Source organism: Xyrauchen texanus, chromosome 4 (assembly GCF_025860055.1).
Source record: "Xyrauchen texanus isolate HMW12.3.18 chromosome 4, RBS_HiC_50CHRs, whole genome shotgun sequence".
NCBI classification, from domain to species: Eukaryota; Metazoa; Chordata; class Actinopteri; order Cypriniformes; family Catostomidae; genus Xyrauchen; species Xyrauchen texanus.
In genome coordinates this window covers 34470916-34594817 of record NC_068279.1, presented here as the reverse complement: position 1 = coordinate 34594817, position 123902 = coordinate 34470916, and the positions used below count along the sequence as shown (strand labels likewise).

Genomic DNA, 123902 nt, shown 5'->3' with positions numbered 1-123902 from the left:
AGCATACCAGGACTATTGCCAAAGGTACTCAATTATGTGAACAGTGTGAGTATTTTGCATTATTTCATTAATGAGTATAGAAAACGAGAGCTTACTTAAAAATCAATGACTAAAGATGATAAAAGCCTTATCTACCATCCACATGAAACAGAGTATCTTTGCTGTTTGAACAAGAATGAAGAAATACACAAAATCGAGTTAGTACTGGATGTATGTCAATTTATTAATTAATAGGGAAAATATATTTATTCCTCTATGGAAAAAGAAAGCTCAAAGTGAAAAGTCCATACAGTTCTATTATTTCTTAAAAGGGAAACTTATTAGATAGATATGATTAGTAAGTATTACGTTTATGGTGCCAATGCATGACTGTAAATTAAGCCATAATTTCATCAGTGTGTCTCTATCCTGGAAGGAGAAAACATGCTCATTAGACATGACATTTACATTAAATCACAGATAAGACTATAGTCTCCAGCAGCTGCTCTTGGTTTATGTGTGGCCATAGCAATGATCCTATAGATACAGATGTATTTGTTATCGGGAATGTGTTGCCACTGGAGGCAGCTGCCAGGGTGCAGTGGCTGGATACATGATCCGCCTATGGTATCTCAGTAGGTCACATGAGCTGATTTCCCATTATTCACCAATGGAGGTGAGAAACTTATATTTTGTCCTCTATTTGCAGGCCTGAAAAAAGGGGAAATAAGAGTTAGGCTGTATTACTTTCTAAGTTTGTAAGGGACATATTTCAATACAGCAAAGAGGTGATGTGCTCCCATTGTGTGAGCCGCCCCTGCTCACTTAACTAAACCCTGCCCATTTACCAACAGTTTGCCACTGTTACCTAGCAACACTTTAATTAAGATGGTACCCTCAAGATGGGGCTTCCTCTTAAATGCAGATTTTTCTCCTAATAAGGAATTCACATTGCTTTCAAATCTCAAACTCTTATTGAGTTCCCTAAAATGACCTTTTTAATGACTTTTAATGTTTGTAATTCATTTCTTGATTTATAATAATGTTTTAAAGGTCATCCATCCTGGCATCAAATATTAAATTAATATGATTAAATTAAGTAAATAAAATAATAATAATAAAATTAAATAAAAAAAAAAAAACTCCTAAGAAGAGGAGGAAATGCATGTGTAAAAAAAGATTAATTTATTCAAACTTATTCAAATGTGATCAAATTTGTTTTTATAAATTTACTAAATTTATTTTATTTTATTTGTTGTGTGTGTCTTAGATTGTATGATGTATGCTTTTGTTTACAATTATAAATGTAATCCCATTTCTATACTAAAATCAAATATACTATTTGTCCAGTATACAGAAGACATAAAGGTATAGAACAGAACAATATTCTTCTATATGTACATGCATTTGCAATCATGAATTGTTTGACAATGTCAATGCTTTAAATGCTTTGAAATATTTTAACTGTTATCAAAAGTCAATGAAATAAAGTTTTCAGTTTAGTACATATTAATGATAGAAAATTATGCAATAACATGTATAACTCGGTCACCATCACATTGAATCTAAAACATGTAACATAGTACATCAAGATTATTCAACAAAGCTTCTCCATGGACTGGCATGAGGGAGTTGGAGGGTAAGTTTCATTTTAATGTGTGAAATAAATTGACTTCATAATTGTTTTGTATAAAAAATGGCTCACAGAGTGTCAGTTTCAACAAATCAAATAAGGGTACATTCTGCCATCGGCAACTTCCTGTCCTAAAAAAAAAAGCGATGAATGAGAATTTTAGATCAAGCTCCAGGAATGACAGAAACCTTGTTTTAACTAAGTGCTTTACATACCTCATCATCTTCTGGTGCTGTGTTATCCATTATTATTCTGTCAATTTAAAGTTTAGGGAAACACACTGACAGTTTTTACACTATATTTAAAGGGTGGCACAAGCAGATGGTACAACACTTGTGGATAATATATTTTCATTATTTGACAGCTGACACCTGGCAAAAATAGCTCTTCTCATATTAAATGTACATAGTGTTTCGTCTAAACTCATTATGTGGATGGCTGTGGAAGCAAACCATTTAAGCCACTTTTATGTGATATATAGTATTTGGCCATTTCTGATACAATACAAGATTTTTGACAGACTCCAAACTATTTTCCCTCTCCTGGCCAAGCAAATCAAAATACTTGACAAAATGACAGTTAAAGGGTTAATCCACTGAAAATTGAAACTGCATCACTTTCTCTCTTTTGTAGAGCACAAGAGGAAAAAGCTCTTTGTTTTTCAGTGAAAGTGAATTCAGACTGAGGCTCTCAATCCCTAACAATATGCATAACATTTTGTGTTCCATGGAGGAAGCAAAGTCTTACAGGTTTAGAACACAACAAAGGTCAATAAATGATGCAGAATCTACATTTTTGGGTGATTTTTCCCTTTAACATCATGACATTAAGAGTTCGAGCCAAAATTTGGCCATTGATATTAACAAAGACCTTGCAAGAAAACATTTGCAAAGCTTATGTCTGATAGGAGATTGTGGTTTGGTGGGAAAGGGCACGAGGAGTTGTTGGGATCATGTCACACTGCCATGTGTCTGGTCTTTCAGACACCTCGCCCATCTTACAATGGTGACAATAATTGTGGCCCGTCCTATCCCGCCACTCCAGACAATAGGAAATGCCTGGGGTCATATGCTGAGCCTCTTGTCGTGGTTCCGTTTGCAGGATTGTCTGTGGGAAAAGAGGGGATGAGGACTATGCCAGACAGAGGTCACAAGGGTCTTCTAAAATCAGACTCAGGGGCCACAGGGTCAAACTAATACAAAAACTCAGAAAAAGGACAGACAACCTGAGTGAATAGGAGGAATTTTTGGGCGCATGGTGTTATCTTTTATGAGTACTGCTGTCATAACTTTAAAGTCTTTAACATCAACTTTTTTAATCAAATCATAGTGAAGTATAGAAATTAATTGAATCACAAATATGTGTGTTTTCACAAATAAAATGTTAGATCTCCATGACAGCATGCTACTTCTAATTAGCACTCATTACTTGGTGTACTATATTAAGAAAAATAAATAACTCCCCTCATCATCTTTCAATCAAAAATAATAGATTGCCTGTTTGGCTTTGTATGCAGTAGTACAATTGGACAAAAGATGGAAGGCCCTAATCTGTTCGTCTTTACCCTTCCCCCAAACTTCAGTGTCCCCACCTCCCCTCAATCCTCAATACTACACAAATAACCATCTCGCTCCTGGTACCACGTTAATTAGCGTGTAGATAACTAGCGGCACCCACCATTCACACTGTCATACCCTTTTATTAGCATGACATTAGTTTGTGGCTACCACTCTGCTTCGATCTCTTGGGCCCCTGATTAAAAAGAGGACCCCTCAGAACACAAATCTTTAGTCCCCTTTCATCGCTGTCCTTGTATAACTTGTTTCTCTGATCCATGCTGGTGTTGCTAACTGTTAAGAGTACCTTTTCTTTCCCTTCTCCTCACCTCACGCCAACCCCATTCCAGCTTGTGCCCCTCCAAATGAGAGTAATTGTTGCATTCACCTGAAACCCAATCTTAGAGACTTAACTTTGATGTATGGGTGTCACCCCAAACAAAATAAAAAAATAAGTGGGTCAACGTTAGCGTCAAACAAGCTATCTTCTTTTGTGAGGTCACTTTGTTGCTTGAAAATGCCTTACCTGTTATAATCCACTCTCGTTGAGAGAATTATTCCTCTGTAGAATGGATCACACCCTCTCTCTCTCTCTCTCTCTCTCTCTCTCTCTCTCTCTCTCTCTCTCTCTCTCTCTCTCTCTCACTTCCTCTGAAGGATCCAGGCCCAATTGTGATCCCCCTATGCAAGCTCAGCTCAACAGGGTCTCCTCCTCTCTCGCTCTGATTTCAAGGTAAAACGTCTCATTAGCTCTGGCCCTTGAAAGACGCCCGCTCCATATTGTATTCAGTTATACATTCCCTTTGAATAGCTTGTGAGAGGCAGGAAGGGAGAGAAAGTAAGGCAGGGGAGATAGCTGATCCAGCTACCTGAGTGCTGCTGCTGAAGCCTCTGTAATTTCATGCAATCATTACTGCCTTGTGCCGCAGTCACATTCGACTGTCATGTATGCCTTACTTGAGGATAAAAGCTTCCTAGTAAAGGGAGAGAATAAAGTGTCTCCAGGTTTGTATTGAGTGGTATGTCGGAGAAATGAAAAAAGTCATGCTGTTCAATGTTTAAATTGTTTAAAATATTGCTAAAACGGATAAAGGAGCACGCAACATGCTTTTACGTCATTGTATTTTGGTTAGTTGGTTCTGTTTGGTTCAATAGGACATTTGAAAATGGAGAATGTTATTTTATCCACACCTTTTTTTTTTTTTTTCATCTTTTGTAGTAGTATACAGTAGTTACAAGTAGTGGAAATTACAGGTGCAGAATTATGTTGTTATATTGCATAAAACACATAGCTCTGACAATTGAAGCCATTGTAAAATAATTCAAACAATATGTGAATGCACCATGCTTTGCAACCACAAAGAGCCAACAGTTAGGATAATTAATGACATGACAGAAGAATTATTATTTCAATATTTATTAATAATTAATGTCACTGTTTATTGAACATTGTTTTTAAATAATATTGCTATTAAAGGGCTAAACCCAATAATTTAATACAAATGTAATTATTTTGCAATTTTCAGGATATGGACCCTTTTGTTTAGTTTCATATATTTCCTGAGACAACAGGCCTTGAGTGCTGACTTGAGCTCAAATCATGACTGGGAGCCATTTTGTTGTGGCCTTTTACCACAGTGATTTATGATCAAGCCAGCCCCCACATCTCTGAATAAGCTGGGAGAGCAGTGCCATCCCTAATAAGGACTCTCACCATAAAGAACTGACAAGGGCTATCAGAGCTGCAGTAAGAATACAGCAAAGTCTACAGAGAAGTCTAGAAGGCAGAAAAGCTTCTTTATGCCCGCAACCAAGTTTAACTTAGATTAGAGCATTCTTAACAGTGCTGACACAAATGCTAGAGGCTTTAAATTAACCTTACGGTCACTGCTCAGGTTCAGAATTGGCAAGTAATGGATAGGAAAACATCTGAACTACTTCTACTGTTATTTGATTTTTGCCTCTGTAAGATCTTCACCTAGACACAGAATTTTCAGTCAGGGTCCACAGGCTCCTACGGGTCCATTGCAGAGGGTCTGTAAAAAACAAAAAAAAATTAAAAATTCTCTGTTTGAAATAATATTCATAAATTATGTTTTTTTTTTAATGTTATTACTGAAATTGTTACTGTTAATGTTATTGCAATGTTACCATTTTTAAATTAGGGGGTCCCTGGGCTGGCTGATGTTTAACAAAATGTTTAATTTTATTCTGAGATCAGTGCACTTTCATAGAGATGTCATCTGTAAGTCATAGGTAAGCCTAAATTAGGCTGTATAAGTGCCCTATCACTGAAGTAAGAGGGAGCTACATCCAAGCAGAGGGAAAGTGTAGAGACCCAGAGGCGAAACCTTCCCACTGCAGGTATCACTTCTTGCCTTGCGGCACACCACAGGGGCTAAAATGTTAAGCCCAACCATAATCGGCATCCGAGCAAGCAAAAGGTGTAGCCATGGGCAGCCTCTGAGATTCTCATGTGGCCATTGTCACACGAGTGTTTTCCACCACACGTAGCACAGAAGGGAGTCGTTGTGGATGATCGACTGAAACAAACTCTCCAGGAGAGGAGATGAACACACACTACAAAAATGTCCCTCATATATGGACACAGTCAGTAAATATCTGTACCTCTGCATGAAAGCCAGATTTTTTTTTCATAGCTTCGTTCCTATGATTACTTATAGAAATTACCTCCGAGAAGATGTTCAATTCAAGAGTGCATGAACATGAACTTTTTTGTCAACATCAAGTTTTTTAGTAAAAAAAAAAGAAGGTATGTTTTTGTATATTGGAAAGTGTGTGCTTTTAGATGCTGAAACTGTTTGCCATTTCTTTGAACTTTTTCAACAATTCTAATCTTTTTTTATTTTTATTTCACTAGGTCATTTCAATGGTCAAGCGGTGTGACTGTGTGTACAAGTACAAATATTATATGAAGTATCTCAAATAAGGTCATGGAAACTGCATCCAGATATTTATAGACATTTCTAGTCAAGGAAAACTGGAAACACTTGAAACGAACAACCATATTTGTCTATGAACTATAAATAAAATATTTACATTAAAACATGTCATCTTTTAAGACAGCAGATCCCTGTTATATTATGCCCAAAAGTCTTTGATTTTATGGTAACACTTTACAATAAAGTTGTTTTTGTTTCCATACAGTATGTATGTTCACTACATTAGTTAACACAAACTAACAATTAACAAAAGTATATTTTAAAATTAACATTATCCAAGATTAATGAATGCTGTTACAATAACTTTCATTGTTAGTTTATTATACAGTACCTAATTATTTTTCTAATGATAAAGAATGGAAACGTATTTTAAAGGGTTACCACAATATACTGTACTCTTCAATAAACTAATAACATTTAAACACAAGGTTGATAAATGATAATAAAAACAATATTCTTCATCATGAAATTCCAGATTATGTATATTTTTTATATTTTAACATCTACAAAACATGTAGTCACCTCAACAAGTGATTGACTTTCTTTTCACTTACCAATGATAAATTAAAAATAAACAGTTTTCCTTTTTCTCCTATCTGATGCTGATTATTAGTTATAACCAGCTGTGAGGTGTGAGGTACAGAAATATATATATATATATATATATATATTTTGGACCCCCTTAATTAGCTTCAAATGACAGACACTGCATCCTTGCTCCTTGCACTCTAACACACACATGGACACTCTATATACTGTATACTGTGATTCCCTGCCAAGTGCCTGAGGAGATGAAAGCCATTGCAGCTGCACCCACCCCAGTGTTGTGCACTAGCTCTCAGGAGGGGCTCCCAGTATGACACAAAGCAATAGAGCAACCCACATACACACATTAATAAACAGATTCAAACACCACACAAATATTATGGATGAAATCAAAACAATTAAGGTAAATCTGTATATACTGTCTTTGTATAAGACTCAAACTAAAACATTTTTAGAAATAACAGTTAAACCTGTATTTTGTGTTAAATCCAGGTTCAGCTGTAATATCTAATATATATATATATATATATATATATATATATATATATATATATATATATATATTCTTGATAAGGACAAATACTTTGCTGCATCTAAGTCCACCATTGAAGAAGTCAATGCTGGTTAACCCTCATCTTCGTCATTTTAGGTCATTTTAATAGCTCGTAAATACTTACTAAACACTGAAGTATCTGATTACAATGTTTTAACTATATTGTCCATGACTTTATTTTATCAAAAGATTATGAGAACTGATTATAAACAGTATTTCAACTTGACATCATGCTTTAGATGTACTCCTCAAAATTAAATATTTACATTACTTATGTTTGGGGCCTCACAGACCCCAGATATAAAACTTCAATTATTGCAATTCATTTTGACAATGCTAAAATTGTCTCGTAGATGCAAAAGTTCACACCTGCAAATAGTTAATTTTAATCTATTTTATTGTATTATTCATTTTACTGTCCAGGGGCAACTTTCTAAAAAGTGCATTAAAAAGTGTTGTAAACAGAGCGTTACAGACTCACTAATTTCTGCTGCTGCTGCTGTGTTTTGATTAGATGCGAGGTATAAAAAGAATCTGGAGGGAAAATAATATTTTATTTTTTAGCACAGAGCAATGGGGTCTCTGGACACAGAGCAACATTACGAACGTAAAGTAAATTACAACAGAACATAAGATTTAAAAGGGACTGTTCTGAAAGGGAAATGCACTGATCTTGTTGCCATTTCAGAAACTACCACAAAATAATGTACTGCACACATTCATTATGTCAGTCATGCACTAGTACTGTATAATAACTCAATAACTAACCATCAAAAGTAAATATTTTACCTTTTATATATTCAAACAGCACTGTTAAACTATGGTCTCATAGCAATAGATTGCATTGATCTTTAAATAACTGTCAATAATGTAAGAGCCCATTTAACAACCCTAGCTTTTTTCTCCACTTATCCTATTGAACACAATTCAAATTTAAATAATTACATTAGAACTTTTGTTGGAGAACTCTATGCCCTTCACTATACTTGAGCTCAATTCATTCTAAACAATCCCTTTATGGATTGTACCGGCAGGGCCAACAGTGAATGCCCTGGTAATGGTGTGAAAAACCTTGGGCGTCTAGATGAATATTTACTCTGTCATCATGGCAGGGTGATGCAGATAAATCTGCCTCCTTTGGCTGCTCATGCTAAAGACGGAGAGGAGAAGGGGAGGAGGACTTGAGTGAGAAAATGGCTGACAGTGAAAGAATCTATTATTGGACAAAGACAGCTGTGATGCACACTGTGAACTGATGCAGAAGAGCCAAACAAATGTGGAAGAGTATGACATTTATTTTAACTGGGTGAACATTTCAAATAAAAATTCCCTTTTACCTGAAATGTGATTCTAATAACCAAAGCATCAAATGTAAAATTTGTTTAAGGTGTGTAAGTTTAAATACTTTCTCCTGTTCCAATTTAATGTGCACAACTAGAAGTCATTCGCAAGACTGTGGTTCTGTGGTGCTATAAAAATATTTCTGTTTCAGCATCCTGACCAAGCCTACATAGCAACACTGGCTCAAACAATAGTGTGAGTTTGGAGGTGAGCCTATATCTTTGTCTGACCAATGAAAGACGGGGAAGTGTTATGGAAACTTCTAGTCTGAAAAGTTATCTTTGCACTTCTGTTTGGTACTTCTAGTGGCACTGAAATTACACACGTCAACTTTAACACAGAAAAAAAGCAAATAAATTACCAATGAAACATAATTTAGTTGTTTTGTCTAGATATGGATTTATAGGCTGCTTAATATTCACTTTAGGAAAGTGTGTTATAAATTACAGTGGTCTTGAAGGTGAAAAAAACTATAACTTGTATAGATACAAATTTATTTCTTGAGTATCATATAGATTTATTTTCTTATTTATCTAGCCAGACAGGTTCATATTTCTGTTTTGGTTTAGTTGTTTCCAGTAGTTTAATGTGAGTGCCACTGTTCACTGGCCACTTGCAGTTCACAGAACAAATGAGCCATTCTGAGACAACCATGCAGCAATGACACAACCACTGCAGTGATCTCATCTAGTTCCTGCAAAATTTGAAAGTTTTACGATTTTACCATACATTACCATCAGGCCATCCTTTTTATAATTTATCTTACTATCTTTCTCAATCTTTTACACACACACACACACACACATGTTGTGTTTCCATGTTTTATGGGGACTTTCCATAGACATTATGGTTTTTATACTGTACAAACTTTATATTCTATCCCCTAAACCTAACCCTACCCCTAAACCTAACCCTCACAGAAAACTTTCTGCATTTTTACATTTTCAAAAAACATAATTTTGTATGATTTATAAGCTGTTTTCCTCATGGGGACCGACAAAATGTCCCCACAAGGTCAAAAAGTTCGGGTTTTACTATCCTTATGGGGACATTTGGTCCCCACAAAGTGATAAATACACGCTCACACACACACACGCAGTTAAAGGGACACCCTCTTGAATGCACTGATTACAGACCCTGTGCTCTGAAGGCATTTAATGGGAAGCAAGCCGGAAAATAACCACATGCTGACCTGGTCAACTCCACCACTCCCAGTTACGCAGATTCTCAGGGAGCCTTTCAAGAATTTAAGCATCAAGGCAGGCTGACACCACAGGTCTGTCCTCCACCCATCACCAACCCACACTGGGTCAAACACTAGAGGAGTCTTTGAGGGACAATAGGGAACGTGGAAAAGAATGACTGATGGAGGCCTGACATGAAGCAGGGGCAGGGCAGTGACCCCTAGGAAATGTCCCTTGAGACCCCTTTTTGCTTTAGAAATGGGCTAAAATGAGGTTAAATGTGAATTTAAGCATATGCATATTTTATGTAAGGAACCACGGATTGTTGCAGAATTTATCATACTTGCTTCTAAAAAAGAAATGTGCTTTCTCAAATTATTCCACACAAATAACATAAATAACTGTAACAAAGATTTGTACACAGATCCCATTCATACATCACCATTTCTCAGAAAATATATGCTGTTTTTATCCTTGTCCTTAAGTCTGACATATCCAAGCATGTCTTTTTTGGTGATAATCTATGTTAATGTTCATCAATTACTTAACCTGGTGCATTTCATTAATGTTCAGTAACTCCTCTCCCTGTAAACAGCCCTGATTATTTAACCTTTGACCTATGGGATGTCATCTATACTACGAGCCCTGCCCTCCATATGGATCTGGGCCAATAGATAAACTGTTGAAATGGCTCATTTTGGGTGGAAAGGGAGGGGAAGGTCCCTCAGAATGGGGGGTTTGACCAGTTCATCATCAGCCACTTTAGTGGTCACTACTAATATGACCTTTGGCCTGAAACACTGTCAATGTCACACACTCCCTTTGTGAAGGACATGACCTGCCATTGGGGTGAACTTGGACTGCAGTGGAGAGGACCACAAAAGAAAAACAATTATCAACTCATTAGTATTGTTATGTGTTTTATAGCTGAGTGTATTCATGTGAAGCTGAATACGATCACACACTCCATTGTGCAGTTCTTCCATTTGAAAGCATAAACTGGTTTTCCAGGATTTCAATATGTAAAATGGAAAGTACATCCAGAAATGAAAATTCTTCCATTTACTCATTCTCATGATGTTGCAAAACCATATGACTTTCTTTCTTCTATGGAATGCAAAAGGAGATGTTAGGGAGAATGTTAGCCATTGTCACCATTCACTTTCATTGTATGGAAAAAATATGTACTGGAAGTCATAGAGTGACTGAAACCAACATCTGCCTAACATCTCTGTTTGTTCTTCTTACAAAGAGGAAGGAAAGAAAGCGATATTATGTTTTTTTAGATAAATCATGTTTGATTCACATTTTTGGGTGAACTAACCCTTTTACTCTACAATTTCAGCATTTTGTTCTTAAAATTGTGATTAAAAAAGATGGTCAAATGGTCTTTTAACCTCTGTCAAAATATCATTAAAATAATTCAGAACTACATTGCTGTATAAATGTTGCTCTTTTGTCAGTCTCTCGACGGGTCCAATTCAGTTACCATCTCATTAGTCAGACATCCCCGCATGTGGCCAATCTCTTGAGTCCAGGATCGTGTTGTTAGTAGATATACAATTTGTTTGCGGTCACTGCTCTGAACAGACAATAGGTCCTGTATTTGTTAAAACCCCATGAGGGCCTTCTATCTAGGAGCTTGTTTAAGCTTGAACACAAGCCTGGTCAGAGATGTGATGGGGAAAGCCCTTACAAGCCTGAACCTATGTCCTTCTGAACCTATGTCCTTCTGGGGACTTTCCCCAATGGTCAAATCAAAAAGGTCACTAAAGGTTGAATGAGACACAGAAAATGACGAAGAACAAGCATAGCATCATATTGGTCAAAGCTGGGAACCGATTTCAGATATTAGAACAGCTTTATCATAAATTATATATATATATATATATATATATATATATATATATATGTGTGTGTGTGTGTGTGTGTGTGTGTGTGTGTGCGTGTATTTATCACTTTGTGGGGACCAAATGTCCCCATAAGGATAGTAAAACCCGAAATTTTTGACCTTGTGGGGACATTTTGTCGGTCCCCATGAGGAAAACAGCTTATAAATCATACTAAATTATGTTTTTTGAAAATGTAAAAATGCAGAAAGTTTTCTGTGAGGGTTAGGTTTAGGGGTAGGGTTAGGTTTAGGGGATAGAATATAAAGTTTGTACAGTATAAAAACCATTATGTCTATGGAAAGTCCCCATAAAACATGGAAACACAACATGTGTGTGTGTGTGTGTGTGTGTGTGTGTGTGTGTGTGTGTGTGTGTGTGTGTGTGTGTGTGTGTGTGTGTGTGTATAAAAATGTAAATGTTTATTCAAACCTTTTCATAAAATTGTTTACTAAAGCACTCAAGATTGCCCCAGGTTAGCATAAAATTATGCAAATTTTTGAGATTATGGTTTATATTATCCTTGTATATAGGACAAGTGTTTTTCAAGGTGAGGTTGCATGATGCATGAAGAGGATAAAAGCATGCTATAATTAGACATTGGCTATATCAGAATGCATTTCATTAATGAAGAACCAATAAACAAACCCTATAAATTAATAAAATATATTCTACCCAGCCCAAGGATATCTTGTGTGATGGCAGTCTTGTAAAGGTAGGTCTCATGCATTAAGATTTCTGGTAAATGGCAGATGGCGAACTTATTATGTTTGATATTAAAATAAATTGTTGACCATCAAAGGGACTGTTCAAAAGTGAAAATTCTGTCATAATTTACTCACCCCCATTTTGTTTCAAACCCCTTTGACTTTCTTTATACATTGAAATTGAATGGTGGCTGAGGATACAGACAGTCTAACAGCTCCTGTTGTGTTCCACAGAAGAAAGTCAGTCATACTGGTCTGGAACAATATGAGGGTAATTTTGGTGTAAATTATCCATTTAAGTTACAATGTGGAATGGTCATAAACATTCGAGATTGGAGATTGAAAGAGCCTAACCTAAATTGTAACTGTGTGTTGGGGTTTAGACATGAACATCTCAAAGTAAAAACATGTTAAAATAGTCCAACTAATTGAAGACTGAAAGACTTTAGTTCAAGACATGGCACATTTGATCAGCCCTCCAGGTCTACTCCAACATAACAATATTCTCAGTAAGAGTGATGGACTTTTGCCCCGACCCAAGGTTTTGGGCCTCTCGATTGAATGAGTGGAGATGCAGGGGCAGTTGATGCAGGCGCCTTGGCCCCTGAATAATCCCTTATGTATCCCCACAGTTCCTTTTCACTCTATACCTCAGCTTTTCCCCTTCCCTTGTTTCCCCTCACTGTCCTCCCCACCCTGGCTGTGCACCGGCAGGTAAGAACTCCGATCAGCCCGCCACTCACACTCCGGGGTGACGGATTAGTACACATCCACCCACTGCTCGCTTTCATCCTTTGCCAGTAGTCGGTTAGGGGGCTCGTCCAAAATAGGAATGCTTTCTCCTCTGGCCCTTCCCCCCTTCTCGCCTCACCTCGATGAGGTGGCTTGGGGTGTGGGGTGGGTGAACAAACCAAGTGGCATGAAAAGGAGGGGAATGGGGGAGGGGCGCCAAGAAGCCGGAGGGAAAAAAGCGAACATTGTCCTTTTCAAATGGATGGGAAACGATTCAGGGGGATTTGCTGGCAATTATACAGTGCGGGGCTAATCAATTCAGACTATTCTGTCCATAGAGTGGACTGATCCAATAGAACAAAATGTCTGTCAGCAGGAGAGGTACCTGAGAATTGGGTCTGCTTGGTGTAAGGAGCATGGGGCAATACCTCACCCTCCTGAACAGTACCAGGGCATATTGGCTGGCTATGAACTTATTAGCCAGAGGATTAAGGGGGGAAAGCAAGTGCTCAAGGGGGACACCACAAACCCTTTACTTCAGAGCTCAGGGGTCTTAATCAGAATCTAATCAGAAAATGATGATACCATTAAAAAGACCTAAAAAAAAAAAACTCCACATACTTCGAAAGGGATGGTACTTTATCATGTTCCATCTGTGCTCAAAAACACAACACATCAAATCCTTGTTTCGCTTAAAAAGGGATCAGATTGTCTAGTATATTCAAGACCAGTGCGCACACAAGGAGCTTCTTCATAGGACTTTGATGTGATGAGGCGGGTGACAGGTGATCTTCGGCCCTTTCATGACTGTCAGCAAGGCTCCATGGCTTGGACAACCTCTCATCGCCTAGAGACAGTCAACAACCTGCTTTCAATGAGCTTGAGGAACCTGAAGAGGCTCAATCTGGTGCCTCCGCAAGATGAGGCTCTATCTGATTCCCCTTGGTTCCAGAACAGGGTCAATAGGGTCTCAGTGTGAAGAGGATGAACTATGGATCCTTTCATGATTCATACCACAAACTAAGGACTTCATAATGGGAATGGAACTAGAACCACCTGGTGTTTCGGATCAGGCTGTGGATTATGGATCAAAAAGACCTTAAAGACACCAACATAGAGCACATCTTGAGGTGGACAAAGCTTTGGCACGTTACTCTATCCTTTGCTTTTTCCTTCATCTGCCACATATTTTTTCCTTTCTGTTTTTTTCTTGTTTCTCCTCACTCTATTGTGCATCTCTGTCAACACTGGGATTTTTTTGTATTCACTCTCGCTCTGATGTCTCTCTCTCTTTTTTTCTCTCTACTCTCCTCCCCACCCTTCTTCAAATGAATGTAGACTGGCTGTTAAAACAAGAGGTTCTTGAGCTTTGTATAATGGGGAATCATACATCATGTTGATGTTTATTTTTCAACCTTTTCTTTTTTGCCCTGGAGGTCAACTTTTTAAGGATTATTTAATGAACAGCAGAGAGGTCGCTCCTTAATGAGTATAGATCTCAACAGGGCTTAGAAAATCTCAGTCATACTCATCTGCTACATGACGTTGGGGTTATTAACTTCAGAGGACTGCATCTTCACTGGCTTCTCTTGAAACTTCAAGGGGAATCATAGAACACACCTCTACCAACGTAAACATAAAGACAATGCCATTCCTCCATCTCCCTTCACACGTAAACACAGGATGAAAATAGATGATGGCCCTGCTGTCACAAATTGAAATAAAAGTCCTTGACGTGATCAGGGCTGTCATTTATTGCAATTTTTGCTCATGAAATCTAGCTCATATTTTCTTACAAATATAGGCCTCCATTGCACCTTTTAACCTTTACTGTCTTTTTATAGGATGACTTCAAAGGATTGTCTTTGACAAAAGAGCCACGGGCTAGACCTCTATTGTGTGTCTAAGCATAATTGAAAGCCTCTTCTTATAGTGACTGGACAATTAATGTACTAACTTTTAACATCAAAGTCCCCTCTATAGCATGTAATGCTGAAGACAGTCCAGATCAACAGGCTTTGAACCCTATAGATTCATCCCAAGCTTTTGTGACATTAAACCTCTGACTTACAGCCAATGCATCTCTACACCATAATGTTAAATGACCAAAGAGGGTGCTCGGTTGGTAATGAACCACATCCATTCTAGTCTTGTGTGGCCAGATTAATTTAACCAAATCAAGTTGGTTCACATCTCCTGTCTACAAGTATTTTAATTAAACCCATCATATATCAATCAGTGACAGGACATTCTGCATTTATCTAAAGCACTACAGTCAATCTCGCCTGCTAATGTACATTGATCTGTGTACAGTAAGTTCAGGCAGGTTTGGGAAAGTGATTGTGTTCTTATGCGATGGGTTTGGAGGGTACTGGATGAAAGAAGTCGTTGACGCCCAGACACTCTCACACCGTGACGGACACACTGAGGACTCCTGCCGACCCCTCCTCTTTCCTCTTGGTGCTGTCAGCTTGGGTCAGTCTACTGTCAGTGTGGCTATGTTTGTGTGAAGTGCCGTGGCATCACGTCTGCCTGTCAGTGTGTGATAGCATGCCTGGAGGTGACCACAGGGTTGTGGGTGTACCATCCTCTCCCTCACCCCTCTGGTTGCAACTGACATTGCCCATCCATTCTTTTCCAATGGGTTTTTCAATCACCATAAGCATAAGAGAGATAAATCACACATTATTGCTAGTCTTTAACTACAGATTAGAAGATTTCCTTTTAGAAATGTTGTTGTGCAATCTCAAAGGATAAAACACCAAAGACTTGGCCACATATAAGATATAATTTTTCTCAATATTGATAGGTATTAAAAAAAATGCTTGTCTTTAAAAAAGGGATTCAGCCATAATTAAGATTATGCAAATATTATATCTGTTAATTGAGAAATTATGTTAGCCTAAACATTGAGATTATTTCTATGCATTATTTACATAATGTATATTAATCTTGATTATATATTATTATCTGTTCATGTTCTAATACGATTTACTGTATGTTCTTTATATTTGGGGTCCCAGAGACCCCTATGCTGTCCTTGTATTAATAATAGAAAAATAATAATCTTCTGACTAATGCAACACCCACTTGACAGATATTATTGAAGACTAAACAAATATGTTGTATCACAAAGCAAACATACCTTTTTTTCTAAAAGGTGAATGTTTGGGTCAATTTGAAAATACAACCAAGTATAAAGGGCTATTTAAAAATATAACTGACAGGAATGTTCTGCTATACTGTGTACACCAATGAGGGTGTATTAGCATGTGAACATTTAATCATGTTTTAAAAGTCATGTACATGTTTTTAAGGAGGACATTTAAAGCATTTATAATTTTGGTCATAAGTCATTTGTCTTAAGATATCATGTAAAGAAACATCATGCAGCGTCAAACTAATATTTAAAGGTTAAGTGTGTAATAAAGGGATTATATAGATATATCATGCTAGAAAACAAAACTTAATATGTCCATCAAAATGGAGAAAAATAAATAGTGTATTGCAATGCTATTCATTTAAAGTGCATACTAGTCACTGAGACAATTCCATGTAATCTCCCACCCCAATAATTTGCTTTGATTTTAACATCCATTGGGCTAACAAAAAAAAAAAAAAAAATATATATATATATATATATATATATATATATATATATATATATATATATATATATATATATATATATATATATAAATATTTTTGATGCACAGTATTTTTTAATTGTACACGTGTACTGTACACAACATTTTAAAATTACCACCAGAAGAGGGTATAGCTGAAAATCCAGAGTAAAGGTGATCCAGGTAAACAGGATGATAGAGTGCTGATCAAAGCTTTAGTGAGTATAATTGTCATGTAGGATGTCACCAAAAGGTTACGATGCCATACCTTCTTTCTCGCATCCCTTTTCTTACACTCACATCAATAATTACTCTCCCATGTCTACCATGTCACTCAACAAACACCAAACACTGCATGGAGGATGAGGCAGGTAAATAAAAAATACAACTGTAATTTGAAGTTTAACGCTTATTGAATGACAAATAGGAGCCCTGTTAACACACTGATAATAGAATCGATTTGCACACTAAGCACCACTTAAACTCTACCAAACAAGTGAACCTGTCATCCCATACAAATCACAAACTTCCCACATTTATGATGAAAATCAACAAGGTGTAAATTCTATGATTTTGCTATTTTATGTTGTTTATTGCAGCAAATATATGAAATATTAAGAAAAAAATAGGTCAAAGTTGACCAGGTGAAAATGTCTTTCATTCATAAACAACCATCCTAAGCAAAATACTTTACTACCAGAAGAAAGAAAGAACGAGGAAGGAAGGAAGAAAGAAAGAAAGAAAGAAAGAAAGAGGAAGGAAGGAAGGAAGGATGAGGGAGAGAGGAAAAGAAAGAAAGAAAGAAAGAAAGAAAGAAAGAAAGAAAGAAAGAAAGAAAGAAAGATAATGAGTCCAGATTTATCCAGGAAATCTCAGAATTAATCAGCAAGTAAACCATTGCGTTAAAGCTTATAAAAGACATATTTTCCTCTTGCTGTCTGTCTGTCTTTCTCTCTCACACACATTCACCATACACAAGAAACAAAAGCTAATTGAAGCCTACTGTTAAAAGGATTTAACATTTTAAGAAGGGCTTGTACAGCTTTTGTTGATTTAGATTTTGCACCATCTACAAATGGGTTCATAGGAAGATGTTTAATCAGGTAGGAAACTACAGACAGAAAGAGGTGGGACGGGGTATTGTGTTAGCTTGAAAGCAGAGCCAAAAGGGGCGTCTTTTCACATTTCTTTACTTTCACCTGCTGGGATCCATTTGGTCTCTTTCAAGAAGAAAATGGTGAATGCAATGAGTAAAGAAAGAAAGACAGAAGAGTAGCCCATAAAGGCCAATAGCTTAATCAACAGCCTCTTTTAATCACAGTAGTTCCAGACTTCACTGGTGGATTATAATAATTTGAACTCTGTCCTCTCTGGTATAGTTAGAAATACATAAACAAGGCAGAGACGAAAAGAGAAAGCAAAGTAAAATATTTCTTGTATCTTGATGTTACTACTTTGCCATGTATGTGGACCTTAAGTTGCATACTAGGGAAAACATGTAGAAATGTAATCAAATCAGATTTAGGCATGTTTTTACGCAAGCCACCCGGTCAAACTATGAGGTCGTTGTGCCATCTTGAGGATGAAGTGGATACAATTGCCATTTCTTTTCTTTCTTTTTTTTAATTTTATTTTGGAATCAATTGCAAAACATAATTGAATGGTATTATGAAACATGAAAATGTATCTATTTTATTAATACTAAATATTTTTGTACTGTATTTTTAACTATGTTTCCTGAGTTTGGAATATAACTAGGACAAGGCATGGGAAATGTTACTGATAAAGATGACAAAGAAACAGTACTGTTAGCTGAGATTGGTATTGTTATTATGATTATTAAACAAATAGTATGTAAATATTGCACAACCTATTTTGGACTTCATGACCACAAGTGGACCATCAGCTATGGTATTATGGTACAGTCTAAAAAAAGAACACACACACACACACACACACACACACACACACACACACACACACACACACACACACACACACACAACCCATAATTTATAAGTAAATTACATGGAATTGTTCTGTGGTAATAAATGGATTTCACATATGCTGCTGTGATCAAAACTTAAATGCATCTATTTATCTTTATTTTCTAAATACCTACATATGAAGACTGCTTAGCTAGTGTTTATCAATGACATGTCATTACAGTGTGCCAACCTACTGCATCCAATTAGCATATATTTGCAGTATATACTTCCTTTTCTAATTTTAATATTTTTGGTATTGATTTAGGGTGAAATATGACATGACAGTTTCATGAAAGGTTTGTGAGAATCACCCTGTTACTCTCACCCCAATTTATCCTGAAAATCAAGTTAATAAGTAAATTGTGTTCAAGATGATGACTAGTTTTCATCTCATTGTTAGTAAGCCCTGCATGCCCTAAAAAAGACAGCCCAGTAAAACAGCAGTCTGTTTTGAGACACTGTATCAACACTCTGAAGGCTATCAGGAAAATAACATTTCCAAATGTAAAGGCTACATAAGAAATGTAATGCTCTCCACACATACGCACATAAGAAAAAAGCCATTTCGAAACATACCAAACATCATACACATAGACACATACTCTCTCACACAGCACACATAAGACAGGGTCAGGAACCCAGAACATTGTGAAGACAGGTCATACATTACTCCGCCAGGTTTGTACATGCATCTGTGCCTTGAGAGAGCACTGGCTATTTGGAGAGCTTCAGACATGGCACATTTATAAAAGGGTCATTCTGCAAGCTTTGCGAGGGCTGTGTACAGTGAAAGATTGGATTTTCACATGAATGCTTGCACTCTCAGGCACTATCACTGTGAGATAGCCTTTGAATGGTAGATCTCAATTTCTGATTGCTGTCTGATTATCTATTCACCTCTAGCTATATTGACAGTATTGAGAAGTGTATCAGAATGAGAGATATCAGAATGAGAGTGGGCACAATTTAGATTTGGCGGCACAAGAGTGTCCACTTATAAATTATCACTTGCTGCAGTAATGAGATTTTGAAATGCTCAGTAATAACAGACTTAAAATAAATTCATCTTTACACAATCAAACGTTTTTAATTACACCTACTCTAAAAATCTGTTAAAAGTTGAAGAGAGTTAATCTATAACGTTGTTCCAAACCAGTGTGACTTACTTTCTTCTGTGGAATGCAAAAGGAGATGTTGGGCAGAATGCTCTGGACTGGCAGCTTCAGTCACCATTCACATTCATTGCTTCATTTTTCCATACAATGCAAGGGAATGCTGACTAAGGATTTCATTCTACCTAACATCTCTTTTTGTGTTTCACAGATAAAAGAAAGTCATACAGGTTTAGAACAACATTATATGTTGAGTAAATTATGACAGAATTTCCAGTTGCATGTGTGAACTATCCCTTTAAGAGAGAATTCGAGAAATATGCAACAAAAACAGAGGTGACCATTATCAATGAAGTTCATCCATGCAACTATACTATGAGCTTCATATTTTTTTAATTCTGGAACATTGAACCCTAAAGTGGGTCTCTGCGTCTCATTCAGATATTTATTTTACAGCTAGGGATGCCCTGAATGCAGGAAACAAAATGGATGCAAAATTAAGCTAAGGAACCCAGACAGAGCCCAACTAAATGAGATGTCTGGACAGGACCCGTGATGTGTGGGAGTAGCTGTATAGGGGAAGAATGCCCAGTGCCAACTTGCGACATTTTGATCTCCACACTTGAATTCACAGGCATACATATTCCCATGCTGACTGACAGTGAAGACTAATACGCTTCCACACCCATGCTTAAACACACATTTGGTTATTGCAGGCAGCATGATCTGGGTGGCAACACTAACACTATGCATGGTGCTATGACGCCATTACTGCCTAGTGCAATGAGGAACACAAGCCAATAGCATCTTGCATTCTTCTAAAATGTGCTATGAGAATATTTAGTCAGCTTGTTGTCTTTTTTGTTTTTCTCCAATTCATTTTAGCAGTTGTTGTTTTGCCGTTGCTCTCTGTATATACTCTGTAATATTTCCAATCATTTGTTTTACGTGTTGAACGGTGTTCCTGACTCAAATCGTCAATTTTTTTTTTCCATTTTGAAATTGTAAGTAAGCTATGAATACATTACGTCTCTTGATAGCACATAGCACAGTTCCATCCGGCCTGCAAGTAAAATAGAGATTTGATGAGGTCATGTGATTTAGTAGTTGTTTGCTTCATGTAGAGAGCTGCACTTGTCCATATTGTAGCAGCTAATATCTCAACAGCCCTCCGTCGGTGTCCATGGCAACGGGCGAGAGAAAATGAAAGGAGGAAATTAAATCATGCTGTCATGGGGGTGCATGCATTAATTTTGCATAAAGTGTGGATGATATGTGAATGCCCGGGCTTGCCTTTGTTCCATGCCAGTGTCTGGTACACATCCAGATATATGACAAATTGGAAACCAAAAACTTCTGTTTCGGATCAGTTATTTTTTTATAAAAAAAGAAAATTAAATTAAATAAAACGTTAAAATACTGATTTTCAATTACTCTCAAAAAACAAATTAAAATGTGTTGTTCTGTGGGGAAAAACACCCTCTTAGGAACAAAAAAGAACTGAGCAGTTTGCTAATATTATGCAAGGCAACAAGACAAGCATTAATAAATATTCCAGGTTCAACTGACAGCATTTGTGACACAAATGATTACCACAAAATATATTTATACTCGTCCCTCCTTTTCTTAAAATAAATAAATAATCATGGTTACAGTGAGGCACTTAAAATGGAAGTGATGGGGCCAGTTATTGGAGGGGTTAAATACAGAAATGTGATCCTTAAAATTTTATAAAAGCACTTACTGTAGATTAATCATTTTGTTAAATCTTTGACCATATTAAGTATTTCATACTGATGGCAACGAAGTTGTAGAATTGGATATAACTTTACACAGAAAAGGTTGGTCAGCATGTTTTTCACACTAATATCTTGTTAAAATGCATATTGCTTATTTATAAATGTCTTTTGGCTATTGTTTAGCAATTATTTAAATGCTTATGGTTGTCCCCATTCACTTCGATTGTAAGTGCCTCACTTTAACCAACATTTTTGCTTTTTTAAAGGAAAGGAGGGACAGGGGAGCATGGGTAGCTCAGCAAGTATTGACGTTGACTACCACCCCCGGAGTCACAAGTTTGAATCCAGCCAGGTCTCATAAGCAACCACATTGGCCAGGTTGCTAGGGAGGGTAGAGTTATAAGGGGTAACCTCGCTCTCAATGGGGCACAAGGTAAGCTGTGCTTGGATTGCATGAGAGTAGCATGAGCCTCCACATGCTGTGAATCTCCACGTTGTCATGCACAGTGAGCCACATGATAAGATGTGTGGATTGTCTGTCTCAGAAGCAGAGGCAACTGGGACCTGTCCTCCACCACTCGGACTGAGGTGAGTAACTGCCACCATGAGGACCTAGTAAGTAGAGGGAATTGGGCATGCCAAAATGGCAAGAAAAGGGGGATACAATTTGAAAGAAAATAAAAAAATAAAAGAGGAACAAGTCTAAATATTTTTTTTGTGGTAATCTCCTTTATGCCACAAATATTCTGGATTTAATTTAACTTGAATTAAACCCAGAATATTACTTAAAATATAAACAGAGTATATATGCAGTAAATATTCAACTTATTCAATCTCTTACATAATGACAGATGAACAAAGAGAGGAACAAAGTATTTGTCTGTAAAAAAATAAAATGTTCATCATGTGACAAAAGAAGACTAGTAACGTACAAATATACATACAACGGATATCTAAGATACTGCACTCACTAGAGTGGATGAGAAGTGCTATAGGATATACATTTACATAACTGAAAACATTTACATAATATATATAGCACCGAACTGAATGAGTCCAGGATCTGTAGATTCAGAAGTGAAATTATGTTGATGAGTTGACAGTTGTTAAGATAGGCCTCAACGGATCATTTAAATGGGTGTTCCCATAATATGTATGAGCTATTTTGTAGAACATGTAACTTATAGTCAATCATGTTCATGGGTAATGTTGACTAGCAATATGCAAGTAAAATCTACTGTTAGCTAGAGCATTTTGAAATCTCTATTGTGGGTAGGGTCATTGCCACGCATCACTCCTTCAGGTTGAGCCAATGAAAATTACTTTAAATATCTACACAAGGCATGTTTATTAGAGCCTATTGATTTGCTTGGAAATCAACAAGGAACATCAGCACAATAATATCAGACTTCTTTCTTTCATATTATTGGCATTAGGGTACACAGTGGCAGTTGTTCATCATAGCAACAGTTATTTCTATCAATCTGCATCATCAATTTTGCCAATCCTGGACATTGATTTATTTATAACCATCAATGTGTATAATTTGTAAAGAATTATGGACAGAAATACTGATTGAAGGTATATAAGCTGAAGTCTCTTTCCTACGACTGTTCTCAGACACAAGTACAAGCCAACACACCTGGTTAACAATATACTCAAAGTCATCTGACAGAATCTATTTAGTTTCTAAGAATAAAACCCCTGACACCTTTCTCTTCTCCATTTATACTAATACAGACAAAACATCAAGCTGTAAAATTCCATGGCAACCCAAAGTCAGCCTTTCTGAGCTGGGCTCTGATGGATTCAGAAACTATGAGATTTTAATTCAACCAACGCACTTGATAATAATATGAACCGCTATTTAGTTTTGTAATTGGCATAATAATATTTTTTTTTTCATGATGCACCAATTTGCCAGTGTGTCTTCCCAGCTGTCTATAGCTACAACAGAGCTTGGGTCTCATCAATAATGAAAGAAAACATCATGTTTATGCAATTCACACAATGACAGAGCACTGGTACATGATAGTAATTGTATCCACATTACTTACATGATCCCTACAGCATACAACAGTCTGTCTCAAAGTCTGTCTCTAAAATCTCAAAGTCATGAAAAGCTGACACAAGTATATAGGCAAATAAACATTTATATATATATATATATAGATAGATAGATAGATAGATAGATAGATAGATAGATAGATAGATAGATAGATAGATAGATAGATAGATAGATAGACAGATAGATAGATAGATGGATGGATAGATATTGACAGTATTAAGAAACACTTTATATATATATATATATATATATATATATATATATATATATATATATATATATATATATATATATATCAGAATAAAATATACTAAAGAGTATTAAAAATACTCACCTTTTGATTCTGTTTTGTGCAGGCTCTTATCGCTTCATGGTAGCACAGCACTCAGGAAAAATAACTGTAGTGCCATGATGGCGATATGCAAATTAATGGATCACACCGAACACAAGGGCATTTATTATTCATAAATTACTCATGTTTATGCAAATTAGGTTACACAGCGGTACTCAACTAGGTGGCTGGTAATTATTCTGTAGAGCAGCTATAGGCTTCGGTGGTTTGCTCGGCTTTTTAAAAACAAATATTTTGTGTTTTCATGGTTATTTGGTTAGAAAAGAGAGGAGAGAAGTGTCAACGGTACGGTATTCTTTATTAACTGCTTTGGTAAAAAAAATAAAAAATACACCGAATGTTAGGCTAGATATACAAGATAATTAAAATGTTCTCTTTTCACAAAATGTACTTGAACTCTAGAACCATATAAAACATGAAATTAGGAATCTTACAAAATGTGATACACATCAATGATATTATAATAAAAGCTGCATAAAAAATAATAATACTTTGAATACCACACATTTCAAACATAAATGTAGGCTATTATAAACACCGGCGCCCCCATGTGGCCATTTGAGAGAGCGCATTTGGCAACTGTACAAAAGTGAGCCAGGTAACTTCGTTTTGTAAAACCTTTTGAAACAACACAAAGATCCAAACTCAGGATGACCAATGTCACTAAGGAACAGTTCACCCAAAAATAAAAGTTCTCTAATTTTTTACTCGCCATCATGCCACCCCAGATGTGTATGATGTCTTTCTTCTGCAGAGCACAAAAGATTTTTGGAGGTATATTTCATCTCTATCATACAATCCATACAATACAAGTGAATGGTGACCAAAACGTTTAAGTTCCAAAAAGTATATAAAGGCAGCATAAAAGTAATCCATACGACTTCATTGGTTAAACCCACATCTTCTGAAATCTAATCAGTTTTGGTTAATAACAGACCAAAGTTTAACAAATTTTTCTCTGTACATCTTGCAATGCAGTCTCTCAACACAATCAAGATTTCAAGCTTGAAAACACTTCTTAGTGCCACCAAAGTGCTCTGAGAGTGTGTCAATCTCTAGGAAATGTAATTGAGCTTAAAATCTCGATCGCCATAGAGACGGCTGATGTCAATATTTATATTGAAGGAGTTCGATTTTGGTCTGTTATCACCCAAAACTGATTAGATCGCTTCAAAAAACATGGAGTAAACCACTGAAGGTGTATGGATTACTTTTATGCTGCCTTTGTGTTTTTTGGAGCTTGAAAGTTCTGGTCATCATTCAGTTGCATTATATGGACATACAGAAATATTTTTCTAAAAATCTTTGTTAGTGTTCTGCTGAAGAAAGTTATACACACCTGGGATGGCTTGAGGGTGAGTAAATGATGAGATCATTTTAATTTTTATCTGAAGATTTTTTTTTAAGCCCACGATTAGGCTTGAAAAGTGAGTTGTATTTCCAGGGTCATCGATTTCCTCAAAATATTATCAACCTCTTCTTCAAACTGGTGAAGAAGTTTGAAGTTTCAAAATCCTCTGTAGAGTAAACCAGCTGACACAGTTTTCTTCACCTCCTTAATTTGTTACAGTGATGGAATGGTGACAGGATGTGAAGTCCCACCGATTTCAGCGGTGTCTAGGGGTGGCTCAAACGTTTCAAATTTTGGAACAATGAACTTTGTTCACTTTCATTGTTGGTTTGTTTAGTTACTCTCATGTCATTGAATTGTTCAGTTAAACTTGTGAGATCAGATTCCCATTCATTCTCAGTTTGTTCAAATATTTCATAATCTGAATTTTCCCTTTCAGTTTTGATTCTCAGGATCGTTACATACTTGTTGTCAAATTCATACTCTCATGATTGATTATGTTCATTTTCACCCTCTTGCAGGTCGAGAAGGAACATCTCTCGAATTTCTCCCTCACGGGTCTTAAATCGTTTCAACCAGTTGCTCCTTGCTCTAAAGTTTCGAAAACCCATCATCCTTAGCCAACCGGGCCGCTTTTAAATGAATCATTGAATCAGTTACAATGACACCTTTTTCACATGAGCTATCGATCCACCTCCAGAGTGCAGCTTCAACTTGAGGCGTCTTTGCGAATGCAATGTTTATCCCAGGTTCTACATTTACCATCTCATTTTCAGATTTGGGCTCTTCTGGTAGATTTTTCTGGCTGTTGTTGCCCTCTTTTAGGTCGATGTGGAACTTTTCTCGTATTAATGCCTCCCGGGATTTGACGCGTGTGAACCAGTTGCTCTTTGCCCTGAAGTTTCAGAAACCCATCGCCTTAGGTAGCTGAGTCGCTTTGGAACAGATCATTGAATCATTTACAATGATACCTTTTTCGCACAAGCTATCCATCCACCTCCAGAGTGCTGTTTCGACACATGGCGTCTTCGAGAATGCAAAATCCACCCCATGTATTACGTTTACCACCTCAGCACTATCAGACATGGACCCTTCTGGTGGATTATTCCAGCTGTCGTGGCCTTACTCTGGGCCAATGTGGAACATTGTACGTATTGATGCCTCCCGGCTTTAAAGCGTGTAAACCAGTCGGTGTTCAGTGCTGAAGTTATGGAAACCCATCTGTGCAGCCACTTGGGGCGCTTTTCGCGAATCATTAAATCATCTAGCTTCATACCTTTCTCACAAGCATTATTGACCCACCTCCAAAGTGCAGCTTCAATTGCGTGCGTCCTTGTACAAGTACATTTTTGTTTTGGCGTTGGTCTTTGAAACCATAGCACTGCATTATTTTCAGATGATGACTCTTCTAATGGATTACTTTGGTTGATCTCGAACATCTCTCGTATTACTGTCTCTCTGATTTTAAAGTCTGTCAACCACTTTTTACTGGTCGAGAAAGTACAGGACCCCAATTTTTCAGCCACCTCAGTTGCTTTTTCACAAATCATAACATCATCGACAGCCATGCCGTTTTCACGTGATGTATCTATCCACATCCAGAGTGCAGCCTCGATTTGATGAGTTTTGTCAGATTCAAATGTACTAAAGTTACACATGGCTTTTTTTAACAGTCCTCTTCCAGGGCCGGCAGTAGTTAAGCAAAGTCAGCGAGACATTTAACACATGCACTGCGGCGCTTTGGGACATTTTTAGAGAGTTAATCATATTTCTCGAGAAGACTCTCTTTTTCTTGAATTGTTCTACGGGTATATTTTCTTTTGACCATGTTTTTGTGAATGAGACGAGGAACGCATTCAAGGTCATCAGATAAGCGTCAAGTTGCATGAGCCGCATGTGACAAACTCTCACAACGTTTGAAAACATAAAGATTCATAGTTTATTTTTTTAAATACGTTTGATGTTTGTTCATTCGATCTTTGTTTAACACTAAAAGAACCGTCACTGTGTGCCCAAGATGGTTGCGATTGAAATATTTAACTTTTGAGATGTTGCCTGCCTTGGATGAGATTTAAAAACTGCTTTAGTTGGCGTCCTCGTAATACACCACACTATCTTGAGCAATTGTGCAGTAGTAAAGTAGATGTCTGATTATATTTGCATATTTGTCATACTGTTCTTAAAACTACTTAATGTTGAATCACTTTATTAATTGCGTAACCATTAATGTATTGTTTTATCCACAGCCTTATTCGTGACCATGTTTCACAACAGCTCCCAGAAGAAATTCTGGACTTTTGATTATGAAAAAATTAAGACTAGAAGCAAATCAGAAGTTCTGCTCGAAAGCCCTGTCCAGTGGTAAAGTAAGAAACTGTAACAGGGATTGTTTTACATGCAAGCCAAACGTGACCCTTGAAGAAATTTTGAAACGTGTATAAAATCATGACCACTCACATGAGATGAAGATACCAGTCAGATCAGTAACCTTATTTATTTTATATGGAGAGGGTCCCTATATTGGGGCTGCCATGTTAGGATCACATGACCAGCCGATTACTGCTCATTAATCTTAGTGAGTTAGCAAACCACAATGAGTGCATTTACATGGACATCAGAAAGCTTTGTATTGCGAGAACATGGCATATTGAGAGAAATCTGTGTTGCTGTTTACATGTACCGTATAAGCGGCATACTCTTAAAAAAAAGCAAATGCCAAAAATATTAACAACATGCCATTCAAATTACAATCAGCTTAATTTTAACATGGGCTGACACACAAAAAGAAAATTATATAATATAAGGAAACAAAAAAAAAAGTTTAATATTTAATATAAAAAGTTATAATAGTATAACTATTAGAGCATTTTTCACTTGTAAACTCAATTTGCCCAAGATACAGTTCATCTAGAAAGTATTCACTTTTTCCACATTTTGTTATGGTACACCCTCATTCCAAAATTGATCAAATTCATTATTTTCCTCAAATGTATACAAACAATACCTCATAATGACAACGTGAATGAAGTTTGTTTGAAATCTTTGCAAAAAATGAATGGGGAAAAAAAAAAATCACATGTACATAAGTATTCACAGCCTTTGCTCAATACTTTGTTGAAGCACCTTTGGCACAATTACAGCCTCAAGTCTTTTTGTGTATGATGCTACAAGCTTGGCACACCTATTTTTGGGCAGTTTCTCCCATTCTTCTTTGCAGGACCTCTCAATCTCCATCAGGTTGGATGGGGAGCATTGGTGTACAGCCATTTTCAGATCTCTCCAGAGATGTTCAATCAGGTTCAAGTCTGGGCTCTGGCTGGGCCACTCAAGGACATTCACAGAGTTGTCCTGTAGCCACTCCTTTGTTATCTTGGCTGTGTGCTTGGGGTCTTTGTCCTGTTGGAAGATGAACCTTCGCCCCAGTCTGAGGTCCAGAGCACTCTGGAGCAGGTTTTCATCAAGTATGTCTCTGTACATTGCTGCATTCATCTTTCTCTCGATCCTGACTAGTCTCCCAGTTCCTGCTCCTGAAAAACATCCCCACAGCATGATGCTGCCACCACCATGCTTCACTGTAGGGATGGTATTGGCCAGGTGATGAGTGGTGCCTGGTTTCCTCCAGACTTGATGCTTGCCTTTCAGGCCAAAGAGTTCAATTTATGCTTCATCAGACCAGAGAATTTTGTTTCTCATGGTCTGAGAGTCCTTCCGGTGCCTTTTGGCAAACTCCAGGTGGGATGTCATGTGCCTTTTACTGAGGAGTGGCTTCCGTCTGGCCACTCTACCATACAGGCCTGATTGGTGGAGTGCTGCAGAGATGGTTGTTCTTCTGGAAGGTTCTCCTCTCTCCACAGAGAAATGTTGTAGCTCTGTCAGAGTGACCATCGGGCTCTTGGTCACCTATCCACCTATCCTTGGTCACCTTTTCTACATTCAATTTGTAGAAACATCTCAAAGATGATCAGTGGAAACAGGATGCACCTGAGCTCAATTCAAAGTCAAAAGGAAGCCTCTCATTCTATATGGTTCACACACCCATGAGAAGGCCTCGCTTCAAAACCAACCTCATCATTCATACAGACAATAACTATCCGATCTTACAGGGGTCCAAAACATAGACGAATGAACATTCGACCAAGAGCCAAGAACCAAGTAAAACAAAGAATGCAAGGAAACAAAAAGACACACAACTACATCTCTAATCTTGGTTCAAAGTGCTGGTGTATTAGTTAAATACTTTGTGTAATCCGATAGCAAATCAACGTAGACTCAAATAAGTATAAATGGTTCTTCAGGCATTGTCAACAGACTTCATGAAGTTAATTTCCACTGTATTGATCATTTATTTCACATTCTGTCTCATGTATATAGGTGTTAGATTAGATTTATGTTTAAAATAGCAATAAAGTTTGTCTGTATTCAAAGATAATTTGACTGGTTTTGATAAAAAATCTCATCCCTGTTTGTAAAAGATTTCACTTCAAAACTGTGCCTAAATACATGTGATATTATTTTCAGTAAGCAATGAGAATAATATTACTCCAATAATTCAATTAATCATAATTCCCTTATTAAAGCTAACTCCTTTTTTTAGTAGAAATTGTGAGCGGATACAACAAGACGTTGTATTACGATTTTAATGGTGGAGAATTTTATTCCAACAAATGATCTAGTTATTTGTCCTATATCTAATTTATAATGGTTGTCGAACACAACTAATTCCATTATTTATTTCATTACATAATAATATAGAATAAGGACAGTTTAATTTAGTTCATAGCTCACATATTTCTAGACCCTAAATTCCCTTACATATGATGGTGTGAGAATGAGGGCACTTTAACGGTTCCCTTCTAAATTTAGCTCACCAAATTCCCTTACATCATCTTCCAGGGCACATCTTGTATGTATTTTCAAAGATTTTATTTGAACAACACTTTAATGGAGTATAATCCTCGGACCGTGTAACAGCGATGTGGAATCAGTGATTTACAAGATCTGGAATTAAAGTATATGAGACTTTCATGTTCTGTCTTTCAATCACCACTTATCTTTACAGGTTGACGTGCATATCTGTCCTGTAAAGTGGATGAGTTTAATGTGTCCAGCTCTCAGTTTGTGGGCAACCTTCAGGAATCCCCTACAGGAGAGGTCTCTAGAACAGATTCTTGAGTATGAGCTCCTCCTTATCTATCAGCTCAATTTCCATCTGGTTGTTCACAATCCTTATAGACCCTTAGAGGGCTTTCTGATTGACTTGAATGTGAGTCAGATTGAACTTCACTTCTACTTGCTGAAAGTTGTTCTCAACATCTTGGGAAGGTCAGTAATTGATTGAGCAGGTCTTGTATCACCCTGAAGGGGTTTATTTTGCAATTGTGACCAGCTGACTGTGCAGTATCCAATTTATTACATGGCTACTTGCAAAATATATAATTAAGTGGACATGAAATATTAACTGATATTATATATTTTTTGTGTGATCAAAACATAGTGCAACTATGTAGGAAATCAGCTGCCTGTGACAACAGTCATTTATACAGTTTATTGTTCATTGTATTAAAATATCTGACAACAAAATGCTGCGATTGACCAGTCAGAATCAAGTATTTAAGAGAGTTGTATAATAAGGAAGGTTTATTAATTTACTGAAGTTACTATGTTCAGCTGAATGATTTTTGTGTGAAAGGACCTTTATCAGTCCAAAAGTAAGTTACTAAATGGTTTCTTTCTCAGACCAGATACCCATTGTTGGAGAACCCAGAAATGAAGACTTTCTCAACAGAGCATCGATTACAGATGCAGGACTCCGCTTCTCTCCAGCTCAGATTGCTCTCATTGCTAGCCTTAAGATTGAGTTTTTTCAGCATTCAAAGATTCTGACAGCGGAGATGGCAGGACATAGAAAATGTTTTTTTTTTTTACATTTACAGATATTTGCCCTAATATATGGGGCTTAAGAAGGACAAGGAGACACAATCAAAGATGTATGATTCAATGAGACGTATTTTGTCTTCTTTTTTTACTTTCAGGCAGACTGTTAAAATGTCAGAAGATAAGAGATGACTTGGAACACATCAGCAAAATTGTCATAATAGGTCTCAGATTTTTAATGGGTCTGTCTGGTAAATAGTGCTCTATAATTCTATCAATTTTTTATTTTTTTTTGTGGGATATTTAGCTTATAAAAGATGTTTTGCTGTGAAATGCATTAAAAAAACTAAAGGAGAACTATTAGTAACCTTGCATTCTTTCACCCCCAAACTCACCTCAGGGTCTGATTAGTTTTAGCAGACTTTGAGTAACCAATTAAATCCTATCCCTCTCATACCCATCTATCCAGCTGCAACAGAGGAGGAATTCATTCAGTACTTTTACATAAATTTTAAAAGTCCATACCTGCAAACAGAATCTGCAAAGGATTCATACTGAATTTGTGACAAACTTGTGAGTACAGTCAAGTAAACAAACTTATAGCTTTAATTATGGAAAAAGAGTGATGGCAAAGTACCTACAGTTCTGGGCAGAGGAAGGTGTCTATTTAAAAAACACACCAAACTAATGATAGAAAGAGATATATTTAGCTGGGGTAGTCACTTTTTTTAAAAAAATTTTTAATAAAATATACAAAATTAAAATACACAAACTACCTGAAATAAAAAAAAAAATAATTACATCTGTGTCATGCTGCTTCACAGATCTGCTGGGTCATAAAATGCAGCTATATGTCCTTTTAAAGAATTTGTTTTTTTTTTTTGGACAATAATAATACCATGTTTTTTGGGCGTGAACATATACCAAAGTACCATGGTATTGCTATCCGATACCATCACTGTGCAATGGTACCACCATAGTACTTTTTTGTAAGGGGATCAGGGATTACCTGACAATGTAACATGTTTAATTGTTTAAAAAACAAACAAAAAATAATTTTGTTGACTCATCTAATAAATTGTCAAATCAAAAGCATTAATTGAACGATAAATTCACCTTTTGAAGTTTTACAGGATGAAGAGTTAATAATTCAGAAATAAACCCACTGCTAAACATGATCAGGCTGAAATTAAAATATGTAATGTACTTTGATAGTTGATAGTTAATCAGGAAGCCCATAATCTCTTCAGACATGTCTTGAGTAAAGCAACAGAATTCAGTTGAGCTCAAGTTTGTTGGAGTTGTAGGGTAGGTGGATGATCAGGGGAAGTTTATTAAAAGTAGTCACTGTCATGCACCAAGCATTAGGTACCATGACCTTGTAATCTATCATCCAAAATTGAATCTGCCTTACTGATCTGCTCATGTATCACACAAAAACACTGGTTTTCAGATAAAAAGTCAGGATGCAGCATCATCTTGTCATTCAAAGAAGCTCACAAGGTAAGATAGGAATCAGTTGCAATCTGTAGGATCTAAGCCTACATGCACCTGAAAGCGCAGTTGAAAACAGGATGAGGTTGTGAGGTAAAATTGAGTGTAGACTGTTTCTTAAGGCTTGCACCATAAGTGCATCTTGCTTCCCTGATGGTCAAGAGCTACGCAGTGTGGAAGTTCTTCTAGGCTGCTGATATCAGTCTAGTTGAAGTCTGTTAACTGCTGCTTGACCATCATCGACAGAGGTATGGTTCCAAGTCGGACAGTTCACTGTTGATTTTGCAGAAGTCTTCATTAAGGATTTGGGGATTTTCAGTATTTTTCTGCTTGACTTGACTGTTAATCTTTTGGAGTTTCATGATTTGTAGTTTGGGAAGATCCAGGAGATCCATACATTTGATGGTTCATCTGTAAATTCAAGTTTTCCAATCTGTTGAATTCAAGTTTGGCATTATGTTTCCTAAATAGAGTCTGAGTAGAACTTCAACAAATGGTGATTGGAGATCTTAAGTCAATGGTTCACACATCCAGATACAGTCCTTGTCATCTAGGTAGAATGAGTCTTGCTGTCTATGCTCTCAGCCTTTTCTTTCAGAGGACCTGGATAGTGGTGGCTACAGCCATAAAGGTACATTCAGTTCTGCAAAATAAAGAACAATTCAAGGATGGTGACCCTTCTCATTCATATTAATTGTTTAGGGATTGCTAGTGAATCCAAAATATAATTTCAGGATCTTTCAGAAGTATTTTGTTGATCAATGCTATGCATTTGCATCTCATTCGTTACAAACATATTAAAAGAATGTTCCAGGTTTAAAACAAGTTAAGCTCTATTAACAGAAGCTTCGCCACAGACAAATTGGACTAGAAGTAGACTATTATATCACTTTCACTGATTAATCTGTGCCACAAGTTGCTTTTTGGAACTATTGTTTACCTGCAAAAAAATTAATAAATATGCTAATTTGAATTAATATTTCGCTATGTTCCTCTGTGGCCAGCGCTAGACTCAAAAGATAGAACAGCTTGGTTCAGCAGTATATCCATTGTGGGGATCTGAATCTTTCATCATTGACAATATTCATTGATATTTTTATTCTAACTTCAAAGGACATTTTGTAATTTTTATAAGTATTTTAAATTGAAGCGAGGGTATACAAAGAAAAAGAGTGACTATATAGAAACTGAACTTTTTCTAATTATCATTGGGATTTTATTCATTTTGGACTCTTGCAGCCTCTGTGTTTGTGCAAGTCATTGTAAGGAAAAAACTAAAAATTTGAACATTATATAAATCAGCTGATTCATCGGTTATCTACCTTTCCCACCACCTTGGTTATAGTTATGGGCATAATCCACTATCGGTTGACCCCTACATTTTTACAAACAAGCAAAAATGCACTTTCAATTAAAGTTTATGGAGCAAAGCAATACAGAGGGTTTAAAAGCAGGAATTAGCAGCTTGTATTTTTTTTAAAGTGCTTATATGAATTATTCTGTGCAAAATGGTAGTACATTAACACGTCTTTTTTGCTATATTTTGAATCTGTGATTTTTTTAATTTTATCCCAGTGAAATGTCTTGCTCCATAGACTTCCATTGTAAGTACAAGAAAAAAAACAACCTGTGATGTTGAAAGAGCTTTAAAGTGATTGTTATTTTGATAATGTGCCTAATTGTCCTACATGCTATGGGGCAAGCTTGTCCTACTTTAAACTGTTGTAATTCACAGAACCTCTAAACACCTACCTTGTTCTTTTCTGTTGATGTCACTTTCATAAAAAGTACAACAAACTGACAGGAACATTAACACACTAGACGTATATGATCAGTAACTACACAGTTAAAAGCTACAGTGATGCACTAGCTTGCATGATTGGATGTGTGAGAGAAATGGATCACAAAGACAGTCACCTGACGAGAATGGTTTATGGTGCTCTGATGAAAGCTCCTCATGAACACTTTCTTCTGTCCATGTCATCCAGGAAAAGAAAACACGGATATGAAGATGACGATCATATTAGAAAAGGCAGATGATTACTGAAGCAGTAAGTTAGAACTTATTATTTGGTCCTTAGATGCACAATACTCTTGACTGCCACAGGAATTTCATGAGTGGACAGATGACAGAGGGTTTGGATGCATAGTGACAAGAAAATTCTTCAGTATGTTTTTAAAGCTGTGGTTTTTGGAGAACTGTGCATTGGCATTTCATGATGCTTTGAGGATGTAGTGATTGCACTTTTGACGCCACTGGCAGAGGATGCACTTCATGCCAATCAAGGTTGTAAATACTTCAGCTGAGATACGTTTTGTAATGTAAACCTTTTTCTTTAGTGAAAATAGTTTGTGACATTCTTTTATACTCCCTAAAGGCTGTGCAACGGAGTCATTTACAGACCCTTTAATTCTAGGAGTTTCATAATACAGAGACTGCTACCTTACAACAAACTGGGGTTAAATGCCTTGGTCAAAGTTAGTAATAGATCAGGAATCCATTTGGCCATTTAGATGCTTTTATAATATAATCTATTAAAATGTGCTTCATTTGAATAGCAATGTAGACATTCCCCAAAATACCAACAGCTGATTACACAGGCTGATCTGAGACAGACACCAGTCAATACTTTATAAAACATGTTTAATAAGTGCATGCATTCCTGATACAATCTGTTCTATTGTAAATTTCACTGCTGTAAACATCTTTAACGTTTTCTCCTGAGAACATGTCTGGCTTTGAATTTGTCTCAGGGAATACTCAACCAATCAAAAACATTGTACAATATGGAAAACAAATCAAGTTACCTCAATTTATATACTCATGATTCCAGCAAGATAATTTATTTGTTCTGATATAAAATAATCATACTCTCTGAGAATGGTAAAAAAAAACAAATCCAGTCTACAACACAATTCAAACTAAATGGAGCAGGGAAAAGGACAAAGAACACTAGTCTGAACACATTTAGCATATTCATAGCCAAGTACATCAGTAACAAATTACAGTATAAAAAGCATTATAGCTCATTATCCAGTTATAGACAAGAATTGCTGCAGCCTTGTGTCAGTTCACTTTCAGATCAAGCAGACAAAGAGATACACTTTGGCAACTGGTATTTAATAACATGAAATAACAAAGTCCATTAATCTGTGGACTTTGTGGGTCATTAGCTAGACCCGTTTGTTGGATTGATATGTACCCAAGATACTGAGAACAGTCCAACCAGATGATCTGGGAGAATGATTTCAAAAGTCATTGGTATCGGACTTCAGAGTCCAGCCGTTGCAGTTTGCATAGTTCTCATGGCATGGACAAAAGGGTGATGGGAGATGTGGGGAGGGTGGGAGTTGACATGATGATGAGGGTGGAGCATGCAGGGGTCCCATTGGCTACTCCATGGAGGAGACAAACTGACAGACAAAGAGACTGAGGTGGAACTACCTGTTGCTGTTGGACAGGGCGTAGTGCACCTGTTTCTGCTGTAGGAGCTCAGTGATGGCCAGCAGCTTTTTCAACACATGCTGCAGAAAGATGCGGAACAAATGAGAGATGAACTAACCAAATCTTACTAACTCTAAAGTCAAAACCATTTATATCTCTGCATCACCAAATATGATTTTCTGCACAAGTGAATTAACACAGTCGCTGTTTTAAATCATAACCATTTTGCTATGTATATCTTTTAAAATTCAACGTCTCTAAATATCTTAATCTCGTAATTAATCTCGGCTGTATTGAGTTTCTGCCCATGTAGAGCATTCAATTCCACTTACGATACTGTCATATAAGGCAGTGAGCAGCCAGACAGCTCACTGATTTTTAGAACAGAGCTTGTGTGCATTCAATGTACTGTAACATTTCTTAATTTGTATCACTAGGTAAACCTACCTGCTGTGCTCCTCTCTCATTGCTGAGGGTGCGGAGTTCATCAGAATGTGTAGAACAGATCTCATGCAGTGCAGCAAAGTCACGGGACAAATCAGTCCTAAAGTGCTCAATAGATTCTGGGAGATCAGGAACATTCTGGGGAAATGGCACAGAGAAAAGGTTCTAAGAAACCCACTCACTGAGTACATCATCTAAGCCACAGGCTGGTTTAAAATTGGATGTAGGGCAGTTTACCCCCAGCTCATCCAGAAACATGATCATCCTTTGTTTGTTGTTCTTGATGAAAGGATTCACTCCCTCCATGTAGGGCTCCTGCAAACAAAAATGAATCACAATAAATGCATCTCAAAACCACTACTGTTGTATTATTCATAGCAATTTTTGACACCTATATGCATAGCTCATGGAAACAAAAATACCTTGGCACCAAATTCCACCAGGTTGGCCAAATTCTGCACAGACTTGGCCACCAGGGTAAGCGTTCGACCAGCAGTAGATGATGGAGGGTCTGCAAAGAAACACATTTTATAGTCCAACAGTCCATAATATTGCACTAAACTGGCTGTGATGCAAATGTTAATCTTTTGATAAATTTGTTATTTTAATTTAGTCCTTTTTTGCCTGTTTTAGTAAATTATATAAAATGGCAAGCCATTTTAGTAGACGGAACATGTAAATATTTAAGTATAATGTAAAGTATAGCAGACCAAACTGTAACCAAAGAGTTTTTAAAATCTATTAACATTTAGTTATTTAAAAAATATACATATAAACTACTTCGCAGCTTTATAGCATGGAGCACCCCTTAATTAAATGTGACAAATCCTTTGCTTCAACCTGATCTCCCAAAATACTGGACATAAGCTTAAAATTAGTATACTCAAGTATTAAGGGTGCTGTAAGTGTTTTTATTTTTATGGAATGGATCTTCCTGAAAGATACCTCTGAAATAAGTGTCCTGAGATATCTTACTGGTCTCTCTGATGGCACAAACTGTAAAACTGCAAGTCAGTCACATTCTTTGATCAGCCTAGAAGAAGACTTTGATGTGATTTCTGCCAATCAATCATTCTGCACATTCTCATAGTGTAGTAGTAGAAGTGGTATATTCAGGTTTATCCCAGTCATATTCAGATTCATAACGGTTGTCACTTCAGGGTGCTATTTTGCAACTGCTGTGTTTGACAAACGAGAAGATGCTCTTCTGCCCAGTGTTAGACTCCACAGTATCCGTAGAGGACAGGGTTTTGGAAAGAGGGGGTGTGTCTAATTCAAGGAATCAGTCTTGTGGATGTTAAAAATATTGTCAAAAATAGTCATTGACAGTATTTTTTGAAATCCATAAATGTAAAAATGAAAAGAACTGGAAAAAAAAAAAAAAAAATGCATCTCTGACGAATGTAATAATTTTAAAGATACTGTTGAAAATAAAAATCGAATGTCAACTTAATAATTAAGTTATTAATGCACAAATAATTAATGTTTCGAAGACAGAAAACTAGAACATATATAGTTTATTCATACAATCCCAAAATGTACTTCATGCAATATAACCTTTTCTAACATGATAACTGGGTGCTGTTCACTTACAAAGTGATGTTGAGGTCATATGTTTGAACAATTTAAATGTTGATCTTGTAATAGCAATGGTTTCACATATTTATTTATTTTTTTGTCTTTAAATTTAGGCAAAGTGAATTGTATGTGGTTCAGCCTTTAGTAAGTATAGTATACAGTTGAAGTCAGAAGTTTACATACACTAAGGTTAAAGTAATTAAAACTAATTTTTTTTAACCACACAACAGATTTCATATTAGCAATCTATAGTTGTGGCACATGTTTAGGACATTTACTTTGTGCATGACAAGTAATTTTTCCATCAATTGTTTACAGAGAGATTGTTTCACATTAAATTGACTATATCACAATTCCAATGGGTCACACAAAGATAACAGTGCCTTTAAGCAGCTTGGAAAATTCCAGAAAATTATATCAAGCCTTTGGACAATTAGACAATTCGCTTCTAACAGGTGTACTTGTGGATGTATTTTAAGGCCTACCTTCAAACTCAGTGCCTCTTTGCTTGACATCATGGGAAAATCAAAAGAAATCAGCCAAGACCTCAGAAATAACCTCAGAATGTGGTAACTTCAGTCATTTGGAAATTGCTCCCAAGGATGAACCAGACTTGTGGAGGTCTGGTTCATCCTTGGGAGCAATTTCCAAATGACTGAAGTTACCACATTCATCTGTACAAATAATAGTTTGCAAGTATATATATACCATGGGGCCACACAGCCATCATAACACTCAGGAAGGAGACACATTCTGTCTCCTAGAGATGAATGTAATTTGGTGTGAAAAGTGCAAATCAATCCCAGAACAGCAGCAATGGACCTTGTGAAGATGCTGGGGGACACAGGTAGACAAGTATCTATATCCACAGTAAAACTAGTCCTATAGCGACATAACTTGAAAGGCTGCTCAGCAAGGAAGAAACCAATGCTCCAAAACCACCAAAAAAAGCCAGACTAAAGTTTGCAAGTGCAAATGGGGACAAAGATCTTACTTTTTGGAGAAATGTCCTCCGGTCTGATGAAACAAAAATGGAACTTTTCGGCCATAATGACCATAGTTATGTTTGAAGGAAAAAGGATGAGGCTTGCAAGCCGAAGAACACGATCCCAACCATGAAGCATGGGGGTGATTCGCTGCAGGAGGGACTGGTGCACTTCACAAAATAGATGGAATCATAGGGAAGGAAAATTATGTGGATATATTGAAGCAACATCTCAATACATCAGTCATGAAGTTAAAGCTCAGTTGCACCTGTAAATGAGTCTTCCAAATGAACAATGACCCCCAAGCATACCTCCAAAGTTGTGGCAAAACAGCTTAAGGACAAGTCAAGGTATTGGAGTTGCCATCACAAAGACCTGAACTCAATCTCATAGAAAAATTGTGGGAGGAACAACATGTGCTAACAAGGAGGCCTACAAACCTGACTCAGGAAATGTGTGGAAGACTACCCAAAATATTTGACACAAGTTAAACAATTTAAAGGCAATACAACCAAATAATAACAAAGTGCATGTAAACTTCTTACCCATTGGGAATGTGACAAAAAAATCAAATCTGAATTTTTCATTCTCTCTACTCATATTCTGATATTTCACATTCTTAAAATAAAGTAGTGATCCTAACTGACCTAAGACAGGTAATGTTTTCTACAATTAAATGTCAGGAATTGAGAAAAACTTTTAACGTTTAAATGTATTTGGCTAAGGTGTATGTAAACTTCTGACTTTGACTGTAGTAGAATTCTATTCTGAACACAGCCATAGTGTCACATAAAACGAAACCGAATACACAAATACAAAATCCTGTCAACTGTTAGTCACTCATGTTTATACCTTTATTTGGACTGTTAAGTGCTCTTCTTTGTGGCTGAAGCACTTACAGGTGTATAAAGAAATCGCTATCTGAGTAGGTACTTGACCTCTGCATCCGGCAGAGGGAGGTTTTGATGCAGCTGTGCACTTACCAGCAATGATATTGAACATTCTGGGATTGAGAATGGCAGGGCAGATGAGCCTCAGGAAGACAAAACCACTGTAGGATGGACAAAAAATAAATAAAATTAACCACATGTTCTTCTGTAAATGTATGCAAATGCAGCTTGACAATGTGTTACCTCACAACCCTGGTCCTCATTGTATTGTTGGTGGGCCATTTCTGCTGCACTGACTTCTGCAGACAGCCGTAAATGTACCTCAGTGTCCTTAAGAGAGGAGAAAGACAACCATGAAGCTTCAAGGCAAAACTCAACATACAGTAGAACAAAACTATCTGTGTGAACAGTGTAAAACCATATAGACAGGGCTGTATGAACAGTTTGGCAAGCATTTAAATTGTTGTAACTTAAAGAAAGTGTGTAAAGAACTACATGAACAGAGTGGTGTATATACAGTATCTCACAAAAGTGAGTACACCCCTCATATTTTTGTAAATATTTGATTATATCTTTTCATGTGACAACACTGAAGAAATGACACTTTGCTACAATGTAAAGTAGTGAGTGTACAGCCTGTATAACAGTGTAAATTTACTGTCCCCTCAAAATAACTAAACACACATCCGTTAATGTCTAAACCGCTGGAAACAAAAGTGAGTACACCCCTAAGTGAAAATGTCCAAACTGGGCCCAATTAGCCATTTTCCCTCCCTGGTGTCATGTGACTTGTTAGTGTTACAATGTCTCAGGTGTGAATGGGGAGCAGGTGTGTTAAATTTGGTGTCATCGCTCACACTTCCTCAAACTGGTCACTGGAAGTTCAACATGACACCTCATGGCAAAGAACTCTCTGAGGATCTGAAAAAAGAATTGTTGCTCTACATAAAGATGGCCTAGGCTATAAGAAGATTGCCAAGACCCTGACACTGAGCTGCAGCACGGTGGCCAAGACCATACAGCGATTTAACAGGACAGGTTCCATTCAGAACAGGCCTAGCCATGGTTGACAAAAGAAGTTGAGTGCACATGCTCAGCATCATATCCAGAGGTTGTCTTTGGGAAATAGACGTATGAGTGCTGCCAGCATTGCTGCAGAGGTTGAAGGGGTGGGTCAGTGCTCAGACCATACACCACATTAAATTGGTCTGCATGGCTGTCATCCCAGAGGGAAGCCTCTTCTAAAGATGATGCACAAGAAAGCTTGCAAACAGTTTGCTGAAGACAGACTGACTAAGGACATGGATTACTGGAACCATGTCCTGTGGTCTGATGAGACCAAGATAAACTTATTTACTTCAGACGGTGTCAAGCATGTGTGGCGGAAACCAGGTGAGGAGTACAAAGACAAGTGTGTCTTGCCTACAGTCAAGCATGGTGGTGGGAGTGTCATGGTCTGGGGCTGCATGAGTGCTGCCGGCACTGGGCAGCTACAATTCATTGAGGGAACCATGAATGCCAACATGTTTTGTGCCATACTGAAGCGAAGCATGATTCCTTCCCTTCGGAGAATGGGCCGCAGGGCAGTATTCCAGCATGATAACGACCCCAAACACACCTCCAAGACGGCCACTGCCTTGCTAAAGAAGCTGAGGGTGATGGACTGGCCAAGCATGTCTCCAGACCTAAACCCTATTGAGCATCTGTGGGGCATCCTCAAATGAAAGGTGGAGGAGCACAAGGTCTCTAACATCCACCAGCTCTGTGATGTCATCATGGAGGAGTGGAAGAGGATTCCAGTGCCAACCTGTGAAGCTCTGGTGAACTCCATGCCCAAGAGGGTTAAAGCAGTGCTGGAGAATAATGGTGGCCACACAAAATATTGACACTTTAGGCCCAATTTGGACATTTTCACTTAGGGGTGTACTCACTTTTGTTGCCAAAGGTTTAGACATTAATGGCTGTGTGTTGAGTTATTTTGAGGGGACAGCAAATTTACACTGTTATACAAGCTGTACACTCACTACTTTACATTGTAGCAAAGTGTCATTTCTTCAGTGTTGTCACATGAAAAGTTATAATCAAATATTTACAAAAATGTGAGGGGTGTACTCACTTTTGTGAGATACTGTATGAGTATTTCTTAAGTCACGTAACTTGTCAATATTTCTTTTAAGTTCTTCACCATTTTTGGATATTTTTGCCTTTGATAGTTCACTTTAAATGGTCCTGTGAATTTTCGAAAGTACAAGAAAATACAAATTCCATGTAGTCTCTCAATGAGATTATAAAGCTGAATAAATGATAATGATAAAAAAGAAAAAGACAAAATGTAGTTTAAAACAGTTTTAGATGAATTATAGCACATTCTACCCCAGTACTTAAACATTTTCTGTCAACTACCCATATACATGTTGTTGTCCATACCATGGCATACAGCTGTGGCCAAAAGTTTTGGCAGTGACATAAATGTTGTGTTTTGAAAAATTGCTGATTCATTATTTGTAGATTCATTTTTCAAATGTTTCTATGGTATACTGGAAAACAATCATATGTTTGAAAGGCTTTTATTGGCATAAACATTCAATATATGCAAAGAATCAATATTTACAGTGCTGACCCTTGTTCTTCATAACCTCTGCAATTCACTCTGGCATGCTGGATTTCAGCTTCTGGGACAAATTCTGACTGATGGCCATCCATTCTTGCCTTATTAGTGCTCGGAATTGATAAAAATTTGTGGGCTTCTGCTTGTCCACTTGCCTTTTGGGGATTGACCACAGGTTCTCTATGGGATTAAGATCCAGGGAGTTGCCTGGCCACGGATCCAAAATTTCAATGAAATGATCTCCGAGCCACTCGGAGCCTTGTGACATTGTGCTCCATCATGCTGGAAAATGCACGGATCATCACCAAATTGCTCCTGGATCATTGGGAGAAGTTGCTCTAGCAGGACGTTTTGATACTATTCTTTATTCATGGCAGTGTTTTGGGCAGAACTGTGAGAGAGCTCACTCCCTTGGATGAAAAGCAACCCCACACATGGATGGTGTCAGGATGCTTCACTGTTGGCACAACACAGGACTCATGGTCATGTTCACCTTTTCTTCTCTGGACTATCGATTTTCCAGTTGTCCCAAACAGTCGGAAGGGGGCTTCATCAGAGAAAATCTCTTTGAACAAGTCTTCTGCTGTCCAATCCTTGTACTTTCTGCAGAATTTCAGGTCAGTCCTTGATGTTTTTCTTGGACAGAAGTGGCTTCTTTGCTGCCCTTCTTGACACCAGGCCATTGTCCAAAATTCTTCGCCTTACTGTGCATATGCACTAACACCAACCTGCTGCCAATATTGAGCAAGCTCTGCACTGGTGGTGACACGATTCCATAGCTGACTCCTCAGGAGGTGATTGTACTGGCACTTGCTGGACACTCTGGGATGTCCTGAAGCCTTCTTCACTGGAGTTGAACCTCTCTTCTTGAAGTTCTTGATGATCCGGTAAATGGTTCTTTCAGGTGCAATATTCTTTGCAGCAATGTCCTTGCATGTGAGGCCATTTTGATGCAAAGCGATGATGGCTGCAAGTCCTTTCTCTGAGGTAACCATTGCTAACAAGAACACAATGATTGGAAGCACGTCTTCCCTCCTTTTATAGCAATCAGTCTACTCTTATAATCCAATCAGAATGATAGAGTGTTTCACCTGACTCGTTCACACTTTCCCAGGTGCTGCTGATATAATTAGTGAAATGATGATGGTCATTTTGTGCCAGGCTGTGAAATTAGTTTTTGTGATAGTTAATTTTTTTGGCCAGTGAAGCTTTATGCAATTATTTAAAATGCATCTGATCATTGAATAATCTAGAAACAATTTGAATTAACACCACAACAACTGAAGCAGAACAATTTGCGAAACACAATTTATATCACTGAATACTTTTGGCCACGGCTGTAGTATGAACAATCAATATACACAGTAGAGCACCACATCCATAGAGCTTCATTACTGATAAATCAGTATGGGATGGTGAGCTGTTGTGCTTACGGAGGCAAGATCTCAGCAGCCATAAAGATCTTCTCCACCAATTCCGAAAGGATGTTGAGCAGGTGAGATAGGTTCAGATTAACGTCCTCATTCTTCTCCAGTTTAGATGGGTTCAGCTACAGAGGGTGACCAGAGAACACTTCGCATGAGGGTAAAGGATTGAGCTTCTGACTGCTAGTTAGTCAATTCACTAACCAAAATAAAAGACTTCACAAAAGTACTTTTGCACAGGGCTTGGACTTCAGAAAGAACATGCTGCTGCTTTTGGATTAGACACACTGAACACAAAGACAACAGCTGGGTTTCTATTCACATTTTTCAATGTACATTTTTGGATATTGTATAAAATGCTACATGGAAACACTAAGATCTGAATAAAATTTCCAAAATGAGGTGAATAATTATTTTATTCTGTAAGAAGACATGCTCAAACCATGGAGGAGTCAGATCAAAGAAAGATTCGTACGTAACAAGTCATGTTACAGAATAATTCATAATTGGACTAACCAGCAGACCAATATCATTGCATAGCATCTCAAATGTTGCTCTGGTCATTCTGAAATGCTGTAGTCATCAAAATGATTGGCAACTAATACCGGTACCTCATAGGAACTGTCTGGCATGTTCAGGCTTCCAGACATAAGACTCTGCCGCTAATTGCTGGCAAATGCGAAGTTCGTCAGAGCATTCTGTCTGCATGCACTAAACCCAAAGTAATTTATTACATTTAATAAAAGAGCCTTAAAATGGCTTCCCCAATAGCTACAATGTTAATTTCTTAAAAGAACACATGGTCCCTCCAAACGCTGCTTTATTCGCAAACAGTATTCATTGTGATATTCAGATTTTTTGGATGCAAACCTGACCAATGTGAAGAGTCAGGTTTCCATACAAGAAATCCTGAGTCAACGTTTAAAAATCTGAGGTAAAATGGAACGTGACATGTCCAGTAGAAACATTTTGCCAAAAAAAGAAGTTCTCCATGTTATTACATTACCTCACAGGACTGCTTGCTCTCCATGATCTTAAGTATGGTATCTTTGAGGGCGTGATTGAACGAAAGGTGTGGCTGTGGCCTTCATGTACTGTTCCATCAAAGTACTGGCTAGAGTAGTGGCACGGAAGAGAGTTGTGGCTTCATCTGCAATACCAGAACAAACCCAACAGAACTTGATGCCGATGTACTTGCACTTTTAAAAATCCAAGATTATATCAGGTCACAATTTACATTAAGTCTCTTAAAATACTATGCACAAACATTAAAATGCATACAATACAATGTATTAATTGTGTAACTACCCATATTTTCCAGAAATAAAGTCGCACCCAACAATAAATCGCACCTGGTTAAAATCGCGTTGTTGAGAGAAAAGAAAACCACACAGACAGCATTTCAAAATCTACACATTGTATCACAGTGTTATTGTGCTTGTTTTAAATGGGAGAATTTGCTTTAAGTAACCGTATGCAATAGTTTCTCATTTTCTATTTATCTTTCATGATACAAATGCGACAAGTAAGCCACATCTGTTTATAACATCTGTAAATGCACTCTGACACTAGCTTAGCTGGGATATGTGAAAACAAATAAATTTCACTGTATATATGCAAAAAAACTGTGTGTATAATGTGTGACCAAAATAAAGGATTCTATTCTATTCTATTCTAAATCTATGCTGTGCACAAATAAACGGCTTTTAGTCTGTGAGTAAAACAATATGCCTGTTGTATTCTATTCTTTCATTAACGTTAGCGACTGGCTATTTCTCATATATGCAACCCTCTTTGCAATGTATTACTTATCCATTTCACTGACTGAATGTTTTTTACTGCGAGTGTGATATGTCATTTTGTGGGCAGTTGTGTTTGACAGCAGACTAGAGTTTGTTGGAACAATAATCATATATATATATATATTACATAAAGGGAAAGTTCATCCAAAAATGAAAATTCACTCATTATTTACCCTCATGCCACCAAGGAAGTGTATGATGCCTTCCTCCTGCTGAACACAAACAAAGAATTTTAAAAGAATATCTCAGCTCAGTTGATCCATAAAATACAAGTGAATGTGATCAAACCTTTGTAGCTCCACAAATCACAAAGGAAATATAAAAGAAATCCTATGATTCCAGTGGTTCAGTCTATATCTTCAGAGCCGATGTGTTAGGTGTGGGTGACAGAACAATGAACAATATTGAAGCCCTTTTTTACTCTAGATCTCCACTTTCAGATGTGAAAGTGAAAGAGGAGATTTAGAGTAACAAATTAGTTACATTTTGATCTATTTCTCAACCACACCTGATATTGTTTCTGAAGACATTAATTTAACCACTGGAGTCATATGGATTACTTTTGCTTCCTTTATGTGATTTTTGGAGCTACAAAAAGGTCTAGTCACCATTCACTTGCAATGTATGAACCTGAGATACTCTTCTAAAAATCTTAATTTGTGTTCAGCAGAAAGAAAGTCATATACATTTGGGATGAAATGAGGGTGAGTTCTTCAGAGAAATTTCATTTTGGAGTGAAATATCCCTTTAATCTGGTTGCATAAATTACTTTAAAGAAAAACATCCTGAATTGGCAACTTTAAAATCAGTCTACCATTTGTATGACTGCCCTTACAACAATACAGAGTCCACTACAGATTTGCCCCAAACTTGTAGTAAATTCGGCACAGATAATTTTCACATGAAAATGAGCTTTGCAGCAAATTGTCCATTGTTGCCAAAGATTTGCCGGAGGTTCACAACTACAGGTGAAGAGCTGCAAATTTAAAATCAAAAGCTCATTTGCATGTGAAAATTATCTGTGCCGAATTTACTACAAGTTTGGGGCAAGTTTAGATTTTTAGAAGTTTTCATCTGTTTTGATGCACGTGTGTTTGACCAGCCGACAGTCAAGTATGAATTATGTATATAAGTTGCTTCGGACCATAAGTCGCATGGCCTTTCAGATAATTAAAAAAACGTGACTTACATTCAGCAAATACGGTACATCTCCTGTTGTTCTGCACAATTCTCAAGATTCACATGTGCCACTACAGTGTAACTAAAGATGCAATTAAATGCAGGTACTTTAAATGCAAGTGCAATGCAACAACACATCTTAGTATATTAGGGATGGGCATTTTGGTCATTTTGTCTATTAGAGTACTCGTCGAGTACTCCATGCAATCACGTTCATAACTGTACATATAACATGTCTGACATATGTCTATGGTGGCTGCATTGTGTCTTATTGTTCCAGTGTATCATCCGTTCATTATTATAGGCTAATATAAAATAGTATTGTAAGGCAGGGTGCCAATGTGTTTGCATTCAAAGGCAAAGAGCAAATGTATGATCTTTGAGAAAATCACCAAACTAACTTTCTCGCAATTAGCATCTCTTCCTGAGGCACCACACCCCACTGAGCGGAGACTGCAAATTCACACCCTCCCATCATTGTCGCCCTCCCACATCCGTCCCATTCTCTCCTCTCTCCCCCATTCAGCTCAGAATCACCTAAGATCTGTATGTAACAAAAGTATATATCTGATGTATACAAATAATGTAACTAGTGTAACATGTTTGGAATCATTTAAAATGTCTCAGTGCGTCTGGTATAGTGCTCTTATTCCCAGGTTTGTAAACTTAATGACAGCAAAGTTATAAGGTCTTTGCCAAATGCTTTATAATTCTGGAGGTCTATTTCCATCCCTGCTTGTATGTTAATGAAGTATGTCCCCAGGACTTCCAAACCTAACCACTCCCAAAATCCCCTTTGTCCATGGTTTGGGTATTTAAGCAGAGGCGACACATTGCTCAGGGCTCTCTGTAATCAGACGATCCCAAACAGTTTACTGTTTGTAGTTTATTTCAGGTGAATGCAATTCGAATTTCTTATGTTTTGATAAAATGTCTAACTTTGACTTATCAATGTCTAATTGGAATTGATGAATTGATTATGTTACCTGATCAATAAATTGTCAACATTTGATTTTATTCTGACTGACTCTGACATTGTGTTTCCCAAACAGATTAAACGATTCGTATGTTACCGCAAGTCTGCGTCAGATTAGTGACGACTAATATTTGGCATCGATTCAAGTGTACTTGGTTTGCAAAGACAAAAAGGGAATTTCCGTTTAGAACAGCAAAAGCTGCTTGACCAATCTAAATCTGGGTGTCTTACCTCTGTTTTAATTTGATGTTTCTCCAGATAAGTGTACGTGGGAAACCACGCATGGCCAATCCAAAGCTATTATAAGAGAAGTTATGTTGGTCAACTTACATCTGTAATAGTGGCCGTGACCTCTACTGAAGAAAACGTTAAGTTACATTCAAGTGTATGCAATTCCATGGGGGCTATACTGAAGTATCTTTGATTGTGTTAACTTGAACGTGACCGATCTCAGGTATATAGCAATTACCTCTGTTTGATGATCCAATACTGGCCGCTTGTGATCGTGAGACCCGCGGTGTAGAGAAAACACGCGAGGACCTCAAAGCGACATAGTTTCTTAATCTAAACGGGTAAAATATAATTAAAGAGTTAAAGGAATAATCAAACATTCGCTCACTTTTAATGATACTCAGATATCATTAAAAACCTTTTTCATTTATGGAGTCAGATGAAATAATGAGGTAATACATAAGAGAAAACGTATTTCATTTGATATTGTTGTGTTGCGTACAAGAAAGACTGTAACGCGCAGAGACCTTCACCCGTATTATTGGAGACCGTCATTGGACCGATAAACGGGCTTACAGTATGTTACAAAATGTGCAAAAGATTGCATAATCAAAATATAATGCATCATATTTTGTCATTATGTGAAGATTCGCTGCCCAACTCTGAAAGAATGTGCACAACGTGTCCATCTTTCAGGTTATCGTAGTAATCTTAGTAAGTGCGCACCAGTTTGTTTTGTGACTGTCTGAACAGTCTATTTTCAAATAACAGGAGATGCCATAACATTGCGTTTTAATATGCGTGTTAAGTTGAAATTCAGTTTTGAAGATGCTGCATTGTGTTGCATTTAACTGTGCTCTGTCTAGCTGTTTGAAACACTCGCCTGCTGTGTATGTGTGTGTCCAAATGTTCGCTCTTGTGAGGAAAGCTGCATACTCTGTATTGTTGTTGCTGTGATTAATGTTCCATACAACTCGGAGAGTCTGAATTTCCAACATTCAACTGAGGAAAGTGCAACGGAATGACACTTTATATTGGATATCTAACTTGGAAACTTGAGCTGAAATCTTCATTAATTTCATCGAGATGCAGGTGTGTGTTACATCAAAGTTCTTACATTACATGATAATAAAGCGTGTTTAGCAAACATTTTACTGAGACGGGTTCAAAACACAGTTAATTACACTATCTTTGTTTTGATTATTGTAACGATAGCATTGCAGTGTATTATCAGTTTGTTTGCCATGAGAAGTCTGATAGTCATTTGACCCCTCAAAGTCACAACATAATCAATCTCAAAATTAAAAATATGCTCCCACTTTGATAAGTCTGTGTTTAGTTGTCAGGTAATTGTCACTGGATTTTGAATTAATTGAAAAGTCACATCATGCGTGATCACTATCGATTATTTTTATGATCGATCGTTGCTGCCACGTCCATGGTACCAGAGTCCTCTTGCTCATCCCTAATGTTAATAATATGTACATTGTATCAAATGATTCAGTACATAGCAGTTAAAAACAAAAAATATAAAGTGAATCCCAAAATGGGTCCCAAAATTATTAACAATCATTTTCGGCTGTATAGACTCAATTTGGTACACTGATGGTGAATTTATGAACCTATGCTGCCCTACAAAGGTGAAATGCAGAAACTACACCTAACTAACATTTAAACCATCAAATTTTGAATTTGAGCAAAGTTGAGACAAACATTTGTAACAGGACAGAGTTAGATTTCAATTATAAGTCAAATTTGATAAAATCTATAGTTTTATCATGTTTTCTGTTTTGCCTTTGTAGGGCAGTAATAGCAAAGTCTTAAATGTGCAAAATGTAACCATTTTCATGTAATATTTGCACTTTTTTGCCAATGTGTGAATGCTCTATTCAATGTGTGAATAGCCCTTCCCGGACTTCCTAGGTTGCCTTTTAAACCTGTAGACCGAAAGGAGCAAGTCAGTTTTGCAAGGAAAAACCAAAGAATATGATGTTTATGTGTGCTCCCGATAGCCTTGCCTCAGACATTATTAGCTGCTATTCAACAGCGACAACAAACTGCAAAACTAGGTAACGTTATCTTAGAGACTGAATCCAGCAAACGTCTGGCTCCCAGCACAACACAGACTCCTACACAATCTCTGAGTAAGCAAAAAAAACAAAAAAAACAACAACATGTATCTACTGAATCCAGTCTGGCTAAGTGGAATGTGATCGTGGTTGAGTGAAAACTAGAGAGGGCATTTGATTCCTAGAGGGACCTTCATTCGGTTTTGGGGATCAAAACTGACCCTGAATTGGTGTTCTTATTGGACTGGTAAGTTTACATAACTGCAAAGCATGTGAAATATACTGTCAAATATACTGTCACACTGAGCACTGGGGCCCCCCAGGGCTGTGTGCTCAGTCCACTGCTGTTCACTCTGCTGACTCACGACTGTGCAGCAATGCACAGCTCGAATCACATCATCAAGTTCGCCGATGACACGACCGTGGTGGGTCTCATCAGCAAGAACAACGAGTCAGCATACAGAGAGGAGGTGCAGCGGCTGACGAACTGGTGTAGAGCCAACAACCTGTCCCTGAATGTCGACAAAACAAAAGAGATGGTTGTTGACTTTAGGAGAGCACAAGGTGAACACACTCCGCTGAACATCGACGGCTCCTCTGTGGAGATCGTCAAGAGCACCAAATTCCTTGGTGTTCACCTGGCGGAGAACCTCACCTGGTCCCTCAACACCAGCTCTATCACCAAGAAAGCCCAGCAGCGTCTCTACTTTCTTCGAAGGCTGAGGAAAGCACATCTCCCAACCCCCATCCTCACTACATTCTATAGGGGGACTATTGAGAGCATCCTGAGCAGCTGCATCACTGCCTGGTTTGGGACTTGCACCGTTTGGACCGCAAAGCCCTGCAGAGGATAGTGAGGACAGCTGAGAAGATCATTGGGGTCTCTCTTCCCTCCATCAAAGACATTTACAAAAACACTGTATCCACAAAGCAACCAGCATTGTGGACTGACCCCACACACCCCTCACACAAACTCTTTACCCTCCTCCCGTCTGGCAAGAGGTACCGAAGCATTCGGGCCCTCACGGCCAGACTGTGTAACAGCTTCTTCCCCCAAGCCATCAGACTCCTCAATACTCAGAGACTGGTTTGACACACACGTGTCCTGAGTTGCACTTTAATTACTGTCACTTTATAACTGTCTACTACCTCAATAACTGCTATGTGCATAGAACATTATCTCATAGTATGTTATGTTTACATTTTAGAAACTGTCATCATTTTGCACTACTGAGTACTGGTCGGCGCTGCACTGTGTCTATTGTCCTGTTCATTGTCAGTAATTTGTTGTACTGTCCTGTACTTTTTGCACATGTTTGCACGTGCACTTTATATAGGTATATATAGGTAGTTTATATAGGTATTTTATTTCGTTGTGTAGTCTCATGTGGTCCTATGTTGGTCCTTTGTTGTTTTTATGTAGCACCATGGTCCTGGAGGAACGTTGTCTCGTTTTGCTGTGTACTGTACTAACTGTATATGGTTGAAACGACAATAAAAACCACTTGACTTGACTTGACTCATAAGGATTTATCTGTGTAATTTTAGCTAAACTACAATAATACATTAAATGAATGCTAGACAATGTTCAAGATAATGCAAAGACCCATTCATTAGTGTAACGTGACTTGGTTATACAGAAAATATATTCATTCTACTATTATAAAACAACAGTGCATCGATATATCAAAATGACAGCTCTGATGGAACCACATCAATACTGAATTGTCAACATATTTATAATGTAGTCTATTTTATAAACAGATACTGTCATCATACACCAAATTTATACAGCTATTAATTTATATAATATATATATATATATATATATACACACATACACACATATACATACACACATATACATACAGTCATGGTTCATAAATATTGGGACATCGAACAAGATGTGCTTTAACGGCAGACTTTCAGCTTTAATTTGAGGGTATTTACGTCCAAATCAGGTGAACGGTGTAGGAATTACAAAAGTTTGTATAAGTGCCTCCCACTTTTTAAGGGACCATCTTGTTCGTTTCATTTCAAATCCATTGTGGTGGTGTATAGAGCCAAAAAGATTAGAATTGTGTCGATGTCCCAATATTTATGGACATGACTGTACATATATATTAGAATAGCTAGCTAACACCAACATAGGCTATCGTATAAATGCAGTCAATGTATCATGCAAAGAAAAGTGATTACTTCAAACTACAGTCTTGGATAGTCAGACCTATATCCACACTTTGTTTTAGCCCTGTTCCAGCACTGGAGAGTCAAATATAATATTCAGTCTCAAAGTTTGTTGTAAAATATTCATAACTGTGTAATTTTAATTATGCTAGCTCATCTGTCAGCATGATGTCGGTGAATCACATTGTCTCTTTGAACATAACGTCATTGTTTTGGCTGATGCTCGCATCCCTATGGTGTGTGTGCACGAGCACGAGCAAGATGGCTTCAGTTCACTTAAAGGCCACAAGTGACATTAATAACAAGGGTTTCTGAATCTTATATACTGCACCTTTAACTTGTGAATATTAAATAGGTCACAGTGACACTGCTTGCTTCCTTTATATAATCTAACCCTAATATTCATGAACCAAGTTTTAACCAAATCAATATTGATATTCCAAACTTTTACTACAGTTGGATGTGTACATTTGAGTCTATACAACCAATACCAGTATTGTGACAACTCAACTCTTAATATACTGCAGACTTTCAACTGATCAACATGAGAAGAGTGATGCAGATGAACAATGATGAACAAGTATGAGGAATGCTGTGCAGTCTCGATGCAGCAGTGACATCTGTTCGCTGTTAAATATTGAACAGTGACTAGTAAATGGAATGAGCCCTACCCTCCATATTAATCTCTCGGTCGTTCAGCGTCCTCAGCAATGGGGCTTCAGCTCGCTCATGTCTGAAGATTCGGAGCAGGATGCTGGCCAGCAGGGTGCGGTCCTGCCCACACACGTGAGCCAGTGCATAGATCACATGAAAGTCTTTTTGCAGTATGAGCTGGAAATGGACAGAGAGATCTTTTAGGACTAGTACCAGCAAGGTTTATTCTGTCTGAAAATGCATGATATTATTCCCGGATTTTATTCAGTGCCTGCATAACTAATCCAGTTAATTAATTCACAATTGATTTACTGTACTGTATAGATCCCCAATATCAATTAAAAAGTAAGTACACTCTACCACCAAAATACCACACCCATATGTGCTTGAGCATTTAATTTCAAAACCAACAGCTTCCACTCTTCTAGGAAGGTTTACAACTAGATGTTTGAATGTGTCTTCTGTAATTTGCTCTGATGTTTGGCCGATAACTTGCAATTGGTGTTCCAATTTATCCCAAAAGTATTCAGGACTGGGCTTTGTGGAACAGACAAAAAGCCCCTCCCCAAACTGCTGCCACAAATTTGGAAGCACACAATTCTCTACAATATCATAGCATTAAGATTTGTCTTCACTGGAATAAAGAACATTACCCTAAACAATTATTTAGGGTAATGTTTAGGGGAGGATTTTAAGGGCAAGCAGGAATAAACATATGTCTGGCCATGAAAAAACCCAATTGGTGGCACTGACAGCAAAGTACAATGAAATCCATCCTTTTGTGCAACAGGGCCATTTTTCATGATTTTTATACTTCCAAAATGGTGATGTCTACGCCCACCTCTTTGAAATCACTGTACTCTTCCTCAGGCATGATCTTCTCCATGGAGTAGCGCGCTCTCACGCGGAGAGAGCCTGGCTCGATACCCTTCAGAGGCACATAGGAGCTAAGAGGAAACCACTCATCTATCATCTGGCCCCTCTGCAGCTTGCTCAGCTGGCAACGCATGAACACTGGAAAAATATGAAAGAGAAACAAATGACAGAGGAGCAGCAGTCATGCTTCTTTCCACATACTACCAGCAGAGGTTGCACTTGTACAAGAAAAAGGAGTGACCTCTTCTGTGAATTGCATAAAAGACTGTTCCTGGTTTTGTACTAGGCAGGCTCTATGATAGCATTTGTGGCATAATATCAATTACCAAAGAATATAATTTTGTCTCGTCCTAAATTTTTTATAAAAACAAAAATTAGCACTAAACAGTATGGCACTTGCAACAGAGATACACTAGGCCATGCAATACACATTCAAATATCAAAGGTGTAGCCAAACATTATTAGTGTTGGCATTAGACTAGTGTGATTAAATTGACTTCACTTGTCTGCATAAAGTTTTATCCAAATTTTCAACTTCAATGACATGACCATGTAACGGCAGCAAAATCGATAAAATTATATGCAAGGATACCAGAAGAACTGTTAACGGTTTAATTGGCGCAAACACCACTCAAAGGAATTATTTGGCTAATAAAGCGCAACAGTGCCCGGCCACTTTTTCATCTTGGCATCTTGGTTCCAGAAGTATATTAATATTCATTTTTTCATAGAGATTTCATACAATTCTTCATAAAAAAGTTATATGCCATGAACCAAACCAACTAGCTACAAGGTAAACTGCAACATTACAAACTTTGATTTGAAGCGCAGTATTTCAAAATCAGACAAATAGACAAAAGGTACAAGACTGTGTACCTAAAGATTTTAAAGGGTCATGAAACCCCAAAATGTGTTTTGGGGTTTCATGAACCTTCAAAGACTTTACGTTTTTTAGATGTTAGCAGATATGTACAGGATAAACATAATTGAAAACAATATCACATCACTCACTCATGTCTATTAATAAGGGGAAAGGGTTTCTGTTTTTTTTTTTGCCATTTAGGACATGAATTAAAACATATCATGAAGCACAGCAAATGACAAAATCAAATTAAAAACAATGGAAAAATATCCGATTATTGATTTTTAGTTGTTGATAGTTTAAGTCTATAACAAAATGTTGGTCTAAGTAGAAAATTAATGAGATTTTTAAGTCCGGAACACTACTGTTGCGTTCTACACGTTACCCAAAGTTTATCCACCAAGAAAAGTAGTCCCAAGATAACAATACAAATTGAAGCTCCATACCCCAGACTCTGAATTAGCAGGGAGCAATACACTGATGCCTCATGACCTTTATAATTGATAAAAGTAATCACCACTTCCAGAGTATATGCCGCTTTGGAGCAGCTGTAAATGCCTAAAAGAACTGTGGTCTGGGAATCCTAAAATGTTGAATAATATTGTCAAAGGATCTCAAAACTCGACTCTCATATAGGTCACCAAGCATATTAACCTCCCTCACAATCCACTGACCAGCAGAAAGGGGACATATTTAAATGGAGCTTCAACTACTCTAAGAGATTATGGGAGAAAGATTTAGGCTTGGTATTGGAGGAAGGAGTGTGGACTAGGATTCTAAAAAACATCAAGTCTACATCTAGAGATGCAAGGGTGCGTCTGATGCAATGTAAGATTTTACATAGTCTAATTGACCCCCTCTAGATTGTATAGGCTAGGTCTTAAAGACACTCCCACCTGCTGGTGATGACATTCAATTTTCATTTTGCCCCAGACTCTGTATTCAATTTTTATTTTTCATATTTATTTTATTCTATATATATATATATATATTTTTTTTATTTTTTTTTTTTTCAAAATGTGTCAAATTATTGACATTATGCCATAAATGCAGTCAGCAAAGCTTGTGTTGAACCCACATTTCATTTATAACATGAGGCATTACAGAAAGAAATAAAGTACGGTAATTATATGTTCTTGGTTGTTGGCTTCATTCAGTTGCGTTAACAACCAGACAATGATACTCACAGATGTCACTTTCTTTGCTCTTCTTTGTCTTGTTGCTTAAGCTGATTTCAAATCTGTTGATTTCGCTAGACAGATCACTGAGGGAGAGGAAAGGTAAATCAAAACCAAACAATCTCCCTCTAAATCAGTTTTGAGAGACAGGGCAGGCAAAACAAACTCACTCAAATATGAACTCCTCCGTGAACACAGGATTCTGTCCCTCTCTTGGGTGAGTCTTTGCCACCTGCACGCTATTCAGTGAGATGTTGCAGTAGGGGTTGGTAAAGTGTTTGATGGGAAGTTTGTGGGCCTCCTCAACATAAAGAACTAAACTGCTAACCTGAAAGCAGAGAACAGCAGATGAAAATTTGATTTTGCCATGAATTGTAATGAACAAGTGATGAGATGAGCGGATAACATGCGGACATCCTTTTCCAAAAATATCCCAATGGTAATGAAGATTACAATGTTCTTTCAGTCTACACTCTATGGCCACTTTATTAGGTACACCTATACATCTATTGATTTATGCAATTATCTAATCAGCCAATCGAGTGGCAGCAGTGTAATATATAAACTCAGATATGGGTCAGGAGCTTCAGTTAATGTTCAGACCAATCATCAAAATAGGGAAAAAAAAAATATCTCAGTGATTTAGGCCGTGGCATGATTGATGTGCCAGACGGGCTGGTTTGAGTATTTATCTAACAGCTGATCTCCTGGGAATCACCTAAACTGGACAGTAGATGATTGGAAAAGCATTGCCTGGCCTGACAAATCTGAATTCCTGATGAGGTACACAAATGGTAGCCTCAGATTTCTGTTCTTGGCTGACAGAAGAGGAACCCAACGTGGTCTCTGCTGATGTCGCCAATGCGCCTCAAGGTTTGACATGTTGTGCATTCTGAGATGCTATTATGTTGACTACAACTGTACAGAAGGGTTATTTGACTTACCATAGCCTTTTTGTCAGCTCGAAACAGCCTGGCAACTCTCCTTGCCATCGACAAGGCATTTTTGTCCACAGAACTGCTGCTCACTGGTTGTTTTTTGTTTTTCGCATCATTCCCTTTACACTCTAGAGACTGTTTTGCATGAAAATCCCAGGAGATCAGCAGTTACATAAATACTCAAAACAGCCAATATGGCACCAACAATCATGCCATGGTCTAAATGACCAAGATCATATTTTTCCCCATACTGATGGTTGACGTGAACATTAACTGAAGCTCCTGACCCACATCTGCTTGATTTTATACATTACACTGCTGCCACACTTATTCATGATTGCATGAATAAGTAGATGTACAGGTGTACCTAATAAATTGTCCGGTGAGTGTAAATGGCCTCTCTAGGAGATCAAGTGCTCTGTAAAGGGTTTTCATCCACATTCTCACCAGCATCTAGAGAGCTCAGCTGTGGCCCTTATGCCACATTTAAACATATCTGAACACCTTCACTCACATAATTAAGATATGAGAGGGATACTGCAGCTACCGTTTCATGAAAAAAGAGAGACTTGACACACAATAGCTAGTCTATCTTACCTGGCGCAAACGCTTGTTGGATGTGGTCTGTACGGGTTTCCTAAGGTTATTGCAGAATGTCTGCAGGCATTTCATCCATTCCTGTGAATGTGTGACACATGATTGGTAGAAAGACTTAGCATTTATTTACAAATTGACAAGCTTTGTTCAGACAGATTTTTATCGGCCATGAAATCTGATTTTACAAGATTTTTACATGTGGTTTCAAATCCAATTAAAAGCGGATGTGGAAATACTTTCCTTTCTAATTGGCCAGATCGAATTTAAAGTAGTTTTTCATCATCATTTGGCATCTGTAATGTCATATACATTGTGAAATAGTGTCTACCGCTATGTGCAAATTCATACATTTTTGCTCTCTCTTCCCCATAGCTGATTTTGTGGCATTCATGGCACAGTATAACAACAACAAGAGGTTTTGGACACAGCAGCTATATGAATCTGAAAAATACAGTAATGCCTCTGAAGCTTATGTTGTCTCATGAGTTCAGTACCAAGACAAGAGACAAATTTTCTATATTTTTTTGTCCTCTCTTTTAACAATGGCAGTTACTTTAAATTGTTGTAGTAGACACTGGAGTCATTACTTTGGCAACCCATATAGATATACTGGATACTGACTACATAGTCTGATTAAACAGATCTGTTTGCTTTCAAATTACATTTGGAAAAGATTGGATCTGAAAATCAAATCAAGAGTTGGGTGCAGTGCAAACAAAGCCTGTTGTACTGTCCAAGTTACACAAATGAGGTGATGTGTACCTGTGCCTGCTCAGGTGTATCCCCAGCAAAGTAGAAAATGTACTGCTCTTCACTAAAGTGCTGAACCACAATCTGAAAACAGTTTGGCCTGCACATACAAATAACAAATATCAGCATTGTAGCTTAGTACAGTAGCCCCTTAAAGGGTTTATAGACTTTATAAATGCATGAATATCACTGCAATGAGATAAGTGGCATTTGCCAACATATGATGCTTAGAGTTTTTATTTATTTTTTGCAATTACTTTTAACCAACTGGTTGTAAAGTAATTTTAGTGGATACATGCAAGTCAGTTCCCCTCATGTTTACACAGGTTTTCTAGTAGAGTAGAAATAGGTCTAACTCATTACATATGTATATATATATATATATGTATATATATATATATATATATATATATATATATATATATGTATATATATATATATATATATATATATATATATATATATATATATATATATATATATATATATATATATACACACATACACACACACATAATACAAATAAATAAATAAATAATATATATATATATATATATTTTTTTACAATAATGCCTGACAACCAGAAAGTGTCCAAATATTGTGTCCACATTTTGAATGCCATTTCTATTGTTTCATCATTTAAAACCTAAAGAAAAATTTTTGTGAAATGTTTTACTTGAAAAGTTAGCATGTGCCATTTATACATGTACACTGGTAGCCAAAAGTTTGGAATAATGTACAGATGTAAATTTTTCGGAAGGAAACTGGTACTTTATTTTACCAAAGTGGCATTCAACTGATCACAAAGTATAGTCAGGACATTACATGTAAAAACAGCACCATCACTATTTGAAAAAAAGTCAAAAAAGTTTTTGATCAAATCTAGACAGGCCCCATTTCCTGCAACCATCACTCCAACACCTTATCCTTGAGTAATCATGCTAAATTGCTAATTTGGTATGAGAAAATCTCTAGCCATCTCTTTTGAAAGTTGAAAGTTGTCATCACAGTTGAAAGCTATTTGGTCCATGAAATTAAGCTTAACATTGTTTTTGTGTTTGTTTTTAAGTTGCCACAGTATACAATAGACTGGCAAGTCTTAAGGTCAATATTAGGTCACTGGATGTTTTGTTGTTTGAAACTCCCAGGAGATCAGCAAATACAGAAATACTCAAACCAGCCCATCTTGCACCAACAATCATCCATGTGAATATCTAATCAAGGCAATTGAGTGGCAGCTGTGCAGTGTATTAAATCACACAGATACAGGTCAGGAGCTTCAGTTAATGTTCAAATCAACCATAAGAATGGAAAAAAAAATACTTTAGTGATTTGGACCATGGCATGATTGTTGGTGCCAAATGGGCTGGTTTTAGCATTTCTGTAACTGCTGATCTCCTGGGATTTTCAAACAAAACATCCAGTGACCAGTCAGTTCTGTGTATAGAAATGCCTTGTTGATGAGAGGTCAACACAGAATAGCCAGACTGGTTCGAACTGACAAAGTCTAATGATAACTCCGATAACCGCTCTGTACAATTGTGGTAAGAAGAATATTCTCTTCTTCAGAATTCTATTTTGAGATGCGGTTGGCGCTGTTTTGGCAGCACGAGGGGAACCTACAAAATATTAGGCAGTTGGTTTTAATGTTGTGGTCAGTGTACTTTGTGAGATATATATATATATATATATATATATATATACATACATACATACACACACACACACACATATACACACAGCTCTGGAAAATGTTAAGAGACCACTGCAAAATGATCTTATAAGCACTATATTACATATTATATATAATTATCTACATATAGGCAAATAACAACTGGTATAACAAAAAAGATGCTGTGTTTTCAGACCTCGAATAATGCAAAGAACAGAAGTTCATATTCATTTTTAACACAATACTAATGTTTTAACTTAGGAAGAGTTCAGAAATCAATATTTTTTTATTAGATTTTGTTTGATGGCTTGTGGCAAATCTATCTTCCTCTTGATCACATTCCAGAGGTTTGCAATGGGGTTCAGGTAAGGGATGGGCATTTTGGTAATTTTGTCTACTCGGGTACTCCGAGTACTTGGGGCAATTACGTGTTCATAACTGTACATATAATAACATATCTGACAAATGTCTATGGCGGCTGCATTGTCTTATTGTTCCAGTGTATCGTCTATTCATTATTATAGGCTGTTATAAAATAGCACGTTACAAAATGTACAAAAGATTGCATGATCAAAATATAATGCATCATATTTTGTCATTATGTGAAGATTCGCTGTCCAACTCTGAAAGAACGTGCACAACGTGTGTCTGTCTATCCATCCTTTAGGTTACCGTAGTAATCTTAGTAAGTGCGTCTATTTTCAAATAACAGGAGATGCCATAACCATTGCAATTTAATATGCGTGTTAAGTTGAAATTCAGTTTTGAAACTGTATGTAACTTGGAAACTTCTGCAGAAATCTTCATTTCGTCGAGATGCAGGTGTGTTACGCAGATGTAGCATCTGGACCACATTTATTCATTATTTAATGAATAAGCCAACATATGTCTCAAGACTGTAGCAAGCAGAGGCCCATAACAGTGAGGACACACTTTTCCATAAATTCACATGTATATCCCAAGGACATTGCGTATATGATCATTACAGTTTTGTAAATTGTCTCTTGTACTATATACTGTTTTATGCATGCCTTATTACTCAACCACCATATAATGTAGAATTATTGGTATGATGATTCCTATCAAATTAATCCTTGTGTGACACCCTGCACATTGGTGTATATATAATCCTGATAGCATGCATTGTATGCTTGCTATATTAATTCATGTACATAAGGGGCATAAATTAAACTAACCCCAATCATGCAAATGAGTCAACTTCCAAACAAAAGAACATTTCCTGCTTGGAAATAGCACCTTTCTTATTGGTCAAGCCAGACTTAAGAGGAGGGACCTCAATCCTAAGTGAAAGGTCCGACCAAGAGGTCGCAGGCCGGCAGGCCTCAACACCTCAAGCCATGTGTAACTTCTACCATAGAGTCAATGAACACCACCATCGACCCAAGGAACCATCAAGCCTTTCTCCTGCAACTGCATCCTGCAACTGCATCCGGGCTCTCTCTGAACAGCAAAGGCAATTGCAAGTATCGTACTAGTAGCTAACTGAACGTAGGCTTAGTATAAGAGGTAAACCCCTTTGTAACAAAAGGTGCTTGTAATTTAAGAAACGGATGGTCCTCTCAGATGGTCAAAAATGACACTTTTCATAATTGCATTTCCCTTATTCTGTTCGTTTCATTTTATTTTCACTTTTCCCTTTCCCATGTATGAGTGTTTTTGTTTAGAGTAGTTATGTGTTCATATTTTAGTTAAATAAAGTTGTGTACATTCTTGCAAGTTAATTCTGGTAAATCGATGTAAATTTAACAATTCGATCTCAGCTCCATGCTAAGAAAGTGTTTAGCCACTTTTTTTTGTATGGCCATGAAAAATATCCTTTCAGAGAATTGATAGATGATCAATCCTGAATGTTCATGAACAGATAAATTGATTGTAATATTAAATTAGCGACATCAAGTTAATTCTATTAACCAATCCAAATGTTCATAATTAATTATAACAAGTGATGATACATTTTTCATATTTCCCTTTTAAAGATCTTTTGACTGTGGTCTATTTTGATACAGGTAAAAAAACATTTTTTATTTATGTAATATTGTAATATGTGTAATATTATTGTCAATAAGCCATGATAATAATATTACTCCAATAAGAGAGTTAATCATAATTCTCTTATTAAAGCTAACTCCCTACAGTAAAAATTGTGAGCTGATACAACGAGAAGTTGTATTATGATTTTAATTGTATTCAGACAAATAATCTAGTCATTTGTCATTTATATAAATTATAACGGTTGTCAAACGCGACTGTCCTGATTCTACATTACTATGTAAGGACATTTATAATGGACATAGTTTAATTTAATTCTTACTGTTTCCCTACATATTATGGTGTAAAGGTACGTTGGTACTTAACCTATACTGTGTACATTTATACTACCAAATTTGCTACATATATTGGTGTGAGAATTTGGGCATTTTAACTGATTACTGTTTATTTGTGCATTGTAGAATGCACATTCATGTGCATCGATGAAACTCTTTTCGTTAGTGTTGACCCAGATCACAAATCACTGCATTTGGTTGCTATGGCGACGAAAGTTCACGGGAAGTCCTAAAGAGACTCTTCCGGGGCAACTAACTGCACAACTAACGCACATACGCACAAGCTTGGCACACCTATTTTTGGGCAGTTTCTCCCATTCTTCTTTGCAGGACCTCTCAAGCTCCATCAGGTTGGACGGGGAGTGTCAGTGCACAGCCATTTTCAGATCTCTCCAGAGATGTTCAATCGGTTCAAGTCTGGGCTCTGGCTGGGCCACTCAGGGACATTCACAAGAGTTGTCCCGTAGCCACTCCTTTGTTATCTTGGCTGTGTGCTTGGGTTCGTTGTCCTGTCGGAAGATGAACCATCGACCCAGTCTGAGGTCCAGAGCGCTCTGGAGCAGGTTTTCATCAAGGATGTATCTGTACATTGCTGCATTCATCTTTCCCTCGATCCGGACTAGTCTCCCAGTTCCTGCCGCTGAAAAACATCCCCACAGCATGATGCTGCCACCACCATGGTTCACTGTAGGGATGATATTGGCCAGGTGATGAGCGGTAACCTGGTTTCCTCCAGACTTGACACTTGCGTTTCAGGCCAAAGAGCTCAATCTTTGTTTCTCATGGTCTGAGAGTCCTTCAGGTGCCTTTTGGCAAACTACAGGCAGGCTGTCATGTGCCTTTTACTGAGGAGTGGCTTCCGTACAAGCCTGATTGGTGGAGTGCTGCAGAGATGGTTGTTCTGGAAGGTTCTCCTCTCTCCACACAGAAACGCTGGAGCTCTGTCAGAGTGACCATCGGGTTCTTGGTCACCTCCCTGACTAAAGCAATTTTCCCCTGATCACTCAGTTTGGCCGGGTGGCCAGCTCTAGGAAGAATCCTGGAGGTTCCAAACTTCTTCCATTTACGGATGATGGAGGCCACTGTGCTCATTGGGATCTTCAATGGTGCAGAATTTGTTCTGTACCCTTCCCCAGGTCTGTGCCTCATTACAATCCTGTCTCAGAGGGTCTACAGATAATTCCTTGGACTTCATGGCCTGGTTTGTGCTCTGACATGCACTGTTAACTGTGGGACCTTATATAGACAGGTGTATGCCTTCCCAAATCATGTCCAAATCAACTGAATTTACCACAGGTGGACGCCAATCAAGTTGTAGAAACATCAAGGATGATCAGTGGAAATAGGATGCACCTGAGCTCAATTTTAAGTGTCATGGCAAAGGCTGTGAATACTTATGTACATGTGATTTTTTTTTTCATTTTTAGTAAATTTGCAAAGATTTCAAACAAACTTATTTTACATTGGGGTATTGTTTGTAGAATTTTGAGGAAAATTATGAATTTAATCCATTTTGGAATAAGGCTGTAACATAACAAAATGTGGAGAAAGCACTGAATACTTTCTGGATGCTCTGTGTGTGTGTGTGTGTGTATGTGTGTATATATATATATATATATATATATATATATATATATATATATATATATATATATATATATATATATATATATATATATATATATATATATATATATATATATATATATATATATATATATATTGCATTACTTCATTTTCATACCTGCCAAACAGACTGTCGTGGACTCCGTACACAGAGCACACGCTCAAGTCAATGAGTCCTTTGGGTTTGGTGGCTCGCTTTTCACTCTCAAAGTAAATGAGCTGAGCATCGTTTCCCTCCAGTATAAAGTACAGGTTCTTCCAGCGCTTGCCCTTACCTACAGAAGTACAGGCAAAAAGTTAAGATCTGACTGATGCACATTACTCTTCTCAATACTCTATTGTAGGGCTGCACAATTATTAAAATATTCAAATAAATGTATATTTAAGATACATTCTCTAAAAGCAAGTCTAAATATATTATATGTTGCTTCTCAAGTAAATTTATCATGTTTTAAGGATTGTTAGACAATTTTAAATGGAAAGACACTCAAAAATACGATTTTTTTGTAGTGAATTTCTTTACTGAATTAAACTCAGTTTTTTCCCCCCTTTAATTCAGTGAATGTCATTTAGAGGTATTTTTAAAAGATGTTTTTGCCCTCTTTATTAGTAGTATACGGAGCCCCCGAAGTGACCTGTGCAAAAAAAAAAATCTAAGACTATCGCGTGCGCACGCGTTACAGTTTCCGGTGTGTATAGCTCTTTTCCGATTGCGTCATTGCCATCATTCATTTACTCAAAGATACTGAGAGCATGGATGCGCATGAATTTATAGAGATATATTTTAAACTTGGCCTTCAATACAAAGACATTACTGTCTATGACATTTGTAATACTGTCATGGCTGAGACACGCTTTGATCTTCCAAAGGACACTAATCAAGCAATAGACTTGTACTTGCATTTAACACGAGAACTACTGGAATTCTAGAACTACTAGAATGGCCATAGCGGTCATTCTGACCGTTCATACTAGACTGTACCAAATGTCACGTCATATTTACATTCGAAACTTCTATTGAGGTTTTAGAATGAAGCTTCTAATGTCTGTCGTCATATTTTATGGCGTCATCACCCTTCTATTGAATAAAATAGAATAATATGGATCAAATGGAGCTAAGCTGACACGAGATAGTCCTACATAATACGATCTTTTTTTGTAATATATAATAGTGCTAGACTATACAAATACATAGGCCTATATATATTAGCCTATATATTAGCTGCTAGACTGCCCCGGAAGGTGCGTGCCTCGCTTTGTGTACAGCAAGTTTTTTCACTGGAATCAAAATCCATGAATAAATGAATCTGTTATATTAATAATAAACACCAGGACACAAAATTTTAATTCTAATGAATGTAAAAATGTATTAGTTCATCGACAACCACAGAACTTGCTATTGTAGCTAATTACAGATACAAATTTGATTATTTATATAAAATTATTGTCTTTGTAAAATAAAAACAAATCAATACAATAGCTTATAAAAACATCACCAAAGTGTATTTCAATGCATAGTAAAAACCTTAGACATGTATAAAACGCATATAGGCCTAACCCAAAATGGCCAAAGCGGTTAATAAAGAATATGACCATTCGCTAAACTGTGGGAAAACTGATTTAGAAAGCAATATTTGTTTTACAGAGAGCAAAAATATCATGCTGTAAAACTATAATGAAAATAGTATGCTGTAAAATCATTATGAACGAATTCTCCTAAAAGTGGGCTTACTTGAACAAAAAAGGGGGCCCCCTTTTAGGAGAATAATTTAATATAAATCAAATTTGTAAATTTATCTAGTATGAACGGTCAGAATGACCGCTATGGCCATTCTAGTAGTTATAGAATTCCAGTAGTTCTCGTGTTAAATGCAAGTACAAGTCTATTGCTTTGGAAGATCAAAGCGTGTCTCGGCCATGACAGTATTACAGATGTCATAGACAGTAATGTCTTTGTATTGAAGGTCAAGTTTAAAATATATCTCTATAAATTCATGCGCATCCATGCTCTCAGTATCTTTGAGTAAATGAATGATGGCAATGACGCAATCGGAAAAGAGCTATATACACACACCGGAAACTGTAACGCGTGCGCACGCGAAAGTATGCAAAAAAAAAAAATCTAAGAGACTTTCTCGTGCGCACGCGATAGCTTCTCGTGCGCATGCGATAGCATCTCCTGCGCACGAGAAAGTCTCTTAGATTTTTTTTTTGCACAGGTCACTTCGGGGGCTCCGTAGTAGTAAGCATGTTTAAGTCAGGGCACAAGCTGAATAATCTGTTAAGAGCTAATGAGTAATCATTGCAATAATACACAGTTTTTCACAATTCCTGACATTTAATCATAGAAAACATTCCCTTTCTTAGGTCAGTTAGGATCACTACTTTATTATTTTATATAAAATATGAAATGTTAGAATAATAGTGGAGAGATTTATTTATTTCTGCTTTTATTTATTTCATCACATTGCCAGTGGGTCAGGAGTTTACATACACTGTTAGTATTTGTTGGCATTGCCTTTACATTTTATAAATTGGGTTAAACATTTTGGTTAAGGCTTCCACAAGCTTCTAACAATAAAATGCTGGAAATTTTTGCTTTTAGAGCAAAACTCGACCTTCCTTCCCCTTGTGTTCCATAATGTTTCTGCAAATATTTAATGGCAAATAAATACAACTAAATCACCAAAATAAAAAATAAAAAAGTCTTTTTTTTTTTTTTAAACATTTCAAAAATTTTGACCCATTCCTCCAGACAGAACTGGTGTAACTGAGTCAGGTAAGTAGGCCTCCAAGCTCACACATGCTTTTTCAGTTCTGCCCACAAATGTTCTATTGGATTGAGGTCAGGCCACTCCAATATCTTGACTTTGTTGTTCTTAAGCCATTTTGCCACAATTTGAGGAATGCTTGGGGCCATTGTCCCCATTTGCAACCAAATGAAGACCCATTTGCAACCAAGCTTTAACTTCTTAGCTGATGTATTGAGATGTTCATTCAATATATCCACATAATTTTCCTTCCTCATGATGCCATCTATTTTGTGAAGTGCACCGGTCCCTTCTGCAGCAAAGCACCCCCACAACATGATGCTGCCACCCCCATGCTTCATGGTTGGGATGTTGTTCTTTGGCTTGCATGCCTCGTCCTTTTTCCTCCAAACATAATGGTCAATATGGCCAAAAAGTTCAATTCTTGTTTCATCAGACCAGAGGACATTTCTGCAAAATGTAATCTCTTTGTCCCCATTTACACTTGCAAACTGTAGTCTGGCTGTTTTATGGCTGGTTTGAAGCAGTGGTTTCGTCCTTGCTGAGCAGCCTTTCAGGTTATGTTGATATAAGACTCGTTTACTGTGTATATAGATACTTGTCTACCTGTTTCCTCCAGCATCTCACAAGGTCTTTTGCTGTTGTTCTGGGATTGATTTGCACTTTCACACCAATCTCTAGGAGACAGAACGAGTCTCCTTCCTGAGCGTTATGATGGCTGCATGGTCCCATGATGTTTACACTTGCATACTATGGTTTGTACAGATGGACGTGGTACCTTCAGGCATTTGGAAATTGCTCAAAGGATGAACCAGAACAACAGGAGGTCTTGGCTGATTTCTTTTGATTTTCCATGATGTCAAGCAAAGAGGCACTAAGTTTGAAAGTAGGCCTTAAAATACATCCACAGGTACACCTCCACTTGACTCAAATTAGCCTATTAGAAGCTAATTGGCTAATTAATTTCCCAAGCTGCTTAAAGGCACAGTTAACTTGGTGTACATAAACTTCTGACCCACTGGAATTGTGATAGTCAATTAAAAGCCAAAACTATAGTTTATGTAATATAGTAATATGAAATCTGTGGAGTGGTTAAAAAATGAGATTTCATTACTTCAACCTAAGTGTATGTAAACTTCTGACTTCAACTGTAAGTGTAAACGAGCAACACGACAACACTAGAATGTTCCCATTACAATAAACAAGTCAGTAAAGCTTATTTCAGCAGACTATACAGCTTTATTGTTTATAGTGTGAGTGTTTCAGTGAGATCAAACCTTAAGTAAACTCACACTGAACTGCATGGCTCGAACTGTAGTGTTTAACTGTGTAAACACGCTGTAATAGCTTTTGTTAATTATAATGAGATGGAAGCATTTTAGCATTGTCGGAATTGTCTCATTTATTCAAAATGTTATCATGTTTTGTTTTTCATGCAAGTAAGAAGACCAATGTGATGTTCACTGTTAATGCAATGTCTTGATTTATTTTTGCAAAAAAACAGCAATAAAGAAGTTCAGGAACAGTTCTCAGCTTGTTGTAGGTGTTTGGCTTATGTTAAAAATGTGGCACGCAGTTAACAAATTGTGTTAATTAAGATTAATAATCATAACATCTAGGGAACTAATCAACTTTTATGATTTTTGTAGCTCTATGGTAAGCTGTAAAATTCTCTTTATGGGACACAAACCACCAGAGACCACCCGATTTATTAAGGTCGTACATTTTTAAGAGACAAAAATGTAAATTTTGCACTGGGAGGCTGTAGATTTCAGCAGGGATTTCAGGTATAAAGATTTTAGCACACCTCATACCAGCTGACTACAAAACAAGAAAAGGTGTCAGAAATGTCAAATTCATTTCAAAACGTAGAACATCGTTTTACCATTTGATCACCCAATGCACCCCCACAAAACACCCAATCTCTTGAGCACCACCAAAGGCTGAAATACCCATTGAACTGGACAGCTCTGAGTTCAGGTAAACACTTTGCTTTTTGTTCTGCTTCTCTAATCTGAGCTCCTTGATATGATCAAAGACTGACATCAATTATGGTTTCACAAAACCACACTCGCATGGGGCTTATGTGTGCTACAAATGATCCACATCCTCTTGTGATTAACACAAGCCCCACTAAGCATAAGTGAACATTGATACAAACATGTTTCTCACGCTTTGATGTGCTGAAAAGGTAGTGTTAAGTCCATTAACGTTTTATTCAACATCAAGTTTAATGGTTAAAATGTGAAAGTGAAATCTTAAGTTTAAGTATATAGCTAGTCACATTGTATTCTAGATTTTTCAAAATGTTATCTTCACTAGTTCATTTTAAAAGATCCTGCGGTGTGACAGATGGTATGTAATAATGGTAAGCATAATAATTATAGAAAACTTTGGTTTAAAATTGTTGTAGATGAGCAGTAGCATGTCACACCACCGGCCAGCGCTGTATCTACTTGAAAGTTCTTGAAAATTCATGTCAGCCACCCAATAACAATGATTGCATTTGGTTGAACTAATTTTTGCCTACCTAATCTTTGCCTTACCTTTGTTGAAGAGAAGATATCCTTTCTTGACAATGTTTTTGTAGAAAGCATCTTTTGTTTTCCGTCGAATAGTGTTATAGATTTCGTTGCCATCGACCAAGTCAGAGAGGACTTGTTCTTGTTGCTAAAGAGCATAAACACAGTATTATGCTTACTATTTTGATCTTCAGCATTAACGGAGTTCACTGGATGGACCTTTCTTTTATTTACCTGGACAGAGACAGGATCTTTCAGAGTGTAGCCCTCCACAATCTGCTCTTTTCGGTAATGTTCGATAATATCGTCAACACTGCCAAGAAAATTATTAAAGGGCAAACTATTTGAGACCAGCTGTATATAAAGCTATGAGATTTACATTATTGTTTGCAAAGCCAAAATACATTTGAATTAAATCAGCTCCAAGACAAAATATGGTATAGGCCAGGGTATAATCTAGGGAGGTACCGATCTGATATCTGGATTGGTATCGGCACCGATACAAAAGTTTTTAAATGGGTATCGATCCGATGAGCCCGATCCAAATCCAATACTATGTGTTAGTCATGTTCATCACTGTCAAGCTACAAAAATGAGAGAATCATAAAAGCACTATTAAAGTTGTCCATATGATTCATGCATTTTATTAAAATACTCTTGAAGACATGTGATAACTTTGTGAAATCACAAAAGGCTACGTTTTAGAGGTAAAAAAAAACAGTATGCATTTGCAGCACGTTTCAGTGATGATGCTGCTCTGCTGACACATCTGCTCTGCACATAAGCACACGAAGACTGGTGAAGTGCTCGCTGCTATTTGAGTGCACCACATAAACAACATCTCAGATATAGATGCTCAATATTTCAGTTTGCTTGTAACATGCAATGAGAATGGCCCCAGGGGAGCATTTCACCAGATTTGGAATAAGAAGCTAATTAAACTACTGTGAACTAGTCCACATACTTATTATGTATTATGACAGTCAAAATAAAAGACAGAGGGTTTTAAAGCCAAAGGTGCACAATTGAAATATATTACTCTTGTATTATAAAATTCTAAAAGTCAATAATAATAATAATAATAATAATAATAATAATAATAATAATAATAACTTCATTATTATTCTTACAAATTAAAACAATATTTAAGTTGACAGGGTTTTAAAAAACCTGTGAATGAAAAGAGGACATTTCTTACAACTAAAGTGAACAAAAAAAGAGATCTGAATGCTTTTAAGTGCAGATACAAGTTGATAAATAAATAAATAAATAAATGCAAATAAAACTGACTTCTTTTCAACTAATAATTTAACTGGAATTACTGTTAATTTTGCTGCTACATTATCCATTAGACTAGTTAGCAATAAAGTATTTCTTAATGGGCTATACATTTATAGCAAAATAATGTGTAGTTAAAGATTTGTTTCTTTACCTCACTGTGTGATGATAATTGGGGGGTACTCATTTACATGTATAGATATTCTAAAACGATTAAGAAAAAAAAAAAAACACTGGTATTGGTCTCGATTTATGCTGAGATATCAGGTATTGGAATCAAAAGAGAAAAAGTATAGAAAATGTATCGGTGCATCCTTAGTTTAATCTACTGAAGGTTTGCTCAGACAGGCAGCAAAAAGATGATTTTTGCCATATTCAACATATCTTGTTTGTAGTGTGAACAGCAAAAAAAAAACAGGAAGTCCAAACCACGCATGTGGTCTGAAATTGATTTTCTGGAAATATATCTTAGATTTCCTCCTTCGTTAGCACAATATTTATGTACAACTATAAATAATGTGTAGTAGTGTTCAAATCCACTAATTTGCAATGACTCTCTCCCCATTTGCAGAACAATGTGACATTCGTGATATAGTGAACATGTATGAATGTGATGGAGGCATAATGTAAACAAATATACTCTATAAAAAGGCAAAAGAAGCATTTCAGGGCAGGAAACCATATGACCGTATATTTAAGTCAGACCTCAAGGGAAGCTGTCAGGCATTGTCTCAGCATTTTAAAGTCCTACCTGTTATAGTACCGCCCTCCCATCATATACTGGTTGTTTGGAGTGGGGCTGATCTTGAACCTTTGGATGTTCTCATTGGTACGGAAGAAGAGCGAGTAGTCGCCCGGCGTGTTGTCTGATGGCCTGACCAGAAAGCTGCATACTTGGCCAACTGAGAAAGAAGGGGAAAAGGTGTTTTAAAATAACTTTTCATTGGATTTAAATGGCAGTTAAGAAGGGATCTAGGGAGAGCTTTTCATAGACTCCAACACTAAAATGGTAGACTAAGCTAAAGCATTTGATGAATGTTTGAAAATGTTTTTGATCTGCAATAATGAGAGTTTAAATGAGGTCAAAGTGATACCTTATGGGTTCAATGCCTTTATGAATATAACATGTTGCTTAGGACATATGTAATTTGACTTGGAGGAATAGTCACCCAAAAAGGAATATTTTGTCATTATGTGGCTTCAGAAGACTTGGAATAAAGCACACAAGTAATGTGGACAACTTTTATGATACAATTGTTTCTTTTTTGCCTTCTTTAAAGCTTAACAGTTGTGGTCACTATAAACTGAAATTGTTTGGAAAGAATGTGTATGGAACATTTGGAACATCACGTGAGTGAATAATGACAGAATTGTAACTTTTGGGTGAACTATTCCTTCAGTGAAATAAGGATGATGTTATTTTTAACTGCTAGTAAAATGGATGGCTGCAGACCTACTGATTATGCTGCCATGAAAATTCTCCTTGAGTCTGGTTGCGTCACAGCAGTGTAATATCACCTAACAGGGTGTACATGTAATAGCCATCAGTTAATGTCACGTTCATGTACCTGTCATTAACAAGTTGTATGCCTCTTGTTTGTTGATCTTCCCATGGTACCAGCTAGCAAGACGGTCAGAAGAGGAAAAACATGGGAAACAGGTAATGAGACAATAAATAAACAGGGCAGAGGGGGGACCGCACCCCAGGCCCAACATGTATATACATATTCATGAGCACAAGTGCAGAATGTGACACTTAATCTGGCAGACATGGATTATGCAATGGCATACTGAACAAACTCATCGGGCACAAAAAAAAAAAAAAAAAGAGATATGCATGTACAACTAAACAAGGATGGCTGCCAAGAAAATTATGTTGTATTCTGTAGGTTCAAACAATGCAGGTAAGTGGTTGCCAGAATTTATTTAAGCTCCAAAAAACACAAAGGCAGCATAAAAGTAATACATATGACTCCAGTGGTTAAATCCATATCTTCAAAAGCAATTTGATAGGTTTGGATAATAAACAGATCAATATTTGTGATCTGGTGTGGTATCCAAGCCACATCAACTACTTACCGGGGTACCTCAGGGATCGGTGCTTGGGCCACTTCTCTTCTCTATATACACAACATCACTGGGACCCATCATTCAGGCACATGGTTTCTCATGCCACTGCTACGCCGATGACACACAACTCTACTTGTCTTTCCAGCCCAACGACACCACAGTGACTGCTTGAATCACTGTCGAACACAACATCACCGTGCAGCTGGGTTCGACTACAGTAGCACCTTCAAAAATGGTCCGAAATCTAAGGGTAACCATTGATAACAAACTAAATTTCACAGACCACATCTCAAAGACCGCAAGATCATGTAGATTTTCACTCTACAACATCTGGAAGATAAGACCCTTCCTATCTGAACATGCCACACAACTGATTGTTCAGTCACTTGTCATAACTAGACTGGACTACTGTAATGCTCTCATTGCAGGCCTCCCTGCATGTGCAATTAGACCTCTGCAAAGGATCCAGAATGCAGCAGCACATCTGGTCTTTAATGAACCAAAGAGATCACGTTACACGACTCCTTGTCTCTCTCCACTGGATACCAGTTGATACACGTATCAAATTCAAGGCTCTGATGCGGTTCAACGGTTATGCGGTTATGACAAGTGACTGAACAAGCAGTTGTGTGGCATGTTCAGATAAGAAGGGTCTTATCTTCCTGATATTGTAGAGTGTAAATCTACATGATCTTGCAGTCTTTCAGATGTGGTCTGTGAAATTTAGTTTGTTATAAATGGTTACCCCTAGATTTCTGACCATTTTGGAAGGCGAAACTGTAGTTGGACCCAGCTGCACGGTGATGTTGTGTTCAACATCAGGGTTGGCAGGAAAGACAATGAGTTCGGTCTTTCCAAGAGCACTTAACTAGTCACTAACAAAACATAAATAACTACAGGTGAAACTCGAAAAATTAGAATATCGTGCAAAAGTTCATTAATTTCAGTAATTCAACTTAAAAGGTGAAACTAATATATTATATAGACTCATTACAAGCAAAGTAAGATATTTCAAGCCTTTATTTGATATAATTTTGATGATTATGGCTTACAGCTTATGAAAACCCCAAATTCAGAATCTCAGAAAATTAGAATATTACATGAAATCAATAAAAAAAGGATTTTAAATACAGAAATGTCAGCCCTCTGAAAAGTATAATCATGCATATGTACTCAGTACTTGGTTTGGGCCCCTTTTGCATTAATTACTGCCTCAATGCGGTGTGGCATGGATGCTATCAGCCTGTGGCACTGCTGAGGTGTTATGGAAGACCAAGATGCTTCAATAGCTGCCTTCAGCTCTTCTGCATTGTTTGGTCTCATGTCTCTCATCTTTCTCTTATAATGCCCCATAGATTCTCTATGGGGTTCAGGTCAGGCGAGTTTGCTGGCCAATCAAGCACAGTAATACCATGGTCATTGAACCAGGTTTTGGTACTTTTGGCAGTGTGGGCAGGTGCCAAGTCCTGCTGGAAAATGAAGTCAGCATCTCCATAAAGCTTGTCTGCTGAAGGAAGCATGAAGTGCTCTAAAATGTCCCGGTAGATGGCTGCGTTGACTCTGGACTTAATAAAGCACAGTGGACCAACACCAGCCGATGACATGGCTCCCCAAACCAACACAGACTGTGGAAACTTCACACTGGACTTCAAGCATCTTGGATTGTGTGCCTCTCCATTCTTCCTCCAGATTCTGTGACCTTGGTTTCCAAATGAGATGCCAAATTTGCTCTCATCAGAAAAGAGGACTTTGGACCACTGAGCAACAGACCAGTTCTTTTTTTCTTTAGCCCAGTTAAGCCATTTGACTTTTGAAGCCCATGTCCAGGACCCGTCTGTGTGTGGTGGCTCTTGATGCAGTAACTCCTGCCTCAGTCCACTCCTTGTGAAGCTCCCCCACACATTTGAATGGCCTTTTCCTGACAATCCTCTCCAGGCTACGGTCATCCCTGCTGCTTGTGCACCTTTTTCTTCCACACTTTTCCCTTCCACTTAACTTTCTATTAATGTGCTTTGATACAGCACTTTGAGAACATCCAACTTCTTTTGCAATTACCTTTTGAGGCTTTCCCTCCTTGTGGAGGGTGTCAATGATAGTTTTCTGCACAACTGTCAGGTCAGCAGTCTTCCCCATGATTGTGAATTCAACTGAACCAGACTGAGAGACCATTTGAAGGCTCAGGAACCCTTTGCAGATGTTTAGCTGATTAGAGTGTGACACTTTGAGCCTACAATACTGAACCTTTTCACAATATTCTAATTTTCTGAGATTCTGAATTTGGGGTTTTCATAAGCTGTAAGCCATAATCATCAAAATTATATCAAATAAAGGCTTGAAATATCTTACTTTGCTTGTAATGAGTCTATATAATATATTAGTTTCACCTTTTAAGTTGAATTACTGAAATTAATTAACTTTTGCACGATATTCTAATTTTTCGAGTTTCACCTGTAAATAAAAATTGCACTTGTATATGTTTTGAATACTATTCTGATGCTAGTGAAACTTTGTAATATGGCACTATTGTACCACTGTCTCCTTAAGATGATTCGCTTAGGTGTTCCTCTTTTGTAAGTTGCTTTGGATAAAAGCAACTGCCAAATGAATAAATGTAAATATTTCAGTATATTTTGTAACTATAAATCTCCACATTGACTTTAACATTCTTCTTTAGTTTTTTGGCAATTCACATTCTTCATGCATTTCCCCACCTACTGAGCAGGGAGGAGAATTTATAGTAAAGAGGACTTCTACCTCATCCACATCTACCATATTGCTTCTGAAGATAGAGATTTAACATCTGGAGTCGTATGGATTACTTTTAGGCTGCCTTAATGTCCGTTTTGGAGCTTCAAAGTTCTGGCAACCATTCACTTGCATTGAATGGACCAATAGAGCTTATACATTCTTCTAAAAATTAACAAAGTTATACACATCTGGGATGGCATGAGTGTAAATGATAAATTAGAGAATTTTCAATTTTGGGTAAACTATGCCTCTAAAAACCTCCAAGGACAATAATTGATCTTAAAATAGCATTTCTATATATAAAAAAAAAAAAATGAAATAAAATCACAACAATGTACACAAATGCTGAAATTTGTATTTTAAGAGGCTAACAGTTGTACTTCACAAAACATTTTAGTACATGATTTTTAGCATTTTGAGCAAATACATTTTGTTATCTGTAGTTTACTGATCTTCTACAGTTGCAGCTAAACATTTTAAGAATTAGATTTTTTACAAACAGTACACAAATGAAACTATTTACTTACATTTTCCCTTCATGAGGATCCTCTTCACGTCCCTGAGAACAAAGTTAAAGCCATTAATCAATGTGCAATATTATACAAAAACCACTGAAATCTTTTACCTGTCTTTGTAAGAAACTCTTACAAGACAATACCTCAGACTAGAATAAACAGATTATAACAAACACGTACCACCTCCTCCACAAGATCATCCACAATAAGACCCTGTTCTTCTGTCCGAACATTGGTAACCCACATCCAGCCGTCCTCCAGTTCATTGTGAACGATAAACATGTCTCCTTTGAGAAAACTTGAGACATACACAATAAATTATAAATTTAGACACTGAAGAAATCATTAAATATAAATGACCAAATCCTTTTTAAGAAATATTTAATGCTCAAAAAGAACATTTCAGATAGATTAGACAGATCAGAAATCATTTTAGACATGGATGTCCCTAGTTATAAGTATTAATTTGATATTTTGGAATTCCCTCTTCAGAATTATGAGCCCTAACATGTCCTGAATGAGGTTAAGATAGGCCTTCTATTTGTGGGAGTGAGAACTAGTCTATTATAGAAATTTAAAAGCAGTCTTTTCAGCTTTTTTATTCTCTGCATTGCTCGTTGAGCACAACAGTAAAAAAGATTGGTAACTTGTGCCAAGTAGCTACGGAGGTCAAACATCTATTTAACTAATTAAAACTTGTAAAAATGCAAGCTCATTGAGAAGTGGCTATAGAGTAAAGTGAGTTTTGGACTGATTTAAGAATTCAAAGCATGTGTCAGAATCTGAAAACATGTATTATTTTGCACAACAACAATCAAGGCAGCGCATATGCATGCATAACCCCACCAGCAGTCATACTTCCCCTACTTTTAGATTGAATATTGAAAACTAATTTAATGATGATGTGGAAAAACTGCTTATTATTTTTGTTTTGCAACATTCTAAAATTCTATTACGTTTGTAAATGCTTAATGTAAACTTGTTAACATGCAGAACACAGTCTGGCTAAACACTTTGTTCTAAGCACAGTGTTCATCTGAAATGTAAGTTAGAATGACTGTGTAAGAAGGTTTGTACCTGATTTCATCAGTATCTGGCACTTTGGTGTATGGAAGTATGGCCCTCACTCGTCTCCTATCCTCCACTGGCTGGAAAGAGAATGCGAGGTTACAGCAACATTAAAAACACAGGGACTAAAGAAAGACATAATGATGCTATGATCAGCACTGACAAAATGTAATGCTGCACATAGATAATTCCAAATAAACAACTTCAGACACAAAACTATCTTGGTTTTGCATAATAATGAGAACATTACTCTTCGCAAACAACTTGTAGTCCAACAGTAATTTTATTGTTGACGGTGGTGTATTTGTTACCAGTGCGATGCTATGATGGTCGACCATCCTGACCCATCCTTAATATGGTTTGTAAAAAAGTTAGAAGTTCAGATTGTGATCGTACCTCTGGGGGAGCCACTGGAGACAACAGTTTTTCACCTTTCAGTAGGCAAGACACATAGCTGTAGTAACCAATGAGGTCTGACAAGGATGAGAAGCGCCGTCCACCAATGTAGTAATCTCCACACATCGCGATGATCCTGAACACACCCAAAAGAGAATTTAAGTGTTTTGCCTTACTTCATGAAATTTACAAGACAATGCCAGAATGAATTACAGTGACATTTTCACTGTTCAAGTATTTGTGTGGGTCATTCCAAATACATTTAACAAAAAATGCAGTGGGAAGGTATAACATTCTAGTTATACCAATTGTTTTTTTATTTAAATGTGAGCGCTTTATTGCAAAGAGACACTTCAAAACTCTGCAAGCATTTGTCACAGACAATTTAACATTCCTAACCTTCTTTGTAATAATAATAATAATAATTTAAAAAAGAAACGCACACACAGATTGTCCATAACTGGATCATGAGTGGCACAAGTTGCATTGATGAAAAACAGCCAGAACTGAAACCCTTCCTCATAATGTCTTGAGGGTATATGATTCTGAACTTGATCTTGTATGTTATCATACCATTTTTTATGTGTTCCCTATTCCAGCTTTAACCTAAGAAACAATCCTTTTAAACCATATAGAAATGCCTGTCAAGTTTTTGCCAGCAAACCTAAAATATCTCCTTAACTAACATTCAATACTAAATGTCACAGTGATAGTAAATTTAAACTTACAAGAAAAGGTTTTTTACTAAATGAAACCCCCTAACATCATAATGCAATTGAAAAAAAATCCTGACTATTACATTCAGTTCTATTTCTGAAAAAATTATAGTGCTATAATACTTTAATTGCAAAACAATTTCCAACCAGAAAATCATCAGTTTAAAGATTTTTAAATGTTGACAAGATAATAAGGAGATTTTACTACATGTTTTTTCCAGATCTACACATTTAAAGTCTGATTGCTTAGAAAAGTAATATTACACCTCTCATTATCAAGTCACACATTTTGAGGTATCATTTATATCTTTAGCACAAACCGTGCAGGGAAAGTTGAGTTCAACTCAACATAAAACCCAAGTATAAGCCATAATAGTTTTTCTTGTGATAGTGAATGTTCCTGCCTTAGCAAGGCCACTAATATAAATCAATAAAGAAATAGACTAAACAAATGTTCATTTGAAGGGACACAACATTAACAGAATGTAATTGGGTTCCTGAGATTTAAATAAATACTTCCCCTGAGGTCTGTACAGCCAGTCAGCACTGCTCACCTGAAGTGATTGACCACATTGGTCATACTGAGGAAGGACAGCACGAAGGAGCCAGGCCGCCGGTCGCTTTCCCTGATGAGGTAGCTGCCCGGTGTCCGAGCCTGATGCAATCGCTCTTCCGCAATGGTTCGGTCCAACTTTCCATGGTACCATCTGAAAGAAACCACAGATTCAGGAAGTTAGTTGCTTCCTCCATTTGGTCCATCAGCATTGCTTTTAGTGTTACTCTGAATGTTGCAAATTGCTGCTTTTTTTTCCCATGCCTCATTTTGGCATGCTGATATAATAAAGCCTAAGTTTAGTTCATCTTTTTCAAAAATGGCCTACAGATTTGGGAAATAGCTTTGCAATGATGCAGTGCCTCAGTTTAAATCTGCAAAAAGAGACCTGCAGAGATTGCCAAGGATATTTTTGGAAAGCTTCAAGAAAGGATAATTAAGTTTTCTTGTGACACAAACCCATCCAGATATATTGAAAGTAAAATCTTGCTCTAAAAAGTTGCCTCAGCACAGCTTGGAATTTTAAAAAGCTTTTAATGCAGAGCCTCAGCTATTAAAAATATGCAGCTCTCTAAATTAAACAGTAGCTTTTCTAATAACACTTGTTAATCTTTCAGAGGTTTTTAGTCCCTGTGGCGAGAGAAAAAAAAAATAACACTCCAACACTCCAAAAAGGACTAGTGTGAGAGAAAGACAGGGAAAGATAGATTTAGGAATCGAGAAATATGCAAGTAGATTAATGACAAAAGTCTTTGATGCCAAAAAAGTATCTAGAACTCCACATGTATAATTGAAAAAAAAAAATAACAGTGCTTGCATTTTTGGAGGCTGCAATTTACCATGGTTGTACTGTATATTTATGCTGTGCATATTTCACTGTATACGTTTTGTGCAGTGGCAGGTCATTTTGATCATTTGGCTAGTTTTGACATGCAACATCTGAAAAACTTCTCTCACTAAGTCCTGCACTTTGTTTGGACTAGCTCTGTCCACACAGTGAATTCCACAGTAGGTAATTTATTACATGAAATATAGGCACAGCCATTAAGATATACAAAGGTAGCTTTTCAAAGAGGATTACAGCAGAGAAGTCAGCAGATATTGGTGTGTTGATGTGGTGAGGAGGAAGTGATGGCATGTGAATAGTGGAGGTGTGAGATGAGACAGCAACACACAAAACTAGGTGATATTTTTAGAATCCTGCTCCTGAAGAAACACCACACTGACTGCAGATGGTTTGTCATGCAGCTCTCCCACACTCAGACACAGAATGTTAGATTTAGTAACTGAATTATAATTTTCTCCTTACAATGAAAGGTAATGGTGACTGAGGTGAAAATTCTGCTAAAAATCTCCTTTTGTATTCCACTGAAGAAAGTCATACTGGATTTGACACAACATGCGGAGTAAAAGTTAAATATGAGGAAGCGTTTGTGCTGGTTGATTTATTTGTGCTGCCTGTAAAACAGCAGCAGTTCATTGTAGATTTTCTCAACAAGTAATTTAGTGTTTTCAAATTAATAGATCTGTTAAAAACATTTTAGATGAGTAATACCAGAGATTATTTAGCATAGATGGGCCACTTTTATTATTTTTATTTAAATGAATGGGAGAAATTGGAACGCCCAACCAAGAAACTCTAGCGCCCAGCGTTCAACGGATGTAGAAAAGAAGCCCCGCCATACAGGTAAAAGAGCCAAATCACCTTTTAGATACAGACATTGCCTGTCAATCAACTAGCAAACACGCATGTGCATTAACTATACAAGCCAGTAAAATTGCACGTTTGAGTGTAATATGAGGTAAAGAAGCACACTTTATGATTCCAATATTACAACATTTTATTGCCGATTTGAAATGTTTTTGATCGTAATCTTGACCATCCGTTTTTTAGATTTCAGTCTTTCCCCATTCAAGTAGATAGGAACTGCACTGACATGACTAGAAATCGCCTCCCGAGAGCATTCTAAAGATGGCCGACATTGGACTGACCTGCTAAGACTTTGGTAATACAGAGGATCACTGTCAGCGGTGGTGTAGTAGTGACTGAAGAGGTGGGCGTACTGTGATTTTATCAAGGTATTTATGTAGATTTTATGCTGCGGCATCACCTCAGTATAATTAAAAGTTATGGGTCAAAAGCCTCCTCGCTGATCTGGTGGCCATACATATCATAACTCATATTACGTGGGTATAAGCAAAATCCTTTGAAAGATAGGTGAGCATACGGCATATGGCCTAGAAAAATACACTGCTAACTGTCAGTTTTTAAAAACATTGGACCAATTTCAATAACATAAAATATGCTAATATGGTAATGCGCTATTGAACTTCAGCCTATTTAAAGTATTTCAATATTAATAATAACTTAAAAAAGAAAAGAAATTCATGTTTCAATTGTTTCTCAATTAAGCATGCATTGCTTCAGTGTTTTTAAGTAGGGCTCTACTGAAAACTGGTTTATTTTTTTTCTATTTCTAATTATTAATTTTATTTTCAGAATTCCATGTTTTAACATTTAATTTAATTTCATCATCAAAATGGTGTCTAATCAAATTAATTATTTTAACAAGTGAAAATAAAATCTTTAACATACCATTTCATTTTCTTAATTGTTTATTCAGTACAACAGCACTCTTGCTAGTAATATACACCTTTTTAATTCATATTTTATCATATTATTTATACCTTATCACATTTTCATTTTTTAATCATTATTTATTTTGTGAATATTACTATACTATTACTATAATTTTACTATGCAGTTGTAATATATTTATGTTGCTATTATTTAAATTTCAGGCACCTAGCTTTTGAGTCGTGTTTTTATTTCAACGTGATTTTTCTTGAAACTTTTAGGGTTAGTTCACCCTAAAATGAAAGTTCTCATAATTTACTCACCCTCATTCCATCAAAGATGTGTATGACTTTTTTCTGCTGAACACAAATGAAAATTTTCAAAGAATATCTCTGTAGGTCCATACAATGCAAGTGAATGGTGGCCAGCCTAACGAAGCTCAAGCAGGCAGGTAAAGGCAGCATTAAAGTAATACATAAGACTCCAGTGTGTAATGGAAAAATCCAGTGTAGACTCCACAAATGTAATCTAAAGCGATATAATTGGTTTTGGGTGAGAACAGACCAAAATGTAACTTCTTTTTTCAATATAAATCTTGACAGCAGTCTCCTTGGCGATCATGATGTCAAGTTCAATTACACTTCCTATACCGCCATTTAGCAGTATGCACATGCATCAAGATCTGAGAAGTGTAATCAAGCTTGAAGTCATGTCCGTGCATAGAGATTACAATGTACAGTGAAAAAGGAGTTATATTTTGGTCCATTCTCACCCAAAACTGACTGGATAACTCCATAAGCCATTGATTAAACCACTTGAGTCGAACATATTACTTTAATGTTGACTTTATCTGCTTTTGGAGCTTCAAAAGGTCTGGCCACCATTCACTTGTGAGATTTTATTTTGAAAATCTTTTTGTTTTACTAAATAAAGAGTCATACACATCTGGGATGGCATGAAGGCGAGTAAATAAGAGAATTTTCATTTTGGGGTCAACTATCCCTTTAACTTCTCTGGATAAACCATTTGCTACACAGCCCAGTGTGATAGTTAACATACAAATGCTGTGATTTAAAAATATAAATATATCTACAAGTGCTCTGCTTTGTCATTTCATACAGCACAAATTATTCTCAATGTCTGTGGAGTTTCCAGTGTATGAGTGGTCGGCTTCACACATTTCTTAAAGCATGCAGCTCATACAGACTGAAATTGCAGACTTTCACAGTTTACTAAATCACACTAGAACATATTACGATCTTTTTGAATTTGATTAATTGTGCATTTCAGTGTAATAGGAGTAAAAGAACACATGGTCAACTGAGCGAGTAAGCATTTGAAAGCAGTCGTGTGTCAGTCCAGCCCCTTTCAAACTGTCAGCAATTTTGTTGCTAGTCTCTGTTCTCCATGTCGCTTGAGTGTGTTCCTACTGTTGTCGCTCTAACGTTATTGGTCAGCTGCACAACTGGCCATAGCTTTAGAAAATCTGATTCATAGATGATATGTTGATAGTAAAACCAAGATATCATTCTTATTTGACTAGTAATCATTTGTTGTAAAATATTGCAGGGTTAATTGTTTTTATATAAACTTCAGCTGTGCTCAATCATATTATGAACAAGACAAACGATCTATTAATGTATAAATTAAACTCACTCACAACAGACCTTATTCACAGTAGCACCATCTTTCATTTTTAATGGGAATAAAAACGAGGCTGTAAGGGATAAGCATACTCTACAATTGCACACACAGTATAAAGCTTTTTTAAAGCTCCTAGATCCCATCTGATTTTCCACAACTCATGTTGTCTGGAGTTTTTATTCTACTGAATGAAATATGATATTTATTTCAATGTTTTGTCCGTAAAACGATACAAAAACACTTGATGGTCCATTGAAGAGACTGTATGTCTACCCCTTACAGCCTCACTGTCATTCCTATTAATAATCAAAGATGGTGCTGCTGTGTATCAGGTCCATCAACAATTTCTACATCCCGCTAAACATGATCACTCTGGAGGGTAGTGTTATAAACTGCAGCAACGTTCAATCATGTCAATGAACGATCTTTCAATGTATCAAACTCACTCAGAATGCCACCAATTTCTGACATGGTTTTCCATGCATCATTGTTTTATTATATCCTTGTATATGGTTACAGACAAATTATTTAGAACAGTTAGATCGATGACAACAACAAATACTCAATATTTCCTGCACTCAGCTCCATTGTTTTACAGGATAAAGACAAGAGCTCCACTGTCTTCTGTCATTGGTAGTCTCTGTGCGATATTGCTCTGCATTTGCATAAATTAAACTTTTCTCAACTTTGTTGACACGCCCACTTCTTGTCACCAATGGTTTCTGTAATTTGTGTTGCCAGAAGTCGCCATCTCTCATTGAAAATGAATGGTCTCCTTTCACATCCAGCGATAAAATTGCTAGCAATGTGAATGGGACTTCAGAGAGCGTGCCGTTACCGAATTAATCAGTGATCGGTACTACTGATACAGCAGAAACACTGGTATCGTGGCAATGTTTTTTAATTTAGTATCGACTTTGTACCGGTACATTTGACATCTTTTAAATGGCACTTTTGTACGGATGCACAATTAATGTTTAAAGAAATAACCGTTCTTATTACAGCTTCTATTTATGAAAAGTTAGGATTAGAATATTGCAGAATTATTAAAAAGGTGCCATTTATTTATCTCAAATGTTTAAAAATCAAGCAGTCGACTTGCCTAAATGAACACAATAACAGACACTGGTCTGAGCGCACTAGTGAATCAAAGTCTAGTGTGTTCTACGATTGCATTTTCTGCTATATTAGCTAGTAACCTGCTTAACTTTGAGAGGACGAAATGAAAGCAAATTAAATTGAGTAACGCTCCCCTAAGAACAGCAGATATTTTAGCATCCAAACATAGAGCTTTATCTGTATTCCATTATTTTGGTTTCGTAAGCAATGGAGTTGAGAAATGAATCTCAAGTACAAATGATTATCACAGCATTAACATACTACCCCAGTCCAAAACACATATTAAAGTAAAAAGGTAAAAACTGATCATTTAACAACAGAAGGCAGAGAAAGACACTTGGACTATTGGTGCACATTATCAACCACACGGTAAGTGTGTAGGCATAGTTTGAACACTGCAGATTTAACTAGGCTAAGTTCCTCTTCTCTCTACAATAATTTATTGAACAGACAGACTTATGAAGCAGTCCTTTGAGTAAAACTGCAACGTTAGCAGGAGAAGAGTCCCTTATACTTCCCCAGAGGCCTCGCAGCTCTGCATGCTATAAAAATTACATTAGCAAAACAGGATAATGTTCTCTATTAAAACTTCTGTGGTCCCATGAATCACAGGCTACTACAAACACAGACAGTGTGGGCTGGATGTAGAGGGGCTGTGGTAGTATCATAAACATGATGTAGACGAGATCATCATGTCCAAGCAATGAACACATACAACAAGAGTCATACAGGAATGATTCTCTAGGATTAATTGGGCAAAAATGACTGCACTGAATGTTTCCAAGAGCACAGTGGCCTCCATAATTCTTAAATGGAAGTTTGGTACAACCAGGACACTTCCTAGAGCTGGACACCTGGCCAATCTGAGCAATCGGGGGAGAAGGGCCTTGGTAAGAGAGGTGACGAAGAACCTGATGGTCACTCTGGTTGAGCTCCAGAGATTATGTGTGGAGATGGAAGAAACTTGCGAATGTTTAGAAATGGATCTGAAGTACAAATGATTATCACAGCACTGACATACTACTCCAGTCCAAAACTCATATTAATCAGTCTTAAATGTAAACACTGACAATTTAACAACAGAAGGTTGAGAAAGACACTTGGACTGTACACATTTGGTGCACATTATCAACCACATTGTTAGTGTGTAGGAGTAATTTGCATACTGCACGTTTAACTAGGCCAAGTTCCTCTTCTCTCCAAAATTATTTATTTAATAGACAGACTTATTTTATTATTTTTTTTTTTTGTATTATTTTATTTGTTCTGCACGGATATCACAAGGATACAGTACAAGGAGGGGAACGAAACCCACTTGGGTTTATACAGAGTTCCACTCCACTTACATGAATAAACAACAAAACAAAAAAAACAAAATAAAAAAGGCACACAGACAAATAAGTTGAACAATAAAAAAGGGGAAAAACATATTTTCAAAAACCTAATTATCCTTTTAACTTAAAAATTACAGATGTCAAAGGGTGATAGCAGTGAAGCAGTGCTTTGAGTAAAACTGCAATGTTAGCAGAAGAGTCCCTTATAATTCCCATAGGCAGAGTTTTCTTATCATAGGTACTGCGTAGCAGCTCTGCCTGCTGTAAAAATGACATTAGCAAACAGGGTTATTAGCACACAAGATAATGTACTCTAGGGCTGCACAATTAATCGAAAAACTAATAGTGATTACGATTATGTCAGCCACGATTATGTAATTGTGAAAATTGATGATTACAGCGTTCAATTTAAGTCTGCTCCTGTTGCATTAATAGCTTCCATTTACAATGTGTTCTTGCAAGTGGTTGTGTATTCCAACCAATCACTAACATGTCCGTTGAGCAATGAAATGGCAATAGCCAATCAGAGCTGCTTTGATTAGTTCTGTCCTATCAGTAATGACAACTGACCCTAATGCGCAAGTTTTAAATCGTCTGAATGCCCAGATGCTTGCTTTATGTTCTTGCTCTGTTCTCGCGGCACACGAAAATGAATACTGAAGAAACATTGCCTGACACTTGAAAAGCAGCAGTAGAACAACAGCAAAAATAACTTAATTATTTTGTATTCATATTTTTTAACAGATTTCATTATTTTGATTCATGCATATTGTACCGCTCGCTTTGAACGTAGATTTTAAATACACTGCAAATGAGCAACACGACAAAACTAAAATGATCCCGTTCTAATCAAATCAGAGACACTGTGTAAATAATAGTTATGATGATTAGACAGCTTTGTTTTTAATGAGAGCATTCGTGAGAGTGCAGAACTTTGTATGGAGCATCACTGCCCTCGCGTCGAAATGCATATCTCAAACAGCGTTAACCTGCGGTGTGTGAAAGCAGTCATTGTAATGGAAAAGTTTGTCGCATTGCTCGATTTCTGTGTAAAATTTTATAAAAATGCAATAACAGTTTTGTTTTGTCATGTTAATAAGTAGGCCAATGTGAATTTGATTTGTACAAAATAGCAATAATATAATTCAGCTTAACCCTTTGGGGTCTGAGGGTGTTTTGGGCCCTGGAGACGTTTTGACATGCCTTGACATTTGTACAACACATTAATGGCTAAAGTCTGATAACACTGTATTCAGCACAAACTGGGCTACAATAATATGTGAGCAACATGTGTGTACATGTTTGTATTTTTGAGAAAATAATGTGTATGCATGGTTTTTGAAAAAACAACATTAAGTCATTGAAATAAGGCCAAATAACACATACTAAACATTTGTCCACAAGACTTTTGACAACTGGATCTTGTAGCCTAGATTTTTTGCTACAAATTTATGTGAAAACCATCCTGAACACTCCTTCATACAAAACATTATAGTAATTGAACTTTTGTAAGACACTTTTAGTGTTAGAAAAGTCATATGTTACGAGGCATGAACTATAATGAATATTGATTGTAGACAAAAATCAATGAGGAATGTGACAGAAAGAGAATGAATGTGAGGAGACTTATTATCAAAATCAAGTTAAGTAAAAACAAAGTAATTGACTACATTTTCTTTACATAAAGACTTTACTTAATTTTACACTACCGTTTAAAAGAAGTCTCTTCTGCTCACCAAGGATGCATTTATTTGATCCAATATACAGTAAAAACAGTGATATTTTAAACTATTTTTACAATTTAAAAGAACAGTTTTCTATTTGAATATATTGTAAAATGCAATTTGTGATCAAAGCTGAATTTTCAGCATCATTACTGCAGTCTTCAGTGTCACATGATCCTACAGAAATCATTATAAGATGATTTTCTAATATGGGCATATTTAAAGTGCATTTTACTCATTTAACCTGAACACATATTTGCAAGCACAAGCTTTGTTGATGATAATTAGGCAGCATAAACATTAGTTAAAATATAATCTAAACAGTCACATTTTTATATCATATTTATATCATACAGCATACAATTTAACTTGCTTATTAGGACATATTTCAAATTTCAATACTCTGAATCCTGGCTGGCAAGTCTGGAAACAATCCCACAAGTAAAATATGTACATGTTTATATAAAATAGCATGTCAACTAATGAAAACTAAATGACTTGCTCGTCCGAAATTGTATCCTCGGCTGGATCAAGTCTCTCTTCAAAATACAAACGTTCAAAGTCTCGCTCTTTTTCTGAGGAAAATTGTAACTCTTCGTCACTATGCTTGGTAAGAGAGGCGACCAAGAACCCGATGGTCTCTCTGGTTGAGCTCCGAAGATCATGTGTGGAGATGGGAGAAACTTGCACAAGGACAACAATCACTGAATCACTCCTCCGATCTGGGCTTTATGGTCAAGTGGCCAGAAGGAAGCCTCTCCTCAGTGCAAACCACACATGAAAGCCAGCTTGGAATTTGCAAAAAAGCACCTAAAGGACTCGCAGACTGTGAGAAACAAGAATCTCTGGTCTGATGAAACAAAGATTGAACTGTTTGGCCTCATATCCAAGCATCAAATCTGGAGAAAACCTGGCACCACTCATCACCTGTGCAATACCATCCCAACGGTGAAGCATGGTATTGGTAGCATCATGAGGTGGGGGTGTTTTTCAGAGGCAGGGACCGGGGGGATGGTCAGATTTGAAGGAAAGCTGGACGATGAGCCCCCCGGTTACTACCAACTGTAACTGATGTGCAAATCATGGTTCATGACTGTGCCACTATATTTAAAGAATGGTGTAGTCAGAGTTCAGTTCCTGTGCCGACACAAAGGCCAATTGGTGTACAACAGATCCTCTCATGCCACCAGATGGGATAGACAAGCACAGCTTTCCTCTTCTTGAGGAATGCCTGATCATGTCAGTGCATGATCACAGGCGGCTGTCCTCAATGAACTAAAATCATGAAGATAAAAAAAAAAAAAAGCTAATTATCATGGTCTCTCTTTTCCTCTCAGGAATGTAATACTTAATTTAGCTGACGTGTGTACTGTGCCATGTGTCTAGTGACAATGAGCAGGTGAAAGTATAATATCCATTTGTGTGAGTATTACTGCACACAGAATACAATGGCTGACAGCCCTATTTGCTTAGGTGGACGACTCAAATTTATCAAAACATCAAAGTTAGGGGAGTCGCATGGCACCATATGATGTTCAGACATGTGAACTGCGAGCTCTGCGCACTTTGCTAGTTTTAACACTATTAATGTCGTAAACCACTGAGAGTCGATACACTCTGTTCCATAACTGTTCTAGTATGACAATATGTCAAAGAATGTAAAATCCTCAGCTCTGGAGACATTAAAAGACACACACATGTTCAAGCTAACAGTTATGTGGATGAGTCTACAACGTTCTTTGTGTTTAATCCACCTATAGGCAGGAGTTTTTTTTAGAGATTATCTTTTGTTGTGTAATTCGGTCTCACAAAATTTGTATAGAAACACAAGACTTGATCAATCCAATGGCAAAGTTATTGCAGGGGCTCTCGTAGGCGTATATGGACTGTTTGAGTTTAGTGGGATGGATATGTGGACTTTATAGTTTTGTTTTTGACACACAATCTATTTTATGTCAAAATGTAAAATGTTAATGAGTAAATTGTCTCTCTCCACGTGGAATATGATTGGGTTGGGGCACCCCATAAAAAAAAGGAACGCTATTTCTCTTCTCAAGCGTAAGAAATATGATAGTGTTTCTTCAAGGAACGCATCATTCCCTTCAGAAAGCTGAACTATTTGGGAAGATATTGGGTATGTTTTCTTAAGTGAATGCTCAATTAAGAGCAGGGGAGTCATTACACTACAATTCAAATGTCTCAAACAGACTAAAGATAAATTCAGAAGAGTCATATTTGTTTTAGCAGAAAATCAGTGGCTAATATCTACGCACCTAACGATGATTATGATCAGGGCTTTTTTTTTTATAGATCTTATAGGGATGCTGCAAGCCGCTGGCACCTCTCATGATATAATATTGGGAGGAGACTTTTGATGGACTCAATACTTGATCGTAGTGACGCAAAAGTGTGTAAGCCCCCATGAACAACATTGACACTTCATAGGATGTGTAAGAGACTTTTGAGCCCATCTGGTAGGAACTATAAATTTGTTTCATCAGTCCATAAGATTTGTTCTGGAATAGATTTTTTTTTTAATTCATATGTTATTCCTTATTTCATATGTTGTTTATTGCTCATTTGTAAGTATTTAATCTCAAATCACACCCTGGCGAGTTTAGAGGTATTGCCACATATGGAGAAAAGGAAATCATATAGTTGGCTCTTTAATGCATCCCTTTTGCAAGATCCTGAATTCCAACAAATGTTAAAGGCAGAAATCAATGTTTATATGGAGACCAATTGGTCCTCAGTATAATTCTGTGGGCGTGGCTTGGGAGGCACGGTTCTTAGGGGCCGGATCATACAGTGTGCCTCATTCAACAAAAAATCCAAAGCAAGAGAACTCGTGAAGTTGGAATGAAATATTAAAAGTGCCAAGACAGAGCTGAAGCGCCGAATGTAATCCGACGGCCTCAAGAGAATTAACACAATTGAAATACAGGTATAATACCATTTTGTTGTGGAAGGTGGAGTTTTGGCTATTCAGGGCAATAGAGTCATACTTTGTGTTGGGGGACAAGGCAGGAAAACTTCTCTATAGTTCCACACTTTCATCTACTGATGAGGATATTAGAAACTTTGTGGAACCATAACAAATTCCTAAACTGACGGCTGAGCAAAAACATTCTCTTGATTCTGAGATAACCTTGGAGAAGCTTGGCAAAGTAATTAAGGCCTTGTCTACCGTCAAAGCTCTGGGGCCAGATGGCTTAGCCGCTGAGTTTTTTTTCACAAAGATCCAAGCAAGTGTAAGTGTTACCATCCAAATTCCCTCATCCAGCTAGACGTTAAAATATTGTCAAACATTTTAGCTAACCGATTAAGTTATGATATCTCTTAAACATATAGATCAGATGGGGTTCATTAGGGGCCTTAGATCTTCTGATAACATTAGGCGTTTCATAAATATCAATGTGGTCAGTGAAGAATGATCAGACTCCGTCGATTCAATCTCACTTGATGCCAAAAAGGCATTTGATATGGTAGAATGGGATTATCTTTTTAAGATCTTGGAAATGTATGGGTTCGGGAATACTTTTATTGGTTGGATTAAGTTATTTTATAGACACCCGGTAGCGGCAATATAAATGAATGGATTAATTTCAGATGATTTAATTCTGGATAGGGGCACCCGGTAGGGTTGCCCACTTTCCTCATTATTGTTCTGCCCTGGAACCATTACAGGCCATGATAAGAAAGGAGGATGATTTTCAATGGGTGGTGATGGGAGGTGTGGCGCATAAGATTTTTATGATATTTTTTTTATTCATCTCCGACCCTACTAGATCTATGCCTTGCCTCCACAGAATTATTAATTCCTTTTTTCTAAATTCTTGGGATACAGATTTAAATGGACTAAATCCGAAGCATTGGCTCTGACAGCATACTTCCCGGTAATGGCTTTTCAAATGGGCGCCTTCCAGTGGCCCAAACAGTGCATTATGTATTTGGGTATTTTATTCCCAGCAAATTCATGTGATAGTTAATTTTGACACTTTAATAAAAAGGTTTGAGCGATGTGGGCAGGTGGGCTTAATTACATTTATATATGATTGGGAAGGTTAATGTTATTAAAATGAATTGTATTCCAAAATTCAACTACCTGCTTCAGTCTCTCCCTATAGATGTCCCCCTCTCTTATTTCAATCAATTTGATAGCATAGCATAGTCAATTAGTAATAGTAGTAATTTGGAATGGTAAATGTCCCAGATTACATTTCAGTAAATTGCATAGGCCGATTGACAAAGGTGGGCTAGGCTTCCCAAGATTTAGTTTTATTATTATGCATTTGGTCTCATACATTTGGCTCATTGGTCATTTCCACCTGAGAGAGCCCCTCCCTGGTTTTTATTGAACAGGAAGTTCTTGCCCCTATTTCACCATTGCAAAGCCTAGAAGTTAAGTTACACTCTGTTATCTCGCATTTGCACTAGATATGGACAAAAGTATCCAGTGTTTAATTCAGACATTTATTTCAATGTTGCATAGAGCATATGGCTGAACACAAAATTATGAATTAAAATAAATTCCCATTCTGCTGGTCAGAGTGGATTGTGAGGGAGGTTAATACATTTGGTGACCTATATGAGAGTGAAGTGTTGAGATCCTTTTAAACTTTTGTTCAACATTTTGGGATACTCAGATCTCAGTTTTTTTTTTTAGGTATTTACAGCTGGGCACCTGCTCTGCACTATTTTTGGGAGTAGCATACACCCCCCTAAAGCGGCAGATAATCTGGGAGTGGTGATTACTGCTTTTGGAAAAGGTCATGAGGCATCAGTGTATTACTCCCTGCTAATTCAGAGTCTGGGGGATGAAGCTTTTCTATCAAGAGATTATGGGAAAAAGATTTAAACTTGGTAATGGTGGAGGGAGTGTGGGCTAGGATACTAAAAAACATCTAGTCTGCATTTAGAGATGCAAGGGTGCCTGTTATGCAATTCAAGATTTTATTGGACCCCCTCTACATTTTATAGGCTAGTAAAGTCAAACCCACCTGCTGGCGATGCCAATCAGAAGTTGGAGACACTACCCACGTTTTTTGGTGGTGTGCTAAGATCCAAGAATTTTGGTTGAAGGTTCAGAGTTTTTTGTGTGACGTATTGGGTACTCAAATTTTATTTTGCATTTTAGGCGATGGGGCAATCATCAATGTAGGAAATAAACACAAACATTTGGGTCCTAACCATTGTCATGATGACTAGACAAATAGTTTTAAGGGGAAGTTAGCTGGGAGCACCCCATTTCAGAAGTGGTGCTCGGAGATGGGGAGGGTGGCAGCTTTCGAAGAAGGGTCATCTAGGAGGACCGGGGAATTTGGATTTGTTTGTTGGAAAATGGGGCAAATATTTGGTGCTCTTGGAGGGCTCTTGGTGGGACAGTGGAGAGAGAGAGGTTTAGATACTGATGTGTGTGATTATTATATATAGTATATATTTTTGTGTGTGTTTGTATGTGCTAAAGTATGACCACAGGTATATTTTTTGAGGGTCGAGGTGGGGTTGGGGATTGAGAGGAGTGGTAGTAGGGGTAAATGTTGACACACACACACACACACACACACACACACACTTTAACGCGTTAATAACGTGAGATTATTTTTACAAAAAATAAAACGTAAAAAAAAAAAAAAATGTACGCATTTAATCGTAATGCTTTCCTGAGAAATGCAACCTTGTAGTACCACCTGTTTACTCCAGAGGGCAGTAAGTGAAATTTCAGCTGTATGAGCAACACACTGTTTATTACAGTGAACAAAACATTAACAACCCGTCAGCGGACACACATCGCAAACATGCGTTACGTTCTTGCATTCAAAACACTTGAAGGAGCGCAAATGAGAACTCAAGGGATCTCAAGATGTGTTTAAAGATTGAGTATTAAACTATATTTAACTTGACAGTGACCTAAACATTTTACTTTTATGACGCAACACACCCAAGACACGACACAAGCATGTCTGACACAAGTCGTATGGTCTTTACCTCACAAATATTTAATTACCAACAAGGTTAAGGAGGTGTCCTTTAAACTGTTACACAGTTTTTACCCAGTCAATCTTTATTTAAGAAACATGCTCCCTGAAATAGATCCACTTTGCTCCTTCTGTAATGCTGTAGATGAATCTGCCCCTCACCTTTTTTGGGAATGTGTCCACGCTGCAGGATTGGAGAAAATTCTGTTTGTTTGTACGTATGCACCTCTATTTTAATTAGTTTTTCTTTGCTTTATAAAAGACGTTTTATTTGGTTTTCACAGTTTTGATAAGTTAATATTTTCTGATTAATCTGTTTATTTTTCTTGCCAAGTTTCTTTATACATAAATGTAAATTTAGGTCTATAAAGCCCCTATTTGCACTTTTGTAAAGACTTAAAATATGATTTAAATACTTGTACCTCCAACAACTCCAAAGCATTGAAAACTATTTTTGCACTATGTAATGAATATAATGTCTTGGCATTATTGTAAAATATATCTGTAGTATTGTGTACAATGTATACCCCTGGATTGTTTCTAAAAAAAAAAAAAGAAATGGTGTAAATTGACAGTCCTTAAACAAGCCATCATAATAAATCTCCAACTGATTGACAAATTCACTTGTGAAATGGATTGCTGTAAACTATATGCCAATGATTGACTTATGATCAATAATATGGTAGTAAACAATACATTGTATTCTAAAGCCGATTTTTGAATATTCTTAGCAATGGTTAACTCTTCTGCCACAAGAATGTAATGCATTTTAATTATCTGAATATTTTTTATTTTAGATTTAAAGATAACCATGTATAATTATTTCATCATTATATATTGAATTGTTGTTATATGAGGGGCTTTTTGATCGCGACACACACACACACACACACACACACACACACACACATATATATGTATATGTGTGTGTGTGTTTTGCTTTGTTGTGTGAATCAATAAAAATGTTAAAATCACAAAAAAGTAAAAAAAAAAACATCAAATGTTAAAAGTAAAAAATTGGGACTTTTCAATTTTACCATCTTCAAAATAATTGAATTATTTTTTCAAGTGACAAACCCTAACTAACCAAAACTCTTCCTTACATGTTAAAAAGGTGTCCCTAAAAGGTTGTCAAATGAGTCAACTTATGCTGAAACTTTTTTCAAAATTTGTCAGTAGGGTTGCCAATTTAATAATTGTAAAATACAGGACAATTTCTCCTGTGCAACGTGCAAAGGGGGCTGACGCTTTAGCACAATGTGTGGACTTTTCAAATAGTCCCCTACCCATCATACGCACAACTTTCAACTAATTTCAAGGTTAAATTAACATCTTAAACAATTTCAACATGATGCCACTTGATCAGCTTAAATACGGACAAATCATGTCCCATATTATTTTGATACAGTATTATAATTTAAGGGATGGGTGGCAACTTTAGTTGGCATAGAAACACACACACACACCAAAACATTGAGGCTTAAAGTATAACATTTATCAGTATGATCAGTAGGCTACATTTGAAAGTCAACAAAGCATGATGTTTATCTAGAAAATGTGCAGCCGAATGTGTTAATTTTACTTTCAACTGCATACACCACCTTAATTTAAAAGCAATCAACAGCAGAAACCAATGGAAGAATTTGATGCTTCAGCTTTGAGAGGCCAACTATCTCAATGGTGGTTATGCTGTAGTGCAATAATGTGTCTATTTGTAGAACAAATAACCATGTCAGGGAAAAAGTCCACAGATAACGAGCATCTTCAAGACATGCTTCAACAAACACTATGAGAAGCCTGAGTTTATGCTTGTGTTGAAGATGATCTAGGCCTAGTCATTGCTAATGTCATTCCATACAAAACGGAAGCTAATTTAAAAAGGCATCTCGACTGCACATGGTTGTTTGCCACAAACCTCAATTCATGCAAAAAGCAGAGGCATAGGAAACAAGCAAGGTGGACAGGTGGCACTCAATGTGTGCACAACAACACTCAAAGCTCAACATTCATTGCTCTTTTTGTGCTTTGTTGTGATGGAAATCAACTAATATGTAAAACATACACTTTAAATCAGGGTTTTTCCTACATAGATAATTAATAGGCGGCCGACTCAGTCAATTTTATGCTGCTTCTGGCTGTCTACAAAACTCCGGTGGGAAACACAAAGAAACGTTGCACATGGTGGATTGTCATTTGTAACTACAAAGGATTAGGAGAGGAGCGCTACAGCTCGAGTGCCTGATAGAAACACAGCTTGGCGATATCTCTTTATTTCATCCTTAATTAAAGTTAAAATAATACGGGAGCGTGACATGTAAATAAGTACAAACTCCAAAATTGTCATTATCTGTGGGTCAGAGCTGCTTCAACCAGTCGCGGAAGAGACCCAATCTGAGCAGGAGTCGAGACAGGCAGATATTTAAAGTTCCGCCGGCTGATGCGCACGCCAACACGAGACGCTCGTCTCTCATCCCCACTGTCTGCAACTTGCAAAGTGAGATCAGCACGATAAGATCAATCTTATGTGAAAAATAACACTAAAATGACAACAATAAAATGTGTGTGTGTATGTATATATATGTATATGATTTATAAATGCTTATCAATAATACTCTTATGGATAAAATGTTTACAGTGTTCAGTGACTAAAATGTCAATATGACTAAATGTTACTAAAATATGACTAAAATGTCAAGAGTTTTCATTGACTAAAACTACATTAAAAAGCCCAGACCTTGTCAACTAAAACGTGACTAAAAAAATAAAAATAAGATAAGGTTGACTAAATATGATAAAAACTAAAAAAGGACATTTGACACAGGATTAAGACTAAATTTTAAAAAAGCTGACAAAATGAACACTAGTATTCAGTTGCAAGGTCATTAGTAGTGTATTAATGCAATGCCAATGTTTACGTGTTTTTAATGTCACTTTTTTATCAGTATGGTACCACCTCCACCTAATTTTGAGCCAGGAAAAACCCTGTAAAAGTTATGTTTTTGTTTATCTACTTTCTCAGCTTAAGACAGAGACAACTATAAGTCATTTGTAGGGTAATTTTGCCAAAAAGTGAAAACACTTTGGCTCCATCAAAACATTGCTGTTAAGAGTATTCTGACTAGCCTGATATTGCAAAATTAGATCAACTAATAGCGTGGGGTTTGGAGTGAGACTTTGGGGAAAACCTGGTTTGAAAACAATCATAATTTTTTTAAATAGAGCACAACATTATCTGTTCTCTTTTCCATAGGATTTAATAAAATCCTTCTGCTGAGTGACTCCAGTCAGGCTTCCTAGGCAACCAATTGGCCTAGGAAGAAACATGTTGGGTTAATCTCCTTGTGGTCTTCGCTCTCAGTGGGGGGTGCGTGGTGAGTTGTGCATGGAGGCCATGGAGAATAACGTGAGTCTCCACACACGCTAGGTCTCTGTGTTGACACGCTCAAACCACGTGATAAGATGCACGGATTGACTGTCTAAGACATGGACAACTGAGATTTGTCCTCCGCCACCCAGATTGAGTCACTACACCACCACAAGGACTTGGAGCGCAATGGGCATTCCAAATTGGGGAGGAAATACCACCCCCTCCAAAAAAGTTATATGTCATGAACCAAACCAACCAAATCCAATGTGAATCACAACATTACAAACTTTGAAGTACTTGAAAATCTGGCAAAACGACAAAAGATCCAAGACTGTGTATGTAACGTCCTTCATGAGTGTATGAAGTGTTGCATTTTGCATTGCGAAAGGAACAATGGAATCTAAAACAAAGGAAAAATATAAACTTATTGATTTACAGTTGCTGATTTTAAGTATAGAAACTAAACATTTGACTTTTATTGCAAAATATTCAGAAATACAAAATACAGAAGTAGTTTGTAGGGAGACCTACAACTTGATAGCATCATTAAGTTTGTTTGCCACCATTCTTTGATTGGTGTTCTCTTCAATAAAAAGTGGATTGATTTTATTGAATTTTTGTATCATGTCAAAACATGGACTGATGGCATTGTTAGAAGCATAACGCATTGTTTACTAACAATGGAGCTTACGATAGGTCCGTTTTAAAAAGGTTTTCATTAAAAATCAATTAGTCCAAGGCCACGTCCACACAATTACATTTTCGTTTCATGTTTTGGCCTTTCGTCCACACTGAGATGCCATTTTTGTCAGCAAAAACTCTCCCGAAATGCAGTCTTCACATCGTAGTGTGGACTGGGAAATGGATATATCTGAAAACGCTGACATATTTGTTGTCATGTGACGCTATCATGTGATCCATTCAACCAAAACAATCAAGATGGCAGACCATTATAGCGGCGCTGTTGTGTCTGATATCCACGTAGATAGCATTGTTAAAGATGAATGTTAGTTTTTACAACGTTCACATTGCATTTCTTAAAAGGCAAGGGGAAGTTTACTCAGAATTGGTGACTGGTAACAGAACACAAGTACAATTGCGTTTAAGATCATACATGTAATGACGATTTTCCACATGCGCAGTAAGGGAATTTAAGTGTTTTCATACCTTTCAGTGTGGATAATCAACTTTTTGAAAACGGCAGTGTGGACTGAGTGCATTTCGAAAATGAAAACGCCATTTTCTATTTAACTTTCGGAACCCAATTGTTGGCTAAAATTACACTGCACTTTTAAGAAAAAATCAACCGTGAATTGGATGTGAAGGGCTCAGATCATAAATAGGAGTGAGAAATATGCACTAGTTAACCATATGCTTGTAAACCCATGTAAGGGACAGGATGATGACACTTCAGAAGAAAAGTGGTACTTCACATGCAAAGTAAAAAGCTCATTTGGCTGCAAATTAACTCTTATGAGAGAGTGGATGTTTTTGCATTCAGGCTCCCTGAAGAACAAATCTCTCAGCAATTGGATCTGTTATGATTTCTAGACAATGGCTGTATTGTCAGATCTGCATAGCCTCAAAAAGGAAGAGTCTTTTGAATTATTCACAAAAATGGCATCAAAAGATCCTGACAAAATACCAGCAATTCAGAACAATATTCTTCCTTTTGGTTATATCCCATGGTTGGCTCACTGAAAACAGGACATGACCTTTTAGTGGTTAGTCAATACCAGCCATCAGGGAACAAACTGAATCTCTTAATTTACAACATTTCATCTTGAAAGAAGTGAGGGCAGTCAGGTCTTGTTGAGATTCGATTGAGGGGGTCCTATACGCTCCTTCGTTCTCTCTTAAATGCTCTCACTCATCCGTCTCACTTGATGGGTCTCGTCTACAGAAACACCTCTATTAGATGTCAAGTCAACACTCATCAGCATCACAGAGTAATGAAATTGCACTACATTATGTCACCAACCATGCTGCTTGAATATGCTGCTAGCTGTTATCTGGGACTCCAAGCCAGTATCTCAAGGAGGACATCAAAGAACTGTTGGCAAACTTTGTGATCAGTTATCAGTCTCCAATTTGAGCCCCAGAGTAATGACATCACATAAATCCATGTGGACCATATAATATGAGTCATCAACTTCAACGGATTTAAACACTAATAATGAAAAAAAAGTCACCAATTCGACAAACTGCACTACAAGCAACACCACAAATTCATGTCTGTAGACCGGAGACAAAGAATGAATTAAAAATCTAATAAAATATTAAAGGAAACTACAAACACACATGCCAGAACTAGATGCATTATGGTTCATACTAAAGTATCATCCACACAACATTTTTAAGGAGAAAAATCCAGTTTACTAACATAATTTTCCAAAGTAGACGGTAAAAGAAAGCATTGTTGAAATTAGGGAAGGGCAGGAGTACTCAATGACCTATGTACTCGGCCGTGGCAGCAACAATCGATCATGAAAATGATAATCGATAGTGATCACGCATGATATGACTTTTCACTTCATTCAAAATCCAGTGACATTTACCTGACAATTAAACACAAACGTGTCAAAGTGGGAGCTCATTTTTTATTTTGAGATTGATTATGTTGTGACTTTTGAGGGGTCAAATGACTATCAGACTTCTCATGGCAAACAAACTGATAATACACTGCAATGCTATCGTTACAATAATCAAAACAAAGAGTGTAATTAACTGTGTTTTGAACAACTGTCTCTGCAAAACGTTTGCATAACACGCTTTATTATCATGTAATGTAAGAACTTTGACTTGCTAATGATATTATTTAATAAAATTTAATGATTGTCACTGACAAAACCTCCTTGCCCTGCATGACGTAACACAGCTGTAGCTCGAAGAAATTAAGATTTCTGCTCGAGTTTCTAAGTTAGATATCCGATATAAAGTGTCATTCCGTTGCACTTTCCTGAATGGAATGATTCATGAAATCACAGCAACAACAATACAAAGCATCGTGGCTTTCCTCACTTGAGTGAACATTTGGGGGGGCCACGCACACACACACACACACACACACACACACACACACACACACACACACAATGCAGCATCTTGAAAACTGAATTTCAATTTAACACGCAATGTTATGGCATCTCCTGTTATCTGAAAATAGACTGTTCAGACAGTCACAAAAACTGGTGCGCACTTACTAAGTGCTACGGTAACCTGAAGAATGGACAGACAGACATACGTTGTGCACATTCTTTCAGAGTTGGGCAGCGAATTTTCACATAATGACAAAATATGATGAATTATATTTTAATTATGCAATCTTCTGTAAATTTTTTAACATACTATTTATAACAGCCTATAATAATAATGAATAGACGATACACTGGAACAAGACGCAATGCAGCAGCCATAGACGTATGTCACGACACGTTATTATATGTACAGTTATGAACGTGATTCTACGAGTACTCGAGTAGACAAAATGCCCATCCCTAGTCGAAACACCATTTCTGGTGGAGGGAAACTGTGTGACAGTGTGGATGAGAAGCTAATGTGGCAAAATAAATGCTTTTTCAAACAAAAACATTAGTAAGAACAAGGCTTAAGAGTCACATTATATAAAATATAATATATTATATCCAAGTTAAACGTTACAGCAAAAAAATCTTCAGTGAGGACTAGGGCTAGTCGACACAGCTTGTAATTTTTTTATTTATCTTACTGGTATTTTTTGCGCTTCACAGGGTATTAGTGCTCTGCTTTGTCATCTCAAAAAACATGAATTATTCTTAATGATTCCAGTGTATGAGTGGTCGGCTTCACAAAATAATTTAAAGTACGCAGTTCATGCAGGCTAAGATTGCAGCCTTTCATAGTTTAATAATCGCATTAGGACATATCAGGATTTTAATTTATTAAAATATAGCAGCAAGCATCGATGACGGGCCCAAGCACAACCGGTCCATTTCCACCCATTGGCTTTCGAAAGCAATGCAAGGTGGAAACATGCATTTGACATTTTTCTAAACAAAATTCAAGCAAATTGAGTAAATAAAAGAGGACTATTTTAAAGTCTGTTGTAAGAGCCACACTTCCTGCTGCCAGGGGGTGGCACTATGACCATGACCCAACATAGTGAAATCCATGCGATTAGCCCCCAAGTCTAAGCATATATATCAATTTTGATTTACATAACAAATTGCACACATAAGATATGAGAAACTTCCTATTTCCCATTTTTTGTCATTCATTTAATGCATCACCATGGCGACACCGATAAATATATCAAAATATGTTTTCAATTTAGCATCTTCAGTGTCTTGGCATATTGTACTGATTAATGGAATGATTCAAACTTAAACTTCTGTTTTAGCTGTTTAAGTTTGAATCAGAGCCACTACTAAAACAATATGTCTAACCTTAAAATCATCACAAATTTGAACATTCGGTACACCTCACAGCCCTAGTGAGAACAGTGCTCATCCATAAGTGCATTCATATTATTTTGGAACAGACCAGAAAACAGAAAAACTTTGTATATTCTTCAAGTTTGAGCATGGAAAACAGCACTCATGTGTCCCACTTACGCTGAATTCGTCCTCTGCTGCATCCTCGGCTGTCCCAGCTGTCCGTCTCGCTCTTACTCACAAAATATTCCAGCTCCGCTGCTGCGATTCACTGGGGTCTGTCTCCTCTGTCCCACCAGGCATAACTGACAAACCTTCAATTCAGTGTTTGCCATGTCCCATAGAACCTGCAGTTGCACTTAAGTCACTGAGCAGAAACGCTATCTGCATGGGAACAGCGGAGGAGGGGTCCACCTCACATATGTTCGGCACAGTCTTATCTGATGCTTAAAGTGTTATAATCCATGCTAGTTATCGCTTCTTCAGAATACTGCTTCTATGAAGATATTCTAGAAAAATAGCTCAAGTCTTTGAGCCTTTGCTGCCTGCTTGAAGACCTTCCTCTTTGAAGGCAGTCACTCAAATGCAAAGGATGAGTACGAAATGCCTCAGCTTGGAGAGCAGGCAGGGTGGGAAGGGAGGGGACGATTGGGATATGAGACACTAAGACCAGTGGGGGGACAAAAGCAGCCCACCAATTAAGAGATTTAATAATGAATAATTCACCTAAATTTTTTAATTCTGCAATCATTTCTTCAGCCTCATGTTGTCCTAAACCCAGTTTTTTTTTTTCCCATAGCTATTGCCACACAATTACCGTTCATAGTAACAACGGCTGTTTTGATCCATAAAGGAACAAAAAATATGCCAAAAATATCACCCACCATTTTGTAATCCGGACGAGGACATGGGCAAGATGCGAGCTTCGGCTGTGAATATAATAGCTTGTTCCTTACACAAACTTCTGCAGACTTGGAATATAGTGCTCGAGTTGAATGGACAGCTTGCATGTCCTTTTTGAAGCTTGACAGCCCTTTGTCACTATGATCTGTCATGATTTGGCAAGAGCTACGTAAAAACGAATACAAAATGTATACTTTTTTGCTCCATGAAAAAAAAAAGCAGAACGAACACAATTTATAGAGTCAAAAATGCAGTAACGCCACAATAAAAACGTAAGATTCTCTGTAAATGAGCAAACTCAACATCAGTAACAACCCACCATCATGCAAATCACCTGGACTTCCGATTACATTTTTCCAAAGTTTCCACACTGGAAAAAAGGTGGAGAGGAGCGGGGTCTGGGAGCAGATGCCAAACAGCATTGTTTTTCTTCACACATGATGGAGTGTCACAGCTTGTTAGATTCAGCACACAGGACAGTCCTGCTGCACACAGATGGATGACTAAAGAGCCCGTCTTCAGCGAGCGGTAACTGTGCAGGAGCTGAAACGGGGTCACACGAGGGATGATTATACATACTCAGAGTGCAGTACGCAGATCCATGAATCTGTCATTAGCTGAAAAGGGCTGTGTCTCTTTTAAAGAAATGAATGTCACAGCTCTGTGACAGTTAATTATTAATATGTTGAAGTACTTTTCAAATTAGTATTGTTTTTGAAGCTATATATTTTGGTTCTGTCTAAACCCTGTCAGCCTAAATTGAAATTAACTTCAATCATTACGCCACTGCATTACTACATTAAAATAAAGAGTGTGAATAAAGCCTTTGAATACTTGGCCATGCATAAGGATCCACTTCAAACATAATGTGGTTAAGTGTTTTCTGAAAGAACCAGAAGAACACATTGCCATGCTTGTGAATGCGTGAGAGGATCTAGATCTTCATTTTTTTGGCGATTTGCATGCTTCGTGCCTTTCACCACCTATTGGGCAAGGAGCAAAAAGACAAAAAAGGGAGGAGTAATGGAAAGGAAAATAATAAATAATTCATATTTGCACAACAGCCCAGTAGTGGTGATATGTACGAAGAATACAAATAAAAAGAAACAAGAAGATTACCTCTCATGAATTGGCATTTAAAAGGAATAATCCGGGTTCAACACAAGTTAAGTTCAACCAACGGCATTTGTGGCATAATGTTGATTACCACATACATGAATTCTGACTTGCCCCTCCTTGTCTTTTTTTTTTTAAAGCAAAGATTCTGTGTTACAATGAGGCACTTACAATGGAAGTGAATGGGTGCCAATTTTTTTATGATAAAATACTATTTCAAAAGTAAAGCCACAAGATGTAAACAATACAATACTAACATTTTCTGTGTAAAGTTATAGCCTATTTTACAACTTCACTGCCATGACGATGTAATAACAACAAAGCCTAAAAATGGTGATTTAAACAACTTTACAGCTCAAATAATACATGAAATATATACATCAAATAATACACCAAATAATTTTAAACTTCTATACAACAATAAGCTTCACATTTCTGCCTTTAAACACTCAAAATTCCCTATTCACTTACATTGAAAATGCCTCACTGTGCCTCGATTCTTTCTTCTTTTTTTTTTAAAGGAGGTACGAGCTCAAATTCATTTTTGCGATTATCCACATGATGACACAAATGTTGTTGATTGAGCTCAACTTCTATTGAAGTTGCAGCAAAAGCATAAAAGAAAAATTTGAGCTTCAAAAGATCTGTCCACAATTCACTTGCATTGTATGGACCTACAGAGCTGAGATATTCTTCTAAAAATCTTCATCTGTGTTCAGCAGAAGAAAGAAAGTCATAAACATAGTGGATGGCATGAGGCTGAGTAAAAGGATGAGATATTTTTAGCTGAACTATTCTTTTAAATTAATTATTTGGTTATATTTTCAGGGCCAATTAAATGGTGGCACGGTGGCTCAGTTGTTAGCACTGTCGCCTCACAGCAAGAAGGTCCCTGCTCAACTGGACCTTTCTGTGTAGAGTTTGCAATGTTCTCCCTGTGTTCATGTGGGTCTCCTCTGGGTGCTCCGGTTTACCCCACAAGTCCAAAAACATGCAGGTTAAGTGAATTGACTCTAAATTTCCCCGTAGGTGTGAGTGAGAGTCCCCCAGCCATTAGAGGTTGCGTCAGGAAGGGCATCCAGAGTATAAACCGGTTCCAAGTCAAATATGAGGATCACGGATGGAAAAAAAACATTTAATTGAAGGAACCAGCAGTCAGTGCAGTTCAGTGTAGGCTAGCAGTTGGCATTCCAAAGGCCAAGCATTTGTAAAAAATAAAAAGCCATTTACCAGCATGGGTGCTCAATTAGCCTTTGAATGAGATCAAGTTTGGTGAGCAATTTCTTATCCAGCAGACAGAACATGCACTCCTGTTGATCAACAAACTCTCTCTCTCCGACTATGGTTACATTGACACCAGAAAGCAGCTTATTGCAAGAAAACAGCGTTCCAGTTTACATGCACTGTATATGTTGTACTCTTTTCTCCTGTATACAAGTGGCTCGATCATTAAGCAGCTTTCTCCACAGCAACGTAATTTTCCAGCAACACGTGTGTTAACACACATGGCATCTGAGGAAGACTTCACTATTTTACTCTGTTGATTCGATTTATTCACAGACATTCATTCCAGAGTTGTTGCAGTGTTTGTTTCCTTAACTTGCTATCGTGACCTGCAGCTGCATTGTGACGCAGTATTGGGGGTTTCCCTCTTACATAAAACCCTGAGATTCCCCCAATGTACAAGCGGACATTAGGGACAGTCAATAATTAACATCCATGTGTATAAAATGTATAGTTTGTGATTTTCCCTCTGTCCTCCAAGAACTGTTGAATTCTTTCGGCTGTGTTGACATGTTGTTGGTCTCCATCCTATGACGTTTGTTATCCTGGTCTGTTCCACGCACGCATACCATTCAAACACCCATCAGAACGCTGCTTATGCGTTTACATGAGCACATTAAGCCACGTTCTCTGAGAGAAACCTAGGTGTTTTAAACCGCTTTCTCTTAATCCCTTAAACTGCGCAAGGAAATCAGTGTTTTTTTACACAACCTTTCAGAATGCTGCTTTCTGCTAAAATCCTTGAATGAACTGTTTTCTTAAGTAAATGTAAACATGGTCTCTCTCTCTTCCAAGGGAAACTGTTTATGACCCCAAATCCTTTCTAATCTTTGTGGAAACTTAATCAACTTGCTCTTTATCCAAAGTGCTGTTTGTTTTCAAGCCCTGGTGCTTCAGATAAGTGTTATCCAGCTCTTTACTCGTTCTCCTGTTTGTCTCTGTTAAGCAGTAGAGAGCATCTGTGAAATATTTATCCCACTGCTGGCATCATTGTTTATGAATGAACTGCACAGACGAGAATGATCGTGGCGGTCTTCAGTGTGTGACAAAGTTTAGTCACACATTCTGGGATGCAGGACCATATCTCGCTCTCTCTCGCTCGCTCTGAAATGATTCAAATGTAATATATAGCCATGAAAGTGATGAAGGTCTGTGTGGAGACTTGTTTGTTTTGTTGAGAAAATACTAGTTGATTAGTTCTCCTCCTCCCCACACAACTGAGATGGCATGAGGTTGTGTAAATTATGAGAGAATTTTCATTTTTTGTGAACTATCACTTTAATGTAGAAATCAGCTTGTTTTAGCTGTGGTATAGAAAGTGGTATTCAAAAATCATGAAATTTGACAGGTATTGTATCAATTACTAAAGTTTTGTTATTGTGACAGCACTATAAAAGCACTACTCTTAGGAAAGCTGCTTTGGAACAACGTGTATTATGAAAAGTGCTATAAATTGAAAAGAACTTGCAAATTGAATTAATGAAAATAAATTAAATGCATGGGAGGGAGAAAAGCAAAAAACACAGCCTTCAGATTTTCTCCTCATGATACAAACCCAGATAACAATTTCTTCTGTGGGTGAATAAATTCTCAGAATTTGAGTAAATTATCCCTTTAAAAACTAGCATATTCTCTGACACCATATCAATATATCAACAGAGCCACACCTCACAAACCTTGCAAGTAGTTTATGTCACCTGAATTGCATGGGACACACACTTCCTCCTCACTGCTAAGGAATTGCTCTTTGTAGACATGCACGGAGCCATAAGCTGATGCTTATATGGCTTTTATTATGTCATAGTCAAAGCCATTTGAGCAGATAAGGGATAAAATGTGAATAAAAATTCATTGTGGCCCAAATTCAGCAGTCACTGAGTGCATGCAGCCATAGAAGCTGTGGAGCACATCTGCTACAGCACTGGTGCATCACAGAGATACACAGCCCAAACTTATAGCAAACTATGTCTTTCAAAGTCAATCATTTGGAAGCTCTGAGGAAACTTGAATTGTAATTGGGCCACCAGCCTACCGCAACAGTGGATGTCAAGAGCCAATATCTGTGTGCAGGAGAACGGCAATGCACAAATCACAGGTCATAAACTCATAATTTCAGCATATTTGCAGGGAATTTTGTAATTTTCTATATTTCTACATGCAGCGAACACAAAATCAAAATAACAATCTAGGATGCTGAAGGCAAATACAAAATCAAGGACACTTAAAACGGTGTGGGCTTAGCCTTCAAATACTTTAGTACACCCACACGGTTTTGTGAAAACTTTCAGAGCTTTAAATTTTGTATTTTTTTTTTTTTAAACACTGACTGAATCAATAGAGTAGATTTGGATTGAGCAATGAAAAAATATGTAGGCCAACTAAAAATGAAAAACTACAAAAAAAAATGTATATACCTTCGGCTTACTTGTGGGACGAGCTAAAACAAGACGGTCTCTATATAAAACTTCAGGACTGATTATCAGCCTGCTCTTGAGCAACAAGAGATATGAGAAGGGGCCACAATAAATTTCATGCTATCATCCAGCTTGTCTTGATATAGGCTTGAGGAACAGAAAGTGTCACCATCATGACATTTTTCATTAGATTCAACCAATGATCTTGTTTGTCAAATGCTGATCTAACATGATTACAGGTGACACAGAACGTAGTCAGCAACTGCAATAACTGCGGTTTCACAATGTTTGCAAAAGGAAGACCAGGAAAGATGAAAGGCATTTGGCATTCTTGGCAGGGACACTGCATCCATATAAAACCACCATGTTAATGATATGAAAAGGTCACAACTACACTAAAACAAAACTAAGTGATAAAAAGTCTGATAAGCAGACATGAGCATCTGAAACTACATTAGCAATGATGAAAGAGCACTTAGCTGGAACGCAACTTATTAGTAATGTTATATGGGCAACCCATAATATAATTAAAGTGGCATAATTGGCTTGTTTAATACATAACCTCTTACGCTGTAAATAATGTGTAATACAAACATGTCATTTAAAAGTGGCTTTGAATAAAAGTGTCAGCTAAATGTAAATAAGCCTATGAATCAGAATCTTTAGCATATATATATATATATATATATATATATATATATATATATATATATATTTTTTTCTATTAAGTCAATGGCTCAAACCTAGTAAGCTGCCTACCTAAACAGCATTTTAGGGTATATCAGCATGCCATTAGTGCACAAAATGCTAAGTAGGGAGTTCACAAGTTTAGATGCAGGCCTACTCCTGGCTGTAACTACTAATAGTCCATAAAGTGATTTCAATCTTAACCCTTGTGCTGGGATAAAACTTTACCTAAATCGCTTTTAAATCTCTCATCATGCTATATTATCACCCAAATATATGATTAGATAATTTTGCCAACTTGTTTCTTTCAATTAGCACAGGTTTTGTATTTCTTTTTGGAACTTACTGATCGTAGGTCTCATTGACCTTAGGTCAACCTCCGTTTTTGAGTGAAAAAAAGCATTATTTAAGGATAATTTTGGCAATATCAAATAAAACATTGTGTACTATTTATCACACTAGTGTGCTTTAATGTTTAACCAGGAAGTTTGTTTTGAAATGCTTTATTTTGTACAAAATGGCATAGTCACACTTTGCACATTTTCCATGCTCAAAAATGACCATGCAGTCACTGAAAATGAATGGGGTATAAAAAAAAAAAATTCAGGAGCATGTCCATCATGTTCACATATGTGTGCGTGTGCTTGCAAACATAAAGGCCTCAGACCTGTGTACGCACACACAAACACACATGTTCACACACACACACACACACACACACACACACACACACACACACACACTCTTTTGAGTATTACATGATTTATTTTGAGATTAACTTTATCCTAGCCTGAACTGCATCCAACATTACCACACACACACCTCTACAATAGAATCTTTCTTTGATGCACACTTTCATCAAGCATTGTGCGTTTCAAATGCAGAGCACACATTTGCAAGGCACATGCAAAAAACAATTGTCAGTCATGTGCATGAGGACACAAAACCACCAGGTGTTCATTTATTTGATTTGTTGTTGATCAGAAAATAATCAGCAAATAAACCGCAATATGAACGGTGTTGGTGTTTTAGTTCCATAAAATTCTCTTTATATGACAGTATAGGGGTGTGCGATATATATCGTCTACGATGATAACAGTTTTTCATAGTCAAGAACCAAAAATTATAAGATCTTTATTTCTTAAGAATTTGCATTCTGTTGCACCTGTAATTTCCTTTTGGAATCATTTTTTTTTTTTTAACCTTAATTGGAAAGAAATCTGGTCTTTACAGCAAAAAATATTTCTCACAAACAAAGTGAAAGAAGTTTCCTTTAAGCTGATACACAGGTTTTACCCTATTAAAAAATGTATAAAAAAAAGTTTAGAGCTGATATTAATTTAACATGCTCTTTTTGTCTGAACACTGATGAAACAATGGTACACTTATTTTGGTCATGTCACTACACTCAGAAGCTTTGGAAAGATATTTGTGTTTTTGTCAAATGTAAGATTTTGCCAGGCTTCTCAATACATATGAGAAACATTATATTTGGGTATTTTGACTCAGACCCCACAAAATAAATTATCTGTTTTGTTATTAATTAAAAAAATTCCTAAGCAAATTTGACATTAACAAATGCAAATTTTCAAACTGTAAACCGGTTTTATTTTAACCGGTTAAGGACTGTTAGTATTTGCTCTGCTTTTGTGCTCTTCATGTGATCTTTTTTATGTGATATAATGGCCCTCTTATTATTATTTATTTTATTTTTTTCAAATGTTGTAACCAATGTGCTGTACAATCTTTTACAAACATTAAATAGAACTTATAAAATGTTAAAAATAACAAATTAATAAAACATTAAAACCTACACAAACTGTTATAATTCTCAACCAACATTATAGGCTAAAAAGGAAAAAATGTGTCTTCAATCTAGATTTAAATATAGGCAATGAGGAAGAAGACCCAACAACAAATGGGAGTGCATTCCACAACCTGGGGCCGCAACCACAAACGCCCGATCACCTTTGGTTTTCAACGGGATCGAAGAACAGAGAGGAGTAAAGGATTTGATGATCGAAGACACCTAGGTGCCGAATGCAGATGAAGTAAATCGGCAATGTACTGAGGGGCTAAACCATGCAAGGCCTTATAAACATACAGCACAACCTTAAATTTAACTCTGTAACTAACTGGAAGCCAAGGTAGGGAAGCAAGAACTGGGGTAATATGCTCTCTTTTCTTGGTACCCGTTAGAAGTCCAGCTGCTGCATTTTGGACAACTTGCAGACGTGAGAAAGAAGATTGAGACAGACCCACATATAAGGTATTGCAGTAATCCAGCCGGGATGTAATAGGAGCATGAATTACTATTTCCAAGTCCTTCAATGAGAGAAACTGTTTTAATTTAGCAATGGACCTTAGATGAAAAAAGCTTACTTTAACAACAGCATTTATCTGCTTATCAAATAATAAGTCAGAATCAAAGATGACACCCAAGTTCTTAACTCTATTGTGTATGGTTAAAGACAAAGTACCTAACTGATTTTCAATGTCAGCGATACGTAATGAAGAGCCAAAAGCAATGACCTCGGTTTCATCCTCAATAAGCATGAGGAAGTTTTCAGATATCCATAATTTAACTTCCTCAAGACGAGATTACAGATGGAATGACAATCGTTAGACCTGACAGGAAGGTAAAATTGTGTGTCATCAGCATAACAATGATAGGCTACACTGTACTTCTGAAAGATGGAGCCTAAAGAAAGCATATAAAGAGGAAAAAGCAGAGGACCCAACATGGAGCCTTGTGGATAGCCTTGTTTGTTTAATGTTCTCAGCCATAAAAAAAAATTAAAAATTAGTCTGAAACCAGACCAAGGCTGCAGGGGGCGCCGGAAAATTCGCAATCGGATTCGGACCGCAGCAAATGTACCCAGTGTGAAAACCACCTTAAAATGCTGCCTCCGAAGGCAAGGTTTTAGCCATGTTAGCCATTGTTACCTGGACACTCTCTTTTCTCAAACAATTTACAAGAACATATAGAAGTGAATTAAGGAAAGTGAATTTTAGAAAGGATCCCTTTTGGCATTATTAGTGTTGCCATAGAAACAATTAATGCCTCAGCCCAATGGGTGTAAATAGCTCGAGAAGAATCTCCAAGTTGTCATCTCGTGTTACAGTAATTCTGACACAAATTTAACAGCCAGCGTTCGGCTGGGCATACGGACATAGTCATCGCATCATGCGAGTGGTCGCGATTTTATACATAAATGTGTATAAAACCAATTAATTGATTTTAGAAGTGAATTTTTTAAATTACAGAGTGCCCCTTTAAATGATCAGAATTATATATTTATGTCAGAAAAGTGAATCCTTACTGGTTGGTGGGCGGCGCTGAGAGGGGGAAAACAACCTCTTCTTCCTCATACTCCGGCCCATCCTGTTGATCATTTTCATCCACACTCCCGTGCGCCCCGAACCCCGGCGGCGGTGGAGGTGGCGGCGGTAAAGGTGGGAAGACCGAGTGCCCATCAGAGGGGGACATCCGGCTGCTGCCTGGCCCGTCTGAGGAGGGGGACTCACAGCCAGCAGCAGCAGCAGCTCTCCCCATGAGATCTTCTCCTTCGGCGATCGGATAGATCATCACTCGAGCGGGCTTGGAGTAAATGGGAAAGTGGGTCGAGTCGGGGCCTCTGCTGCCGTCCGATCCCCTGTCCTCGCCCCTCACCTCCATGCAAAAAATAAGAAGAGAGCTTAAGCTTCTATGAGTATGTTAAAGCTGCTTCTTCCAGTCTTGGAGAAAGTTTCCTGGAGAAGAGAGGAGCACACACACTCACGCAGGGCCAGCTCAGCGGCTAGCATATGAATTAGGTCTTCATTGTTTGCTGAGTTTCAGGCTTTCACAAAAAGAAAAAGGGATTTTGAGAAATAAATCGGGTAAATGCCCGAGTAGATGACAGGCTGATGTATCGACTCCCCGGTCCGGTGTCAGTTGTGGCTTGTAGCCCGCGGGAATGTGAGCTTTTATTGTCAGTCTTTTTGTGGTTGTTATTTTGTTGCCAGTGAGTTGAGAAAACGCTCCGATCTGCTACTTCTAAGCGCTTCACAGACGATCGCTGGTGTCCGACACACGTCTCCTCACTCGATTCCGCTTAATGCGTATGTTAAAAGTGTTTTCTTGTGGCGTAAATTTTTATAGCGTAAATTCTTCGAGATTTCTGTACTGATGGAACATTTGCCACAGCTGCTCCCAGTCCCACTCCTCTGTAGCTGCGCGTCCCCGCTCATGCGCAGACCCAACAAGCAGAGCGTCGAGCCGATTATCATACATGCGCGTCACATATCCATTAGATCTGTTATAGACAGAGTGAAGAAAAAGAAACGAAATTAAAGTGCGTTGAAAAAAAATTGCACATCTACATTCAAAACACACCACCTCATATGAAGGTGAATGGAGCATGGCGATGGGGCGCTAGTCAGCAAGCCAAGGAGTGTGCAAGAGTGACTAGTGTGCATTGGGGCCAGACTTCAATCAGATGAGGCATTTTTAACTAATTTTCTTGACATTTTAACTATCATCGTTCTTGGATTGTTCATTCTTGAAGTTTTTTAACCTAACTCTCTGATATTTGTTTTCATCAAATAATTCTAAGCAACACACAGGCAATAAAGCATAAGATAATTTAACCAAGATCCTCTGAAAAGTGCATGTGTGCAGTAACAACAACAAAACTTATTTTAAAATATTTAGAGAACAACTAAACATGATTTCAGACACATTGATGGTTACAGGCAGGTGCTTATGGAACACAGTAAAATGTCAGACACTGCCATATTGCAAAAAATCATTGTATTTATATACAACCACACTTCTGGAGGTATGTATACATCACCGGACACCGGTAGACCAAATGTTGCAATATCAGTAAGTAAGCAAACTTATGAGCTATGTGCAGGACAATTCTTCCTCATGCCTTAAGATTTTAGAGATTCACTCAAATTCTAAAATCCTCTTTGAAACCATAAAGGTAACAAAAACATAGCAAAGGTTTAGTGTTAGTTTACTTACTTTTATGAACTTCCCTAAAAACCATTCAATAGAAACTGAATAGGAATAATTCCATATCTCTGGAAAACTAAATAAAAAAAGTTTTGAACCAGTTATACACATCAAACTAAAATTTGATACTACATACGCAAGAAAAGAAACCATCACTGGCCATTTTGTTCCGCAATTGACATTGCCTGGTCTGCCATGACTCTTCCTCCAGCACAGAAACTCCAGTCCACTGTTATTGGTTGTGAGGATCAGCAACAGGGACTGTTGGGTATTAGTATGCTGTGGAGCTTGCTCTGAGAGCTAAAATATAAAATGGGGCACCCTACCCTCTCGTTGACTTTGCGGGAACGTGCAAATGAAGGCCACAAGACTGCAAGTCCACACCAAGTGTGCCATTTGGGACAGGGCCTAAATTTTGACTAATTCTGGACTTGCTTAACTTTGATGCTGAAAATGAAAGAATAGGTCAATCAATATTTTATAAGCTATATCTATATACACAGTAAGTTGGTGGACATTCTTTACACAAATGAGTCATGAACAATACACTGTTGTGCATACAAGACATTTTGACACCAAAGATTCAGGAAGTATGGGATGAGTCCATGTGATATGTTTCTGGAGAATGACATAGACAAATAGACAATATGCTGATAACTCCCAAAAACCATCTAATTAAAAAAATCTGCATTTATAAGACATTTGAAATAACCACATTATTCTCTGCATTTGAACATCTCATTAAAACACAAAGAGGCATATGCACAACACGAGCGCACATTTGACAAGCTGGGAAGCACGCTTGTCAAAGGTGTTCATCACATGCAATGCAAAATCGAAATAATGGGCAAAAATCTACCCATGTCGATTGGTTTATAAAGAAACACATGTGTTTACATGACTACATACACTGGTGGCCAAAAGTTTGGAATACTGTATAGATTTTGCTGTTTCAGGAAGGAAATTGGTACTTTAATTCACCAAAGTGGCAATCAACTGATCACAAAATATAGTCAGGACATTACTGATGTAAAAAGCAGCACCATCACTTGAAAAAAGTCATTTTTGATCAAATCTAGACAGGCACCAACACCTTATCCTTGAGTAATCATGCTAAATTGGTACTAGAAAATCGCTTGCCATTATATCAAACACAGTTGAAAGCTATTTGGTTCATTTAATGAAGCTTAACGTTGTCTTTGTGTTTGTTTTTGAGTTGCTACTCTATGCTGGCTGGCATGACTTATGGTCAATTTTAGGTCAAAAATGGCAAAAAAGAAACAAATTTCTCTAGAAACTTGTCAATCAATCATTGTTTTCAGGAATGAAGGTTATACAATGCTTGAAATTGACAAAAGATGGAAGATTTCATAAAAGGTGCACATTACAGTCTTCAAAGACAAAGGATAACTGGCTCTTACAAGGACAGAAAAAGATGTGGAGGTCCCAGGTGTACAACTAAACGAGGATAAGTACATCAGAGTCTCTAGTTTGAGAAATAGATGCCTCACATGTCCTCAGCTGACAGCTTAATTTAATTCTACCCGCTCAACACCGGTTTCATGTACAACAGTAAAGAGAAGACTCAGGGTGCAGGCCTTATGAGAAGAATTGCAAAGAAAAAGCCACTTTTGAAACAGAAAAAAAAGGAAAGGTTAGAGTGGGCAAAGAAACACAGACATTGGACAACAGATAATTGGAAAAGAGTGTTATGATTTTAACCCCACTGAACTTTTGTGGGATCAGCTAGACTGTAAGGTGCATGAGAAGTGCCTGACAAGAAAGCCACATCTGTGGCAAGTGCTACAGGAAGTATGGGGTGAAATGTCTCCTGAGTATCTGGACAAACTGACAACTAGAATATCAAGGAACTGCAAAACTGTCATTGCTGCAAGTGGAGGATTTTTTGATGAGAACCTTTTGAAGTAGTTTAAGTACTGAATAACAATTTCAAACTGGGTAATAGTAATTTCTCACATTATTAATGTCCTGACTATACATTTTGATCAGTTTAATACAACTTTGATGAATAAAAGTACCATTTTCTTTCTATAAGAGCAAAATCTGTACATTATTCCAAACTTTTGGCCGCCAGTATTTTGCCAACTATAACAACATAAAGTTGAATCGGTGTAAGAACGTGCATGTAAACTCGCTTAGTGGCAGCATGATAGACTGGACAAAGTAATATTTAAGGTAAAACTGGGATCGTTTTGATACACGAGATTCCGAGTTTGGACAAGAGTACATTTTCAATACTGATTGTTGGTTTTATTCAGTTTTCTGATAATACTGCCATATTATCATTTGCCTTTTCAGTCATATACATTTACGAATATCAGGAAATATTTGATGCTTATTGTACATTTTAACAAAGAAAAAACAGTATGTATTTGACAAAATTGCATTATCATTTGTATTACGCTGTCAAAATAAGAGTTCCCCAAGAAATATATTTGAATAAACCTGCCCTCTGCCATGCTTCCAGCAAAAAAGGATTTGAACGTGACATGCTCGTAATTACGATTTAAGAAGTGGGAAGTAGGATCATTCCAATAGAATGTGAAGGCAACAGTAGTGTTGCCTAATATTATACGTCACTAATTATCTGAAAATGAACCCTTATATTCTGTTGAGAATGACTTTACTGGCATTTTATTTATTTTTTTACATGTGAATAATAATGGGAGTGTAAATTTGTGTATGATTTTCAAAATAACTATTTTCATCAGCATGTGTGTGGATAGTTATTTTTTTATCAGTTTAACACATTTTCTGTCAGCTACAAGACATTTATGCTCATACGTCAAGGATGTGTCTGTCCTGTGAAAACATTAAATGTAATTTCAGAACTAGCCAGAAAAAAACATTTTCTGACTTATACTTTGTCTCTTTAAATGTTTACTGCTATTAAATGCTTACACAGTATATATTTATATACTATGCACCTCTTTTATTTTCTGTTATTTCTAGATTTGCCTAAGCTCTACAGACAATTTAATGGCTAGCTGAGCTGGTGTGTATGTGTCTTTATTGTTAAGGCCATATTTCACAGCTGTGCCTGAGAGGAGGCAGCGATGTAGCTGGATGGATGTAATCAAGCATTAATCTGATGTAGTCATGGGAACTGAGGACTTGCAGATGCATCTGTGTTCATTGTTCCTCTTGTCTACAGTCAAAACATATCTGGCTCAAGTGCTGTGGAGACTATATTAAGCTCAGTGACATTTCTAAAATGTCAGAGTAGGCGACCAAACACTTGCCTCTGTCATGTTGATATGAATGCTACCTGTAACATTGCAGTTGCCGCCCCTGGAACTTTTCAGTTAGCTGAACTGATTTGAACCTAAATGTCTAAGCATGTGAGGATAGAAACCAGGTCAGCTTTTACCTGGAAAGTGGACATAACTGTCAAGAACTGTTCTTTCTTTAATTTCTGCAGAAACTCATCTGATTGTAAACACTGTTTACCCTCCAGTTTACTGCCACTTTCCAAAAATGCTAAAAAGGTCCAAATCACTCAACAGCATCGCCTGTCGCTGACACTCTCTCAGTGGCAAGGGGAATAAATATTTTTTTCTAGACTCAGGTGTGCCTTTGTGCTTCTTAATGAGAATACATAATTGTGGCAGGAAGGAGGGTGGGGCCGGGTCGTGATTCTACACACCCAGTCCCTTATCAGGTGAATCAACCCTCCAAGAGGGATAAAGGTCAACTGCGGACGGTAGTATGGGAGAGAGAGATAGTTTACGGACATGTCCGTCATGTGTGTTTGTGTCTTCTGTTTAAGTTTTATATTAAACTATTATTTATATTGAAAAGCCGGTTCTCACCTCCTCCTTTCCATTGACTGCTTTACAATAATTTGTATTGAATTATTTTCATCTTTGTTTATTTTGACACTTTAGTTCAGAAATAAATACTGTACTGTACAGTATGTGTCCAGATATTAAAAACTCTTTTATATCACACCAACAAATAGTAAATAAATAACTAAGACTATGGTTTCATACAATTTAAATAGCTTTACATTGGATTGGGCCAATAACCAAATTCAATTACTGACCCATCAACTAATGGGTATTTGCACATCACCCCTCCCATACAATAAATTATATATATGTTTTAACTGTGAAGCTCAATAAAATATATTTTTGAAATCGAAAATATATTTAATTTCAACCTTCATTTCACAAAATATATTTTGAAATGTATTTCAGGGTCACGAAAATACATACCTTACAGAATGTGGCTGGAGATCAAAAGTATACATTATTTAAAATGAATTTTTTTTTTTTATAAAAAAATAATAATTTACATTCGAAAAAAGTTTACCATAGAGTAACAGGAATATATCTTATGTACAACATCGAAAAATAGTTGGCTACAAATAAAAACTGAGCCAAAGGTTTAGCAAGAATTAGATAACAGATCAAATTTATTTATTTGCTTGTCACATTACAGAATACCTCACTAGTGTACAGTTGATTTGTCATTAACTGTTAGGGATATATTTAATGATAACGAGGCAGTAAGTGTACTGTAGGATATGACATTTTGAAAAGGAACCACAATGCACAAAATTGCTATGTACGCTTACATTTTTTTACATTAATTCATTAAAGGATACACTTTAATGGTTGCAGGATCCGTATGTTAATGTGAGCACGCAGCACAGTCTGCGCATGCGCATTGTCTTGACGTTTCATTTACAAAAAACACTGTATCCGCAAAGCACCCAGCATTGTGGACGACCCCACACACCCCTCACACAAACTCTTTACCCTCCTGCCGTCTGGCAAGAGGTACCGAAGCATTCAGGCCCTCACGGCCAGACTGTGTAACAGCTTCTTCCCCCAAGCCATCAGACTCCTGTAGCACCATGGTCCTGGAGGATCTTTACCTGAGTCTGTGCATTTTGGAGTATCCCACCAACAGGCAATGCTGCACACCGGTGTACTGTACACCACTAAGCAGACACCAATATCATTCTGTTTGATCTCGTCCTCACGACGACATGACCCACCAGCGATCTGGGCACACCTGGAGCCTGTCCTGGAGATTGTGAAGACCAAGTGCCCAAAGGTGGAGAGGCTTCATTTCTTCAGTGATGGCCCAGCAACACAGTATAAACAGAAGGGCAACTTCTACCTTCTGTCCACTGAGCCATTCAGGCATGGTTTCAAATACCTGTCATGGAATTTCTTTGAGGCCAGCCATGGCAAAGGAGCTCCAGATAGCATTGGAGGGACACTGAAGCAGTCAGCTGACCGGATTGTGCGCTTGGGGAAGATGTTCCGGATGCCTTCACTCTGTTTCAAAAACTGAGGGATCTGGAGTCAACAGTGGAGCTCTTCTTTGTCAGTGAAGATGAAGTTGAAGCAAAGACAGAGGTAAAGATGCCCCCCACCCCTGCAAAAACATTCACAAGTTGTCAAGAACCTCCCTCTCCTTCTCAGTCTGTCTGTCACTCGCTCTATTAGGCACACGCTCACACAGCCTGCTTTGTTGTCAGTTCTCAGCATTTTGTGCCTCTATACATTGATTGTTGTTGTGATTGGTAGAATATTTTGAATATTATCTCATACTACTGTATATCATCTCTTCTCACCTCAGGTCCCTGCTCTGACTCCTGTTAAGGGCACAATGAGGATACACCAGGTAATCAGGTACAGGGACATCAGTTGTTTCTGTCAGAGGCAGGAGGATCACCTGGATTGTGCTTGCTTTGAGCTAAAAGTAGCTACTCTGGGTGGAGTTCCAGTGACACCCCCGACGCAGAACAGAGAGACCCCATGGCGACCAGAGTCATTTGACAGGAAGTGCATTGAAGAGTGGTGTATTGTCAAGTATGACGCTGACGTGTACCCTGGCATCATCATGAACGAGGAGGAGCACAGCATTCAGGTTAATTGCATGCATCACAATGGGGTAAACAAATACTTCTGGCCAACACCACGCGAAGATGTCAGCTGGTATGCAGATGAGCAACTTCTGTGTCTTATACCAGAGCTGCAGGCACTTAACAAGCTCTCTTTCCAACTGTATAAATCCACGTGGAAATATCTAGAAGATTACCTTTAAGTAAACTTAAACTGTTAAGTTATTTCCCTTTTTGTGTTCTTTGAAATAAAATTTATTAAATCACATTAAGGTTTTGTCATTTGTTGGTGTTTTGTCCACCCTGTTATGTTGCCATTTTTCTAACATAGTTTAATTAAATTACCAAATATCAAGTGTATATTTGTAATTACATAAATATATGGAATAGGTTGACTATACATGCTAGAAAGTTTGAGTAATTCTTATCATAATTCACTTTTCTTAAGAAAAAAATTAGAAGAATATTTCCTGTTGTCATAATTTGTGCTTGTTTTTCTCAATATATGCTGTTTAAAAATAATTTACATTACAAAAATAAACACATTAAAACAGTTATGTCCAAGTCCTTAACAGGGTGGACATGTCCCGCGTGTCATGTTGTTAATGTTTATACAATGTTACTACAATATAGGTGCCTGAGCTTGACCCATATGTTTTTCAGCAAGTTAGTCCTTTATATAATAGAACATTAAAATATAGGTAAATCAACAATTTATATATCCCAAATTATGAAGTCCAAATGGCACTCTATAAAGAAAACGACCCAGGTGCCTATATTTATTATCCTATTTCCAATATAATACTCTTATATTATCCTCTATTATTCTATATAACACTTGAAGATTTAAGACGTAACCCTCATGGTCCCATCTCACATGCTCCTAAAGTAAGTATTAGCTGCTTTTATGTAATGCCTGTTCCACATGCTATTCTGTCACATATGAAGCATAACTATTTTCTTGAGATCATTAGATAAACTTATTTTGTAACAACAATTGTCCAGTACTATTGCTAACATATATCCATTTACTGTATTAATTTTAGCAGATTTCCTTGATGTAAGTTATGCATTTTTAACTATTGTTTTTATTTTATGTTTTTAACATTCCCCATACTTGTACAAGTTAGGAACATTATTCATAGCATCCTAGTGATTTGAACATGACTGTGGTAGATAAAGAACAGTTCACCTAAAATAGATATTCTCATCATTTACTCACCCTTGTGTTGTTTCAAGATGTATGACTTTTTTCCTCAGCATAACAGCAAGGTATTTTCTGATAGAGATATAGTGAGTATATGCATATACTGTAGACATACAGTCCTAGTGCTTAACACATGCGCAGAGCACTAGGTGGAACCAGGAAGTTATTTAATTAATCATGATCATGAAGTTGACTGCTGATGTCAAGATTTATAGTAGAGGTATATTTTGGAGGAATGTTTTGGTCTGTTTTCACCCAAAATCAAGAAGACGTTTGCTTCAGAACACATTTATTAAACTACTGGAGTCTTATGGCTTACAATTAAGCTTTTTCCGTCATTTTCAGAACATGAAACTCCTATTAACTTGCATTTTATGGGTGTATTCACGCATACATCCATCAAAATATAAGTCACATGACTTTGTTGTGCAATGTTGTGATATTCTGATACTTCTACAAAGATTTTATGATACTCAGTGTTATGTGTATTGTTTTTAATCTATCAATATTCTGCTTCACAGGTGCCAAAGGCTCCATCCAAGGCTTCTCTGTCTGGTTCTGCCAAAGTAAGTATTTTGTTTTCACCTTGCAAAAATACATGGTGCAGTTACAATAGTGTCATTGCTTTGTTAATTCTTAATAAAGTGTGTAAATATTTGTAGGTAAGCTCTTCCTTTCCATTATAATTTACCAGCAACAGTCTGTCTGTAATAACATTGTTGACATTTTTTTTTTACTTTTATTAGTGTTCCAGTGATGCTAATTATATAAGTACTTTTTGCTGAGGATTTAGGTCTGTACATACAGATTTGTTATGCATTTCTGTGATTGTTGAAATGGCTGAATAAAAACTTAAATGAGTTTTATATAATTTATTTGAAAATAATATATATTGTAAATCTCTTTTTATGTGATCACAACGACAGGTGGTGTTAGCATGGCACAGGCATACAATTCTAAAGCATCAATGGACTTCTGCCCTGCAGACCCAAACAGCCACTTCAATGGTACATGTTCTTTTAATGGCCTCCTTCCCACTGGAGATTCTGACCCACAGCAATTTGAAAGGTAAACAGTTTAGAAGAAAATGGAACATCTCTTGTCCAATCAGATTCGAGGACTGGAACTAACTGTTGTATATATATATATATATATATATATATATATATATACATATGTATATATATATATATACACACTCACCTAAAGGATTATTAGGAACACCATACTAATACTGTGTTTGACCCCTTTCAGCCTTCAGAACTGCCTTAATTCTACGTGGCATTGATTCAACAAGGTGCTGAAAGCATTCTTTAGAAATGTTGGCCCATATTGATAGGATAGCATCTTGCAGTTGATGGAGATTTGTGGGATGCACATCCAGGGCACGAAGCTCCTGTTCCACCACATCCCAAAGATGCTCTATTGGGTTGAGATCTGGTGACTGTGGGGGCCATTTTAGTACAGTGAACTCATTGTCATGTTCAAGAAACCAATTTGAAATGATTCGAGCTTTGTGACATGGTGCATTATCCTGCTGGAAGTAGCCATCAGAGGATGGGTACATGATGGCCATAAAGGGATGGACATGGTCAGAAACAATGCTCAGGTAGGCCGTGGCATTTAAACAATGCCCAATTGGCACTAAGGGGCCTAAAGTGTGCCAAGAAAACATCCCCCACACCATTACACCACCACCACCAGCCTGCACAGTGGTAACAAGGCATGATGGATCCATGTTCTCATTATGTTTACGCCAAATTCTGACTCTACCATCTGAATGTCTCAACAGAAATCGAGACTCATCAGACCAGGCAACATTTTTCCAGTCTTCAACTGTCCAATTTTTTTGAGCTCTTGCAAATTGTAGCCTCTTTTTCCTATTTGTAGTGGAGATGAGTGGTACCCGGTGGGGTCTTCTGCTGTTGTAGCCCATCCGCCTCAAGGTTGTGCGTGTTGTGGCTTCACAAATGCTTCGCTGCATACCTCGGTTGTAACGAGTGGTTATTTCAGGCAAAGTTGCTCTTCTATCAGCTTGAATCAGTCAACCCATTCTCCTCTGACCTCTAGCATCAACAAGGCATTTTCGCCCATAGGACTGCCGCATACTGAATGTTTTTCCCTTTTCACACCATTCTTTGTAAACCCTAGAAATGGTTGTGCGTGAAAATCCCAGTAACTGAGCAGACTGTGAAATACTCAGACCGGCCCGTCTGGCACCAACAACCATGCCACGCTCAAAATTGCTTAAATCACCTTTCTTTCCCATTCTGACATTCAGTTTGGAGTTCAGGAGATTGTCTTGACCAGGACCACACCCCTAAATGCATTGAAGCATCTGCCATGTGATTGGTTGATTAGATAATTGCATGAATGAGAAATTGAACAGGTGTTCCTAATAATCCTTTAGGTGAGTGTATACACACACACAGTACCTCACAAAAGTGAGAACACCCCTCACATTTTTGTAAATATTTGTTTATATCTTTTCATGTGACAACACTGAAGAAATGACACTTTGCTACAATGTAAAGTAGTGAGTGAACAGCTTGTATAACAGTGTACATTTGCTGTCCCCTCAAAATAACTCAACACACAGCCATTAATGTCTAAACCGCTGGCAACAAAAGTGAGAACACCCCTAAGTGAAAATGTCCAAATTGGGCCCAATTAGCCATTTTCCCTCCCCGGTGTCATGTGACTCGTTAGTGTTACAAGGTCTCAGGTGTGAATGGGGAGCAGGTGTGTTAAATTTGGTGTCATCGCTCTCACACTCCCTCATACTGGTCACTGGAAGTTCAACATGGCACCTCATGGCAAAGAACTCTCTGAGGATCTGAAAAAAAGAATTGTTGCTCTACATAAAGATGGCCTAGGCTATAAGAAGATTGCCAAGACCCTGACACTGAGCTGCAGCACGTTGGCCAAGACCATACAGCGGTTTAACAGGACAGGTTCCACTCAGAACAGGCCTAGCCATGGTCGACCAAAGAAGTTGAGGGCACGTGCTCAGCGTCATATCCAGAGGTTGTCTTTGGGAAATAGACGTATGAGTGCTGCCAGCATTTCTGCAGAGGTTGAAGGGGTGGGGTGGTGGGGGGTATGTCAGCCTGTTAGTGCTCAGATCACACACCGCACACTGCATCAAGGTCTGCATGGCTGTCGTCCCAGAAGGAAGCCTCTTCTAAAGACGATGCACAAGAAAGCCTGCAAACAGTTTGCTGAAGACTGTTATGCTGGAATACTGCCCTGCGGAGAGCGGGCCGCAGGGCAGTATTCCAGCATGATAACGACCCCAAACACACCTCCAAGACGACCACTGCCTTGCTAAACAAGCTGAGGGTGAAGGTGATGGACTGCCCAAGCATGTCTCCAGACCTAAACCCTATCGAACATCTGTGGGGCATCCTCAAATGGAAGGTGGAGGAGCACAAGGTCTCTAACATCCACCAGCTCTGTGATGTCGTCATGGAGGAGTGGAAGAGGACTCCAGTGGCAACCTGTGAAGCTCTGGTGAACTCCATGCCCAAGAAGGTTAAAGCAGTGCTGAAAAATAATGGTGGCCACACAAAATATTGACACTTTGGGCTCAATTTGTACATTTACACTTAGGGGTGTACTCACTTTTGTTGCAAACAGTTTAGACATTAATGGATGTGTGTTGGGTTATTTTGAGGGAACAGCGAATTTACACTGTTATACAAGCTGTACACTCACTACTTTACATTGTTGCAACGTCTCATTTCTTCAGTGTTGTCACATGAAAAGGTATAATCAAATATTTACAAAAATGTGAGGGGTGTACTCACGTTTGTGAGATACTGTATATATATATATATATATATATATATATATATATATATATATATATATATATATATGATCTGCTGCCATGGCATCTGCAAGACCAGGGATAATGAGATTCATAGCAGGGTGTAGCTAATCATTCATCATCTTACACTGGTAGCTAGTTGGAGGAGCACATGAGGAGGACTAGCTTCTCACTATGTCATTACTGACATCTGTGTGTGTGTGTGTGTGTGTGTGTGTGTGTGTGTGTGTGTGTGTGTGTGTGTTGTAAGGAGGACAGTAGACTACAAGCACTACTGAAGTCTCTTGCTAGAGAGGTATTGAGAACAGTTCTGTGATAAATGGGATATCTTGCACTATAAGTACTATACAATGTGAAAGTTTGCTCCATATGTTTATGTCTAGTAGGGAAAAATGACTTGGCTAAACTCTTTACCTTTTCATTTAAATGTGTTATACTGCCATACACACTTACAGTGCCCCCCCAAAATATCAGAACACTTAAGAATATCAAACCAAGTAGCATCTGCAAACAAATGTTGCTAAACCTTTTCTCAGCCATTTTGCAGTAAATTTTGAACAACAAATCCCAAGATGATTTTAGTCCATGTATAAAAGCAGTCTTCCAAGTTCACATGGGTGCCCTAGCAGAGAAACCACAGGTATAGTTCATCACATTAACGAGGACATGCCCCACTAAATTTGACACCAAATAACTTTTTGTCTTAATTTTGACTGGTAAATCTATTATTTTAAACAAATATAAATATAAAAGAACCTAACAAATGTTTTGAATAG

General features: G+C 37.3%; 1 protein-coding gene and 1 pseudogene across 1 annotated transcript; one reads left to right on the top strand and one right to left on the bottom strand.

The window, feature by feature from the left end:
* Positions 1 to 13852: 13852 nt before the first annotated feature.
* LOC127641275 (cyclin-H-like) lies at positions 13853 to 31633 on the top strand (annotated as a pseudogene).
* Positions 31634 to 35079: 3446 nt separating this feature from the next.
* LOC127642962 (ras GTPase-activating protein 1-like) lies at positions 35080 to 111423 on the bottom strand. The gene is given in 26 exon segments (XM_052125434.1): positions 35080 to 36212; positions 36580 to 36714; positions 36814 to 36891; positions 36999 to 37087; positions 40124 to 40191; positions 40274 to 40360; positions 44072 to 44187; positions 45069 to 45125; positions 45127 to 45212; positions 53178 to 53337; positions 54002 to 54174; positions 56086 to 56162; positions 56247 to 56404; positions 57612 to 57692; positions 58374 to 58461; positions 64123 to 64279; positions 69322 to 69445; positions 69532 to 69610; positions 71327 to 71477; positions 72144 to 72196; positions 75921 to 75952; positions 76089 to 76206; positions 76986 to 77056; positions 77373 to 77508; positions 78643 to 78795; positions 110525 to 111423. Coding segments are annotated over 26 exon segments (2967 nt in total). The 5' UTR covers positions 110881 to 111423; the 3' UTR covers positions 35080 to 36128.
* Between the last annotated feature and the right edge of the window lie 12479 nt (positions 111424 to 123902).